At 46.3% G+C, this 124,524-nt stretch overlaps 31 protein-coding genes and 4 non-coding genes across 41 annotated transcripts in view; 17 read left to right on the top strand and 18 right to left on the bottom strand.

Annotated features, from left to right (window-relative positions):
* LOC9636762 (enoyl-[acyl-carrier-protein] reductase, mitochondrial) overlaps positions 1–541 on the bottom strand; it is a 1,364-nt gene extending 823 nt beyond the window's left edge. The window contains exons 1-3 of the mRNA XM_002974588.2: positions 344–541; positions 127–295; positions 1–71 (exon numbers count right to left, since the gene is read on the bottom strand). The exon at positions 1–71 is cut by the window's left edge and continues 45 nt beyond it. Coding sequence (XP_002974634.2) covers positions 1–71; positions 127–295; positions 344–505 — 402 coding nt within the window. The 5' untranslated portion in view covers positions 506–541. The remainder of the gene's footprint in view (positions 72–126; positions 296–343) is intronic.
* Positions 542–2,865: 2,324 nt separating this feature from the next.
* On the bottom strand, positions 2,866–4,343 carry LOC9636761 (enoyl-[acyl-carrier-protein] reductase, mitochondrial). Its single transcript, XM_002974587.2, has 6 exons — positions 4,068–4,343; positions 3,851–4,019; positions 3,680–3,795; positions 3,451–3,618; positions 3,108–3,386; positions 2,866–3,039 (listed from the first exon to the last, which is right to left on the bottom strand). The coding sequence occupies exons 1-6, from the start codon at positions 4,308–4,310 to the stop codon at positions 2,995–2,997; spliced, it is 1,020 nt and encodes a 339-aa protein (XP_002974633.1). The 5' UTR covers positions 4,311–4,343; the 3' UTR covers positions 2,866–2,994.
* Positions 4,344–4,544: 201 nt separating this feature from the next.
* On the bottom strand, positions 4,545–5,923 carry LOC112347936 (enoyl-[acyl-carrier-protein] reductase, mitochondrial-like). Its single transcript, XM_024679708.1, has 6 exons — positions 5,689–5,923; positions 5,460–5,628; positions 5,294–5,409; positions 5,076–5,243; positions 4,745–5,020; positions 4,545–4,683 (listed from the first exon to the last, which is right to left on the bottom strand). Exons 1-6 carry the CDS (start codon positions 5,920–5,922, stop codon positions 4,642–4,644), a joined length of 1,005 nt encoding a protein of 334 aa, XP_024535476.1. The 5' UTR covers position 5,923; the 3' UTR covers positions 4,545–4,641.
* Positions 5,924–6,244: 321 nt separating this feature from the next.
* LOC9637403 (GDSL esterase/lipase 7) lies at positions 6,245–7,639 on the bottom strand. Its single transcript, XM_002974586.2, has 5 exons — positions 7,344–7,639; positions 7,161–7,282; positions 6,844–7,083; positions 6,541–6,796; positions 6,245–6,468 (listed from the first exon to the last, which is right to left on the bottom strand). Exons 1-5 carry the CDS (start codon positions 7,555–7,557, stop codon positions 6,251–6,253), a joined length of 1,050 nt encoding a protein of 349 aa, XP_002974632.2. The 5' UTR covers positions 7,558–7,639; the 3' UTR covers positions 6,245–6,250.
* Positions 7,640–8,206: 567 nt separating this feature from the next.
* LOC9636760 (3-ketoacyl-CoA thiolase 2, peroxisomal) lies at positions 8,207–10,394 on the top strand. The gene is made up of 13 exons (XM_002974789.2): positions 8,207–8,369; positions 8,426–8,502; positions 8,568–8,652; positions 8,702–8,828; positions 8,904–9,002; positions 9,053–9,120; positions 9,173–9,280; positions 9,332–9,409; positions 9,460–9,592; positions 9,644–9,740; positions 9,794–10,026; positions 10,080–10,163; positions 10,221–10,394. Exons 1-13 carry the CDS (start codon positions 8,280–8,282, stop codon positions 10,328–10,330), a joined length of 1,389 nt encoding a protein of 462 aa, XP_002974835.2. The 5' UTR covers positions 8,207–8,279; the 3' UTR covers positions 10,331–10,394.
* Positions 10,341–11,470, bottom strand: LOC9636759 (cytochrome b6-f complex iron-sulfur subunit, chloroplastic). The gene is made up of 5 exons (XM_002974585.2): positions 11,335–11,470; positions 11,025–11,263; positions 10,857–10,974; positions 10,609–10,791; positions 10,341–10,548 (listed from the first exon to the last, which is right to left on the bottom strand). Exons 1-5 carry the CDS (start codon positions 11,371–11,373, stop codon positions 10,447–10,449), a joined length of 681 nt encoding a protein of 226 aa, XP_002974631.1. The 5' UTR covers positions 11,374–11,470; the 3' UTR covers positions 10,341–10,446.
* Positions 11,471–11,525: 55 nt separating this feature from the next.
* TRNAA-CGC lies at positions 11,526–11,598 on the top strand. The gene has a single exon. It is a non-coding gene; the product is annotated as a tRNA-Ala (tRNA).
* Positions 11,599–11,761: 163 nt separating this feature from the next.
* On the bottom strand, positions 11,762–13,400 carry LOC9636758 (probable aldo-keto reductase 1). Its single transcript, XM_024679648.1, has 8 exons — positions 13,355–13,400; positions 13,132–13,299; positions 12,872–13,069; positions 12,658–12,830; positions 12,504–12,603; positions 12,289–12,442; positions 12,027–12,230; positions 11,762–11,973 (listed from the first exon to the last, which is right to left on the bottom strand). Exons 1-7 carry the CDS (start codon positions 13,394–13,396, stop codon positions 12,049–12,051), a joined length of 1,017 nt encoding a protein of 338 aa, XP_024535416.1. The 5' UTR covers positions 13,397–13,400; the 3' UTR covers positions 11,762–11,973; positions 12,027–12,048.
* A 65-nt stretch (positions 13,401–13,465) lies between these two features.
* Positions 13,466–15,016, bottom strand: LOC9636757 (probable aldo-keto reductase 1). The gene is made up of 7 exons (XM_002974583.2): positions 14,938–15,016; positions 14,710–14,877; positions 14,431–14,628; positions 14,194–14,366; positions 14,016–14,115; positions 13,804–13,957; positions 13,466–13,748 (listed from the first exon to the last, which is right to left on the bottom strand). The coding sequence occupies exons 1-7, from the start codon at positions 14,977–14,979 to the stop codon at positions 13,567–13,569; spliced, it is 1,017 nt and encodes a 338-aa protein (XP_002974629.1). The 5' UTR covers positions 14,980–15,016; the 3' UTR covers positions 13,466–13,566.
* A 22-nt stretch (positions 15,017–15,038) lies between these two features.
* On the bottom strand, positions 15,039–15,111 carry TRNAA-UGC. Its single transcript has one exon. It is a non-coding gene; the product is annotated as a tRNA-Ala (tRNA).
* A 77-nt stretch (positions 15,112–15,188) lies between these two features.
* Positions 15,189–17,008, bottom strand: LOC9637402 (11-oxo-beta-amyrin 30-oxidase). Its single transcript, XM_002974582.2, has 4 exons — positions 16,820–17,008; positions 16,443–16,739; positions 16,122–16,369; positions 15,189–16,074 (listed from the first exon to the last, which is right to left on the bottom strand). Exons 1-4 carry the CDS (start codon positions 16,985–16,987, stop codon positions 15,261–15,263), a joined length of 1,527 nt encoding a protein of 508 aa, XP_002974628.2. The 5' UTR covers positions 16,988–17,008; the 3' UTR covers positions 15,189–15,260.
* A 48-nt stretch (positions 17,009–17,056) lies between these two features.
* On the top strand, positions 17,057–19,422 carry LOC9637401 (caffeoyl-CoA O-methyltransferase 5). Of its 3 annotated transcripts, none has more exons than XM_002974788.2 (8): positions 17,057–17,135; positions 17,178–17,642; positions 17,738–17,859; positions 17,927–18,229; positions 18,283–18,362; positions 18,429–18,573; positions 18,630–18,761; positions 18,956–19,422. In XM_002974788.2, exons 4-8 carry the CDS (start codon positions 18,005–18,007, stop codon positions 19,247–19,249), a joined length of 876 nt encoding a protein of 291 aa, XP_002974834.2. In that variant the 5' UTR covers positions 17,057–17,135; positions 17,178–17,642; positions 17,738–17,859; positions 17,927–18,004; the 3' UTR covers positions 19,250–19,422. The 3 variants fall into 3 exon arrangements, with proteins under 3 accessions (XP_002974834.2, XP_024535419.1, XP_024535420.1); XM_024679651.1 differs by having other exon boundaries at positions 17,924–18,229; XM_024679652.1 differs by having other exon boundaries at positions 17,074–17,135; positions 17,192–17,642; positions 17,924–18,229.
* On the bottom strand, positions 18,967–20,733 carry LOC112347920 (enoyl-[acyl-carrier-protein] reductase, mitochondrial-like). Its single transcript, XM_024679649.1, has 6 exons — positions 20,368–20,733; positions 20,146–20,311; positions 19,976–20,091; positions 19,752–19,919; positions 19,424–19,696; positions 18,967–19,343 (listed from the first exon to the last, which is right to left on the bottom strand). The coding sequence occupies exons 1-6, from the start codon at positions 20,593–20,595 to the stop codon at positions 19,302–19,304; spliced, it is 993 nt and encodes a 330-aa protein (XP_024535417.1). The 5' UTR covers positions 20,596–20,733; the 3' UTR covers positions 18,967–19,301.
* Positions 20,734–40,484: 19,751 nt separating this feature from the next.
* On the top strand, positions 40,485–41,632 carry LOC112347923. Its single transcript, XM_024679653.1, has 5 exons — positions 40,485–40,603; positions 40,661–40,969; positions 41,030–41,239; positions 41,294–41,375; positions 41,433–41,632. The coding sequence occupies exons 1-5, from the start codon at positions 40,520–40,522 to the stop codon at positions 41,537–41,539; spliced, it is 792 nt and encodes a 263-aa protein (XP_024535421.1). The 5' UTR covers positions 40,485–40,519; the 3' UTR covers positions 41,540–41,632.
* A 3,004-nt stretch (positions 41,633–44,636) lies between these two features.
* Positions 44,637–45,510, top strand: LOC112347924 (caffeoyl-CoA O-methyltransferase-like). The gene is made up of 3 exons (XM_024679654.1): positions 44,637–44,693; positions 44,750–44,881; positions 45,089–45,510. The coding sequence occupies exons 2-3, from the start codon at positions 44,759–44,761 to the stop codon at positions 45,380–45,382; spliced, it is 417 nt and encodes a 138-aa protein (XP_024535422.1). The 5' UTR covers positions 44,637–44,693; positions 44,750–44,758; the 3' UTR covers positions 45,383–45,510.
* On the bottom strand, positions 45,376–46,744 carry LOC112347921 (enoyl-[acyl-carrier-protein] reductase, mitochondrial-like). The gene is made up of 6 exons (XM_024679650.1): positions 46,507–46,744; positions 46,284–46,449; positions 46,108–46,223; positions 45,884–46,051; positions 45,556–45,828; positions 45,376–45,476 (listed from the first exon to the last, which is right to left on the bottom strand). The coding sequence occupies exons 1-6, from the start codon at positions 46,732–46,734 to the stop codon at positions 45,435–45,437; spliced, it is 993 nt and encodes a 330-aa protein (XP_024535418.1). The 5' UTR covers positions 46,735–46,744; the 3' UTR covers positions 45,376–45,434.
* A 1,226-nt stretch (positions 46,745–47,970) lies between these two features.
* LOC9636756 (probable beta-D-xylosidase 5) lies at positions 47,971–51,159 on the top strand. Of its 2 annotated transcripts, none has more exons than XM_002974787.2 (7): positions 47,971–48,734; positions 48,813–49,109; positions 49,199–49,368; positions 49,424–49,521; positions 49,579–49,923; positions 49,985–50,401; positions 50,466–51,159. In XM_002974787.2, exons 1-7 carry the CDS (start codon positions 48,312–48,314, stop codon positions 51,068–51,070), a joined length of 2,355 nt encoding a protein of 784 aa, XP_002974833.1. In that variant the 5' UTR covers positions 47,971–48,311; the 3' UTR covers positions 51,071–51,159. The 2 variants fall into 2 exon arrangements, with proteins under 2 accessions (XP_002974833.1, XP_024535550.1); XM_024679782.1 differs by having other exon boundaries at positions 50,531–50,681.
* Positions 51,160–53,442: 2,283 nt separating this feature from the next.
* Positions 53,443–54,368, bottom strand: LOC9637400 (acid phosphatase 1). The gene is made up of 3 exons (XM_002974581.2): positions 53,997–54,368; positions 53,725–53,937; positions 53,443–53,676 (listed from the first exon to the last, which is right to left on the bottom strand). Exons 1-3 carry the CDS (start codon positions 54,356–54,358, stop codon positions 53,484–53,486), a joined length of 768 nt encoding a protein of 255 aa, XP_002974627.2. The 5' UTR covers positions 54,359–54,368; the 3' UTR covers positions 53,443–53,483.
* Positions 54,369–54,839: 471 nt separating this feature from the next.
* Positions 54,840–55,720, top strand: LOC9636755 (acid phosphatase 1). The gene is made up of 3 exons (XM_002974786.2): positions 54,840–55,211; positions 55,262–55,477; positions 55,540–55,720. The coding sequence occupies exons 1-3, from the start codon at positions 54,844–54,846 to the stop codon at positions 55,718–55,720; spliced, it is 765 nt and encodes a 254-aa protein (XP_002974832.2). The 5' UTR covers positions 54,840–54,843.
* Positions 55,721–56,709: 989 nt separating this feature from the next.
* On the top strand, positions 56,710–57,843 carry LOC112347882 (uncharacterized protein At4g15970-like). The gene is made up of 3 exons (XM_024679451.1): positions 56,710–56,877; positions 56,937–57,311; positions 57,364–57,843. Exons 1-3 carry the CDS (start codon positions 56,791–56,793, stop codon positions 57,835–57,837), a joined length of 936 nt encoding a protein of 311 aa, XP_024535219.1. The 5' UTR covers positions 56,710–56,790; the 3' UTR covers positions 57,838–57,843.
* On the bottom strand, positions 57,832–60,535 carry LOC9636754 (F-box/kelch-repeat protein At1g16250). The gene is made up of 3 exons (XM_002974580.2): positions 60,419–60,535; positions 58,587–60,220; positions 57,832–58,511 (listed from the first exon to the last, which is right to left on the bottom strand). The coding sequence occupies exons 2-3, from the start codon at positions 59,375–59,377 to the stop codon at positions 57,992–57,994; spliced, it is 1,311 nt and encodes a 436-aa protein (XP_002974626.1). The 5' UTR covers positions 59,378–60,220; positions 60,419–60,535; the 3' UTR covers positions 57,832–57,991.
* A 562-nt stretch (positions 60,536–61,097) lies between these two features.
* Positions 61,098–62,951, top strand: LOC9637398 (serine/arginine-rich SC35-like splicing factor SCL33). Its single transcript, XM_024679455.1, has 8 exons — positions 61,098–61,213; positions 61,329–61,406; positions 61,723–61,982; positions 62,099–62,263; positions 62,315–62,376; positions 62,447–62,492; positions 62,553–62,723; positions 62,774–62,951. Exons 4-8 carry the CDS (start codon positions 62,130–62,132, stop codon positions 62,829–62,831), a joined length of 471 nt encoding a protein of 156 aa, XP_024535223.1. The 5' UTR covers positions 61,098–61,213; positions 61,329–61,406; positions 61,723–61,982; positions 62,099–62,129; the 3' UTR covers positions 62,832–62,951.
* A 128-nt stretch (positions 62,952–63,079) lies between these two features.
* On the top strand, positions 63,080–64,699 carry LOC9637397 (dihydrolipoyllysine-residue acetyltransferase component of acetoin cleaving system). 2 transcript variants are annotated; one of them, XM_024679450.1, is made up of 5 exons: positions 63,080–63,183; positions 63,251–63,919; positions 64,056–64,160; positions 64,236–64,303; positions 64,391–64,699. In XM_024679450.1, the coding sequence occupies exons 2-5, from the start codon at positions 63,278–63,280 to the stop codon at positions 64,542–64,544; spliced, it is 969 nt and encodes a 322-aa protein (XP_024535218.1). In that variant the 5' UTR covers positions 63,080–63,183; positions 63,251–63,277; the 3' UTR covers positions 64,545–64,699. The 2 variants fall into 2 exon arrangements, with proteins under 2 accessions (XP_024535218.1, XP_002974830.1); XM_002974784.2 differs by lacking the exon at positions 63,080–63,183 and having other exon boundaries at positions 63,231–63,919.
* LOC9637396 (50S ribosomal protein L5) lies at positions 64,564–65,889 on the top strand. The gene is made up of 3 exons (XM_024679453.1): positions 64,564–65,029; positions 65,139–65,339; positions 65,440–65,889. Exons 1-3 carry the CDS (start codon positions 64,730–64,732, stop codon positions 65,809–65,811), a joined length of 873 nt encoding a protein of 290 aa, XP_024535221.1. The 5' UTR covers positions 64,564–64,729; the 3' UTR covers positions 65,812–65,889.
* A 1,156-nt stretch (positions 65,890–67,045) lies between these two features.
* On the bottom strand, positions 67,046–67,945 carry LOC9636752 (cell wall integrity transcriptional regulator CAS5). 2 transcript variants are annotated; one of them, XM_024679454.1, is made up of 3 exons: positions 67,430–67,945; positions 67,211–67,375; positions 67,046–67,148 (listed from the first exon to the last, which is right to left on the bottom strand). In XM_024679454.1, exons 1-2 carry the CDS (start codon positions 67,868–67,870, stop codon positions 67,256–67,258), a joined length of 561 nt encoding a protein of 186 aa, XP_024535222.1. In that variant the 5' UTR covers positions 67,871–67,945; the 3' UTR covers positions 67,046–67,148; positions 67,211–67,255. The 2 variants fall into 2 exon arrangements, with proteins under 2 accessions (XP_024535222.1, XP_002974624.2); XM_002974578.2 differs by having other exon boundaries at positions 67,046–67,375.
* A 720-nt stretch (positions 67,946–68,665) lies between these two features.
* TRNAQ-CUG lies at positions 68,666–68,737 on the top strand. The gene has a single exon. It is a non-coding gene; the product is annotated as a tRNA-Gln (tRNA).
* Positions 68,738–68,812: 75 nt separating this feature from the next.
* Positions 68,813–68,885, top strand: TRNAA-CGC. The gene has a single exon. It is a non-coding gene; the product is annotated as a tRNA-Ala (tRNA).
* Positions 68,886–68,939: 54 nt separating this feature from the next.
* Positions 68,940–71,144, top strand: LOC112347964 (pentatricopeptide repeat-containing protein At3g09040, mitochondrial-like). Its single transcript, XM_024679765.1, has 2 exons — positions 68,940–69,438; positions 69,550–71,144. Exons 1-2 carry the CDS (start codon positions 68,940–68,942, stop codon positions 71,142–71,144), a joined length of 2,094 nt encoding a protein of 697 aa, XP_024535533.1.
* Positions 71,145–71,271: 127 nt separating this feature from the next.
* LOC9636751 (GDSL esterase/lipase At2g31540) lies at positions 71,272–72,669 on the bottom strand. Its single transcript, XM_024679764.1, has 4 exons — positions 72,438–72,669; positions 71,880–72,236; positions 71,531–71,623; positions 71,272–71,486 (listed from the first exon to the last, which is right to left on the bottom strand). Exons 1-4 carry the CDS (start codon positions 72,667–72,669, stop codon positions 71,287–71,289), a joined length of 882 nt encoding a protein of 293 aa, XP_024535532.1. The 3' UTR covers positions 71,272–71,286.
* Positions 72,670–76,323: 3,654 nt separating this feature from the next.
* LOC9637395 (nicotinate phosphoribosyltransferase 2) lies at positions 76,324–78,952 on the bottom strand. 2 transcript variants are annotated; one of them, XM_002974576.2, is made up of 14 exons: positions 78,633–78,952; positions 78,425–78,572; positions 78,257–78,376; positions 78,055–78,189; positions 77,943–78,004; positions 77,799–77,874; positions 77,643–77,744; positions 77,479–77,595; positions 77,371–77,429; positions 77,119–77,293; positions 76,833–77,066; positions 76,673–76,781; positions 76,509–76,621; positions 76,324–76,451 (listed from the first exon to the last, which is right to left on the bottom strand). In XM_002974576.2, the coding sequence occupies exons 1-14, from the start codon at positions 78,785–78,787 to the stop codon at positions 76,374–76,376; spliced, it is 1,683 nt and encodes a 560-aa protein (XP_002974622.1). In that variant the 5' UTR covers positions 78,788–78,952; the 3' UTR covers positions 76,324–76,373. The 2 variants fall into 2 exon arrangements, with proteins under 2 accessions (XP_002974622.1, XP_024535196.1); XM_024679428.1 differs by having other exon boundaries at positions 78,425–78,577; positions 78,633–78,950.
* Positions 78,953–79,095: 143 nt separating this feature from the next.
* Positions 79,096–80,587, top strand: LOC9636750 (7-deoxyloganetin glucosyltransferase). The gene is made up of 3 exons (XM_002974781.2): positions 79,096–79,706; positions 79,766–80,496; positions 80,579–80,587. Exons 1-3 carry the CDS (start codon positions 79,208–79,210, stop codon positions 80,585–80,587), a joined length of 1,239 nt encoding a protein of 412 aa, XP_002974827.2. The 5' UTR covers positions 79,096–79,207.
* On the bottom strand, positions 80,135–83,120 carry LOC9637394 (serine/threonine-protein kinase PCRK1). The gene is made up of 5 exons (XM_002974575.2): positions 82,691–83,120; positions 82,352–82,612; positions 82,176–82,298; positions 80,749–82,125; positions 80,135–80,695 (listed from the first exon to the last, which is right to left on the bottom strand). The coding sequence occupies exons 1-5, from the start codon at positions 83,030–83,032 to the stop codon at positions 80,672–80,674; spliced, it is 2,127 nt and encodes a 708-aa protein (XP_002974621.2). The 5' UTR covers positions 83,033–83,120; the 3' UTR covers positions 80,135–80,671.
* A 74-nt stretch (positions 83,121–83,194) lies between these two features.
* Positions 83,195–84,288, top strand: LOC9636749 (chlorophyllase-2, chloroplastic). The gene is made up of 2 exons (XM_002974780.2): positions 83,195–83,502; positions 83,555–84,288. The coding sequence occupies exons 1-2, from the start codon at positions 83,272–83,274 to the stop codon at positions 84,263–84,265; spliced, it is 942 nt and encodes a 313-aa protein (XP_002974826.2). The 5' UTR covers positions 83,195–83,271; the 3' UTR covers positions 84,266–84,288.
* On the bottom strand, positions 84,219–87,778 carry LOC9636748 (copper-transporting ATPase PAA2, chloroplastic). Its single transcript, XM_002974574.2, has 16 exons — positions 87,124–87,778; positions 86,985–87,062; positions 86,831–86,928; positions 86,722–86,775; positions 86,587–86,673; positions 86,392–86,529; positions 86,221–86,331; positions 85,992–86,170; positions 85,834–85,939; positions 85,716–85,782; positions 85,587–85,666; positions 85,080–85,537; positions 84,850–85,024; positions 84,662–84,793; positions 84,456–84,606; positions 84,219–84,398 (listed from the first exon to the last, which is right to left on the bottom strand). Exons 1-16 carry the CDS (start codon positions 87,740–87,742, stop codon positions 84,319–84,321), a joined length of 2,613 nt encoding a protein of 870 aa, XP_002974620.2. The 5' UTR covers positions 87,743–87,778; the 3' UTR covers positions 84,219–84,318.
* Positions 87,779–87,934: 156 nt separating this feature from the next.
* LOC112347937 (AAA-ATPase At4g30250-like) lies at positions 87,935–89,871 on the top strand. The gene has a single exon (XM_024679714.1). It carries the CDS (start codon positions 88,321–88,323, stop codon positions 89,767–89,769), a length of 1,449 nt encoding a protein of 482 aa, XP_024535482.1. The 5' UTR covers positions 87,935–88,320; the 3' UTR covers positions 89,770–89,871.
* Positions 89,872–124,524: the final 34,653 nt, after the last annotated feature.

The raw sequence follows: 124,524 nt of genomic DNA, 5'->3' as shown, positions 1-124,524 counted from the left end.
CACGGATCCAGCAGCTGTTTGGAGCACATACTCTCCCTTTGGAACGTCGAGAGTTTCCAGCATTCCATACACTGTCAATCCAGAGCAAGCAAGTATAAAGAATATATAGAAAAAAGACAAGCAAACCTGTCCAAGGATTGATAAAAAACTGCGCGGCAACCTCGTTAGAGATGGTGTCGGGAATGGGAATTATCTCGCTGGCCGAAGCAACAGCGTACTCTTGCCAAGATCCCACCTCCTTGAAAATATGAAACACTCTCTGCCCCGGCGAGAACCCGGTGACTCCATCCCCGAGCTATGGAAAGATTTTGGGAGAACACGAAAGAATTGGAGAGAAAAGTACCTCTTCAATCACTCCCATTCCCTCGAGCCCAGGAACGAATGGGAACTTCTTGGGGTTGTCACCGTACATGCCTTGGATGCGCAGGATGTCGGAGGGATGGATTGGGCGACACAGGATTTTGAGCAGCACTTGGCCGGCGCCTGGCTTGGGCGTGCTCACCATCGCCACCTTGCATCCCGCCGCGGGATCGTCATTGCTGAAACATTCCACTTGGATGGCCTTGTGTTTCTGCTGCTGCTGCGTCATGGATGAGGATTACAAACTGCTTTCAAAGCAAAAAGTAGAACATTTATAGAGCCCACCTTTCTAGTGTCGTGTTCAACTCAAAGACGATTAAGGGGGAAAAACAAAAGAGCTTGCATAGACCACATCAGTCACAGGTTCTTTGTGGGACTGCGCTTAAATCCTACCGCAGCTTATGCTGTCAAGCTCGGTGGAATAGTTTCGCTCAGCAGTGAGGACCGATACCATGAGAGAGAAAAGCTACTCTGTCGATTCCATGGGTTTCACCTCTATCGAACTCTCAAGATTCACAAGAATGTTCTGCTCATCAGAAAAACCTCAAACGGTTGAAAGCAATAAGATTACGAATAAGAACACCTACCAGGCTTTACGAATCGCTTCTTTTGCTCTCTCGAGAGGGAACTTCTCCCCAACAAGGGGAACCATAACTCCCTTGGCCATGAGCTCGAAGATGGTATCGGCGACCTTGCGAACGCCGGGAGCATCGAATGTGTTACACCTTGACAGATGGAACCCATGTAGCTTGACTTGTCGATTGATAAGGTCGCGCACATCGGCGTGAGCGTCCATTTTGCCATCGAGCACACCGTAAGAGAGCACTGTTCCTCTGAGTCTCACACTCGAGCACACCACCTTTTGAGCAAACTTTGCAAATCAAAACGCTGCTTCACGAGGACAAGAACTTACTTTGGTTACTTCACCTCCAACAGCGTCGATGGCGGCGTAGGCCATTTTACCACCCGTGATTTCACTCACTTGCTTCACAATGCCTTCGTCCTTGAGATTGATGACCTCGTCAGCGCTTCTCCGACGAACAAGGTTGATGGTCTGCCACCAAAGGTTTGAAGTTCCAAATCACTTCATCCAACGTTCTAATTAACCAATCGCTATCCTTTGGCCGTTGCTTGAAACTCTTTACAGCCTGTGCTAGCTTTACAAGGAGGAACACGATGATACTACGATATCGTGAAGTTTAAAGTTTTCTCCATACAACAAAAATGTATACTCGAGATCACGGAACTCTGCAAAAGTAGGAGCTCCAGGACAAGCGGCGTGATGAGTTCCAAGACTATTTGAGTCCTCTCTGTGGACATCAAGCCCTTCAACCCCGCCTTTCGCGCGGAAGACCAAAACGAAGCTCTCTCGAGCGAGTTGCTCAGGATGCCTTGGCGAGATCTTGAAGGCTGCCAGGCTCGCACACATTTCCCGGAGAAAGTTCGCTTTGTTAGTAGGATGGAACTCGTCCCACCAGGGATAGGAGCTCGCGTTGCTGCAAGCCATCTGCGGGAACATGCACATCATCTAGCCGCCGAATCTCCCAGCGCCGCAGCAGGCGCTTCGAGACGTGACGAATCCTGTGGATGAATATGAAGAAACTTAGCTCTCTCAGTTCTAACAGTGGAATAAAACAACGTACCATATTGGAGTGGAGTTCGGACGATAGGCATGAGGCTCTGGAATACGTCGCAGTAGATGATCCTGATATCGAAAATCACACCAGTGAGAAGCAAAGTCTGGATGGAGAAGAGAGGAGAGCAAGCGAATGTGTGAAGACTGACCCGGCTTTGACGTATTGTACTGTCGAGTGGGGAGGAGCCATGCAACTCCCTAGCAACTCAAAGAATACGGCAACGGTTTTGCGGACATCACTGGGACCGCTGACCGATTTGACAACGTAAACTCCGACTTGCCGAAGATGAGCTCCTGGTTTCTCGTCAAAACCACCGAAAGCTCTCTTTTAACTTTCATTTATGGATCGTACTTGGTTTCTCACGCACGCTGAATACCAGAACCTAGAAGCAAGAGGGGTAGAAAATACAAAAGAATAAAGAAACTAGAGGGAGAGCTTACTTTGGAGAGTCCATATCTATGTCAAGTTCTCTGTTGTAGTGGATATTTTAAGAATATTCAAGTGATATTCCTCAATCTAATGACATTCAAATTTAGTTTGTAAACTCCTACACAAGAATCTCAATCAATATCAATTAAATTGCTATGCATTGCATGTAGCAATGTTTGGTTTGCTTAATAGTAGTTTTATTATACTTATTAATCCAATTGATTAAATAAAAATTATAATTATAAGCATGTTTGTAATTTATAAATACAAGATTAATCATATTGCATATCAACCATTAGATGATAGAATAAAAAAAATATACTAGAAAGGGTTTAATAAAATTTATATGCTTAAGCAAACTTGTTGATAGTAAATATATTTAAAATATATTTGAATATTCTAAAATATTTTATCATCTAACGGTTGCTATTCATTTAGATTAATCTTGTATTTATAATTTATAAACATATTTATAATTAAACCAAAAATTACAGATTCTTGATTTGTTAACCAAACATCATATTCCCCTTTATGATAGAATATTCTAATCACACAACCAGTAGTTCTACTATTTGACACTCACCAGCAAAACTTTCCCACCTCGGCCTATCGACTGCACAAACCACAAAAATCAATCGAGTGAGAGGTAAAGTCTTTGGAGAGAGATGTGTGAAGACTGACCAGGCTTTTACGTATTGCTTCCGGGGTGCTGTCGAGTGGGAACTTCTCCCCAACAAGAGGAGCCATGACTCCCTTCGCGATCAACTCAAAGATTGTGGCAGCAATTTGGCGAAACTCGTCGGCGCCGCCTAACGATTCCACCCATTTGACGACGTGAAATCCATGCACCTTAACTTGCCGAAAGAGGAGGTCGATAAGGTCCACTTGAGCTTCTGGTTTCTCGTCAAGAACACCGTAGCAAAGGATCGTTCCTTGGTTTCTCACGCTGGAACACACCACCTGGAGATCCCAACAAAGTTCTAAGCAAGAGCGATAGAAAAAATAAACCGGAGGAAGAGCTTACTTTGGTCAGTGCGCCTCCAACAGCATCGATTGCCCCGTATACCAATTTACCGCCCGTGATCTTCTTCACTTCCTCCACAACATCCTCGGTCTTGAAGTTTATGACTTCGTCGCCTCCAATGGCCTTGAGCTCTTCCTTCTGCTCGTCTCGACGAACAAGATTGATGGTCTACACACACAAAAGGAAAGAAACGCTCAAATCGATCGGCAGAGAAACTATGCAGCCATACCTTCACTCCTCGATGCCGCGCGAGCTGGATGAACATCCTCCCCAGCACGGATCCAGCAGCTGTTTGGAGCACATACTCTCCCTTTGGAACGTCGAGAGTTTCCAGCATTCCATACACTGTCAATCCATAGAAAGCAAGCATAAAGAATATAGAGAAAAAAGACAAGCAAACCTGTCCAAGGATTGATAAAAAACTGCGCGGCAACCTCGTTAGAGATGGTGTCGGGAATGGGAATTATCTCGCTGGCCGAAGCAACAGCGTACTCTTGCCAAGATCCCGCCTCCTTGAAAATATGAAACACTCTCTGCCCCGGCGAGAACCCGGTGACTCCATCCCCGAGCTATGGAAAGATTTTGAGAGAACAAGAAAGAATTGTAGAGAAAAGTACCTCTTCAATTACTCCCATTCCCTCGAGCCCAGGAACGAATGGGAACTTCTTGGGGCCGTCAGGGTACATGCCTTGGATGCACAGGATGTCCGAGGGATTGATTGGGCGACACAGGATTTTGAGCAGCACTTGGCCGGCGCCTGGCTTGGGCGTGCTCACCACCGCCACCTTGCATCCCGCCGCGGGATCGTCAGAGCTGAAACATTCCACTTGGATGGCCTTGTGCTTCTGCTGCTGCGCCATGGATGAGGATGACAAACCAAAGCAAAAAGTAGAACAGTTATTGAGCCCACCTTGCTAGTGTCCAACTCAAAGACGACGAAGAAATTAAGGGGGGAAAACAAAAGAGCTTGCATGGAAGTCAAGACCATCTCATGTCACAGGTTCTTTGCGAGACTGCGCTTAGATCCTCTCTCAGCGTAGCTTATGTTGTCAGGAAATCCAGCCAAGCTCGGTGGTGATGACCGATACCATGAGAGAGAAAAGTTACTCTGTCGATTCCATGGGTTTCACCTCTATCGAACTCTCAAGATTCACAAGAACTTTTCATAGCAAAAATGTCCGTGTGGCTCATCTAAGAGCTGACCAACAAAACTTTCCCACCTCGAGCAGTAGACTGCATCGCCAAAAGACCTCAAACGGTTGAAAGCAATAAGATTACGAATAAGAACACCTACCAGGCTTTTACGAATCGCTTCTTTTGCTCTCTCGAGAGGGAACTTCTCCCCAACAAGGGGAACCATAACTCCCTTGGCCATGAGCTCGAAGATGGTATCGGCGACCTTGCGAACGCCGGGAGCATCGAATGTGTCAACCCACCTTGACAGATGGAACCCATGTAGCTTGACTTGTCGATTGATAAGGTCGCGCACATCGGCGTGAGCGTCCATTTTGCCATCGAGCGCACCGTAAGAGAGCACTGTTCCTCTGGGTCTCACACTCGAGCACACCACCTTTTGAGCAAAACCTTGCAAATCAAAACGCTGCTTCACGAGGACAAGAACTTACTTTTGTTACTTCACCTCCAACAGCGTCGATGGCGGCGTAGGCCATTTTACCACCCGTGATTTCACTCACTTGCTTCACAATGCCTTCGTCCTTGAGATTGATGACCTCGTCAGCGCCAATGGCCTTGAGCTCTTCCTTCTGTTCGTCCCGACGAACAAGGTTGATGGTCTGCCACCAAAGGTTTGAAGTTCCAAATCACTGAACTACAAATGTAATACCTTGACTCCTCGATGATGCGCTAGCTGGATAAACATCCTTCCCAGCACTGATCCAGCAGCTGTTTGCAGCACGTATTCTCCCTCCGGGACGCCAAGAACTTCCAGCATTCCAAACGCTGCGGGAGAAACCAGAAAATCAAGAGGAAACGGCAGACCCAAGCACGACCTGACCAAGGATTCACGAAAAACTGAGCGGCGATCTCGTTCGAAATCACGTCCGGAATGGGAATGATGTCTGCAGCCGGGACGAGAGCATACTCTTGCCATGATCCTGCGCCTGGAAAGATATGGAACACTCGCTGCCCCCTTGAAAAACCGGTCACTCCGTCCCCAAGCTGCAAACTCACAGAGTTGAGCACTGGGCGATCTCCTAGCTAGTCACGAGCTTAAATTACCTCTCGGATTTCTCCCATCCCTTCAAGCCCAGGAACGAAGGGAAACTCCTTGGGAACGCCGGAGTACCTCCCTTGGATGCACAAGACGTCCGAGGGATTCACCGGGCGGCACAGCACTTTGAGCAGCACCTGACCGCGTCCTGGCACTGGAGTGGGAGTCATCACCACCTTGCATGCTGCCGCCGGATCGCCATCGCTGAATGCGCCGACGTGAATCGCCCTGTGCTCCGCCATGGACGACCCCAAAGTGAAGGCAAGCTTTTAATTTGGTCTATCTTTCATCCAACGTTCTAATTAACCAATCGCTATCCTTTGGCCGTTGCTTGAAACTCTTTAGCTTTACAAGGAGGAACACGATGCTACTACGATATCGCGAAGTTTAGAGTTTTCTCCATGCAACAAAAATGTATACTCGAGATCACGGAACTCTGCAAAAGTAGGAGCTCCAGGACAAGCGGCGTGATGAGTTCCAAGACTATCTGAGTCCTCTCGGTGGACATCAAGCCCTTCAACCCCGCCTTTCGCGCGGAAGACCAAAACGAAGCTCTCTCGAGCGAGTTGCTCAGGATGCCTTGGCGAGATCTTGAAGGCCGCCAGGCTCGCACACGTTTCCCGACCATATATCCCTGGCAAGGAGAAAGTTCGCTTTGTCAGTAGGATGGAACTCGTCCCACCAGAGATAGGAGCTCGCGTTGCTGCAAGCCATCTGCGGGAACATGCACATCATCCAGCCGCCGAATCTCCCAGCGCCGCAGCAGGCGCTTCGAGACGTGACGAATCCTGTGGACGAGTTTGAAGAAACTTAGCTCTCTCAGTTCTAACAGTGGAATAAAACAGCCTGTGCGTACGTACCGTATTGGAGTGGAGTTCGGACGATAGGCATGAGGCTCTGGAAAACGTCGCAGTAGATGATCCTGAGGTTCCTGTGCTTCATTGCGAGGCTCTGAGCCGTGACCCTCAACGCGTTGTTGAACTCGGCGATCATGAAGTTGATGCTGTCGACGCAGCCAGCGCCCGTCTGGTTGAAGGTATAGAGGTAGAAGGGAACGCAGCCGAGAGGCCCGAGTCCGATCGTCACAACCTTTCGAATGCCTCGGGCATACATGTCCTGAAGAAAGAAATTTGTTGAAAAACGAAAGTACAGTGTCATCCTACCTCGATGTGTCCAACTAGAGAGGATATCAGCAGCTGGTTGAACTCGAAGTTGGTCATCTTATTCTGGACGTCCGAGACGTTCCTTAGGTAGTAATGGATGAAGTCGTTGCTGCCGATTGAGATGTAGTGAATCGAGTTGGAAATGACAGCGTTGGCAGCGTCCTCACCGATTTTGGAAGCAAGCCTTTGCTGTATTTCGACGATGTGCTGCACTTGCTCTGCCATAGGAATGTGTTGGCCCTGATCATCCAAGAAATCAATCACACAGATAAAAACTTCCTTATAATCTAGCAAACAAAAGCAACGAGAAAACTTACAAGGTCCGATCCACTTGGATTGAGAATGCCGGCACCAGCAGAAGCAAAATTCACTCCTTGCATCTGAGATGTGAAGTTCCTACTCAAAAGCGGAGGAACAAATGGAAGTCCCAGAAACAAGGCTGAAAGAAAAAAAAAAACACACAAGAAGAATTAACTTTGTATAAGAGATATCATCAGCACCTAGATAGTCGACGCTCAAACGGCCATTCGAAAATCTCCCAGTGGGGAGGTGAGTGTCGAAATCTCTCCCGTATGGAGCAAGGTTGGCCCTGGCGATGGTCTGGAGATAATTGTTGTTCCCCACGTCCACAGTGGAGTCGCCATAGACGAAGAAGCCCGGCACAAGCGGAGAAGTGAAAGGGGGCATCGCGATAGAGCTCGTCTCATTCACCATAATCGCCGAGGAAGGCACGAAAGGTGGGGACTTTCGCGGCGATCTTCGAGCGGACGCCAAGACATGCCTCGGCCTGTGGAGAAGGATCGGCGGGAGGGACCTGTCGTCGCCATTCTCGGCGAATGCGGCCGTGGGAGCCTCGGCACGGTGGGATCGAAGCATCTCCAGGGTCGCCAGGGTCGCGACCATGAGCAGCCAGATCGAGAAGACAGTAGCCGCGAGGCCGATGAAGATCCCGGCGCCTGGGAGAGAAGAGATCGCCAGATATTTCACGCAAAAAAGGGAGAAATGGAAGCTTACCCATTTCCTTGCAAGAATCGTGCTACAGGAACGCGAAATTCATGGCCGCACTGGCAGAAAAGAGCGTTGCTGAGAGATCGAAGTACAGCCGACAGGTTAGAATGTGCATCGTGCGAGGCCCCAAAACCCCAAACTTTTAGGGTTCTAAGTTAAAATCCCGGATCTTTGAATGCCAACCGTTGATTATGACGGACCGTCGATCTCTAACGAACTTATTCCAAGAATATTCGAAGATTATAAAACAAAAGTGAAGTTCTATGAATATTCTATCTGATCATCTGGTCTATATTTAGCAATGTCTTAATATGGGTAAGCTGACGTGGAAATCAAGTCAAAATTATAGGCGCACGCAATCATCCATCAAAGCAGTAAGGGCTCGTGTTAGGGTTTTCTCTTCGATCAATCGATCGCGCCGGGGAGAGATGGAGGTCGATAGGAAGCTGAGAATGCGCCAGCAGATCCTTCTGGATCATCTGCGGCCGTCGTCGGCGCCTCGCCCCGTCAATCTTGTGGTAAATTTATTTCACCCAATTGGAGCTGCATTCTTGACGATCGGGCTGTCTGGCAGACGTCCATTTGCTCCGCTGGGGATTCTGCCGCGTATCACAGGACCACCGATTACTCTGACGATGTCGTTGTTGTAGCGTGAGTTTTTCCTTTCTTCTCTTCAATTTTCTTGTCTGTGCGACTGGAATTGCGATTTTTCGCAGTGCCTATCGGACACCCATTTGTAAATCCAAGCGTGGGGGTTTTAAGGATACTTACCCCGAGGATTTACTGACTCCCGTTCTTAAGGTATCGTTTTCAATGGTGATTAACTTATCTCGGGAAATGTTTTCTCTAGGCTGTTGTGGAAAAAGTTGGCTTGAATCCTGCTGAGGTTGGGGACATTGTTGTGGGAACCGTGCTTGCTCCTGGTTCTCAGCGTGCAAATGAGTGCCGGATGGCAGCATTCTATGCTGGATTTCCAGGTTTATGATTTTTCTTTGCTTTTTATATAAGTTGTTTTTCTTTCACCATTGAGACTAACTTTTATGTCTTGGTAGAAACTGTGCCAGTTCGTACCGTGAACAGACAATGTTCTTCTGGCCTCCAAGCAGTAGCTGATGTTGTGGCTGCTATCAAGGCCGGATTCTATGATATTGGTGAGTTAGAATTATTAAAACCACAGTTCGCTTATGAAAAACGTATTCAGGTATCGGTGCTGGATTGGAATCCATGACGGCAAACTTGGTGGCTTGGGAAGGCTCGGTGAATCCAAAGGTTCGGTGTCTCAATGCTTTTCTGTGCCGGATTCAAGCGTTCGTTGATGCAGGTGGAAATGAACCAGAAGGCACAGGACTGCCTTCTACCAATGGGAATTACATCCGAGAACGTTGCTGAAAGGTACGGCGTGTCCAGAAAGGAGCAAGACGAAGCTGCAGTAAGTTTATTTATAGTTATACGTGAACCGGTTTTGACCATGTTATCTCAGGTTAGATCTCATCGTCGTGCCGCAGCCGCAACAGCGACTGGAAGGTTCAAGGATGAGATAATTCCGGTTCACACCAAGGTAACAGTGTGAGATTCGAGTGTAGGTCTACAATAACTTTTGTTTGCCAGCTTGTTGACCCGAAAACCGGAGAGGAGAAGCCTGTTGTGATATCTGCTGATGACGGTATGCGGCCCAATGCGAACGTCGCAGACCTTGCAAAACTGAAGCCGGCGTTCAAGAAAGGAGGCACCACCACTGCCGGTACGAACGAAGTGCATGAGCTTCATGTCTTCATGAATTCTGTTCTTTCAGGAAACTCTAGCCAAGTCAGTGATGGTGCGGGTGCTGTTCTACTTATGAAAAGAAGTGTGGCTATTCAACGAGGACTACCAATTCTCGGGGTGTTCAGGTGTTGATCGTTTAAACTACAAGAATCTGGGAATCACTTTAAACATGGTGCAGGAGTTTTGCTGCTGTGGGCGTCGACCCTGCCGTCATGGGTATTGGACCAGCGGTTGCGATCCCGAAAGCTGTGAAAGATGCTGGTCTGGAGATAAGCGACATTGACTTATTCGAATTGAATGAGGCTTTTGCATCGCAATTCACTTATAGCTGCAAGAAGCTCGACTTGGATATGGAAAAAGTGAATGTGAATGGAGGTGCTATAGCTCTTGGCCATCCTCTGGGTGCTACAGGTATGTCCTCACCCATGCTTTGTGGCATAAACCTCATTTCATGATGGCTGCAGGAGCTCGTTGTGTCGCTACTTTACTTCATGAGATGTCGAAGAGAGGAAAAGACTGTAGATTCGGAGTCATATCCATGTGTATAGGTAATGAAGTCACGTCTTTCATTCCAGCTTTTTGATTGATGTTCCCAACTTTTGCAGGTAGTGGGATGGGAGCCGCTGCTGTGTTTGAGAGAGGAAACGCGGTTGATAATTTGAGCAATGCCCGTCCTGTCCAGAATAACAGCTTGCTGTCAAAGGACGCTCGATAGACTCCAGGGATGGTATGAAGCATGTTCTTTCGAAATTATTTAATAAGACAGGGACTTCCGTATATAACATTGCCTTTTACAAATTTGTTGTCTCGAGCAAAGCGAGCACAGGTGTTTTAAGCCCACCATGGGTTCTCTCCCGTTCTAAAGTCCGTCTCGGGCCAGAGGCTCAAAATAACTTTGTTGCTGTCGACGTCACAGTGAGCCAACGCTAGTGACTGCAAGTTTTCAAGTACACAGGTTAGCTCCTTGATTCATATTCTTGGTTCTGAACTTACCAATGGTGCAGGACCTCGGACGACTCTTCCCTGGTTGTTGTATTGAGAACCGTGGCAAGGACAGATAAACTTGTTCTCCGCTTTGTTCCAGGGAACCACACATCCGAGATGCGTGCAAACAGCGTTAATTGCATATGGTGCCAACGTTCCATCGTTCTCAACAACGAGGTAAGTTGGATCTCCCTGAAAAGCACAGTTTTTATTAGTTCGAACGAAGCAAAAAACGTTTTTTGGGTTTTCGTTCTTACCTTCAGGCCTTGGCTGAGAGTTCTATCGCCAGGAGGATGCGATGCAAGCCATTCGGTGACCAGAATATCATTCCCAATGGCATCCTTAGCAACAAGGCCGGTGCCACTTCCGCCGGAGCTGATTGGAAACGAGAGCTAAGACCGAGGAACTCGAAAGGTTCATCGTACCCGGGTGGAACAAAGAAGTAGAGGTACGGTCCCAGGATCCCGACTGTTGGCAACGAGAGTGCTCCCAGTAGCAAGGTGTTGAGGAGCTGCCGCTTTCCCATATCGGGCACATTGGCCGGGACCGACGCTGCTTGACACACAGTTTTGCATTTCCTCGCCTTGCCTCGGCTCAGCGGCAACAGAGGCGATGACGAGAAAGAACAAGAGGGCGAGTGAATTCCATTCTGTGCCGACGAGAGCTGCTTCAAAACAAGACAATGGAATCAATCGACCCATCAAGCATTGCTGGTTTTCTATCTAGTGTACGCACCTTAGCTGCCGAAGCCACGCTAGAGATGGTGGCGGCCATCTTTGTTTGTGAGAGCGTGGTGGCGCTTGGCTCGTGGTCGCCACAAGCTGCGTGTGTGGGTGTGGTCTAGCTTGGTCGGGGTGAGAGAAGCAATCGCGGCCGTTGGCGGTGGATATTCATCCGACGTGTGAAAGGACGCATAACATTGTTAAGGGGGTGTAGCTCAGATGGTAGAGCGATCGCTTCGCATGCGATAGGTAAGGGGATCGATGCCCCTCACCTCCAATCTTTTGTTTTTAATATCACACTAAAATTGATTTTCATTCATATATTGTTTATTGTTTACATGGCGACTAATAGGACCATAGAGCTTGTGTTAATATCGGTGAATCAAATCCAACCACAGCTTCCCCCATAAGAACCTTTGTGTGTCTTTCTTGAGGGCATAGGGCTCAATGCTCTGTGGATTACTAGTGTCTAACACAAAATACTGAGATGCCAAGCAGGCTTGGAGAAGTATCGCCATGAGAACTAAGAAAGCTAACTTCTTTAGCTCTTGCTCTTGCTTGTGTGCCAGTAGCGCCATCTCCCACTCGAGTGAGCCTTCTTCCAAACCTAAAGTTGGGCACTGTCTTTTATAGTGAAACGAAAAAGGATTAACTGCGCAAAAAGGTCCTTACGCATTAACAAGTTAATTAATCTTCAGTGTTTACCTTTGGTCTTAGAACTTTGACCTCAAGCTTTTGGAGGTGGCGTATCCACGAACATCCAAGTTCTCTTCAGGAGTTCTTCCGGGTAGCGTGTTCCAGCCACCTCCTCTTCGGGGACAGCAGCAGCGATCTCGTCAATCTCCGCCTTGGAGAGTTTGAGATTTAAAGAGCCAAGGTTCTCATCAAAGTTTGCAACTTTTGTTGTTCCTGAAAATGATGCAACAAAACTTGAGCAAGAGAAGAAGAACAAGGAGTAACGCTTCACCTGGGATGGGAACAACGTCCTTGCCTTGCGCTAAAACCCACGCCAGTGCTAGCTGGCTTGTGGTGCAGCCGTGCTTGCTTGCGAGAGCGGCAACACGCTCGTACAAAACCTTGTTCTTCTCAAAGTTCTCGCCTTGGAATCGTGGCTGTCGAACCTGAAACAATTGGTCCCTGGCGAAGTTAGTAAATTTCTCTCAAAGAATTGCTACTCCTTACGAGACGGGAATCATTGCTCTGTAGCTTCTCAACAATCGCTTTGCCGGAGAAGAAGCCTCGTCCCAGAGGGCTGTACGGAACGATTCCGATACCAAGCTCTCTGCAAGTATAAATCAACATAAAAATGGAAGAACTTTAGCAACATAATCCTAGCCTGCAGGTGGGAATAATTTCTGCCTCCACATCACGGGTCCAAAGCGACCACTCCAGCTGGACAGCAGTGATCGGATGCACCGCATGAGCTCGCCGGATGGTGTCGGCACTCGCTTCCGACAGTCCAATGTACTTGATCTTCCCTTCTAGGACGAGCCTTTTAAGCTCACCCATCTACAAAGCGAATGAATGCTTCACGACGAATAGAAACTTACCGTTTCTTCGATGGGAACTTGCGCATCGACGCGGTGCTGATAGTAAAGGTCGATATAGTCCACTCCAAGTCGCTCGAGGCTGGACTCACAGGCTTTGCGGGCGTACTCGGGAGTTCCATTCACAGTCGTGCCTTTTCCCGGAACGTTTCCAAACTTTGTGGCAAGCTGGACTTTCTCGCGCGGGAGATCCTTCAATGCCTGGCTCGGGAAGCAAAGAAAAGCTCCGTGAATCTAAAGAGCTAGAGGGAGAAAGGAACTACCTTTCCAACCAGAATTTCATTCGTGAACAGGCCATAGATGTCGGCCGTGTCGAAGAATGTGACCCCGGAATTGAAAGCGTGGTGGATGAGGACGATCCCAGCGTCATCGCTCGTCGGTGTGCCATAGAAAGCGGAGAGGCCCATGCATCCCAGACCTAGAGCCGACACCTAAATCGATCGATGAGAGCTAGAATGTTTGGATTCAATGCAGCCAGCTAGTTACCTCTAGGCCCTGTGCGCCCAGCTTCGTGCGCCTCGACTCCATAGCCGTCGGTCGATTGTTTGAATAGCAAAAGCCTCTAGTTCTATTTGAATTATAAGTAAATTATACTTATTAGTACTAACATATTTAATTTAAGAGTACTGGGTGCACTTCTTTCAAGTTTGAACTGAGCAACAAAAGATTAAAACCACCTCGGTCCTAGAACTTTGACCTCAAGCTTTTGGAGGTGGCGTATCCACGAACATCCAAGTTCTCTTCAAGAGTTCTTCCGAGTAGCGTGTTCCGGCCACCTCCTCTTCGGGAACAGCAGCAGCGATCTCATCAATCTCCGCCTTGGAGAGCTTGAGGTTTAACGAGCCAAGGTTCTCATCAAAGTTTGCAACTTTTGTTGTTCCTGAAAATGATGCAACAAAGCTTGAGCAAAAGAAGAAGAACGAGTAATGCTTCACCTGGGATGGGAACAACGTCTTTGCCTTGCGCTAAAACCCACGCCAATGCTAGCTGGCTTGTGGTGCAGCCGTGCTTGTTCGCGAGAGCGGCAACACGCTCGTACAAAACCTTGTTCTTCTCAAAGTTCTCGCCTTGGAATCGTGGCTGTCGAACCTGAAACAATTTGTCCCTGACAAGTTGGTAAACGTCTCAACGACTTGCTACTCCTTACAAGACGGGAATCATCGCTTTGTAGCTTCTCAACAATCGCTTTGCCGGAGAAGAAGCCTCGTCCGAGAGGGCTGTATGGAACTATTCCGATGCCAAGCTCTCTGCGAGAAAGTTGAGAAAAATGGAAGAACTCTAGTAAGAACATGATCTTGATAAAAAGAGCTTGGGTTGAGACCAACCTGCACGTAGGAATAATCTCTGCCTCCGCATCACGGGTCCAAAGTGACCACTCCAGCTGAACAGCAGTGATCGGATGCACCACATGAGCTCGCCGGATGGTGTTGGCACTCGCTTCCGAGAGTCCAATGAACTTGATCTTCCCTTCTTGGACGAGCTTCTTGAGCTCACCCATCTACAAAGCCAATGCTTCAAGATCAAAACACGGAACTTTCTGCCTGGAAAAATGAGAAACTTGCCGTTTCTTCGATGGGAACCTCAGGATCGACGCGATGCTGATAGTAAAGATCGATATAGTCCACTCCAAGTCGCTCGAGGCTGGACTCACAGGCTTTGCGGACGTACTCGGGAGTTCCATTCACAGTCGTGCCTTTTCCCGGAACGTTTCCAAACTTTGTGGCAAGTTGGACTTTCTCGCGCGGGAGATCCTTCAATGCCTGGCTCGGGAAACAAAGAAAAGCTCCATGAAAGCAAAACAACTACAAAGAAGCAAAAGAAGAAGAAGGAAAAGCTAATACCTTTCCAACGAGAATTTCATTCGTGAATGGGCCATAGATGTCGGCAGTGTCGAAGAATGTGACCCCGGAATTGAAAGCGTGGTGTATGAGCGCGATCCCAGCGTCATCGCTCGTCGGCGTGCCATAGAAGGTGGAGAGGCCCATGCATCCCAGACCTAGAGCCGACACCTGGGGGGAAATTGATCCATGAGAGCTGAAATTTTTGTGGCCGCGATCCCGTTAGAGTACCTCTAGCCCCTGCGAGCCCAGCTTCGTGCGCCTCCACTCCATAGCCGTCGACTGTTTGAATACTCTAGACAAAATTTAATTCAAAATTTGAACTAATTATCTGGAGATGAGGGGTATCGATCCCCTTACCTATCGCATGCAAAGCGATCGCTCTACCATCTGAGCTACACCCCCCGTACGTCCTTGTTTCGTACATTTCGTTCTTAAGCTAACTTAAGCATGGCTATGGCTAGGACAGTCGTTCTGAGAGAAGAACTTAAGCAACAATGATCTCTTCGTCGGCAACAACTTGGATTTGTGAGCTTGAGATCTAGGACGAATTTTCAAGAAGTTTGTTCCAGGAGGGTGAGAAGGAGCGGCATTCCAAACTTCGGCTGGAGGTTGAGAGTAACGTCGGGTTCATGCCGATAGCTGCCGCTCAGCTCCCAGTTGAATCTCAGCAGCACCATCGCAAGGACCGCTTTGGCTTCCGTCATGGCCAAGCTCTGCCCCACGCAAGTCCTCGGCCCGCTTCCAAACGGCAAGTATGCCAGAGGATGGCTGCAAGCCGACTTGATCCCATTCTCGAACCGGTCGGGCCGGAAGTCGGCTGCGTCTCGGCCCCAGAGCTCTTCGCTGCGATGAATCGCCGCGACGGGGACGATCACTTCCAGACCCGGAGGAACTCTGATATCGCCCAGATGGTTCTCTCTCACGCAGCTTCGCCCGATGAGTGGCTGCGGCGGGAACAGCCGGACTGCTTCCATGAGGATCAGCCCGATCGTCTTGAGCTTGCTGAGATGTTCCCATGCAAGCACGGTGGAAGATAACGGAGATGGCGACGGCGAGGAGGATCCGAGGACTTGCGAGACTTCTTCGCGAGCTCGATGCTGCCACTGGGGATTGAGAGCCAGCAAGTAGAGGCTCCACGACAGCACCGCTGCGGTGGTCTCGTGGCCGGCGAGGAGAAAGGTGACGGAGTTGTCGAGAGCTTCTTGCTCGGTCATGGCGCTGGAGTCGCGGAAGATCTCGACGAGGCGATTGCCGTGATGATCCGATCGAGAAGTGGAGGCCGCCGGGACGAGAACTTCCTTCATGAGGCCACGGATCCAGGCCTCGTCTTGCCTAGCTTGCGTGAGGAGCCTCTCTTGCAACCATCTATGGATCCATGATCAGATCGAGAGCTTGGAAGGTTGTGGAAATACCTGTATCCCGGGATCACGGCAGCAAGACCAAAGACGAGCTCTCTCCGGCCGTGGTGGTACCTCTTTAGAGTCTGGAAGAGCGTTCCAGGATCGGCTCCGAGCTCGGTTCCAAAGACGGTCTTTTGGAGAACGTCCAGAGTTAAACCCAGGAAGAATCTGTGCATGTCGACGATGCCGCTCGTCTCGGCTTTGGCTGCCAGTTTTTCCAAAGCGAGCGAGGTCGATTCCACCATATCCTGTACCTTGCTCTGGCAGAAAGCAAGAAAAAAGAGAAGAAAGCCTTGGCATGCGCACGAAAGAATGCGATGGAGTTTAGCCTACCTTGATTTCTTTGGTGAGCAAGGCAGGAGCGATGAGAGACCGCTGCCTGGCCCAGTCATCGCCGCTGGACGAAAACAATCCATTCCCGAGGATTCGGAGGACTCGTACAAACGATGGCTTTGAGTAGCAGCTCTCCACCCCTGGATCGTTGGTGAGAAACGCTCGAACCAGCGAGAGATCCGAGACGACCAGCGTGACCATCTTTCCTACGGTCACGTAGAAGACCTTGGGGCTGGAAGCACTGAGCCCGCTGAGCGTGTCCCAGCATTGGAACAAGCGTCCTTGGGAGCGGACGAGCTGGAGAGAGCCCAAGAACTTCTAAGCAACTGGATGAACCGAGCTCCAAAATTCCGCGATGGGCAGTCGAGAAGACTTACCCGACCCGGCCTGGAGGAGTCGCCATAGCTCTCGACACTTTGCTGCTTACAAACCTGGACAAGAGCTCGAGGGAGAAGCACCCATTCCTTGTAAGTCGGCAGGACGTAAACTGTGAAGATCGCCACGAGAAGAGGGAGAGCGGCCGCGAGCGATGGAACAAACTCCATTACCTAGGATCTAGATACAAAGCCCAAAGATTTTGACTTTCATGATCAACTTTCGCGAAGAAGGAAACCATTTCCTTTCCCAGTTAGTATGATTGACGTAGTGACAACTATCACAGTTCCAGATCCGGCCCGTGCAAGCGCTTTGGTGGTAAGTCATCTCGATTGATTTCCATAGTAACTTTGTCCTCAGTTTTCTCATCACAGTTGACGCAACCCGACACAAGCTCATGGAAACAGTCGATGCAATCCAAGAAAATGAAAGCATGGATTGTAAAACAAGGGCATGCAAACGCGTCGCAGCATTTGCCCAGACGCGGCATTTATGTTCGGGGGGAAGCACATCTATTTTGTGCGTAATTCATTTTTGGGTTGGTCCTGCCAACCCACTCCATTGATGAAAAAGGGTCCCCAGCAACGTTATTGTCATATGGGACTACAGCGGTGGCAGCGGCCAGCAGCGGATCAGAGGGAAGCACAGCCCAATTGATTTTTACACAGGACTGGCAATCCAGCCATGGATTGAAAGTGGCCGCGGAGCCGCGCAGCACCTAACTTGGACTAGTGCTACTACTCTCGCAGCACCAGTTGGATACTTTCCCGTGGCCGGGCGTAAATGAGAGTTGAAGGGTACTGAATGCTGGTCGTTGACAAAGAGGTATTTTTCGTTCTTTTGGAACAATGAATGTTGGTTTCTTTACTCTCTCTCCTTTCTTTTCTCCCACTCAAAGAGAGTTTTTCTGTGTGTTACAGGGACTGGTGATCTGCAAACTCCTCGTCTCTGTATTTTATACCGCATCGCGAGGCATACTTTCCTTGTTTTAGGGAGCATCTGGCGAGCTCCACTCTCAAGTTCGTCCATTTGAGAGAGTCAGGTCTGCTTCTCTTTTTCTCTTCTCTCGTGAATGGTGACTGATTGATTTGATCTTTGAGTGGCAGCAGCAGCAGCGGCTAGTTTCTGTGCAAGACCCACGGGAGTTTTCTCTGTGTCAGGAGTTTTCTTGGTTCTCCGTGCACATTATGGTGAGCGTGGAGTTTAGCGATGGCGTTGCTACTCCCATGATTCCCAATGGACAAGCGAAATCGAAGCCTTCAACTCATGCCACTGCAAATGGAAATGTGGGAGCAGTGCTGGAAAACGGGCATGCAAACGGGAGTTCTTCTAATGGCAAAGCAAAGGACGAAGCTAGCAAACACCAAACTCTTGGTCACAAGAGCCTCCTCAAGAGCGACGCTCTCTATCAGGTACTTCCAAGTTTCCAAATGCTCTGATCTCTAGATTTTCTCCATTGACGCAGTATCTCCTCGAGACGAGCGTTTATCCGCGAGAGCCAGCGTCACTCAGAGGATTGAGAGAGCTAACAGCAAAGCATCCATGGTTGGCTTTCCCAAACTCATTATTTTCTCCTCGAAATACCTCTGATTTGTGCGAATTCTCTCTCAGGAACATCATGACCACTTCTCCAGACGAGGGCCAGTTTCTAAGCTTGCTAGTAAAGATCATGAACGCCAAGAACACCATCGAAATCGGCGTCTTCACGGGCTATTCTCTTCTCAGCACAGCGCTGGCGCTGCCAGAGGATGGAAAGGTGAAAACAAAGTCCTGGATCGAAGTTCACGACTAAGAAGTGTGTGTTCTACACAGATCATAGCAATGGACATTGACAGGAGCAACTATGATTTGGGATTCCCATTCTTGCAAGAAGCAGGAGTGGACCACAAGATTGATTTCCGCGAGGGCCCAGCTCTGGCAACTCTGGACGAGCTCGTTCAAAATGTAAGCCTTCACGTTTTAAGATCACTTCTTTCTTTCCTGTGTTCCTTCTTTCTCTAAAAGTAGATGAAGCTCACCATCCTACTTTTAACCTGCCAAGCTCGCGAAGTAAAATACCCCTGTTCATAGAAAACGAACGTTTCACTCTTTTCTTTATACGTTCCTCTAAAAGAAAAACGTTATCTTTGTACTCTCAGGACAAGAACCATGGCTTCTTCGATTTCATTTTTATTGATGCCGACAAGAACAACTATCTCAACTATCACGAGAGAGTAATGCAGCTCGTCAAGATCGGTGGAATCATCGGCTATGACAACACGCTGTGGAACGGAGCAGTGGTGGCGTCCGACGATGAGCCAATGCGCAAGTACGTCCGGTTCTACAAAGATTTCGTCAAGGAGCTCAACAAAGTTCTCGCGGCGGACCCTCGCATCGAGATAAGTCACATTTCCATCAGCGACGGGATCACGCTGTGCAGACGCATCGTATGATAAAAACCAAATCGCCACCTACAGTTCTTATTGTTCTTCCACAGATAGCTCTTCAGTAGCTCGTTAGGAGAATCTTTCCACCTCTCGCTGGTGTCTGCAAGAAGAAGGAATTATTTTGTTCATAAGCTTCGGACTGTTATTTCGAAGTCTCAATGGAAGGAATTCTTCTCTTACCTGGCTCTTGACGATGGCTTCCTGGATCTTCTCCAGCGGGAGCTTCTCCCCTGTCAATGGAGTGATCACCTGCTTCTCCAGGAGCTCCCAGATCTTCGCACCGAGCTTCTTTTGCTCGGGGACGCCGAGCTTCGCGATCCAGCGGGTCAAGTGGAAGCCACGAACGCGGACGTGCCTAAAGATCACGTCTGGAGGGTTTGCGCTGATGTCCTCGCCGTCCAAGAGCCCGTACACCAAGATGGTGCCTTCGTCCCTCACTGTCGTGCTCACAAGCTTGGAAAGCCAGAAAAGAAAAACTTATAGGCTTCCATGGAACATTGTATGATACCTTTGTGGTTTTGCCTCCCAGGCAATCGGTAGCTCCATAAACCATCCTTCCTTTGGTTACCTCTCTCACGATCTCGAGTACGTTTTCCTCTTTGAAGTTGATCACTACGTTGGCCCCGAGCGCTTTAAGCTCTTCTTTTTGCTCGTTTCGCCTAACCAAGTTGATTGTCTGTTGGATGGAACTTGAGAAATCACCAGTAGTTTCAAAAGAGGAGCAAAGATCACCTTGATGCCTTGGTGATGAGCGATTTGGATAAACATTCTCCCAAGCACAGATGCGGCCGCAGTCTGCAGTACGTACTCTCCCTCTGGCACCTTGAGTGATTGGAGCATCGCATATGCTTCCAAAAGAAGAAGAAAACGATAGATATTGACCGACTCAAGGACAGTAGTACCTGTCCACGGATTTACGTAGTACTGCGCAGCAACTTCGTCCGAAATGGAATCCGGCACCAATGTCAAGTTCCTCGGCGAAGTTACCATGAACTCTTGCCAAGTTCCTCCGTGTCCAGTGTGGAACACCCGCTGCCCCACGCTCAAACCACTCACATTTGCTCCAACCTGCGGCGAAGGTTTCACTCAAAGTTCTCTTCGGAGAGAAAGCACAAGCGCGTTACCTCGTGAATCGTGCCCATTCCTTCGAAGCCAGGGACATACGGGAACTTGTAGTCACCTGGATAGATGCCCATCAACGAGACCACATCGGAAGGATTGACGGGGCGGCAGAGAACCTTGAGCAGCACCTCGTCTGGCCCGGGCTTTGGAGTTTGCACAGTCGCGACTTGGCACACCGAGACTGGGTTCGCGGGGTTGAATCCCATCACTTGGATTGCCTTGTGCGCCATCACGTTGGAGTGGTTTTTTTGCGAGATACAGCTTGAGACGAAGAATGAGGAATATATGCAGAGCAATGTCACTGGCCTTTATATGCGTGCGGACGATCAAACGATAACTCAAAGGAAGTCTTTTTCACCCTGGCCAATGGCCACAAACTATTCTCTGGGCTTTTGCGGAAGGAGAGCTCCTTGCAACCTCCTTGTCAAAGCCAGAAAACGTGGCAACAGGGAAAAGACAGCGTGGCAAGGGCTAGGCCAGAACGTGGGAATCCGCACGTTGTAACGGGAATTTTGTTGTAGCGTCAGTACGTGGGAATCCGCATGTTATAGCGGGAATTCTTTTTTGCCACGTCGAAGCCATAAAGCGTGGCAACGGGGAAAGACAGCGTGGCGGGGGCCAGGCCAGTACGTGGGAATCCGCACGTTGTAGCAGGTTCTGTGGGATAACCTCAAACCTTAAATCAAGTGTGAATACCCTTATTCAATCCTCACGCCTAACACTCGTGGAGAACCCTCCCTGATTGTCATCTTCCGTCTCAGGTCCCGGCTCCGCCGTCTCGGCCCTCAGTCCGGCTCTGCCATCTCGGGTCCCCGACCACCAGTCGGCTCTGCCGTCTCGGCTCACCAGCTGGCTTGAGCCGGGCCAGTCAGCCGTGAGCCAGGGGAGCTGAGAGAGCCAGGGCCACGAGCCGGTGGGCCGAGATGGCAGAGCACTGGGTACTCGGCCACTCCCCTTGATGCTTTTTTCAATTCCTCAATTATTCTAGGGTGAATATGAAAGGCTAAAAGTTTGGGTTTGTTTGTTTGTAATCATAAATGAAATTTTGAATTTTGTAATGGGCATCTATGAATATATCCTTTAAAGGTGTTAGTTCTTTTTGGTTTAATAAGGGTTATTAATCAATAGTCAATAAAAACATTAACATCTTTGAAAAGGGGGTGAGTATAGTGTATGTGATCATGAAATAAGATTAGATATATTATCATTAAGGGGTTGTTAGTCAATAGTTAATAAAAACATTAACATCTTTGAAAAAGGGGTGAATGTAACATACGTGATCATAAAATAAGATTAAATATATTATCACTATGGATATTTGGAACCTTAATAGATATATGAGGATAAAATAATTTGGTTTTTATTAAGCAATTGCCCCTTTTCTACTTGGTTAAGAAGAAAGATAATATGCACTACAATAATAATGGCATTCATATTGCTTAGATTCTAACTTCAAGTAAGAGAGGAAAACATATGATATAATGGATGCAAGCATTGAAGGATTAAATTTTGGAACAAAATAAAGATTTGAAACCAAAGTTGATGATATTGAAGTTGAGATAAATGCTATAAGGTATGATATTTAATAAATTAATATTATATGCTTAATTAATTATAATTTTTAGGGCCAAATTCAAATGTGAGATCATATAATGCATAAGAAGAAATTGGCTGAAGCATCTAATTCAGAAAGTCAAATGAAACTTGTATGAGAATATGGACCAACTTAACAAGTATCATGTTCCATACTATTTACAGCACTTATTTTGATCCTAGAAATTTATAAACAGAAGTTATGGAGCTGATTGAGAAGTTTGAAATTGATTTCAAATATGAAGAAGCTTTTCTTAAAGATTTTTGTGCTGAATGGAGAAAACAAGTTGGTAAGTAAATATATTATAATACTGAATAATCATATTTTTATTATTAGGTATATGGGTTGTAGCTGCAGAAAACTTTCCACATGCAAATAAGAAAAATCAAGGCTTTTCACACTAATATAAAATCTATCCTCTTAGCTGAGAAGAAGTATGGAAGAAATAGAAGAATGGATTGGGTGATCCACCAACTTATAATTAAAGTTCATTCTAAATATTATTTTATTGTTCATTGCAAGACTTATCATTTTATTTAAAACCTTCAACAACAGAAGTTGATTAACAATGCTATCATAAAGGCTCTTGAGATTAACAATTCTTAAATTACATTTGATGCAAACAAACCTAATATAGTATATATTCAATCATCTTTCAATCCAAGTGTTCAATATCTTTTTTTGGGTACAAGTATAGACCACAATGATTGGGCTATTTTAAGCAGTTGCACTAAATGCAACTAAACGCAACTATTGTAAACACTAAGCAAAAATATCAATGCTTCAACAAGAATAAAAAAACTCTTATAGTTAGTATCATAGCTGAATAAAAGGCATGATATATCCTTACTATAAAAAGATATAGAAATACTATATCTAGAAGAGGTATAATAAAATTCTATAATAATTATTTAGAATTGTGAGGTCCAAGTGTATGGCTATAATGCCGTATATTAATATTAGTGTAGTGGGATTTTGGTAGCTATCGGATTGATTTTAATTCGGACCACTCGCTTTTATATATAAATTAGGGTTTTTGGGCTAATTGATATATACCTATATTCCAAGCACTCACATTCGTGGAGGTGAAGGGCACTTTTGATTATTCTTGAGGAGTTCTTAAATTTGGGATTTTGGTTTAATTTTTTCTATTTCCTTTCTTTTGTTCCTTTCTTTCAGGATTTTGGTTTAGATTTAACTTTTTGCATTGTCTAGATTTCCTTTTTCTTATAGTTTTTTTGTCATTTCTCTTCTTTTGCTCTTTCCTTTTCATTCATCTTTATGGCAGATCAATAATCTCCTCCTTTTACTCTGGAGTAGTAGTTGGTATAATTGTTTGATGCTATGTGCTTGCAATTGAACAACCAAACTCAGTTGCTAGCAGTGTTCACGGCATGTGGTACAGCTCCTCCTACTCTTGGTGCCAATCCTCATGTTTGGCTAGAGTTCTTTCGTGGGAATTCTAGGGATGATGTGTATCATTAATTCAATCACTTCATGGTGATTGCCATATATCATTCTTGGGATGATGCTCGACGTTTGCATGAGTTTCCCACGTGTCTCTAAGGGACGGCATTGCAGTGGTACAATGGTTTGAGCACAGCCACTCGTAGGGATTGGAGTGTTCTCCCAGACATCTTCAAACGCACATTTGGACATGTCAACAATTGTGATAAGGCCTTCCAATAATTGCATCGTCTTCGCCAAGGGCCATTTTAGTCAATGATGCAATTTGGCATTCGTTTCCGATGTCTTTTACTTTGTGTGGAGCTAAATATATCAAAGCGGATCAAGTTAAGAATGTTGTGGCCAACACTTAGTCAAGATCTTGTCGGACTTGTGCATGCACTTGGTCCTACCACCCTTGACAATGCTCTTCGTTTGGCACAACATTATAATATGTTGCCTCTTCCACTTCTTGCTATATGTTCTTCAGCTCCACTTTTTATAAGTGATAGTTTTATTCCAATGGAGGTTGATGTTGCTGCTACTCGAGTTCAAGGACAAAGGCGAGGCCATGGTTGTGGCCGTGACGTTCGCTGTTGGGCATGTGATGAAGTTGGTCACACTTATAGGTGTTGTCGGCATTTTCCGGATTTGCGACCTCCATTTCCTAGGTGGCGACCTTGGCGTCAAGAACGTCCTATTGGTGCTGCTGCAGTGGAAGGTCTGGACACTAAGATGCATTTGGGAAATGAGGAGTCGCATGAGTAATGGAGGGACCTTGCGCGAATAAGTCAGTGACCCTTTTTTTTTCTTTTGGGAGTATCATCAAGGGGTTCACTTGGCACTAGTTCATCCAGTGTTTACTTTCCAAGCTCATTTTTATAAAAAAAGGTCTCTTATTATTCTCTCCGTGTTGGTTGGTGCAACTTCGAGTTTATCTTCTATTGCTCAACCTATTGCTACACATTGCCGTCTACACTAGTGTTGTGTAGTAGAACTAGTTTTCATTTTTTATAGCAACGGCCATACACATGCATGTGCACGGGATGAGGCAAACCTAGTTATGCGTGTGAGTGATGTCGAGCTTGGGTTGCAATCATTGCAGGTGGTGTTGAGTCAAGCTTTTGACCTCATCCTTGGTATGGATTGGTTGCAGCACAATTATGCCAAGTATGACTTTAAGGCTTCTCCCCTTTGTCTCATATTTTTTTATATTTCATCCATTCCTTTCACTTTCGTACCTCTTTGTCCCTCTGCTTCCACTTCTACTTCCATTACTTTTGTCCCCCAACTTCTTCCTCCTATGTTTTCATTTTGTTCTGCTCTTCCCTTTTCCGATCCCTCCGAAAATCATTGTGTTGTAGCAATTGATTGGCTTATGAAGGAGTATACTAATCTCTTTGAATTTGACCTATCATCTGGGGCCAATATTGCCACACGTTATCCGATTCCAGAATGCTCGTCCAATCAAAGTTCTTATTCATTGTCAATCACCCAAAGAGATCCTGAGAAACTTATAGCTGTTCTAAAGTTCCCTACTTCGAAGTGTGTGAATGATGTGAGCACTTTCTGGGCAAGGTGCAGTATCTTGGTCGTTTTGAGGATCATCATTCTGATCTCATTGCAACGTTGCGAGTGTTGCTGAAGTCATTAACATCATCTTTCATCTGGTCTTTAGATTGTGAGTGTGCATTCAAAAATCTCAAAAAGCTATTGACGACTCCTCCGGTTTTGGCATATCCTAACTACACTTGACCTTTTATTTTGCGTGTGGATGCTTCTGATATTAGTCTTGGAGGTGTCAAGACCCCTAACAAGATCAAGACTGGAAAATGCAAAAGACAAAGAGAAAAGCTAATGGAAACAAAGAAGAGGCCTTAGAGTGGTATTGATTCAAATTGTGGAGAAATGGAACAAGGCTAACCTATATATACTATAGGTTGATGAAGCTCCACCACTCTTGGATCAAGGACGGCCTAAATATAGCTGAGGTCGAGGAGGCACCACATCATCATCAGGAATGTGGCTCAAGACTCAGGAATCGTACAGGAAATCAGAGAGTCAGGAATAGGGAAAAGTCTCGAGAGTCAAGAATAGGGAAGTGTCTCGATAATCAGGAATGTGGTCTGCAGGTCAGGAATCCAGCGAGATTCAGGAATGTGGTATGAATTGGGGGATTCCTGACAACACCCCCTCCTCAAGAACGAGTGGAACGAGGACGTGAATGAGAACGAAGAGGAGGATGAGATGAGATGAGGCGGCGAGGGATGGGAGATGGAGACAAAGAATGAGGACTGGGATGAGAAGGATAGCGGCAGTGGAAGTCCTGAACAAGGTCAGGAGAATGAATCGGGTTGTCCGTAGGTTCCCAAGTGCGTTCTTCATGTCCATAACCCTTCCAGTCGACCAGATAGTAAAGTTTAAACCATGAGATCTTGGAATCAAGGATGTCCTGAACCTCGTACTTAGACCCATCCTTGAGCTGCACTAGTGGAGGCGGAGGAATGACCCAATTTGGAATAGGACTGGGAATATAAGGCTCAAGGAGAGAGGAGTGAAAAACAGGGTGAATTTGATAGGAGGAGGGAAGTGCAAGGCGATAAGTAATAGGATTAATAATAGCAGTGATAGGGAAAGGACCAAGGTGTTTGAAATCGAGTTTGGGACATGGCCTAGTGGTGGAGATATTTCGCCTGAGGAGCCAAACTTTATTCTCAATATTGTAAGGGGGACAATCCTTACGATGGGCATTGGCAAATGTTTTGTGAGATTCCTGAGCACGATGGAGGTGGAAGGAGATGGAGTTGTGGATTTCCTGGAGGTTGGAGACAAATGTCTCAGAGCGGGGATTTGAATGAAAGGATTTGGATGGAGAAGGAAGTGAGAGATTGAATTGGGGATTTTGGCCAGAGTTCGCAAAGAAGGGGGAAACTCGAAGAGAGGAGTGAACAGAGTTGTTATAGGAGAACTGAGCACGGGGAAGGATATCGAACCAGTCATCCTGATGATAGTTGATGAAGCACCTCAGGAATTGTTCTAATGTCTGAATCATTCGCTTGGACTATCCATCAGTTTGAGGATGATACGCCAAAGAAAGGTTGTCCTTCACTCCAAGCAACTGCAAAAACCATTGCCAAAAATGAGAGATGAACTAAGGTCCCCAATCTGAAACCACATCTGTAGAAACCCATGAAGTCGGAAAATTTCCCTAAATACCAGTTTTGCTATGTCCTCGCCCGAAAACTCCTTGGTACACGGCAGGAAGTGTGCCATCTTTGTGAAGCGATCCACCACGACTAAAATGCTGTTGAAGCCTCCAGAACTCGGAAGATCACTCAAGAAATCCATGGAGATGGATTCCCAAGGACCTGAAGGGACCGGGAGGGAACGAAGCAAACCTGAAGGAAGGTGGTGAGGTACCTTATTTCGGGTGCAAGTGTCACAGGAGGTAACAAAAGTTTTGATGTAGTCGTCCATGTGAGGCCACCAAAAGTCTCGTGCAACCAACTCATAGGTCTTTGCGATGCCGAAGTGACCAGCAGTCGGGCTATTGTGGCACGCCATCAGGACCAACCTTTGAGCATCACCTTTAGGAACGTAAAGCTGCTCCCCACGGTACAACAAGCCATCTAAGAACTCGAACTCGTCAAATCGCTGGTAGTCGGGAGTCACTGGGTGTCCAACCTGAAGATGGGGGAAAATATCACTGGCGAGGTCATCGAATTGAAGATTGTTTCTGATCGCATCCATCAAGGAGGAGTCCTGAGGGGCCAGGGAAATTGCCATAACTTGAAGCCGATCAGGACCAAAGATAACTTGATCTTGTTGATCGAAGGCAGGATTACCAAGCCTGAGACTAAGATAGGAGCGCCTTGAAAGAGCATCAGGAAGGCCTTGAAGCTTTCCAAGTCTGTACTTGATAAAAAAGTCAAACTGACTCAGGAATTGTGCCCACCTTGCTTGACGACGGCTCAAAACTCAGGAAGTGGCAAAGTACTCGAGATTTTTGTGATCCGTCCAGACTGTTGTTTGATGGCCTGCCCCCTCCAAGAAACGGTGCCACTCTCCAAAGGAATCCACAATGGCAAGGAGCTCCTTGTCGTGGATTTCGTAATTGATCTCCGTAAGCTAGAATTTCGGAGAATGGAAAGCGATCGGATGAAGTTCGTGATCCGCTCCGAGTTGAGACAGCACAGCACCGATGGCAAAGTCAGAGGCGTCAGCCTCGATGAAGAAAGGTTGTGAGGGATTAGCGTGGATCAAGACGGGAGCAGAACTGAAGGCCGCCTTGAGTGTGTCAAAGGCCTGCTAGGCAGCAGCAGACCAAGAGAAGGGAACATCCTTGCGAGTGAGATGCGTGAGAGGAAGGACAATGTCAGATTAGTGATAAATGAATTTGCGAGTGAGATGCGTGAGAGGAAGGACAATGTCAGATTAGTGATAAATGAATTTGCGGTAGAAGTTAGCGAAGCCAAGGAAAACCTGAATGTCTGACATTGATTGTGGAGGCTCCCATTCGAGAATAGTCTTGACTTTGGCAGGATCCATTGTGATACCCTCAGGAGTGACAATGTACCCAAGGAACTCCACAAACTGCTGATCGAAGGAAATTTCTCAAGCTTCGCATATAGGTTGTGTTCTTGTAGCTTCGCCAGCACCTTGCGTACATGTTCGTCGTGCTCCTCTTGAGTTTTTGAGTAGATGAGGATGTCATCGAGGTAGACGATCACCATCTGATCAAGAAACTCCTGAAAGACGTCGTTCGCCATGTGTTGAAAAACTGTTGGAGCATTTGTCAAGCCAAATGGCATGATAGTGTACTCGAAGTGGCCACAGCGGGTTTGGAACACAGTCTTCCATTCATCACCAGGCCGGATCCGGATCAGGTTGTATGCTCTATGGAGGTCGATCTTGGTGAATAAGCAGGCACCACCAAGGCGTTCCAACAAGTCCGAGATCAGGGGCAACGAATAACGGTTCTGAACAGTCACTTTGTTCAAACCTTGGTAGTCGATGACTAACTGCAAACTCCCATCCTTCTTCTTGACAAAGAAGACAGGCACTCCAGCCAGGGACTGCGAATGTTGAATGTACCCCGAAGCAAGGTTCTCATCCACGTACTCTTTGAGGGCCTTAAGCTCGGACGGGGATAACCTGTAGATAGGCCCCCACGGAGGTGACGCTCCTTCCTGTAAATCAATGGGACAGTCATAAGGCCGATGAACATGCAATACACTAGCTTTTTTCTTGTCAAACACGTCCCCAAAATCATGATACTTCTCAGGAAGATTGACAGGAGAAACATGCAAAGCAAAAAAGAAAATAAGTTCTTTATGAAGGAGTTCTTTCATAGTGATTGTGGAGATAGGAGGAAGCATACGACTAAATGGAATGATGAGACGAGGATACTGTCCAGTGTAAGATGGAAAAGAGGAAAAAGAAGAGGGTGAAAACTTCGTAGAGTCAAGAACAGAACCCTGATTTGAGTTTAGGGAACTTTTCTTGATTCGGACTCGATGAACAGCAGGGGAAGCCATGGGAGATGGTGATGTGGGAGAGATGAGCTGTAATTCCTTCCAACAGATCTAAGGCTGATGTAGTTGGAACCAAGAAAGACCGAGCACCACAGAGGAGGACTTGCTGTTGATGATGTTGAACGCAATATCGGTGACAGTGGACCCGATGTGTACTCAAATGGGCAACATTTCCCTAAGTCCAGAAGATGGAGACACAAAATGCCCACCGATGCCTTCAACCCTCAGATCCCATATGGTAGAAGAAAGAGGAACATGATGTCGGGCAGCAAAGTCCGTGTCCATGAAGCAGGAAGTTGCACCCCAGTCCAGTAGCACCAGAGCCTTGAGTCCTGATTGTCCGGTGAAAGAAAGAAGACATGGGATGCGGAAGTTGCGGGTATTGGTGGTGGCTTTGATGAAAGGTGGTGAGGAGCTTGATAAAGAAGAAAAGTGATTTTTATTCGGGGAGTCTAAACAGACAGCTCCTACTCTGTTTGGACAGGGTCGTTTCCCGACTACAACAAAGGTGGATTTTGAGGCAGAGTGAACTCGAGCAGTTGGGGAGGCTTCTTGGGACACATAGCTGCTTTGTGATTAGGATCAGCACAGTAGAGGCAAATATTATGAGATATTCGACATTGCTTCTCAACAGGACTCAACTTCACTTTGATGAGTCGGGGAGTACCAGAAATATCCATCGGGACCGGAGCAGTAGGTTCAGGAGTATGCCCCAAAGACTCAAGCTGGGATTCCTAAGTCTAGGACGGAAAAACAGCGGCACGGTGACTTTCCTGACGATGCTCAAAGAGATGATTGTCACATCGAACAGCTTTGTTGATGGCGTCCGACAGGTCCTTGGGATCCTCCATGGTGAGCAACAAATCCTTGACACCGTTGTTGAGGCCGAATCGAAATTGGTCAATCAGGTCCCGCTCATCCCACTGAGTGTCCAAGGCAAGGAGTTGGAACTCTACAGCGTAGATCGAGGCAGGACGAGACCCCTGAGAGAGACATCTCATCTTTGTGGTAGCAGCCCGACCCTGATCCGTCTTGCCAAAACATGCTTTGAGCTTCTCTTTGAACAATTGAAGATCCATCACCTCCAGAACCACGACCCCTTTCATGCTCTTCTCCAGAAGAGGAGAAAACCATGACAAAGCTACACCTTCGAGCAATGTCCCAATCGTGCCGATTTGAGACTCGGGAGTGGGGTACTGTCAATGTTGAAGTGTGAAGATCAGCTCCATTTGGTTCAGGAATCTACAAAGCTCCGAACGCTTGCCTGAAATTTTCGCCGGGAAACTCACCTTTGGTTCAGGAACTTTGCTGGATCCTTGAGCCGAAAGTGAAGCAAGCTTCTGCTGCATGCGAAGAAGGGTCGCCTTCAGCTCGGTATTCTCAGACTGGATTTTTGCAAGGACTTCAGCAAAGAAATCAGGATGGCTTGGAAACTCCATCGGCAGAAAGAAAGAAAAAGGGGGAAAAAAGGCAAAGGCAGTCAAACAATCAAAATAAGCTAATGGAAAAAAAAATGAAAAAATACAATCTAAATCAAACTGTCAAGACCCCCAACAAGATCAAGACTGGAAAATGCAAAAGACAAAGAGAAAAACTAATGGAAACAAAAAAGAGGCTTTAGACTGGTGTTGATTCAGATTGTGGAGAAATGGAACAAGGCTAACCTATATATACTATAGGTTGATGAAGCTCCACCACTCTTGGATCGAGGACGGCCTAAATATAGCTGAGGTCGAGGAGGTGCCACATCATCATCAGGAATGTGGCTCAAGACTCAGGAATCGTATAGGAAATCAGAGAGTCAGGAATAGGGAAAAGTCTCGAGAGTCAGGAATAGGGAACTGTCTCGAGAGTCAAGAATGTGGTCTACAGGTCAGGAATCTAGCGAGATTCAGGAATGTGGTATGAATTGGGGGATTCCTGACAAGAGGTGTGTTAATGCAAGAGAGCCTAAGCGTGTGTCTAGTCAACGCCATCCCATTGCATATATAAGCCATACATTACAACTAGCGGCGGTGAATTATTCCACGACGGAGGAATGTTTAGCATCAATTTGGGGTTTCGAGAAGTTTCATGCATATTTACATGGTTCTTGGACGTTACTTGAAGGTGATCATGCTACAGTTACTTCATTATTGAAGCAAAAGAACCTGGTTAATCATACTGTTCAATGGGCTTTGAAGCTTCATATATATGATTTTGTTGTTGTTCATTGCCTAGGGAATTTTATAGCTGATGCTGATGCCCTTTCTCGAGATTCTCTTCCTTCTCCACTCTTTTCTCATGTTTCTGACAAGCCTATTGTTCCAGCATCTGTGAATTTTCTAAACGAGGATTTTGTGCCATCGGCAGTTGTTATACTTGATGTTTAGTGTTCACAAGGTGCAGAGCAAGATCTAATTTCTCTTGATGAGGTTCGTGAGGCTCAAAAGATTAAGCTATGAATTCGAAGGCTTCGAGGTGGATTTGAGAATTTTGCATCACTTGCTAATAACTTTATTTACATTCTCAATATCGCCTTGAGGACAACTTTCTTTATTTTATAGGGATGGATTTTGATGATCCTTTACAGCTGGTGGTGCCTTCTATATTTATTCCACGGTTTCTCTATGCCTATTATGATTCTCCTATTCTAGGCAGGCATATGGGACATTGTCGTGTGACTAAGAAGCTACACAAGTTTTTCTATTGGCCAAAGATGCGATATGATGTTATCCGGTATATATGTAATTGTTTTTGGTGCCAAGCCTGTAATACTCCCCCTCGTGCCTCAGGAGGACAGTTGGAGTCAATTGCAGTTTCCCGTCCATTTGAGTTGGTGGTATTTGATCTTATGGGACCTTTTCCATGATCGACTGTTAGCAATGAGTATATTATTATTGCTTTTGACTATTTAACTTATTGGGTGGAAGTTGGTGCTTTTACTAGTGCCTCTACAACTGTTGTTGGATACTTCCTCCTCAATCGAATGGTGTTCCAGCATTTTTGTTTAGAGTGGATTCTTTCGGACAATAGTCCTACATTTTATGGCTGAGGTATTTCATGTTTTGACGTCTCAGTTGGGGATCACCACATTTTCATGAGTGCTTATCATCCATAATCAGACGGTTTGGTGGAATAGCTCGTTTAGACGTCCAAAGGGATGATTGCGAAGTATGTGAACTTTCAGCATTCAGATTGAGATAGTTATTTACCGTCTCTTTGGTATGCATATGTCACAAGGGTGTAGAGTTTTGTTAGTGCTTCACTATATAAACTTTTCTATAGTCATCATCTAATATTATCAACGGAGTTGAGTTTACTTTCGCAATTGCCACGAGCTGCCAATGCTAGGTCGTGGGATTAGTATTTAACAAACATTCATCCACTTGTCCGAGTAGAGTCTATCGAACACTTAAGCCGTATACAAGTGGGACAACAACAACGCTACAACTTCCATCATCGTCCACCTATGGAGTACAAAGTGGATGACTTAGTGTTAGTCTGTTTTCCACATTTTACAGTACGTGGTTTATTTAAGGGGCTCCTTGCTAAGTAGAAAGGACTATATCGAATGCTGTGGCAAGTTAGACCACAAGTTTATGAGGTTCGGCATGATGTCTAGCAAGCTGACCCTCCAAAGATTGTGCATGTGTAGCAATTGAAACGCTTCATACAAAGGGATTAGGAACAATTAATACCACCTACAAATCTACCGATGCCTCCTCTTGACATTCCTCCAGATCTTAGTTTATCTACAAGAGAACCTTAATGGTCTTCTATTATTCCGAGAGGAGGGGTGTAAGCCACAAATTTTTCCTTTCCAATTTTGCCAGCTTACCTCGTCTATCTGACCAACTCTGCCTTGGCTTGTGCTAAGTTCCCTCACCTAGGTTCATGCCTATGGTACTAGCTCCTACTTGGTCCTACTTGGTTTCAGCTACTTACTGGCAACGGAGTGTTAGCCATCCATCTATGGATTCCCAAATCTCTCCCAATCCCCCTCCCCGGGTTACACTGGACTTAAGGTTCGGCTACACTCCCCACAGGCACAAACAGCCAAGCACACCAAGCCTCCAGATTCCTAACACCCCTTGGTACCACAAGACTTGATCATGGGACCCTCTAAATCCCAAGTCTTGGGTGCAGCACTTGCTTCGGGACGTCGGGGCGAAACACCGTGGCCTAACGGCCCGGTATGGGTACCTCTACCCCCCCACTTCCATCCCGAAGGGAAGGCCCAAGCCCCTAGGAAGGGCGAGGACCAATGAGCCACAAGGTACTCAAGTGGGGCACCACTCCACCTGAGCCGGGAGCACCGCAGTCGGTTTCCCTTTCGGGAGTGGGAGCTGCTCTTGAGCACTTCCCTGGGTGGCCCCTCCGGCACCACCCAAGCCCATGCTCACTCCCACCCAAGGCCCCTCGGCCCCAGTCTCAACCTCAAGTCAGTTTGGAAGCACCACTGGAGAGTTCCTTCAAGACTGATTCCTGGACCTCACTATCCCTACTATACTTTTGGAACCCCCTGCTTGAGTTGGTGGTATTTGATCTTATGGGACCTTTTCCATGGCAGACTGTTAGCAATGAGTATATTATTATTGCTTTTGACTATTTAACTCTTTGGGTGGAAGTTGGTGCTTTTACTAGTGCCTCTACAACTGTTGTTGGATACTTCCTCCTCAATCGAATGGTGTTCCAGCATTTTTGTTTAGAGTGGATTCTTTCGGACAATAGTCCTACATTTTATGGCTGAGGTATTTCATGTCTCAAACTCAAACTCAAACTCGGTCCCCAAGTCGGTCTCGGACTCGATTCCGGACTCTATCTCGAACTCGGTCCTAGAGTCGGTCTTGGACTCGATCCTCGACTTGGTCCCATTTGATGAACTCTTTGTCATTTTGGTCAAGCTTTTGGGGATCCTTTAGCCTACGACATCTCGGGGAGTCGGTTCCTTACAACTCCACCACCCATAGAAGAAGTTCGATGCCCACATTGAATGTCTCTTTTCATCCTATGACTTGTTGACCATGTCTCCGGGGGCATCCCCCCACTTAGCGGTGTGCCTAAGTTAGCCTCCCCGGCCAAGAGCCCATGACAACGAAATATAGGTGTCCCTATACTCCTCACCTCACCACGCCCTAGTATGGGGTCGGGACTTGAACCCAGCCTTGCTTTATTAGGGGGTTGGGACTTGAACCCAACCTCCGTAGAATACGTCTACGGATTTGACATCCCCGCGGGGAGTCGGGCGTAGTGCCCTACGCCTAGTCGACCTATCCAACCCATGCTAATTAGCTTACCTTCGGCGCACCTCCGGGTCCCAACATATGCCACTTGCTCAACTTTGCAAATTGATATTTTTAATTGAATTTTGCATAAGTACATAGAGTTCTGCCTTGCAGAAATTCCTCCACTAGATCTCGCGCGTTCGCTAGGTTCTCCTCCGGTTCCTATGTTGCTTCGCAGTGTGGAAATCCTTTCCACTTCACATAGAACTCTCTCACCTCGCGTCCTTGTCGCTTGCTCTTGCGCGCATTGAGGATGGCCTCGACTTCGTATTCCTCTTCCCCTTGGATAACCTCAGGTAAAGGTCTCACTTGGTCCTTGCAAAGCGGATCCGCAAAGTACGGCTTGAGTAAGTTCACATGGAACACTGGGTGCATCTTCCCCATCTCTCGAGGAAGTCAGAGTCGGTAAGCCACTTTACCGATTCGTGCCTCAATCTCGTAAGGCCCGTTAACCTGCTTAAGGAACTCAAGATCAATTCATTTACAGGAATACATGCATCTTTACCTTTGGGTCAACTTTCGGCTGATCCCACTTGGTAGTCTGAGGTTCTTGGTGTTCAGCCACGCCTTCTCCCCAGCTTGGAACTCTACATCCCGACGCTTCTGGTTCGCGTATTTGGTTTGCCTTTGTTGAGCCCACTCCAAAGAATCCCTCACTAGATTCCAAATGCTGAGTCTTTCCGCTGTGAATGCCTCCACTGCGGGCAACTCTCCATGATACTCGGCCACGCCGAGTTCCACAGGACCTTCAATAGCTCGCCCATTGATGACTTCCCATGGACTCACCCCGATACTCGAATGTGGTGAGTTGTTATAACACATTTCCGCAAGTCCCATATGACTTACCCAATCGGTCTGGTCTCCCGAGACATAGCATCGCAAATAATCCTCCAGCTGCCTATTCACCCTTTCCGTTTGTCCGTCTGTCAAGAAGTGTTAGTGCCAACAACTTGACTTAATACCCCATACCTGTCTGTGGGTGATAGGCTGTGCTGAATTTCAACTTGGTGCGATACTGTTCTAGGAGAGTCCTCCAGAACCTACTAGTGAAGATCTTATCTCGATCTGAGATGATCTCTTCCGGTCTTCCCCGCACTCGAACCACTTGTTCGAAGAACAACTTCGCCACACCTTCCGCATCCACCTCCATTGTGGTGGGTATGAAATGTGCCATTTTCGAAAATCGGTCCACCACCACGAATATCGCATCAAACCCCTCGCTTGGGGGGAGTCCTGTGATGAAGTCCATCGTAAGACATTTCCACGGACGATCTGGAATTGGGATGCTTTGCAACAAGCCCCCACCAGCCTTAGTCACGGCTTTTACCTACTGACATGTTGGACATGTCTTTACATAGTCTTGGACGTCCTTAGCCATATCTGGCCAATGGTACTTTCTCTTGAGTAAGCCCATCGTTTTGGGGAGTCGGTTCCTTACAAGGGGATGATGTGAAGTTCGAGTGTACGGCTACGATACCATATACTAATATTAGCGTAGTGGGATTTTGGTAACCGTTGAATTGGTTTTAATCCAAACCATTCACTTTTATATATAAGCTAAGGTTTTTGGGCTAATTGATATGCACATTTTTTGTATTCCCTTTTTATATTCCAAGCACTCATAGAATCTAATATCTTTGTTTTGACAAATGAAGAATTTCTAACATATGAATAATATATATATATATATATATATATATATATATATATATATATATATATATATATATATATATATATATATCAAAATTAAGAGTACAAAATATTAGAGTATAATATAAGTAACTAAAGGAAACAATTTAAGAAATAATCTATAAGGGTTTAAATATAAAGGGAAAAGGCCCATAACAAGAGCCTTTTTTTAATTGATTAAAGGTTTTGGGATATTTAAGATTAAACATATTTAAGTTTTAATAGTATTGGGTTAAGTGACATCCTAAAAATTCTAAATTCAAAACTTTATATATAAGAGATGAAATCTATTAAAACTACATAGGAGAAACTTTTATTATTGATGATAAGTATACTTGATAAAATTCCAAACAATTAAGCATTTATGGTAATAGTATACAATAATTTGAAGATTCTAGATAAAAATATTAATATCTTTCAATTTAAACCAGAAGAACTTATTTATCTAACAAAAAAATTTGAATAATGAGAAGATAAATATAATACATCTTTAAAGCAAGCTAAACCATTAGTCAAGAGGATAAAGTAAAACTAAAGTAGTAACAAACAAAGCAACTCCTTTTAGTCAACCTAAAAAACTAAAGCTCCATCTTTCTCATTTTTTTCTTTGTTTTCAGATGGATTTTATTGTTTCATGTGCACCATTCACCTAAAATCTATGATTGAGTTATATGAAGTGGATTACAAATTTTTTGTAAATATGAAAAATTTGTTATATACTTGTGCAAAAATGGAATGGCAATAAAATAAATTCATCCACATAAGAAATCCAAAAACCACTGAATATCCAAAGATGTATTGCAATGAATATATGATTGCACATGGAGAATGTCATAAAGTTTCACTACCCATTTATGTTGTGGTAATTTACCAATTTATAGTAAAATTTGAAATCTTGTTATGGATTGATTGATTTTGACTAGACATTCTAGATTTTAGGGTGGGTAAAAGGTGGAGATTAAACTATATTTTCTGGGCTAATTAGAAAGCGTATTTAGATTAGCACTTAGCTAGGGTTTTCTTGAGCTCCGTGCACTTGATATCCTCCCCGGGTTGGAGCCCCGGATCGTTTTCCACATCTTGAGCCGCTCGTCGTACACATCGATCGAAGTGATTGAGCTGGTCGCCGGATCGGTAGATCGAAGAGACTTTCCCACCTAAAATCCTCAAGAACTCTTGAATGTCTGGGAGCTCCTCCCATCGATCCACACCACGAAAACCCGCCCGCCGGAGACGCTACACGCGAAATCCACTCGCGCCTTGCGCATGCTCGCGCACTGCTTCCACCGCCCGCCGATGCAATCGTAGGCCAGCACCTCGCTCCTCACGCGGAGATCCCTGTGGCAGCCGCCGCCAAAATCCCTCTCCTGCGTTCCTCCAAGAACGTAGAGCTTCCCCCCCAGTCCCACGCAGCCATAGCCCTTGAGCACCTCCAATCGCTCCGGGCAGCCATCCCACGCTGTGCCACTGTGTTACAGGGATTGGTGATCTGCAAACTCCTCCTGTGTACTTTATACCGCATCGCGAGGCATATTTTCCTTGTTTTAGGGAGCATCTGGCGAGCCCAACTCTCAAGTTGTTCCATTTGACAGGTCTGCTTCTCTTTTTCTCTTCTCTCGTGAATGGTGACTGATTGATTTGATCTTTGAGTGGCAGCAGCAGCAGCGGCTAGTTTCTGTGCAAGAGTTTTCTCTGTGTCTTCCAGACTTGACGTGCTTGAGAGTACGGAACTGAATGTGAAAGGTGGAAGCCAATTACATCACAGTCTGTAGGAGTTTTCTTGGTTCTCCGTGCACATTATGGTGAGCGTGGAGTTTAGCGATGGCGTTGCTACTCCCATGATTCCCAATGGACAAGCGAAATCGAAGCCTTCAACTCATGCCACTGCAAATGGAAATGTGGGAGCAGTGCTGGAAAACGGGCATGCAAACGGGAGTTCTTCTAATGGCAAAGCAAAGGACGAAGCTAGCAAACACCAAACTCTTGGTCACAAGAGCCTCCTCAAGAGCGACGCTCTCTATCAGGTACTTCCAATTTTCCAAATGCTCTGATCTCTAGATTTTCTCCATTGACGCAGTATCTCCTCGAGACGAGCGTTTATCCGCGAGAGCCAGCGTCACTCAGAGGATTGAGAGAGCTAACAGCAAAGCATCCATGGTTGGCTTTCCCAAACTCATTAGTTTCTCCTTGAAATACCTCTGATTTGTGCGAATTCTCTCTCAGGAACATGCCCTTGTAGGCAGGGATAAGGCGCTACTCCACAATGGCACCACTGCTGTTGCTCGCCATGTGACTGCGAACATGCAACAATCTCTTGCGATTGATACAGTGCCGGAGATTGCAGGAAGCTCTACCATTCACAGCTCTGATACCATGATGATACTGCTAAAGAGCATCTTGATCTATTACACCCTAGGTACAGAGGAACAGAACCTGCCTATGTGGCATAGAGCCAGAGACTAAGCTATTAACATTGAAAGCCTGCTCAATATCATCTGTGGGCGCGACGACATGAAATCTTTTCTATCCGACTTTTGAGAGATTGTGCTGCCCAAATGCTTATCGAAGAGCGCTACTGAAGGAGTCATCATGGAACTTCCATGATGGAAGTTCTTCAGCAAGTCGAATCGGCCATGCAATATCATCATGGGCCGGGGGCAAAGTATTGGAAGCTCAAGATTGTAATATGTTACACAGTTGCAGGCCAATTGACCTGGATTGTTAGACAGGATAATAAGATAAAAAAAGGCCTTATAATCAAATAATCACCCCTTTAGCCAATTAGTATAAAGTGTAAAGGATAAAATTTTAACAGCGACTGAGGCTTGATTTCTTAGTGGTACTACAATGCAATGGCAATGCAGTTCCAGCAAATCTGGGACACCTGCTGAGGGATTGTGCTGCCCAAACACTTATCGAAGAGTGCTACCAAAGGAGTCACCATGGAACTTCCATGATGGAAGTTCTTCAGCAAGTTGAATCAGCCGCACAGTATCATCATGGGCCAGGGGCAAAGTATCGGAAGCTCAAGATTGTGATATGCTACGCAGCTATAGGCCAGTTCGGCCAGTTTTTCATGCTCTAAGCAAGAAGCATACGTGATTCACTGAGAAAACTCTGTTTTCTAACGTTCTTTTGGCGCAGGGAGTCCTCACGCCAGTGACTGACGTGCTGGATGTGACTAAGCAAGCTCTACTTCTTGTTGCTATGAATGGATGTGAGCGTGGCCGCTGAAACCCCGTGAGTGATGAACAAGCTCGCACCAATTCGGTACTGACTAGATCATTTCAGGCCTCCACTTGATACGTTTGTTCCCCATGGTCACTGCGAAATCAAGCTCATGCGTGAAGAGAATCGTAGACTTCGAAGCGTATTCTGCTGAGCACGAGGTCTGTCTTGCCGGTCTCGAGGCTGCTTACATGGCTGCCATAGAAGATGGGGGACATATGATCAGTAGCATGTTCGGGCCTACACTTGAGTCCAAGGAGGTAGAACTCATGCGCGAGGCCGTCCCGAAGCGCACGTGCTCTTCTGATATCTCGGAATCATCAGAACGATCTTCTTCATCAGACAGTAGCAGCAGCAATGGCAGCAGGAGGGAGATTGGCGACGGTCACCAAGAGCAAGGAAGTGATCAAGGCGATGAAGGCGGTCTACAAGGTGGAAACTCTACCGCTCTGTGCGAAGAAATAGCCTGACAACAGGGAGGACATGCGCAACATGGCGTATGGAGTTTTGTGAGGATTGAAAGCAAGCTTTCTCAACTTTCTTTCCTTCTGTCTTTTGATCTTAGTGTCTGTCTCATCCTTGTTTATAAACATTCGGGCTTGGTGCACAGGATCATGTGTACTCGAAAGAGAATTAAAGAGAAGTACGTGCCAGCGTTTCGATTTAAAGGCTGGATCGCGACAATGCTGGAGTCCAACTGGCGTTACACAATTCAATCCGACTTCAATCAACTCGGACTTGTGCTCCAGTCTACTGAAGTCGAACCAAAGAGCAAGGACTGCTTGGAGTTCATCGATTTTCTCTTGAGCAGACCTTCTCGAACACAAGTGGATCTTGCGAGTTAATCTGAAAAAATACCTAGAATATGCCATAGAAGAATTAGGGCTGACGTAGATTGCCTATCCTTAGAATATGCTTTGAACTCAATCTTGTTCTTGCGTGGGGACGAGGAAGATGAGCAAGTCTACGTCGCCGATGCAGGGATCTCGGCCGGCGATTAGCAATGTACGGTAGTTTATCATGCCCTAAAAGCATATGCGTAAAGAATATGAAACGATACCTGATTTTTTTCAAAGTCATGTAGACTACTGTACCGAAGGAGGGTTGGCGTTTTCTGCACCGAACGCGTTTGGTGTAAATGCGTTTCCTGCACCGAACTCGTGTTCTGCACTAAACTAATTCATCAGAACGCTCAATCCACCTAATCACGTTTTGTTTTTAGACCGGGTATACTGCATTTTTGAAGGTATATGTATGACAAAGTCATGCAGCACGTGCTGCGATGAGTCAAGCTATACTTCATTTTGGTATAAACATGTTTTCTGCACTAAACTACCTCATTTACCCCATTATAAAAATTGAGTCTTCTTACCTCTTCTCAAGGTGAGCTGCAATGGCAACCATGGCGACAATGAAGGGAGCCTTCGGTTCATTGAAGGAGATTGGTGACATTGTGGGGAATTTTGATTTCAGCAAGGTAAAGTGGAACCTGTCTTGCCCAAAGCAGTGCTTAAGTCCTTGTGGAATGCTCCAGATTGATGTGCGTTCCAAGAGTGCTGAGGATTACCTCCACACCAACCTGGCACCATCGTTTGGGGCATTGAATGCAGAAACAGTGAAGAAGATGGATGAGGTTCTCAAGGTTTGCATCTCGGGAACCACCACTCTTCTCGCCAAAGTGCCACCAGAAGAGCGAACTTGGGAGAAGGTCAACTCCATGTTCATGCAAAACCCCCTGGTTGAGCCAATGGGCGATGGGGTTAGCAGAGCTGACAAGTTTCTGAACAAAAGCTCTAACGACTTCAAGTTTGACGGGTCACCGGATGCAGCTATTGTGAGAGCGGTAATAGAAGTTATGTATTATAGAAGAGCTCTATTAACCTTTGCGGTTCTCTCGTCACAGGTTCAGACCTGGTTTGTGAATCTCATTGCAGATGAGGACGTCCTGAAATCAACCAAGATCGACATTGAAGTTCTTGGGCGCATTGTTGCTCAGTCAGGGGCGACCATTAACAGCTTTGAAACTTTCTTTGCCAAGCATGAGCATCACGAGAAGACCATAATTGACATTGGGGTCTTAAGGTACCCTGATATGCAAAACCCGTACTTCAAGGTTTGTGCCCAGGCTGCCCTTTGTATTTCAGTCACAGCTCGTGTATTTGAGCAGGTGTACCGCATCAAACTCTTTGCTTGGTCTGATAGCAACCGTATTCTGTTCCATCAGGAGGATTCCAATGGCATCACTGGAGGTGAGGTGTCTAATGTAAACCACTGAAAATTGCACAGTCCTTTTGTTCTATTTGCAGAGTTCACCTTCCGTAAGTTTAAGCCACGCAAGGAGGTCATTGACAAGATGAACCCAGACGCCAAAAAGAAGGCTGTGGAAGCTGCAGATAACATCTTTGGTTTCTAATATCCAAGCTATGTCAATCGAGCCAAGATGCCCCCTGCTTCAAGCTAAAACATCTTTCTAAATAATAATCAAGTCCCTCATGACTTTCATTTACTGAAAATAACAGTTTTTATATTTTTTAATCTCAATTTCTGAAAGAGACAATCAGGAAAACAACAACTTCATAGACCTGGAACGACAAACTGCAATAAAAGTAATAAATATCTAAAAGCTACATGCTTTGGATTCCAAGTACTTTTGTCAATGTAGCAATTTTTTGCCGTCCACTGGAACATTGAAAGGTGATGATGAGTTTATCTATCTATCTATATACTGTTTATAGTCTTGTGGTGCTCATCAAGAAGCATAAGTATTCTTTGTGATATATTAATAAAAGGAAACATGAGATCATTATCATTGTCTCGTTGGTCTCTGTAGATTCTTCGTGCTCAAGGTTACCACAAGTTAGCCAGGGACAAGTTGATGGCTTGGCTGTGAGTGCCATTTGGCTCTCCATCTGGTGCCGGATTTTGTTGCTTTGATGCAAACGACCACAGGAACACTGTCGCAATAATATTGTAGAGCAACAAGGTCTCTCAGACGAGGTAATATCTAAATTGACTTTGACAAGGAACAAAACTTCGAGAATAGAACTTCAGAGAATGCTACTGGGCGTTTTTGTTGCAAACGACTTGGCACAGCGCAGCCAGTGCTGACGGAACAAGGCAAAGGGAGGCCTTCAAAACCATCGAGCTTTTCCTCCTGTAACTCACGAACTTTGTCACGAGCATATTGTAAGTTTTCTTTGGCAAATGCTTGCGTACTGATCAGTTGTTTCAGGCTATTTCGGCAGCGCATCACAGGTGTGACATCTCCTGCTATGATCCTAGAGATCTACTCCGGGAGTAGATTTCTCGCTCGTTCAAGACGATCCAGATGTTAAGGCAGTTGTAAATTTTTAGATTAATTGTTCCTAGTGTTCCTCTAACATAGCACTGTTTGGGTTTGAAATCTAGTAAGCTAAATGCGCAGGCCATGCATTTTGTACAATGTATCCAATTTTTCCAAAACAACAATTCCCTTTTTTCTTTTCTTACTTTTTTGTCCAGCTGAGAACACAGGTTTGACTAGCTCAAGCATGAGTCGTTCTGACATGATTGAATTTATCCTTGCTCATATTTACGACCACAATCTAAAGTGATGCTTGCCTTCCATGCAAGCCTCGCAATCCCCTGAACCATGAAGTCAGTCCAAATCACAAGCAGTAACAAGGTTCTGCTTGACAATGGGGTACATGTCCAAAGCGGCGGTGCCACAGCAACATACGCAACTCTCTTGTTAAGAAAATTCGGAAAGGTGGGATCATTATAGCATCTAGCTTGTAAATACTGGCATATCTGCTTCCATACATAGACTCGCAGAGTGATAGAAATACCATTGGGATCGCCAGAAAGATGATAACGATGCATCCAAGGAAAGTAAATTCTCTGTCAACTCCGAAACATAAAAGACATCTTCTATAAGTCAAGTCTCGCCATTCTTGAGCTGGACCATCATGGTGCCAACGCCCTTGGCCTCATAAAAGCGTCCTCCAGCAGCACGAATGCGCTTACCAGTCAGAATCTCATTATAAGTCTGACAAACATCCTTGAACAGCATGACATGAAATGCGGCAGCAGTGTTGAGCTAAAGAATTTCTGACTCCAAGGGACCATAGCTTGCCATATATGCACAAGATTGTGTGGAATTATTTGCACTTTGGCTAGCACGGTCAGGAGGAACATACTTGCCTGAGGCGATATCAACAGCCTTTAGGACACTCCTTTGCGTAATTGCAAGGCTTACAACGACTAGGCCACCTCTTCTGTTTATTGGAGTTGCTCCCACTGGGATTGCTTCCACTCCGACTCACAGCAGGAATTGAAGTGGTAGAACCAGAAGGATAGGCCTCTTGAGCTATAAAGACTGTTGCCTTGGCTGCCTTTCCTGATGCCATACGTAAATTATGCTGCCATTGTTCCTCCTTGAGTGCAACACATATTTGAAGAAAGGTAAGCTTCATTTGCATACTCTGTAAAGACGTGCAGATCTGTTGGAAATGCTCAATATCTAGAATACCATTCAATAATGCTGCTCGTTTGTCCACATCTGTGACAGCTTGCTTTGCTGCTCTAAGGCAAACCTCAATATAATTTATATCATTGATAAATTTCTCAATGGGTTCACGCCCTTTCAAAGTCACAACATGCTCCTCTGTCTGCGCTCCAAGAATTTGGGATAAAGCAGTCCAATTCTCGCTGGAAAACTTGGCACAATCAAGAAGATGAATTTACTGCTCACCAAGACCAATCTTGATTATGGAAAAGACACACTTTTTTCGAATTTTCCAATCACGCTACTCCACCCTGCTGCTGCTTGCCATATGACTGCGAACATGGAACAATCTCCCGTGATTAATACAGAGATCGCAGGAAGCATGGTGTGATACTGCTAAAGAACATCTTGATCTATTACACCCTAGGTATAGAGGAACAGAACCTGCCTATGTGGCATAGAGCTACTAACATCCTGAAAGCCTGCTCCTTATTGTCTTTGGGCACGATGACATGAAAGCTTTTCTTTCTGACTTTAGACATGATGTCCATAGATGTCCTAAATGTTAGGCACCAAGTCAAAATAATAGAATAAAGAAAAGGCCTTACAATCAAGTGATTAGCCCTTTAATCAATTAGCATAAGATGTAAGGGATAAGATCCTAACAATGAATAAGGTTTAGTTCTTTAGTGGCCGGGGAGAAGTACTACAATGTGGTGGCAATGCAGTTCCAGTGAATCTGGGACATGCTGAAAGATTGTCCTGCCCAAATGCTTATCGAAGAGCACTATCAAAAGAGTCATCATGGAACTTCCAGGATGGAAGTCCTTCAGCAAGTTGAATCAGCCACACAACATCATTGGGGCAAAGCATTGGAAGCTCAAGATTGTGATATGCTATGCAGCTGTAAGCTGGTTGATTAAAGGGTGGCCTAAATACGATTAGGTGTTAAGCACCATGCCAGAATAATAAGATAAAGTACAATCAAATAATCACCCCTTTAGCCAATTAAGATAGGATCAGCGTCTTCACGGGCTATTCTCTTCTCAGCACAGCGCTGGCGCTGCCAGAGGATGGAAAGGTGAAAACAAAGTCCTGGATCGAAGTTCACGACTAAGAAGTGTGTGTTCTACACAGATCATAGCAATGGACATTGACAGGAGCAACTATGATTTGGGATTCCCATTCTTGCAAGAAGCAGGAGTGGACCACAAGATTGATTTCCGTGAGGGCCCAGCTCTGGCAACTCTGGACGAGCTCGTTCAAAATGTAAGCCTTCACGTTTTAAGATCATTTCCTTCTTTCTTTCCTGTTTTCCTTCTTTCTCTAAAAGTAGATGAAGCTCACCATCCTCTCGATCCTACTTTTAACCTGCCAAGCTCGCGAAGTAAAATACCCCTGTTCATAGAAAACGAACGTTTCACTCTTTTCTTTATACGTTCCTCTAAAAGAAAAACGTTATCTTTGTACTCTCAGGACAAGAACCATGGCTTCTTCGATTTCATTTTTATTGATGCCGACAAGAACAACTATCTCAACTATCACGAGAGAGTAATGCAGCTCGTCAAGATCGGTGGAATCATCGGCTATGACAACACGCTGTGGAACGGAGCAGTGGTGGCGTCCGACGATGAGCCAATGCGCAAGTACGTCCGGTTATACAAAGATTTCGTCAAGGAGCTCAACAAAGTTCTCGCGGCGGACCCTCGCATCGAGATAAGTCACATTTCCATTAGCGACGGGATCACGCTGTGCAGACGCATCGTATGATAAAAACCAAATCGCCACCTACAGTTCTTATTGTTCTTCCACAGATAGCTCTTCAGTAGCTCGTTAGGAGAATCTTTCCACCTCTCGCTGGTGTCTGCAAGAAGAAGGAATTATTTTGTTCATAAGCTTCGGACTGTTATTTCGAAGTCTCATGGAAGGAATTCTTCTCTTACCTGGCTCTTGACGATGGCTTCCTGGATCTTCTCCAGCGGGAGCTTCTCCCCTGTCAATGGAGTGATCACCTTCTTCTCCAGGAGCTCCCAGATCTTCGCACCGAGCTTCTTTTGCTCGGGGACGCCGAGCTTCGCGATCCAGCGGGTCAAGTGGAAGCCGCGAACGCGGACGTGCCTAAAGATCACGTCTGGAGGGTTTGCGCTGATGTCCTCGCCGTCCAAGAGCCCGTACACCAAGATGGTGCCTTCGTCCCTCATTGTCGTGCTCACAAGCTTGGAAAGCCAGAAAAGAAAAACTTATAAGCTTCCATGGAACATTGTATGATACCTTTGTGGTTTTGCCTCCCAGGCAATCGGTAGCTCCATAAACCATCCTTCCTTTGGTTACCTCTCTCACGATCTCGAGTACGTTTTCCTCTTTGAAGTTGATCACTACGTCGGCCCCGAGTGCTTTAAGCTCTTCCTTTTGCTCGTTTCGCCTAACCAAGTTGATTGTCTGTTGGATGGAACTTGAGAAATCACCAGTAATTTCAAAAGAGGAGCAAAGATCACCTTGATGCCTTGGTGACGAGCGATTTGGATAAACATTCTCCCAAGCACAGATGCGGCCGCAGTCTGCAGTACGTACTCTCCCTCTGGCACCTTGAGTGATTGGAGCATCGCATATGCTTCCAAAAGAAAGAGAAAACGATAGATATTGAACGACTCAAGGAAATCTTACACAGTACCTGTCCACGGATTCACGTAGTACTGCGCAGCAACGTCGTCCGAGATGGAATCCGGCACCAATGTCAAGTTCCTCGGCGAAGTTACCATGAACTCTTGCCAAGTTCCTCCGGGTCCAGTGTGGAACACCCGCTGCCCCACGCTCAAGCCACTCACATTTGCTCCAACCTGCGGCGAAGGTTTCACGTCAAAGTTCTCTTTGGAGAGAAAGCACAAGCGCGTTACCTCGTGAATCTTTCCCATTCCTTCGAAGCCAGGGACATACGGGAACTTGTAGTCGCCTGGATAGATGCCCATCAACGAGACCACATCGGAAGGATTGACGGGGCGGCAGAGAATCTTGAGCAGCACCTCGTCTGGCCCGGGCTTCGGAGTTTGCACAGTCACGACTTGGCACACCGAGACTGGGTTTGCGGGGTTGAATCCCATCACTTGGATTGCCTTGTGCGCCATCACGAGTGGTTTTTTTGAGGAGATACTGGTTGAGACGAAGAATGAGAAAGCAATGTCACTGGCCTTTATATGCGTGCGGACTAGAATGTGAAGTCAAGCGTTTGGTGTAGCCACCGCTTGAGAATGTTGAAGATCGCAGTGGAGCTCGGTCAGTCATCCTCTTTTTCTTTCTCTTTTTTTTGTTGGCAGAGTCAAGGAGACCACTTGTTGGCTGCTACCGACCATCCTCGATCAAACGATAACCCAAAGGAAAGTCTTGTTCACCCTGGCCGATGACGAGGGAAGACAAAATATTCTCGCTGGGCATTTGTGGAAGGAGAGGCTCCGTGTACGGAAAATAAAAACACCAAACCACGACAATAGAGCAGGCAAAAAACTCAAGATAAAATGGAAAAATTGTTAAAGGTGTTTTGAGCTTGAGTATGTTTAAAAGTTGACTCCACAGAGTGACCTTTGGCATTTGTTATCTTTCTCATTTATTTCTTTATTGTTTCATGTGCACCATTCACCTAAAGCCTATGATTGAGTTGATGTACATTAACAAAGTTTTCATATGAAGTGGATGACAAAGTTTTGATAAATATGAAAAATCTTATTTATGCAAAAATGGAATGGCAGTAAAAATAAATTGTAAAACCACCAAATGTCCAAGTTTTGCAATGAGGATGTATTGCAACGAATATATGATTGCACATGGAGAATGTCATGAAGTGTTCTAATTTCCCAAGAAAAAAGAAAAAACTTTCAAGTATGTGATATTAGTTTTTTTCCATATCCATATAGAACTTGAAGAAAACACCTTCAAGCCTGCCTTTCGACGCTGAGGACGACGATAACGAGCTTCCGGACTTTGACTGTAGCAGCGGAGGTTTCGGGGCCTGGAATTCACTCAAGGTTGGAGAGGGAAATGACAAGCGTACCTGTTGTAAACAGATCTAGCTTCGGCTTGGATTCCAGCAACCCGGGGAGAGATACATGAATATCCTAGGAATTCAATAACATTTTGCGAAAATAGAACTGGGAGCTCTAGGTTTATATTGCATAGGGCCCGCAACAATTTCATCTTTGTGGATTGTGTGCGTGAAAGCAAACAAAAAGTACTCTGGAGAGCTTTCTGGTTGAAACTTTCAACTTGAAAGACGCTTTCTCTCTTGAGTGGAGTTTGAGAACTATATCTCTAGACAGTGAAGTGCAAGGATAAATCACGGATCACTTGGTGTGTGGCCTTGGCATATACTAGGAAGGAGCCCACGAGCTCCATTGATGATCACTTCACCCACAAGCAGTGCTTACAAGAACAAAAAAATTCAAAGAGGAGGGGCAGATAGAAGATTAATTGTCACGACTGCTGCTAGGTATGGACGGTGCAATGGGCAGACTGAGTTTTCCAAAAGCATTTAGTGCGACAGAGGCAAGAGAAGAGCAGGCTATGGAGGAGAGCTTTTTACGAGCAAGGGAATCGTGGATAGGGACCCGCGCCGTGCGTGTCTTGCCCGTCAATTATCGCCACAAAATAATGGCTTTAAGCTCGACGCACTTCTCGATTGTGAGTGACGACCCAGAAGAAGAAGAACAAGATGGGAAGAAGAAGGAGAAGAGATTTTTCCCGGTGGAATCTAGTCCTCGTGGTGGTGGTGGTGGTGATTCTTTCAAATGCGAGAGCTTCAACAGCTCAACTGAGGTATGCTTGCGATGTTTCCAGCAATGCCAGCCTCGGCTCGTTTCCATTCTGCGATACCAAGCTCGGCATTGATGTTCGCGTCCAAGACTTGGTTTCGAGGCTCACTCTGGACGAGAAAGTGGACGAGATGGTGAATGCTGCTCAAGGCATTCCCCGGCTGGGAGTTCCTAGCTATCAGTGGTGGCAAGAAGCTCTCCACGGTGTAGCTTCCAGTCCGGGAGTCCAGTTTGGTGGTCTTGCTCCGGCTGCTACAAGCTTTCCAATGCCGATAGCCACGGCAGCGTCATTCAATTCCACACTCTTCTATTCAATCGGAGAGGTAAGTTTTGTGTCAAGTTCTAGAAATCTTTGTCTATCTAGACCAACGAACTTATCCATGAGAATTCCTGCAATGCAGGCTGTGTCAAGCGAGGCCCGGGCGCTACACAACTTGGGAAGAGCTGGACTGACGTTTTGGAGTCCAAACGTGAACATCTTTCGCGATCCAAGATGGGGACGAGGCCAGGAGACTCCCGGAGAAGACCCTCTACTTGCCAGCAAATTTGCGTCCCTGTACGTGAGAGGACTTCAAGGAGGAGCATACGAGGGATCCGCAAGTGATGGTTTCCTCAAGGTCTCAGCGTGCTGCAAGCATCTTACGGCCTATGACGTGGACAATTGGAAAGGTATGGATCGATACCACTTCAATGCGGAGGTATAGTCTTGGACTTCTCTCTCTTATCTCTTTTCTTTGCTTTTCACTGTGTAGTGAGTGATATGTTTTCTCTTGTGAGTTTCTTGTAGGTGAGTGAACAGGACTTAGTCGACACTTACAACCCGCCTTTCCAAAGCTGCATTGAGGATGGCCGAGTGAGCAGTGTGATGTGCTCCTATAACCGGGTGAATGGTGTCCCAACTTGTGCTGATCGAAATTTGCTCACAGAAACAGTACGAAATAGCTGGGGATTCAATGGGTTTGTTCTTCTTTCTCGTCAAGAAAAATCACTCTTTTACTTCTTATTTCTCCAGATATATAGTTTCTGACTGTGATGCTCTTCAAGTTCTTTTTGAGGACACAACATATGCTCCCTCAGCCGAAGATGCAGTTGCTGATTCCATTCTCGCAGGTAAAAATTTGATAAATAATTGGGAAGACCATCAAGTTCTTATATAGTGACTTGCAGGCCTTGATCTTAATTGTGGAACTTTTCTCGGCAAGCACGCGAAGTCAGCACTTCAAGCTGGGAAGATCACTGAGGCCGACCTTGACCATGCAGTCTCTAATCTTATGAGAACCAGAATGCGTCTTGGATTGTTCGATGGTGATCCAAACTCTCAACCATATTCATCGCTAGGAGCAACTGATATTTGCAGTAATGATCACCAGCAGCTTGCTCTGGATGCCGCTCTCCAGGGAGTCGTCCTCCTCAAAAATGATGGCTCCCTACCTCTATCCACAGCCTTGAAAACCGTGGCTCTTATAGGACCGAACGCAAATGCAACTTACACGATGCTTGGAAACTATGAAGGTGAAAGATTAACTTCTTCAAAACTCTTTAGATTTTCTTATGGTAGGAATTCTTTTTGTAGGAATTCCATGCAAGTATATCTCACCTTTGCAGGGCATGCAAATCTACAGCAGTAACATCCTCTACTCACCAGGTTGCAGAAATGTAGCATGCAATGAAGGTGACCTGGTAGCATCAGCAGTTGAGGTGGCAACCAAAGCAGATGCTGTGGTTTTGGTGGTTGGCCTTGACCAGTCCCAGGAGAGGGAGACCTTCGATAGAACAAGTTTACTTCTTCCGGGAATGCAATCTCAACTTGTCTCTAACATCGCAAATGCTGTCACTAGTCCTATTGTTCTTGTGATCATGTCTGCGGGGCCTGTCGATATCTCAACTTTCAAGGACAATTCACGAATTTCAAGTGTTATTTGGCTCGGGTATCCTGGTCAATCTGGAGGTGCTGCTCTTGCTCATGTTGTTTTTGGAGCTTACAATCCAGGTATTCCTTATCTTTTTTTCCTTCTTGCAAGCTTAGAACTTATAAGCATTGAATCTCAAATTAGGTGGCCGCTTGCCAAATACTTGGTACCACGAGGAATTTACAAACGTTTCCATGCTGGATATGCAGATGAGGCCCAATCCACTATCGGGATATCCAGGGAGAAGTTATAGATTCTATACAGGAACACCACTCTATAACTTCGGCGATGGATTGTCTTACTCAACTTACTTCTACAAATTTCTTTTGGCACCAACAAAACTCTCCTTTTTCAAAAGCAACACAGGAAACTCTAGAGGCTGTCCAGCAGTAAATAGGAGCAAAGCTAAATCTGGTTGCTTTCATTTACCAGCAGACGATCTGGAAACTTGCAACAGCATTTTGTTCCAAGTCAGCGTGGAAGTAAGCAATCTCGGTCCCAGGTCTGGAAGCCACTCGGTGCTAATCTTCTCGGCTCCTCCACCAGTGGAGGGAGCTCCTCTCAAGCAACTCATTGCATTCCAGAAGGTCCATTTGGAATCAGACACAACTCAAAGGCTGATCTTTGGCATCGATCCATGCAAGCACCTCAGCAGTGTCCGGAGAAATGGGAAAAGGTTTCTACACTCTGGTCGACACAAGCTACTCATTGGTAATGCTGTTCACATCCTTGATATCTCCAAAGTCTGAAGAAAAGGAACTAGTTTCCATTCTTCTTTCTTTACATTCTTTGAAGCTGAGTCAAAAAAGTTTCTTTATCCATGTAGCTCAATTGATTGATTTATTGAATAAGCTGAGATCTCCACTCTCAAAAGTTGGGCCTGGAAATCAAGAGTGGTGCCTCCCACATCCACAGCAACCAGTTTCTCGTCCTGATCCCGGCAAACCCATTGGTAAGCCACCTCCTTTTGAAAATTCTAGCCAGCTTTTCATCTTTTTCCTTGACGACTTGGCTCCACTCAAGTAGTATATAGAACCTCAAGCTTAACCAGATCTGCTGGACAAGGTATCTCGTGCTCACTTTGCTGGTATCTTCCACTAAAGAGTGATTGTAGAGCCACCATATCTCAATTAAAATGGTCCTCCTGAGCAAATTCCACACATAAACAGTGTGGCGACTCTTCCATTCCTCTCCCTCAAGTCCTTGTCCAAAGAGAGTTTGTTTCCAGTTCACTAGAATTTTTCCCTTGGAGAAACCACTCAGCTTGCATAAGATTTTTGTGGCCCAATACCAGATCGTGGCCCAAAAGTTTGAGAAGAACATATTAACTAGTGTGTTGGTGATGTCTGCTAGATCGATTTGAGGCTCTCTTTTGCTGGTTTCCAAGCTGTGACAAATGACCGAGGTGCTGGTTCTCCAAATGAGGATGAGACGATGTCCATTGGGAGTGAACCAAGACAGACATCTCCTACCCAGACTTTTCCGTTTTTCTTGCAAACTTGGTTGGCTTCGCAAAGCTCTCAGTGGAGCTCATTTTCAAATTCTTGTGCATTATAAGTGCTCATCAAGGCGACACGAATGCAATGGGGGTACACTGCAATTGTGGCATGCCATTTGTTATTGTTGGTGGTGGTGGCAGCCACAACCATCTCCACGCTCTTTCTTTGTGGGTGTCGGTTATTGTCATCTGAATGGCATAAACTAACTTTAATTTAATAAACGAAAAATATTAACAAAAAATCTTTAAGTATAATATGCCATAAATATACAAGCAGAATCCAAACTAACGATCCCAGGATTCACTTGGAGGATTTGGAAACCTTGAGACAGGCATGCTGTAAACGCTGTGATTGATCCGAGCTGCTGCACTCCTGAAACATGAATCATCAAGTCAACGAGGGGTACTGCAAATGAAGAAAGACTGGGTGATAAACACGCTGATTAACGAAGAATGATGTCAAAGAAATTTTGAAATTTTCCATGGGTGACCACGGGATTCAGGGTAACGAAGAACTTGCTGCTAGTCTGGAAAGTGCCGCCGGATCCCAGGTAGGGCGAGCATGTTCCCGCCCAGAACGGGCCCGCGTGGGCGAGACCCTTAAAGGAACAGCCACATTCTCGCAGAGGACCTGACTCATCTGACGGCTCCCAACCGCCAGATCGAGTTAACAGGCGAGCACAGCCCGTTAAGATCAAAGTATCGTGGTTTCCAAGACAAGCTAAAGTTCTAAACCGTGGCACACTTGAGGATCTCGTCGCGTCGTCAATTTCAACCAGCTGAAACTGGGGAAACTCGTCAAGAAGGGAGCTATGTATGGACGTGTGTACTCGGCTAAGTGGCTTGGATGTAAGTTTGCAGTGAAGATCTTTAAGCAGTTTGATCCAAGCTTTCACAGGGATGAAAGCAGATGAAAGCACTGGCAACTATCAAGCATCCCAACATAAATCGAATGGTAGGATTCAGCGAGACTCCGAAGTGCACACATCGTGATGGAATGCACATGGACTTCGAAACTTTCATGCACCAGCACGGGCAGAGCTTGACTCCAAAGGATCAGATCTACTCCATGCTACAGATGGAATGAAATTCTTGCACGCTAAAGAAGTGTTTCATCGGGATCTCAAGCCCAAGACATTCTGGTAGAGCTGCATCACGATCGTCGACATGGAGATCTAGACGGCTCGCCAGCGATCGTCAAGATGTCTGGCGAGAACAGATTTTGCGATGGGAAGAAAGAATCTGACGGCTCGAGATCTGGAACTCTCGGCTACATGGCTCCTGAAGTTAATGACACGGGCTCCACAGGCTACTCGAGAAAAGCCGACGTTTACAGCTTTGGCATGGTTTGCTACCGTGTTTTTACAGGAAGCGCTGGTTATGATGCAAATCTCGCGTACATGCTGCACAAGCGGCCTGAGTTCCCTCTAGAGTGCTCAATCTCGCTGAGAAATCTCATACAGAAGTGCTGGAGTCAACGGCCGGCCTTGCGTTCATCGTTCGGAGGCAAAGAGGCTTTGGCATGACTAAGAAACAATTCCTTGTTGTCACCAAAGTTACCACTGCAACACCCGACTTTCACATTCTTCTTCAGTTTCAAGCTTTTGAAATTCAGTGCCCATTGTCACTTGCAAGAAACAGTAAATATTTCTCGTTAACATGATCTAGGCCATGTTGTACATGGCATTGGGTGATTTAAACGCCATGCTTCCAGGGAAAGGATTTGGATCAAAGTCCGTATCCCAGTTGTCTCCAACTGTAGCTTGAATCCGTCCACCAGAAGATTTAATTTCTCCATACCATTTAGAGTTTCCTGCTGTGTTTATGTCTTCAACCACGTTTAGCCTCCGAGGTGCACTGATTAATGATTTTTGTAAGGCAGGTGCAAAGTTGTATAAACCTCACCTTAGAAATAGTTTCTTCCATCTTCTGTAGCCCACATCTCGCAAGTTCTTCTCGGTGATTGCACGCTGCGACTCATTTCGCTGCTGAGACATCAAGTAAACAGTCCACTTTGCTTTGATGAGCTTATGATAGAGTGTTCTCATTGGCACGATCGCTGTGGCCTTGCCTTTTTCTATCCAGATGCTAAAGTCGGTCTGGTTGAACTTGGAAGCTCTAGTCGAATAGATCCAATCAAAAAGCTATAAATATCTCTAATAAATGAATACACGTACCCGTAGTTGTGTTTGGCAAAGTAAGCAACATTGGATAGCAAAGTCTCGTCCACATCAAACACCCAGCTGTCCCGGCCATCGTCACGAACTTTGATGCTTTGGGCGTGCTTCGTAGCTTGATCCGCCATGAAACTCAAGTCCTGCAAGTATCGAGGACCAGTTGTGTAGCGACGAACGAAACCCACGCATTCAATGGGAAGCGTCCACTCCCGGATGTTCCCAGCCTCGGCATTGATCTGAAAACTCTCGCAGTATTCCTCGATCTTCTGGCCCGGGAGCCTGGGAGGAGGCTCAAAGCACTGGGAATTCAAAGAGCTCATTGCAGAAAATAGCAAAGAACACAAGATAATCGAAACAACCATTTTGCAAAGAAGTTAGTATGCAAGCATACAGAATTCAAGGCAAAAGTTTGGATAATTTTCAGTGGCTACACACACACTTATATAATGTTATGACACTTCTTGGGTCATTTTCGCGAGTGCGCAATAGTAAGCTGGCAAAGTTGTTTGGAAACCACTACAAGGCTGCATATACACGGTGGGCGTAGTGTCTACGCAAAGATATAGCGACCCGTATGTTTTCCTGAGTGTATATTCTCTAAAATGTTTTCTGGCAAAACACCTGGAAAATTTCTCTGCAAAGACAAAAATACATTCCTCTTTTACTTTACGTAGCAAGCACGCCTCTCCTGTTTACAGTCCAAATATACAGAGCTGGCAACACAACGAATTGCAGCTTTGAGACTTGAAATGATGAGACAAAAGCTTGAAGACATATAAATATATGCAACAAGTCTGTCCATCATCTTGCTGCGTTCCATCCTCCTGTTCTCCCTGCTGATTGCAAGATGATCAAGTCGAAGAATCCATTGTGCTTCTTGTCCTTGTTTATGATACTAGCATCGACCTTCTCCCACTGCTTTGATCTCCCTCCCAGACTCCCGGGCGAGAGTGTCCATGACTACTGCCAAAGTTTCCATCTCAATGCCGAGGCTGGAAACATCCTAGACTGGACTCTTCCAGTCGAATGCGTGGCTTATGTTCGTCGCTACACAACTGGTCCTCGATACTTGGAGGACATGAGTTTTGTGGCTTACCAGGCCACCAGATTCTCCCAAAGCATAAGTGTTCGAGGGCATGGCCGCGATAGCTGGGTTTTCGAGGTGGACGAGACTTTGCTCTCCAACGCTGCTTACTTCGCCAAGCACAACTATGGGTACGCTTTAAGCTAGTCTTCTTCACAAGCTTGTCGTTTCGCGTTTGTAGAGCTTCCTTGTTCAATCAAACAGACTTTAACATCTGGGTCGCCCAAGGCAAGGCCACAGCGATCGTGTCAATGAGAACACTCTACTGGAAGCTCATCGACGCGCACTGGACAGTGTATTTGATGTCCCAGCGGCGAACCGAGTCGCAGCGCGCAGTCACGGAGAAGAACTTGCGAGACGCGGGTTACAAAGGATGGAAGAAACTGTTTCTTCAAAGGTAATATAGCGTATAGGTTTAGAATTTCATGCTTGACTGATTAACTTTTGTGTTGCACGTAGATCTTCTCGGAGTTTTGTAACCGCTGTTGAAGACATACGAAACCCAGGAAACTCTGACGTCTATAAGAAAATAGAAAAAAATGGAGGAATTGTTCATGCAAGTGTTGGATCCAAGCGCAATATGGGCACAGATTCTCTCCCTGGGAGCATGAGTTTCAAGGCACCCAATGCCATGTACTGAGAAGTTTTAAAGCTTTGTCTGATCTTTAGTTTGTTTGATCTTCTGTATCTTCACATCCACAAGCGTGTGGATCCAAGTGTTTTCAAAAGTTAAATGCGAGTATTGAAACGTTATGTTACTGAGACCGTTTGGCTACTCTAAGGAGCTCCTCTCCTGATGCCTGTCCAAGCTCCCTGCAAATCAGTGAAGAGTCCATCGACTTTAACACTCTTGATTCGAATTCCCCTTAGAAAACTAAGGATGAACTTTGAAAATAAAAAACGAGCGCATTCATCAAATAACCAGTGGTGACGTGGAGGCAATACAATTGATACTTAATCAAACTTGTATATTTAGGATATGCTTGGATACTAATGGTTAATATCTTTTTCTTTCTTATGCTAATGTAAGCTTTTGCCTTGAGGTCAACTGTGATGAGAGTCCCGCGATTTCTGCAGAACTGGGATCGTCATAGTTTGGTGGTGCACTTGTTGTAGATGACTATTGCAGAACCAGAGGAACTGGTCATAACTGGACTGCCAAGTAAACCACAGCAGTGATTGGCCTTCCAGTTGTGTTGGCCACAACACCGTGGCAATAAAATAGCAAGCTGCGTTCCAGGAGTGGCGCCGTTGCCTATCTCCAGTTTGTTGTTCAATGGCACAACGATTGACGGTCGATCAGCCTTCTCGGACAGACATCCACCGGCAGAATTCCCATTGTCGGAGGTGCTAGAGATTTCCTCGCTGCCTCAGGCGAAGCTCGGACATTGCTCTTCAGCGGATCACCAACTGATGAATCGGATCTGATTAGCAAGTTTGAACTCGTCATATATTCTGGATAAGTCACGTGTCCGCAGAACTACGAATAACTTGCAATAATCTGGTGAGATGGTTTGACTTTGTTCGATCGAGTAAGGTTGAAGGTTCACGTTTGTCACGGTTGACGCTGAGAGCATGATCATGGCAGCAAGTACAGTAATGAAACTGAACGCTTTAGCTATGGGCGCCTTAGCAAAGTATCCGGTTTCAATTGTATGCTTGGTTGGTCTCCTAGTTGCATTCGTCTTCTTGTGGAGTTCATTGCAGCAAATGCATTGTTCTAGCCATCTTGATCTTGACATCGATCTTGCTGTTGATCGTGGCTCCTTGGCAGCAATTGCAGCGACCACTTCCTTTGTAAGTTCAGCCGTTATATCGAGTTTTATCTGAACTGACTTGGACATCGTTTCGTTCAGACTGTCGAGGAGCTTGAAGCGTTTGACAAGATCCTGAAGGCTGCAAGCTTGCCCAACGAGAAGAGGATCATTCTCACCACGCTGAATCAGGCTTGGGCCTCCAGCGGGAGCATGCTGGATCATTTCCTGGAGAGTTTCCGCGACGGAAACAGGATCAGCTGGCTCTTGCAGCACGTAGTAATAATCGCCATGGATGAGCCTTCGCACAAGCGCTGCCTGGCGATCCACGGCCACTGCTTCCAGATGACGAGCAAAGGTGTCGATTTCTCAGCGCAGGAGAAGCAGTTCATGAGCAAAGACTACCTCAAGATGACCAGGGAGAAGATCATGCTCATGGGAATCGTCTTGCGGATGGGGTTCAGCTTCATCTTCACGGTTGGTCATTCGCATTCAAACCGCTGACTCTAAGTTGATCCATTCCATTCAGGATGGAGACGTGATGTGGTTCCGAGATCCGTTCCAGCATTTCACGCCTGATGCAGATCTGGAGCTATCCTGCGACTACTTCTTCGGGAATGCGAGTGACATGAACAATGCCCCCAACACAGGCTTCTTCCACGCTCGCTCCAACCAGCGGACCATCCGGCTGTACAAATTCTGGTACGACTCGCACGAGACATTCCCTGGAAGGCACGATCAGGACGTGTTCAAGGCGATCAAAGGCACGAAAACCTTCCAAGATCTGGGCCTCAAAGTCCGATTCCTTCCAACTCAATACTTCGAAGGCTTCTGCGCTCCCGTGAAGAACTTTGACAAGGTGAGCACCGTGCATGCCAATTGCTGTGTAGGCCTCCAGAAGAAGCTTCAGGACCTGACGTTGCTACGCGAAGATTGGAAAAGGTACAAGCTCGCGCACGAGAAGGTTGAGTGGAGAGTTCCCAAGCACTGCAAACTCAAATAGAAATGAAACCTATGTTTTAAACAGTTGAGCAAATAAATGTCTTAACAATCGAAGGAAGCAACTAGAAAAGGAATACTGTACACGACAACAAAGAACTAAGGGAGAAAAAAATAATCTCAGCATACCAGATCAGGAGAGAAGATCTAGCTCTTCCTCAAGCGGTGACGACGCAGCAGGAGCTACAGAGCTCCCGGCAGCTACTCCGGAATGGATCGAGACCACACCACCGCCCAACCGGCGCCTGGAATGCATCCACTGTCTCGAGGCAAAAGGGCCTGTGATCTCCGCTGCGATCCCCAACCCGGCAATGCCCGCCAAAGAAGAGGAGATAGCTATCAATCCCCGCCATGGTCACATAGCGCCGCACCGTGCACTGGAGATCCTCCCCGAGCCGCCGGTTGGAGCCCCGGATCGTTTTCCACATCTTGAGCCGCTCGTCGTACACATCGATCGAGCCTCGCCAGTGATTGAGCTGGTCGCCGGATCGGTAGAGCTTGCCCTGGAGCTCCACGACCTCGTAGGGCGGGATGTCGAGCGCCCACATCCCTGGCCGCCGCTCCCACCGCCGCTCGCTGGGGTCGTAGATCTCTACCGAGCTGCGATGGAGCGTCTCGATCGTGTAGCCGCCGATGACGAAGAATTTCCCCTTGAGCGTCACGCCGACGCATTTGTACCTGGAGGAAAGGTAAGAACCCTAAAATTCGAAGAAACTTTCCCACCTAAAATCCTCAAGAACTCTTGATCTTTACCTGGTGATGCTCATGTCTGGGAGCTCCTCCCATCGATCCAGCTCCGGGATGTACACCTCCGCGCTCGCCATAGCCGCCGCGTTCTCGTGATCCAGCCGCCCGCGCCCGCCCGCCACGAAAACCCGCCCGCCGGAGACGCTACACGCGAAATCCACTCGCGCCTTGCGCATGCTCGCGCACTGCTTCCACCGCCCGCCGATGCAATCGTAGGCCAGCACCTCGCTCCTCACGCGGAGATCCCTGTGGCAGCCGCCGCCAAAATCCCTCTCCTTGATGCACAGCGTTCCTCCAAGAACGTAGAGCTTCCCCCCCAGTCCCACGCAGCCATAGCCCTTGAGCACCTCCAATCGCTCCAGGCCGGGAAGCCATCCCACGCTGTGCCACTGGTTGCTGCCCGGATCGAAGGCGGTGAAGTAGTTGCTAGATCGCTGGCTCTGGATGCAATCGCCGCGCGGGGAGAAGGACAAGTAGATCCAGGGCTCCGCGGTGCCAATCTCGCGGCGCACGCTCGCGATGTCGCGGGTGTTGGTGGACAGCGCGCGATTCCAGCTCCGGCACACGCAGCGCAGCAGTGGCAGCGCGGATCGAGGAACCCTAGCCAGGCAGTGGAGCGCTACCGAGTCGGGGAGCTTGGGGATTAGGGTTCCTACGTCCTCGGTGGCGCTGGATCTGGAGGAGCTGGCGAGTGCGCGAGCGTTGGAGAGTCGAAGGCCATGGATCTTGTGGCGGACGTGGTCGTAAGTCTGTGGTTCTTCTAGGATTTGCTCGAGGCCGGGGACTGGGGCAGCCATGGCGCCACGATCTCAGATGGAATGCAACACAGGAGAGATAGACGGATCGATCTTAAAGCCTGGTCGCGGCGGATTTGACGAAGCGAGGGGCATGGCATGTTCGCAGCGTCCAGAAAAGAGCCGCCCTCCGTGATCGTTCCAAGCTCAAGTCGAGACAAGGAAGATTTGGATCCAAATCCTTGCGCCCCCGCGCGCTTATCCGGCCGGAATCGCGGCACCATCGCTTAGAACAATGAAGAGCCGAGCGATTGATTCGATGGAAGTGTTTAGATTGATCTCAAGCGAGCCGAGTCACTCGCATCCAGCATCGATTAAGACGATGGATCTGACAAGATCACAGCAGCATGGCAGCAAAGACAAGGATCACCACCGCAAATCCATCGCCAATCATCCTGGTGGGGGTGGCGCGAGAATAGAGTGGCGAATTCGAGTTCTCCGATGGAGTGGTGATTGATCCTGGCGGAGCAATCGAGCTGCCGGTGGAGGAAGAACTGGATGGATCCGGAGTGAGGAAGGGCGGCGAGAAATCGGTGACGGGACCTGGCGAGTTCCAGGAGCTATCGACGGGGGGCGATCCGGTTGGAGCGACGAGGCCATCGGATCCAGCGGAGGGGGCGGTGCCAGTGACATCGATCCCGAATTTCATCCCGGCGCGGCAGTGGCCGCCGTCGTCTGCTGTGCAGAGGAAGTATGTTCTTCCCGGGGTGGTGAGCATTACGTTGGAGGAGGAGGAGCCATCGGCGGACCAGATCTTGGCGTCCTCCACCCCGGTGTTGCAAGCGTCGAATGCGTCCTGGCTGCTCGTCTGGAGCACCGTGTGATTCGCGCCAGAGTAGGCGAAGACTGGATCCAAGAACAACGAGAAGAAATCGTGAATAAGTGACAAGATTGCTCTCAAGAACACCAAAACTTGGTCGAAAGATCGACCAAAACCACCATCGACCCCAGGAACAATCACACTGGAGAAGGAATGCAACCATAGATCGATCAAACTATATCCAAGAACACCATAGGTCTACAAGGATGGAAAGCTCTACTCACCTAGCATGTCCCCGACTTGGAAGGCCTTCTGGGATGCCCACTTGGTGTAATCGATCCCGGGGGCGTTGGCGGTCCATCCATCGTCGTCGCCCACCCGGTAGATCATGTACGCTGAAGCAATGGCAGCCCTGGCGAGGAGAATCGCCATCGCTATCGCCCACACCGCTGCATTGCCTCTTTCCTGCTTGCTGGCCCCCATAGACATCCAATGTGGGTCGAGGAGGGACTAAACCGCTGTGGGCGGCGGCAATTTGGCAAGAATCGAGGTGGGCTGCGATGGAATCGATCGGCAAAAGAGGCTTTCCAGCTAGAGATTTGCGAGCTCCAACGAACAGAGTACCCAAAAAGAAAGGCAAGCAAAAGTGGGGGCTTTGTGAAGAATGAATTGCAACTCCACTTTTTCGCTATCACGCACCGATTTTTATCTCTGGATCCACTCAGGTGCCACAGAACATCATGTGACCCATCCAGATCCTCGCCCCATCCGTACGGCCCACGCTCCGCCGTACGGCATTGTCGACTAACTAACAGAAACTTTAAACTGCAAAGTTAGGGCAGAATTGGAGGAAAGAAGAAGAAAGCGATGGCGAGGAGCAAGAGCAAGAGCAAGAGCCGGAGCCGGAGTCGCAGCTACAGCCCGAGGAAGAGCTGGAGCCGGAGCCGCAGCCGCAGCGAGAGCCGGAGCTGGAGTCCGCCTGCCAGTCGCAAGCGCCGAGGAGGAGGTCACGACGATCGGCGCCGCGTCCCGACTCCGCCTTGCAGCCTGCTCGTCAGGAATATCTCGCGATCGGCGAGGTGCATTCTCAATTTCTTTCTCTGTCTTTGCTTTTGCTTCTTGGCTTTAGCTTTTGGTTTGTGGTGTTCTTGGCATTGCTTTGGTGGCCAATTCTGAGCTTTGTGGCTGTCACAGGCCAGAGGACGTTCGCGGCCCCTTTGAGCAGTTTGGACACATCAAGGACGTGTATTTGCCCAAGGATTTCTACACCGGGTAAGTGGAATGCGGTGTTCTTTTTTTCTCCGCGCCTACGAGCGTCATCCTTTCCAGTTTTTTTTTCTTTTTCATGGCGACGAAGGTAGTTCATTCTTTTGCGTTGCTTGCGTGCTTCAACTGAGTTGAGCTGAGCCGATGGGAGTTTTGATGCCTTTCTTGTGTCGTTTCTATATCTGCTTTTGTTTTCTACGCTCAATGCCATTGGTATGGCTGCTGCACAGTGCAAGAATCGCAGTTCTTGCTCGTGGGACGTGTATTGTTTTCTTTCGTTTTTTTTTTTTTAACTTGATAGGACGCCATGAATGTGGCACAGGGGAAGAAGTTTGAAGATGATGATCAATGACCTGACAACCTTGTAGTTTTCAAGCCCAAGGAAACAAAACCGAAAAAAAGAAACAAAAGCTTGCAGCCTGTGAAAGAACCGTAGCCGTCTTTTGAAGATGGTATATGAAGGAATGAAGGAATGGTTTTTCCTAGAGCCTGGGGCCGATCGAAGAGAAGATGCTTGCCCCTTTGAAGTGTTTTTGCCTTTACCTTTGAAGAGAAAAAGTTCAAACTTAAAGATCACATAAGGTATGCTAATTTGTTGTGGGAGCTCGTTGTGTGTTGCCTGCTTTGGCGGCTTGACGTTATATAGTGTAGCATTTCTTAGTACTGACATCGCGTTGTTCTTCGTTTCCCTTTTGCAGTGAGCCTCGAGGATTTGGCTTCGTGCAGTACATGAACCCTGAGGACGCAGCGCGGGCAAAGCATCATATGGATCGACAAGTTCTCGGCGGTCGTGAAATCACCGTAGTTTTTGCCGAAGAAAACCGCAAGAAGCCATCGGAGATGCGAATGAAGAGCAGAGTCAGGTCAGTATTTGATCATGTCTTTCCTTGTCTAAGCTGTGTCTAAAGTAGCAGTGGCTGGGGAAGTCGGTATGGAGGTGGTGGCTATTACAGACATTCTCCTCGGCGGTTTAGATGTAAGCGTTTTGTTTGTTTCTTCTTCTCCTAGGTAGCACTGAAGTTGTTTTGTTTTTGTCTTTCTTACAGCTCGATCGAGATCGTACTCACCAGGAAGACGTTATCGGTCCTCGAGGTAGTGGTGGCACAGATTCAGAAATGTATACATGAGCTAATCGTTTTCTGGCTTTCGAAGGTATGATAGCGATCGCCATGGAAGGTCTCGCTACTCTTCTCCAAGTCCTGCTCGTTATCGAAGCCCTCGCCACAGTCCAAGTGAATCGTGGTCTTCGCCAAGGGGACGACGTGCGGATTCTCGTTCAGCTTCTCCTGAAAAGAATGGCCGCAAGAAGAGCTCCTCCCGCAGGTAATGTTCTTTTCTTTTTCTATTTGTTCTGAACTGACACTGCTCTGCAGCCCATCCAGAGAGCCTCGAAGAGCAGCGGCATCGCCAGCAGCAACAGCTAGAGACTAAACTTTAGTTTGAAACATCACTACGTAGAACTAACCTGGAGGAGATGATCATCTCCGCCATAAGAACACACTCGCTGACACTTTTTTTTCCACTGAAGTAAGTCCAATCTTTTTCGTAAAACTTTGGATACCTCAACAGTAGTAACCATTTCCCTTTCATACTTTTCGGGGTCCGAGCCACGAGGCCATTCTCTGGTTTTCTGCTCACCCTGCAAAAGCGCTCACTATATATGTTTTTTGCTTCTCTCCACTACTTCCTTTCGAGCTGTTTCTAACAAGTTAGGTGCCGGTACTGGGATACACTCAAAGAAGCTCGCTCAGTGTGGAGTTTTATTAAGGCTCCTGCTCGAAAGGTAAGCTTTGTGCTCTCTCTCTCTTCCATTCGTGCTAATGATTTTGTGATCTTTTCCTCTGCGCTAGAGAACCTCGCCGGCCTGGACCTCAACAATGGGGGGTTGCGGCTGCTTCAGCATCACAACGCTCGCAAGCAAGCGCCTTCACTCCAAGTTCGTGTCCGCGGGTCTGGAATTAAGATCGATCCAAGCGGACAACACCACAGTGATCCAGTGCTGGGTTCCCAAGCGGAAAAAATCCTCTAGCAGCGGCAGCTCCAAGCGCGCGGTGCTGCTGATCCACGGCTTTGGAGCCAATGCAATGTGGCAGTGGTCCTCGCAACTCAAGGAGCTGGGGTCGGAGATGGAGCTCTACATCCCAAACTTGATCTTTTTCGGGGAGTCGACCACCACCAGTCCCAACAGGTCGGAGGTGTACCAGGCCAAGAGCTTGATGAACGTCATGGAGGCGCTGGGAGTGCACAGGTTCGACGTTGTCGGTGTGAGCTACGGAGGGTTTGTGGCCTTCCGGATGGCTCATCTTTTTCCTCAGGCCGTGGAGAGGGTGGTGATCGCGAGCTCCGGAGTTTGTATGACTCCGCTGGACGTGGACTCCATCACCAAGACGGCCAAAGTGGAGGCCGTGTCCGACTTTTTGCTGCCGACCACTCCCGACGAGCTCCGCAAGCTCATTAAGTTGTCCTTCTACAGGCCGTCGTCGTGCCTCCTCGACTGCGTCCTTGAAGATTACATCAATGTGAGTAGCCTGCGATCTCTTTCCATGGTTTAAGCTTTTTTTTTTCTCTCACTCTGTCTCTGTCTTTGTTCATGCGGTTTTTGTGTTGTTCGTTGGTTGTTTCTCCATTTAATGTGTTCTTGTTGTTTGTTTCCAGCTGCTGTACATCGAGAGGCGGGAGGAGAAAGTGGAGTTGCTCCAAGGCTTGCAGCTGGGTGTTGATCAGCAGGAGGATCCAACGCCTCTGCCGGTTCTCACGCAGGTAAGTGAACTTTCATTTGCTCGCTGTCGATCGAGACGGGCTGACAGCGCTGTGTGTCATTTTCTCTCTTGGAAGGAATCTTTGATAATTTGGGGAGAGCACGACCAGATTTTTCCTGTTGCGCTTGCGCACAAAGTGAAAAGGTAGCAAGCTTTTCGTTTTTCAGAGCTCGAGTCCATCGCTCTTTATTTTTTTCTCTTTTGTTGTTGTTGTTGTTGTTGTTGTTGCAGCCATCTGGGTGACAAATCCAAGCTGGTTATTCTCAAGAAAGCGTCGCACGCCGTCCAGATTGAGCAAGCACACCAATTCAACACTCACATCCTCGAGTTCCTGAGACGCGGAGGAGGAAAGGCCTCCACAAATGGCCGCGTCAAGAAGGCATGAATTCTTCGAAGAACACCTGAATGATTTCTTCAAAGAATGTGCTGCCAAGGTGCCAAGGACGTGAATTCCGTGCGAAAGAATCAAGGAGACAATAGAAATAATACTAGGACAAGAATATGTACAGGAGAAAATAAGACAATGGGTTTATCTCAAAACGACGATGGAATAGGTTTGAAAGCGCGGCTATGGCGGCATACGGCGTGTGTGTGGCGTCCTTGGCGGGCGGAGGCGGCGGCATTGGCACCGCGGACAAGGAATTCCTGCGCGGCGGCCAGGCGGTAAGCGTGAGCATTCGCATTTGGCCGCGGCGGCATCGCCTAGCATCCAGATTTCGCGCCGTGCGAGCATCCACAGCCGTGGCGGAGGAGGCCGCCGCGGAATCGCCCACTCCAGCTGCAAAGCAAGTCCAGAGATTGAAATCGCAGTACCTGGACAAGGTTGTGCCGGCCATGATGGAAGAATTTAGCTACACAAACACGCTCCAAGTAAGTTTTTTACTCTTAGCCTTGTGGTATTTTCTTAGCGTTCTACATTGTTTTGTTCTTCTTTGCTTTCTTCTTCACCATCTCTAAACAGGATGTTTTCTTCTTTCAGGTACCAAAGCTCAATAAGATCGTCGTGAACTGTGGCAATGGAGAAGGTGCTCAAAATGCCAAGATCCTCGAGGCCATGCAAAAGGACCTCTCGCTCATCACGGGACAGAAACCAATCGTGACCCGTGCGAAGAAAGCCGTGGCTGCCTTCAAGCTGAGGAAGGACGTCCCAGTTGGAATCGCGGTCACTCTCCGGGGAGAGGTGAGTGTTCTTCTTTTGTGAATTCTGATTCCCGAGAGAGAAGTGAGCTTTAGTTCTTCGCAAGCTTACAGTTGTGGCTGTTTTCTTTGTCGATAATCAGGTGATGTACTCGTTCCTGGACAGGCTCGTGAATCTAGCGTTTCCCCGAACGAGGGACTTTCAAGGCGTCAGCCCCTACAGCTTCGACGGCAAGGGCAACTACAACGTTGGCATCAGCGACCAGAGCGTGTTCCCGGAGATCAAGTTCGAGAGCATCGACCAGCAGCGCGGATTCGACGTCGCCATTTGCACGAGCGCGAATTCGGACAAGGAGGGGCAGCGGCTGCTCTCGCTGCTGGGAATGCCTTTCAAGGACGACGCCGTCAAGCCTCCCAAGAAGCGCAAGTCGGGGAAGTGGAACGTCAAGGGCGCCAAGGGCGGAGGCAGGCCCGTCCAGCAAAAGACCAAAGCCAAAGCCAAAAAGAAGAAATAGAGAGATGGGTTCTCAAATCCATGACTTCTTGGAGCATCGCACTGGAATCTTGGCCATGCCTGGTGATTCTACCGCCCACGAATTTGCCGCGTGATTCCATCGCCAGCAACAAGCCCTAGAACCAGAGTATCATAAACCCTAGCATTTCAAATGATTCTCCATGGTTTAAACGTCTCCCTTCCAACGGCTAGGATAGAGAGCGTTTCTTTTTAGGGCTCTTAGTTGAGAGAGAGGAGATCCGCGCTTGCGAAGGAGAATTCTCGTCAAGGGTTCGGCTCCAAGATCTAGAGGTATGGCATGCGCTCGCGCTTTCTTGCAAGGATTTAGGTGGATCTAGGCGCTTCTTGCTTGTCCTCTTTCCTTTCATCTCGAGATTCTCTTGGAAATCGTCCCCTGCACTGCCGCATTTCCAAAATGTTCCTCCTTGCCACGGATTTCTCCGTTTTGCCGCTTGGTCTTCTCGAGAACTAATGGAAATCTTCTTGCAGACCGGGAAAATCCTTTCTTTTCCACTGTGAGATACCATGACGCTCGATTTCCAACACAAGCTACATAAGCTCCACGGCGGGGGTAACTCTCGCCGCCCTGGACGGGGGAGCATGGCGGTGTGCCTCAGGAAGTTCCTGCGCTTCCTCAATTACTTCGTCATGATCGGCGCCATCGTCTCCGTCGCGGCGATCGTCGCCATCCGGCTGAATCCGACGTGGGCGGGCTGGGGATTCATCCTCGTTGCTGCGCTCACCTTCCTCTCGGGGCTCTTGGGCTGCTTCCCCTTCGACAGCTGCTTCTCATACCACTTCCTGGCGCTGGGCCTCTCCATGGGCGGCCTTGGATCCGGCTCCCTGGCGCTTTTCATCAAGCAGGAGCTGGTCGAGCAGCACCTCAAGTCCAAGCGGAGCGTCGACAACACGAGAATTCTCATGCGGGTCGACGCCATCCTCTTCATGATCATGCTGTGCGTACAGATGATGGTCCTGGTGCTGGCCTTCATCGTCCACCACTGCAGCTACGAGAACTTCTACGAGGATCTCGAGTCCAAGAACGCGCACAGGGCCCAGGAGCTGGCCAAGGTCCAGGAGGAGTCCGAGGCTCGCTCTGCCAAGGCCAACGACAGCCATGCCGCGGAGCTCAACCGGAAGATGCGAGAGAAGTATGGCAAGTGGACGCAGGACGGAGATTTCAGCGACCGAAATGCCACACCACCGGAGGCTGACAAAGTCTAGTGTCAAGAAGGTAAGAAGAAGAGTGTTTTGATTTCTCTAAAGACTATAACAGCTGCTTCCCCTCGCAGGTGACGAAGTCCCATCCCTGGTGTGCTCGCTCACTCTAGAATCTCCCTACAAGCTGAATGAAACGCTAGTTTCGTCAGGAAAACAATCCTAGCTACAGAAGTACGTACGAATAGTGGATCTTCGTAATAAACTTTCAGGAGCTCTTGGAACTTCTACGACGACTTGATTCTCTTGCGGACAGACAGCCGATGGCTCCTTTTCATGTGTACGTTGACATCGCCCCTCCGCTTGTACGTTCGATCGCAGCCAGGGAACTGGCACCGGAAGCGTCTCTAGCGAAATCAACCAACGATTTAGACCAGATCCGAGGCGAAGTGGCAAGTTACCTCATCGGAGTGGACGAGCTGATGGTTCTTGAGGTGCCAACTATACTTGAAAACTCGCTCGCAAATGCTGCACGGATAGATGCCGGTCTTGTACGTCCTCGTCCTTTTCAGAGCCTTGGAGCGACTGGGCGATCGTTTGCTCGAGCCTGGGAGTTGTTCTTCTTCGTCGTCTTCTTCTTCTTCTTCGTCGTCGTCGTCGTCATCGTCTTCTTCTACTGGATCTGATACTGGGTTTAGCTCCAACATCAACACCTCTTCCTCTTTCACTTCTTGACCCTCTTTTGCTTCCTCTTCTTGGCGCCCAAGGAAACCGGACGTGTCGGCGTAAACGACCATTTGCTTGGATTGCTGATCGTCCCGCGCATTTAAGGCATCAATGGAAGGAGCTACCTCTGGTCGACCGCTTGCATTCGCCCGCTTCCTTTTCTTCCTCCTCGCCATCTCGCAAGAACCCTAAACCCTCTTTGTTAAATGCAAGATGTTTATTGAAATTTCTTGTTATATTGGATTAGGAGAGAGAAGGGATGGTAGAGTGATCGCTTTGCATGCGATAAGGTGATCAATGCCACTTCCATTTGATGATGCATGAGATTGCTGATATAAATTAAGTATTAGAGTACAATCTCTGAAAGGGGGTGTAAGGGGATTGACGCCCCTCGCTTCCATTTTATTGATTGAAGAAAGAAAATGTAGTTGATACTTTTTTTTGTTATTATGTGAGTATAATCTCAAAAGAGGTGTAGCTCAGATGGTAGAGCAATCGCTTTGCATGCCCCTCGCCTCCATTTGCTGAAATTTTATGTTGAGCATTTATAATTTGGATAAATGCTAATGTTAGTTTGGTCCTTCAAAATTGTTTCAAAAGTTACCAAATGCTTTATATTCTTTCAATCATTTTGAACCAAATTTCATCACATATGGGATGCAGGGCGTGAACTTCAGGTTCCTTGTGAATCTTGCTCGCTGTTCATTACATGCCCCTACATATGAATTGTGCTAGGATAGAAGACTTTGCCCCAGAGCAGCAGTCTTTTACTCTTTTCCCTTTCATTTCTTGTGTAGTAGTAAGAAAACTACAAGAAGCCCAATGGAAAGTCTACTTCTTGCTGGTTCAGATTTTCTACCTTGCCCTTCTTGCTAACCAACATCGCTTTACCATCGGAGATTGATCCTCCAGAATTGAAATTTTTGTTAGCTGGTTGGATTATCTTAATTGATTAAATACAATATGAAACTGGTCCTATGGTCTAGTGGTCAGGACATTGGACTCTGAATCCAGTAGCCCGAGTTCAAATCTCGGTAGGACCTTTGCATAATTTCATATATTTACTATTATCATTAATAAATTAATTTTAAAGTTATTATTATATTTCATATTGTAAAGGGGGTGTAGCTCAAATGGTAGAGCGATCGCTTCGCATGCGATAGGTAAGGGGATCGATGCCCCTCACCTCCAATATCTTTTGGTCTTTTTTGATAAATTTTAAATAGCGCGGGAGTGGTTTAGGGTATGACAGAAACACTCGTTCCAAGCCTAGATCATGGGCTGCCTCACGCAATCGACTGGCTTGAACAGCAACAGCGCGTGGAATTTCGCAGCTACGAGCTTCTCCTCAAGGAATGCGGCAGCTCCAACTCGCTACTCCAAGGTCAGCGTGTCCACGCTCACATCGTCCGCTGTGGCCACCACAAGATCACATTCGTTGCCAATCTCCTCATCCAAATGTATGGCCGGTGTCACAGCCTCGATCATGCCCGCGCTGTCTTCGATCAGATCCTGGAGCCCAATGTCTTCTCCTTTACGCTCATCATCTCCGCCTATGCCAAGGAGAATCGCGATGTCCAGGCGCTGGAGCTCTTCTGGAAGATGGAGCTCGAGGGTGTGAAGCCGGATGCGTTCGTTCTCAGCTCGGTCGTGGCGATTTGCGCGAGGATTGGGGATCTCACCAGGGGCATCGCGATCCACGGCAGAATTCTTGCGTCTGGGATGGATTCCAACGCCGTGATTGGCAACACCCTCGTCAACATGTATGGAAAGAAGGGAAGATTGGACGAGGCCACGGCAGTGTTCTTCCGATTTTCTCTCAGGGATACTGTCTCCTGGAACTCTCTCATGACAGCATATGCCCAAAACGGGCATCCGCAAAAAGCTCTCCAGCTCTTGTGGAGAATGGATCTAGAGGGTGTGAAACTTACCAGCGTTACATTTGTCATACTCTTGGATGCTTGCTCTCGTCTCCAAAGCTCGATCCTGGGTGAAAAGATTCATCGCAGATACGTGCTATCCTTTGGAATGGAGGCTGACAGTGTCGTGGAGAGCTCGATCGTCAACATGTATGGAAAATGTGGATCCGTGAAACAATCCTGGGAAGCGTTTGAATCCTTAGAGAAGAGAGACACCATAGCTTGGAATTCGATGATCTCGGCCTATGCCCACAATGGTTACAGCCACGAGGCAGCCCACCTTTTCAACTATATGAATCTGGAAGGCACGCCCCCGAGTAGGGTGACTTATCTTATTCTTATCGAGGCTTGCTCGAGCTTACATCGATCGGAAAGGCTGGCTCTAAACGAGAGGATCGCTGCTTCTGGGCTCTTAAAGTCGGATTTGTTTCTCGGCAATAGCTTGATCAGCATGCACGCTAAAGGTGGCAGTGTTTGCAACGCAAAAGCCATTTTTGATCAGTTAGAGAAACGCGACGTGGTTTCGTGGAACACGATGATCGCAGCTTATGCCCAGAGTGGGGATTTCCAGCGAGCGTGGGTTTTGTTTCGTGGGCTTGACTTGGAGGGCATCCGACCGGATGCCGCAAGCTTTGCCTCCATCCTGGACGCTTGTGGTATTTGCGAGGGCATCAAGATACACAAGAGGATGATGGAGGCTGGAACCAAGCTCGACGTGGTGGCAGCCATTTCTCTGGTTGGCATGTACGGTCGGAGCGATCGAGGCTGCGATGCTCGCCAAGTTCTCAAGTCCATCCCAGGCGCTCGCCACAACATCGCCCTGTGGAACGCCATGGCCACAGCGCTGTTACAATGCGGTCGAAGCAAGGAAGCATTCGAGATCCACCGCGAAATGGACTTGGAGGGCCTCAAGCTCAACCAGACGAGCTTCGCGAACCTCTTGACAGCGTGCTCGATCTGCAACGGGCTCTCGCAGGGAAAGGCGATTCACGATCGGATGCTCTCGACCGGAGCCACGCAGAATCTGGTGACGAGAACCGCGCTCATCAACTTGTACGGGAAGTATGGAAACTTGCAAGATGCGAAGCGACTTTTCGACGAGATTCGCGACAAGGACATTGTTTGCTGGACAGCGATGGTGGTGGCATATGCCCAGCAAGGACATGGTTGTGATGGTGGGGATGTGTTTAAAGAGATGATCCTGGATGGGATGCTCCCCAACCAAGTCAGCTTCATCAGCATTCTCTTTGGTTGTAGCCATGCAGGGCTTTTGGATGATGGTTGTAGTTATTTTGTCTCCATGGTTGGCGATCACAATATCGAGGCCCTGGTGGACCATTACATGTGCTTGATTGATTTGTATGGAAGGGTTGGCAAACTGGATGAGGCACGGGATCTGATTGAAAACATGCCTTTTGAGGCCGATCGGGTTGCCTGGACAACTTATATAGGAGCTTGTGTTACTCAGGAGGAATTGGGATGTGGAAAAGAAACCGCACGTTTGGTAGTTAAACTCAAAAATAAAAACTGATTATGGGTCGACTGTATACATCAATTTTAGTCACAATAAAAAAAGAAAAAAGAAACCAAAAAAAGCGGAGATGCTAGGAATCCAACCAGGTATACATTGCAGGCCATGGGCATGCTTAAAAATAAAAACTTACAGCGTTGAGTTAAAACATAACTCCAAATTCAGATTCAAGCTGAGCTCTAAGTTTTGTTGCAGTTATATTATATGTTGCAAGGCTTCCATGGGCTGCATCAAAATAGACATATAATGAACCATCGTCACATGCACCAACAAGTGGGTTGCAAAGCTGGCCAAATTCTATAAGTCCAGTTCCACAGCAACCTCGGTTTATTACTTGAAATCCTGAAGAAAGATAAAGACTTAGATCTAAATAAGTAACATCTTACCATATTTGAATTTATTTTGAATAATATCCATGAAAATAGCATAGTTATCAAGGTATATGAATTGGGATCCAGGTAGTTCCTTGGATAGCTGGACTAAATATGCATTAAATTCTTGTGCTTGATTGTTTAAGAAATCAACACAACTCCTTGTTAAAGGATTATAAGTAATCAATCCAGGAGAACAACCAATGGGTGTTAAACCATAGATTACAAACTTTCGCCCACCAATTGAATAAATATCCTGAGAGGAACCTTTTAGAATCTAAATGTAAAATTTATATGCTTACCTCTATATAGGTTTTATAATTAGATATAAGTTTATTTCTAAAATCTTCTATGCTTGTTAGACTTTCTGCTAGATTTAATGACTTGAAAGCATAATCATTTGATCCCTCTCCAATAAAATAAAGAGCATCATTAAGAAATTGGGTTGCTTTTTGTTCAGTGCCCAAAACTATTTTAAGCTTATCCTTATATTCTCTAAACCAAGATATTTGAAGATTAACTTTTGCAACATTTTGTAACTCTGATGTAGAATTTAATAGTCCAGGTCCTCCTGACGCAAAACTTATGCCAAATTTCAAATTGTCCCCTTTAGCTGTTGGATCTAAATAAGGTAATGGAAGGTCCTTAACAGGTGAAAAATCTGAACGAGAATCCTTCCACGTCGCTATTCCCCAGCGTCGCTTACAATAAATACGCGGCCCTGAAAGAGACCAAAGTTTGGAAAGAAGAGCAAGACCGCAAGCTACTGACAGGCATTGTCAAGTATGTATCACCTTCTCGCTTTCACCTATGAGCTCAGCTCAAGACTGGACTGTTCTCTAGGCATGGATATGGAAGGTGCGGAGATGGAGGAGAGGAACGTCGCGACGTGGTCGGCGATGGTAGCAGCATATGCCCAAACCGGGCATCCCGACCGGTCGCTGGAAATGTACCGGGAGATGCAGGAATTTGGCGGTGCTGCTTCCGCCGCCACCCAAGGTGGCGATGGATTCCTCCGCTGCCTCCTCGTCTGGCAGCGCGACCGCCACCTCCTCCTCGACTGCGTTCTCGCTTGAGCACCTATAATTCTGGCAGAGCTTTCTACGTTGGTATGTCTTCGCTCCAAGAGCTTGTGGAGGCAGCCTGTTGCACATTCCAAGGAAGCTTTCAGAAACTCGATGGCAATCCCAACATTTTTGCTTCACAAAAATAGACTATCAATAATAGAAAGAAAGTTAGATTTGATTACTAATTATGTCACTTATTAGTTCTCCATCACTAAATCTTCCACTGGGCTTTCCAGTATCAAAAATCCTACCATAGGGAGGATTATTACAATGGCTTGTAGGTGCAGCATTTAAGTAATTATTTATACCAACATCTAGTGATGAATCACCAAATGTTATGGTTCCAGAAATGTTGTGAGAAACAATTCGAATAATAAAATAGAAAAGAAAAAATGCACTCGTGTAAATATTAAACTTCATTTTTGAAACTAGTATAAACAGATTATGAACTTTTATAAATATCTTACAATATCAAATATTGTTAAATTCAAATTAAAATCAAATCTAAAAATTAGTTTACCAAACGAACCTACCTTGAATTAAAATAAAATATAAAAGATTATCTAGGGCTTTAAGCATATTCTCCTTTTTATTCTGATTTAAAACTATAGATTTAGTTGTCACACAAGAAATTTTATGCTAATGAGAAGCTGTCTACTAGGCACTTAGCACATTAGGCACAGGGATGCTGGCATTGGTTAGGAGTTATACCAATTGTTGATGGATGCAAGCATTGGGCAAATCTTAGGATGGGTTGTGTCAAGCCACATAACATGCTTATTGAGCTAGATGTTGGCCTTAAACTAAAAGGCCTCACTCACACTGTAAGTGGAGTATTAAAGAATCCCACCTCTAAACAGCCACCCTTTCCAAGTATTGTAACTATGCCTTAGTAGCAATAACAAATATATATTAATAAAAGTAGTTAAGTTACCACTAAGAAGTAAAAACACTTAAATGTGAATACTTTTTTGATTTTTTAATGCCATCCTTCTTAATAGCAAATATTTGTTTCAATAGCCTTGGTTTGGTTCATAATTTCAAGTGAGAAAAATGCACTTTTCATTAAGATATATGATAAATTTAAAAGTTTTTTTTTGTTAAAGAGGCTATTTCAATGTTACAATTTAAAATGTAAGTTCAAAATTTATCTTCCCTCAACTTCCTCTATAGTCATGCTAATGTGCTTCTTTTGGAGGGCTCTATCAAGTGATAGTTATAAGAAGTGGTTTTGCTGAGCATATACAGTTAATAAAAAATCAATACAAATTATTTTTTTTTAAAAATAGTTTATAATAATATATTAAATTAATTATTATATTTAATTAAAAATAAAGTGAAGCTAAATAATTAACACTATAAGGTCCAATTGTGTGTATATTAATATTAATGTAGTAGATTTTTAATAATTATTGGATTGGTTTCAATTTGGACCACTCGCTTTTGCATATAAATTATGGTTTTGGGATTAATTGAATATACATATTTTATATTCCATTTCTATATTTTATACACTCACATTGGTGAATATAAGGGGCAATTTTGATTATCCTGAAAATTATTTAAAATCGTGTTTTTAATTTGAATGTAGTTTTTATATTGTATAGATTTTTATTTTCTTTTATCTTTTCAATTTTTTTCTTTTTTTCATTCATTATCATGGTGGAGTAACAGCCTCCTCATCCTTTGACTTTGGAATAGTAATTAGTGCATTTTCTCAATGCCATATAGTTGTTGTTAAACAATTAAACTTAATTGATGGTGGCATTAATTACATATGGAACAACTCCTCTTGCCTTGCTATTAATCTTTATATTTGATTAGATTTTTTTTTTTTAGGGGGGGGTAAGAGATGACAAGGGGTTCCAAAAATGTAATAATGATAGGGAGGCTAAAGACTTAATCTTGAACTCTAATCATGCTTTCAAATTAAATTAAGGTTAGGACTAAGGTTTAGTGTCCTTGGGTGTGAGTGAATATGGACTCTAGGGGTGCCAAAGATGCCTCTCAAAAAAGTGTTAAAAAATAAAGGAAGGGAAATTGATTATAATGCTTATAACTTAAGTAAAGTGGTGCTCCATTTAAGTATTATATAGCCTATTAATCCTTGCTCCTTTCTAAAAGTTTAAGCTTTCCCTTTGGGATAAAGGTGGGAGAGTAAAAGGTACCCATATCAAGCCATTAAGCCACAATGTTTTCCCTTAAGGTTCTGAAGTATAAAATGTATTTAAGGTTTGGAATTTAAAAGGTTTTATAATCAAAGTTTTGTTGTATCAAGGGATGTTAGAAATTTAAAAGTTTGATATGCTTGGCTACTTATGAATGCAAGAAGTGTAGCCAAACCTTAAATTTAATTTAACTTAGGGGGAGAGAGAGTTTGGAATTTGTAAATGGAGGTTAACACCTCATTATTTGTGTAGTGAGTAATTGAATCCAAGATTAAATCCAAGTAGGACAAAGTAATAATTGGTACAAGGCGAGAACCTTAACAAAGGAACTTAATTAAGGCCAAACAAGGTAAACTAATAAATTGGTAAAGAAAAACTATAATATAAATTCATTTATACCAAATTAGGACTGTTGTGGCCAACACTTCATCAAAATTTTGTAGGACTAATGCATGTACTTTCTTCTGCCACCCTTGACAATATTCTTCAACTTACACAATGTTATAAGATATCATTTGTTCCACTTGTTATTGCATGTATTTCAGCTCCACTATTGGTGGGAGATAGACATATTTCAATAAAGCTGCTGTTACTTATGTTTAAAGGCTAAGATGAGGATATGGTTGTGGCTATAATATTTGGTGTTCGGTATGTGATAAAGTTGGCCACATATATAAGTGTTCTTGATATTTTTGGATTAACATTCTCCATTTCTTGGGTGGTGGTCTTTGTGTTAACAATGACTTATTGGTGCTATTGCAATAGAAAGTTTTGACATAAAGATTCTTCTAAGAAATGAAAAATCATACAAGTAGTAAAGGGTCTTTGTTTAAATAAATTAGTGACCCTTTCAGGAGTACTATCAAGGGGTTCATTTAACACTAGTTTATCTAATATTTATTTTTCAAGTTTATTTTTATAACAAGAGGTTTTTTTTTTTTTTTTTTTTTTTTTTTTAATTCTTTCTATATTGGTTGATATAGATTCGAGTTTATCTTTTATTGCTCAGTCTGTTGCCACATACTACCATCTATAATTGCATCATGAGCAAGTTTTTAAATTTAGATTTAAAATTCCAGAAATAGGCTTTTTTTCATTATTTTAGATTCTCACTTGCAAAATAAAATCTTTATACACATTTTAAGCCTATATAAAATATAATCTCAAACACACTAACTAGTTATAAGTTTGGAATGAAGTAAGGGAAAGTATTAAAATACAAAAATAAAAGTTAAAATGTTTTTATATGAACCAAATGTGATTTTTTGAAAGTTTTAATATATCTTCCTATATCATTGCTAGAGAAAAATGTAATTATAGTGACATTTTTTTTGCATTTTATTCCATGTTTAATGCTTGACTTGCTAGATTATAATGTAATTTACACAAAATGGTTAATAGCAAAAAGATCACAACGGTTAGATTAAAGAATATGCTAGAGTATACTTAGATAATCTAACTATATTCTCTAAGCAAACCAAGATGTTAAAAGTGAAATATGAAATTGTCTCTATTGTTGTCCTCAATCAAGCCTCCGGTGCTCATGTAATATACATAATCTTACACTACATTGTAATTGGACTACAAATTATTTCAAATTAGACTGAATAATGATATTTTCCTCTACAGTAACTCCCCCACAGGGGCCTCATTCAACCAAAGAAAATGAATAAAATCATACAGCTTTCCACTCACACTCACCTAAACAATAAATCATAGCGTTTAGCAGTGCTACAAGTATAGAAGGCAAATAAGTACCTTATAAGGCGTGGGATTGAGACCACGCATGTGGTCAGGACGCATTGCAGCCAGCTGCTTTTGGCAACGCTGCCTTGACTCTTCCAACGATGGTAATGGCTCCTGTGTTAGTCCTGGAAAGGAAACACGGACTAAACATATCAAGTCTACTACGAACGACTTACCTGAATTTCCGGCCCAATAGCAATTATACAACGATTCTACTCGTTGTGGATTTACATAAGCCCTTTTCGACTCATTGAAGGGATGCCGGCAGAGTATACGCTCACCCATCTACAGAGCTCTGTGAGAAACCAAACAGTAAGAAAAACAGAGCTATAATACCTTGGGAGGCGCTTCGCTTTCGCCGGTCATCAAGTCCACCAGCGCGTAGCCTTCTTTGCCATAAATCCTGTAGCACTGCTTCTTGCATGGTATTGTTACCTTGCTTACGTCTTCAGATATCTTGATGCGAGGATGGGAATTCACTTCAACAAGCTTGTAGACACACCCCAACGCTGGTTGCATGTAACATGTTACTAAATGAGTTCCAATGCCAAACGCATCGATTTCATGTCCCTGCGTCCAGTTTCAGTTCAAAAGAGACAAAATGACGAGGGAAGTGGCAAACCTGCTTATTTAAAGCGTCCAAAGTGTCTTCGTTTATGTCATTGCTTGCAATAATTGTCATCTTTCCGAAGCTTGGCACCCCAAGTTCGTTCTCAACAGTGCAAAAAAACTTTCTTGCCTGGATAGAGAAGTACGACAAGTCACCAGAATCTAAGCGGATACCACGCGGCTTATAGCTTTAAAAATTACAAAAAGAGAAAGAAAAGAAAAGAGAATCAAGAAAAAGAACAGACACGATAACAAGAGACAGTACCCAAGATTATGAAGAGCCACTGCCACCGCACAGAAGTTTGGAATACCACTTCTCATCACCTACACTTGCGATGTAAAGATAACGAGAACAAAGGTAGGCTCCACTTACATCATACGTATCTACGAGGGCCAAAAACTCCGTGGGAAATGCCAGTGCATATGATGAGAATGCTGCAAGCTCGCTCTGATTCGTTTCCGAAAAAACTGCTCTTAGAGCTTCAATCCCCTACAGACAACTACATCAACATCAACCACAAAAGCCAATACATGTACCTGTAGTTTGCTGAGCGAGTGTTGTACCATGCCAACAAAATCCTCGCATACTTTCTTTTTATCTGCAAAGACGAGGCTCCTGCCTACAATCTCGTCCAAACTCTGCACAAAACAAATCAGCGAAGGGGTTTCTATACAACAGTAAAACTCACTGACCATATAAGAGCTCACGAAAGCATGCGAATGAGTTCCACGAACTGGTATGTTAAAAAGTCGCCCAGCCTCGAGATTGCTGCAAGAAACCGTGAATTTGTAAGAGTTACAAAAAAAAAAAAAAAAAAAAAAACGAAAAAAGTGAACCTTGTCGCATCAAAACCACCCAGATAACAGTACTTCGAAGCGCTTATGCCTCCGTCCGGCCCCTGCAAGTTTTTAAGCCACTTGTTCATATGAAACTGACGGCTTTCCTTACTTGAGCACGCCGCAGACCAAATTCAAGGAGCATCTTTGAGCTTCCAGACACTAATCTATGCCTTGCAGCATTGGTCGCCACTAACGAAGCATAGTTCACGAGAGTGAGAAACGTTGTCTCTAGCATTTGGGCCACCTGGTCATGGAAAAATCTCTCTTATTTCTCAGAGAAGAAAGAGAAAAAGCTGGCAACATTGACTTACCCACAGCGGACCTTCGATTCTCATAAGCGGGACTCGAGGAAACACGACCGAGCCTTCGGGTATCGCGTGAATTACTACGTCGGAGCAGTCCAGCTTCTTCAAACACTCGAAAAACTCCTCCTGAATTTCTGGTTTGTGCTATTTGTTTCCATAAAGAATAAGGCATACCTCAGCGTTCGAAGGCATGACGCTGCGAAGATAATCAATGTGGTAGTCCTGGAACTTAAACGACGAGACGAATCGAATGCACTCGTCGAGGCCCGCAAACACGGTGAATTCACCGCCAAAGGGAGTCTTGCGGTGGAACAAATCAAACCTGGCCTATTATGTCATGTTACTCCAAAGGGAAGAGGAAAATTTGGAGAGGAACACTTACACTGCCACATCGAGGTGCTTGCCCGCTTTCCAATAGGCATAGGCCATTGTAAGCTGATACATATCAGTCAAGAGAGGAGTAACCATGGGATTCGTCGGCGCCGGGATGGTCCGCCTCTCCCGCTCGCTCAATCCATCAGCAGCTGGCCCATTCATCGCGAAATCCGTGCCCAGAAAACCCTAGCGCGCGCGATCGATCGCAAGATTCCGCTCCAAATCGACCCCTCACTCACGTAGGAGAAAAGAACGAAAAAGCCAAAGCCCTAATAATACGAGCGCCTGGATTCCGCCACTTGGCAGTCGCGGGTTTAGGGTTCCTGAGGTTTAAGGGTGATTTGATCTCTTTCTGTTCACCGCAAATCCGTGTCGGTACGAGATCTATATGTCCTCGATTTCGAGACAAAGACGACAAACTCTCGCGTCATTCGTTCCTTTCCGTGCGATGCTAGCGATCCTATCACCCATTCATCAAAAGAAGAAAAATACTTTGCGTGGAGGGAGTCCAAAACGTTCGTTTGCTCTCTCGTGTTCTAGAAGGCTCTCTCTCTCTCTCTCTCTCTCGCCGCGGCGATCTCAATGGAAAGCGAGCAGCTCCTCCACATCCTGGCGGTGCCATTCCCTGCGCAGAGCCACATCTCCGCGCTGATGCACCTCTGCAAGAGGATCGCCGCCTGCCGCCCCCGCCAAGTTGCCATCACCTTCGTCAACGTCGACAGCATCCACGAGCAGATGGCGCTGCGCTGGTCCGCCCCCGACCACGGCCTCCACATCCGCCTCGCCTCCGTCCCCTTCCCCTGGAACATCCCCAGCGGCTACGACGCCTACTGCGCGGCCAACAACGGCCTCTTCGCGGACACCCTCGAGAAGCTCCTCCCCCGCCTTCTCAAGTCGCTGGCGGCCATCCAAGCCACCCCCGTGCGCTGCATTCTCTCCGACTACTTCCTCCCGGCGACGCAGCACGTCGCGGACGAGCTCGGCGTCCCCCGCGTCGCGTTTTTGTCGGGCAACGCTTCCTGGGCCAGCATCGAGTTCCATATCCCGGAGCTCTCAGCGAGAAAGCACGTTTTCGCACAAGGTATGCAAGCTTGCTTGCTCTCTTGAGAAAGCTCTCTCTTTTCTTTTTCCGCGCTCTAGATCAGCCGGACTGCTTGATCGATTACATTGGCGGCCTCCCTCCGATTCTCAAGAGCGACCTTCCAGCGTATCTTCAGAAGTACACAGACGAGCTCTGGATCGAACGCGCGCAAACGAGGAGCCCGAGCATACGTAGAGCGGCCTGGGTGCTCGTAAACTCGTTCTACCCGCTGGAAAGCCAACCCTTTGATTTCATGAGAGCACAACTCGGTGAGAAGTTTTTGCCAGTCGGTCCTCTCTCTTCCTCCGGAGACGCTAAAACCAGAACCAGTGAGAGTAACACCGACACCGCGCTCCGGGCCGAGGACGCCGACTGCCTCGCCTGGCTGAGCACCAAGCCCAAGAGCTCGGTCCTCTACATCTCCTTTGGCAGCATCGCGGTTCTCACCCAGGCGCAGTTCTGGGAGCTCGCGGGAGCTCTCGACAGTTGCCGCGACGTTCCTTTCCTCTGGGTGGTGAGGCCCCAGCTCGTCATAGGCGGCCTGGACGACGAGTCTTTCACCGCCTTTTGCCGGAGTGTTGGCGATCGCGGACGAGTGATATCCTGGGCACCGCAGCTTCAAGTTCTCAAGCACCCTTCCACCGGCGGATTCCTGACTCACTGCGGCTGGAACTCGATGCTGGAGAGCATCTCGAGCGGAGTCCCGATGCTGGGGTGGCCTTGGGCCGGGGAGCAGAACACCAACTGCAGGCTCATGGTTGACGAGTGGAAGATTGGTGCCGAGCTTCCGGTGAAGAACACTGACTCGGTACCCCGGGAGGAGATTGCGCGAGTGATTAAGCTCGTCATGGACGGGAAGTCACGTCGAGCAGAGGAGATAAGGACGAAAGTGGAGCAGCTGAAGGCTGCCACTGCCAAGGCCGTCGAGGACGCTGATAGAAATTTACTGGCGATGCTGGAAGAACTCAGCTCTGTCGCTGTTGGGACTCCTGCCAATGACAGCTTGTAAAAAGCTTTCGACAGCTCAATATATACGCCGTACCTGTAGCGAGGGCACCTCGCCTAAAGCCTCGTCTCTCGGAGATTTTGCAGTCTCTACGTCTCCTGGAGCATTGTTTTCGGCTAACCGAGTTGAACTTAGATCGTCGTCACTTTTATCCACCGTGGCATGCTGATCTTCAGTTGCTTCCTCATAGCGGCTTTTACTATCCTCAGCTTCTGTAGTATTGTGTTCTGGAGCATGGTTATCTTCTGTTGCTTCCTCATGGCGGCTTTTACTATCCTCGGCTTCTGCAGTATTGTGTTCTGGAGCATGGTTATCTTCAGGTGCTTCCTGGCAACTTTTTCTAGCATCTGTAGTATTGTGTTCTGGAACATGGTGTTCGGTTTCCTCCACCGGACGATCTTCTTGGTTGGATTCTGTTACATCCTCGTCGCTGGTAGCCTCGGTGCTATCAAGTTTCAATCTTGGCGCCACGGCGACATCAGCGTCTTCGCCTAAGGTCGTTTCGACCGGGATGTAGCATCTGAAAGCCTCGTGTTTCTCACTGCCGTCCACTTTAACGTCATCCACTGCTACATCTTTTCCAGAGCTTGCAGCTTCAACGCTTGAGATGTCCGTTTCTGGATCACGTCGTTCTTTGTCCGGTTCCTGATTTTCTTTCGTGTCACTCTCGTCCACGACAGCAACATGATCCACTGCGGCTTGATTAGGCGGACCGCGAACTTCAGCGTTAGTAGTATCAAATCCTGTAGCCGAATCACCATCAGCCCGACCCAAAGCTACCGCATTTTCGTTCTGCGTTTTCTCATTGGAACAAATTTCTGTGCCTTCTTGAACTCCACTAACCTCTTTAGACGAGCCATCAAGTGCTCCTGATCCGGTACCACTTTCCATAGATTTGCTAGTGCCAACCGAAGAGATTCTTGCCACCTCGGCCAAATTATACTCCCCTGAAAGGTCCGTTCGACTTGCATCCGTCTCAATGATGTCTGCCATTGATGCGATAGACTGGTTTCTGCTTTTCGCTCCTTCGGGAACCTCAGCCGGCTTCTCGACTGGCGCTGTTACTACCAATATTCCCTCAAGTTGTTTGACGACCTCACTCATTTTCGGCCTTAACTTGGGATTTTTCGCGATGCACTTCTGAGCGACCCACAGCAAAGTCCTCGCTTCGTTCGAGGAAAAGTTGGTCTTGAGACGAGGATCAATTATCTTTCGAAACTTTTTGCTGTCGCTGGAGTATGGTTTCACCCAGTCGGCCAGGCTTCTCTCGCTGCGGGGTCTGTTCATGTCGAGGGCTCTTCGCCCTGTCAAGAGCTCAAGAAGGACCATCCCAAAAGTCCAAACATCACTCTTGGCATTGATATGCCCGGTCTGAACATACTCCGGAGCAGCATAGCCCGCAGTCCCCACCACCTGCGAAAAACAGGCTTTAATTGGAAAAACTTTGAACCGTTTCAGCATACCGCGGTCGTAACGTGCGTATTTCCCATGACAGGCCCATCTCGAGCTAATCCGAAATCCGAAAGCTTCGGTCTAAACTCGTTGTCCAAAAGAATGTTGGCGGACTTTAGATCCCTGTAAATAATCTGAAACGGCCACGAATGAGAGGGGATGCAATGAAACTCAGAGCATAGCTTACAGGCGGTTTCATCTCTTCGTGCAAGTAGGCCAAGCCTCTCGCTGTCCCTAGAGCAATTTGTAGCCTCTGGCCCCATGGAATCACGGGTCTTCGGCTCTGGAATATATGATCATCCAGGCTCTTGTTCGGCATGAGCTCGTACACGAGAAGACACTGCGGTCCTCTATCATCGTGCTCGAGACAATATCCAAGGAGCTTCACCAAGTTTGGATGATCAACCATTCTCAAGTACGTGACTTCGTTGAGCCATTCCTTCTGGCCCTGCAAAACAAAACCTCTCGCAAACTTAGAAGAGATCTTCTGAAACACAAACGAAACAAAGAGGGAACTACGACATACCTGTTGACCCTTTACGTTGAGCTGCTTCACAGCAACGTCGATCCTCTCGTCCGTCTTCTTGGACTTGATATGGCCCCTAAACACACATCCAAACCCGCCTTCTCCCAGCTTCTCGGCAGCGGAGAAATTCCTGGTTGCGCTCTTGAGCTCCGCCAGCGTGAACTGCCTTAGTTCCTGGAGCCTTTGGCAGTTGAGCTCCCCGGAGGAGTCGCTGGAGCCGCCAGACGAAGACGACCTGCCAGAATTCCTCGAAAACACGAAGCTAAACGACCACCAGAGGATCCGCCGGCGCTTCCGCTTGCGCCTCTCGCCATCGCTCTGGTGGACCTGGAAGCATCCCATCTTTGGCCGATCCACAGCGCCTACCTCGCCCGCATTCCAGCTAGAGACCACTTCAATTCTACTGTTCCTGCCCTAGAATCGCCCGCCAATGCCCTTACCTATTTCACGCGCTTTCTTCTCGGACTGCCACCTGTCATACCTACACGTGTGCGTGACTGGATATCTACGTGTCATAGAAACACGTGGCAAAAGCGCCATATAGGAGAAAGAGGAGAGTGGGAGAGAGGGAGAGAGAGACAATGGATGTGTTCGAAGATGGCGCGTCTAGGGTTCTTAGCGTGACGATCGGGGAGAAAGGAGAAGAATGCCCGCCGCCGAAGCCATTGCTGGTAGCAGCGCCTTCCAATCCGGCGCCAGCCGACGGCTTTCCAGTCCTGATCCTCTTCCATGGCTTCTGCCTCAGCAATCTCTTCTACCGCCAGCTAATGCGTCACATTGCGTCCCACGGATTCATCGTCGTCGCGCCACAGGTACACGATCGATCGCTCTGGAAATCTTATCGCGAAAGTCTTCTCTCATCAGATGTATCGCTTTGCCGGGCCCGATGCCAGTCCAGAGATCGAAGACGCGGCGGCAATTATCAGCTGGGTTCCGGGAAATCTTCACAGATTTCTACCGGCGGATGGAGTGAGAGCCGACGCAACGAAGCTCGCCATCGCTGGCCACAGCCGCGGGGGTAAAGTCGCCTTCTCTCTCGCCTTGGGATTCTCCAAGCGCTCACTGCCGAGCCGCGTCTCCGCTCTCATCGCGCTCGATCCGGTCGATGGGACATCCAGCGCGAGCCAGACGAATCCGCCAGTGCTGAGATACCGCAAGGATTCGCTCCAGCCGAATTGCCCCGTATTGATCATCGCCGCGGGCTATGGTGGCGAGAAGAAGAATTTCCTCTTCCCGGCTTGCGCGCCGCGAGGAGTCGGCCCCCTGGCATTCTTTCGAGACTGCTGCGCGCCAGCGTTCCTCCTCTCGGCTCCGGAGCACGGGCATTTCGATTTCCTCGACGACGCCACCTCGGGATTGAAAGGTGGGCTGACCTCTCTCGTCGGGAAGAATGGAAAGGCCCGGAAGCCCATGAGGATCTTCACCGCCGGCGCCATAGTCGCGTTCCTCCAGGCAGTTTTTAGAAGCACTGCTGGTGGTGGTGGCAATAGATTTGAAGAACTTCTTCACGACACTAACACTGCCCCTGTGAAGTTGGATCCGCCCGAGTGGAATGGAGAGATCCACAAGATATAGGAAGTTATAGACACACATACGTACAGTGGTGATCCGCTCGGGTACTACTACAGTCAGTGTTTAGGAGGGCGATGAAGCCGCAGTAGCAAAGAGTTCGAGACCACAAAGATCGAGCTCAGTGCCATCATACCACCTGCGAAGAACAGCATCGTTCGTCTCAGCCACAAAGGAAATTTCAATGCCAACAAACCTGCTGCTGACGGCGATAGTGCAAAGTCATATCCGGGAAGCAAGACTCCAGCGGCGACAGGCACTGCGATAAGATTATACGCAAGAGCACATCCTAGATTTTGGTACACTTTGCTCATGGTCGCCTTGCTCAAGCTTAAAGCGTCCAGGACCTTGATAGATCATCACCAAGTCAGGAGTGGAGTCTTCACACTGAAGAATACGTACTTGCGACAAGCGATTGCCGAGCAATATGACGGAGGCTGCATCCGAGGCGGCGTCGATCTTGTTCTGGAGTTTCAAGGCGATGCCAACGTCCGCGCTGGCTAGAGCAGGCGCATCATTAATGCCATCTCCGATCTGTGTTTGTTTTGCGTTAGCGAAAAAGAAAACGAAATAATTCTCTTGTAACGTACCATCGCGACTATGGAGCCTCCATCTCGTAGCTTCGCAATGAACTTGGACTTATCTGAAGGTCGGAGCTGCGCAAACAAAGAATCGCCTTCTATGCCAAGAGTCCTTCCTATACTTGCCACTGCCTCTTTCCTGTCGCCGGAGAGAATCAAAGTTCGAATTTTCATGTCTCGTAACCTGTCAGACGCTTCAAGTCAGATTAAAGAGATCACGTAAAACATTATCGAAGTACCTGGAAACTGTGACTTTCGAATCGGCACGGAGAGTATCGCTGAGAGCTATCGCTCCAACGATTCCAACTCCTTCGACCCCAACGTAAACCGTGGTCGAAGACTGCTCCATGCTCTGTCTGTCGGCCAGGAGATTTCCCAGCTTACTCTCACCCTCGTCGGTGCTTTCCATGCTGTCGAGCTTAAGGCAGCATTCTTGCACCCAGCGAGGCTGACCAACGGCCACGACCTTTCCATCGATTCTTGCTAGTGCTCCATAGCCGGGCTCCGTCAGCTGTCCTTCCGACACTAGCATCTCCAGCTTTTGTGTGTTTGCTTGCTCAACTATAGCTGATGCAATCGGATGAACTGAGTGTTCTTCCACAGTAGCAGCCAGTTGAAGTATTCGATCTTTGTCAAAATCATTGCTTCCAGACATCACTGTTGATACATTGGGATGGCCTTGCGTAAGAGTTCCCGTCTGCGCTGAAAAAAAAAACAGTGATATATTTCTTCCAACGAAAGTGCACCTTATCAAAAACGACGGCATTTACAGATGCCAGACGTTCCAGAACGTCTCCACCACGCAGCAAGAGTCCTTGCTTTGCTCCTGTATTGTGTGATAAGGTCACGAAGTAAAGAAGCTACGGCTTAAGTACCTAGAGATGTTCCCACAAGCACAGCTGTTGGAGTAGCCAAACCAAGAGCACAAGGACATGCTACAACCTGCATATTTATCAATCCTTGGTTACTTCCTCGTATAACGCAAATGCTTACCAAAACATCTATTGCAAGTTTCAGACTTAAAAGCAAGGAATTTCCCTCGGGACCGGCCGCATCGTTCAGTAATACATCCGGGAAAATATGCGTTCCCAGAAAATACCTATAAGCATATAACAAAATTGGATCAAAGAATGGCGTTTATGATATCATACCAGAAGGAAAAGGTTGATGCAGACAAAGCCATAATCGCAAACGCAAAAGGTCCGGCAATAGTATCGGCAAGTCTTTGAACAGGAGCTTCTCGACCTTGTGCTTCTTCCACCATTTTTATTATGCTAGAAATGGAGGACGAAGCCCCAGTGCATGTAGCAGTTACTTGTATTGGTCCATCCTAGAAAACTGTTTGAAAAACATAAAAACCAGTAGCAATTTTTGGTTTACCCAATTTACTGTTCCAGCCGAGACGGTGTCTCCGACTGTTTTAGTCATTAGCATAGGTTCGCCCGTAACTGTGGATTCGTCGACGGAACTCCTTCCGATCACAACTGTTCCCTGCATGCGCTCAACGAGGAGAATAAGTCAGTGGCAAAAACAACGACCACAGAAACATACATCAATAGGAATCACTTCTCCTGGTAATACAAGCACTCGATCTCCTGCACGAACTTGTTCGGTCGCAACGTCCACTGTCAAATTCTCGTCATTGGCCTGTTCAGAAACTTGTAGTCTTGATTTCGCGGGAATCAAAGACTACACAAACGAAAAATATTATGACTTGAATAAGAGGTCGAAACCCAGAATTCTTACCAGGAGTCTCTGCATATCGCTGGATGCCTGAATGCGTGCACGTTCCTCCAAAGAACGTCCCAGCAAAACGAACCCAAGTAGCATTACCTGAGTACCAGAATTTAACTTCGTTTACGGACTGATCTATAAGCTTACCGGTTCATCGAAGAAAGGTGCTCCCCAGTTCAGCTCGGGAATTGTTAGAGACATCTGCAATGTATCGCGATAAATTAGTACTAGTAACCGCACACTTTGTTTCTTGTACCGCGCTTATTGAGAATGCAGCCCATGCACCAAATCCTACCAAGGTATTCATGTTTGGGGCCCTTTTCAGAAAGGCTTTGCCACCATCCACGACCAAATCTGATAAGCAGCATCCGAAAACAATGTAAATACTAAAAATGAGGAGCAAAGATTACCTCGGGCTGGTCCCAGCAAGGTTGTCAATGCCACAACACATTTAAACAATGGATCATGAGCGACTTCCATCACAGGGCCTACCACAAAAACACAACTTCAGTCATTGCAACGTGAGAAAGAGAAGGAAAAACAACGTACTGTGCATAAAATCGTGGATAAATGGATAGAAGTGGAGAAGATGAGTGGCATGAGTTCCGCAGCAAAGAGCCACCAATGTCCAAGCAAATGCCACCTTCTGTGTACTCTTCCTCAAGCTTTCCTTCCTCTTCTTCGAGAGTTCTTCGATTTTTCTGCCTGCATTGTCATCTTGCCCCTTCCCGGACCTCAGGCTCGCAGGAAATCCAGAACCCGTCAGAAGATCCGCCAGCTCTGATCCAACCTGCTTCCCACAACCCGGCCGCAATTTCACCGCTGCCGTCTCCGTGAGCAAATTCACGGCCGCGGACTCCACTCGATAATCCTGCATCAGCTGGCCCCGGACGCGCGCAACACAGCCGCCACACATCATTCCTTCAACATCTAGCAGCACGAATGCCGCCTCCGGCGACGCCTCTTGCAGATTTGCCGCTTCTCTGACGCTTGTGACCGATGCATTGCGGATAATCGTGAACTTGCCTGGAATCGCAGCCGATTGCCATCGTCCAATGCGCGGGCAAGTGCGGCGGCTCCGGAGTACCACAGCGCCATGGCGTAGGAGAGGCGATCGAGGACCCCAGAGCTTGGAGGCACTAAACCCTAACACCACAGCCCTCTCCATGGGCTCCAATGGGTCAGTCCTTCCGACTAAAATCGAACGCTGGCCACGAGAAACTCGTGTGGTTGAAATCTACCACCAATAAATTATACAAATACATGAAACGAGAAACTCGTGTGGAATTCAACCCATCGTGTGGTGAACGATCTTAGGTTGAGCTGAGGTTCCAAACAATGTGACCTGTGTTTAGTTAAACTTAGATTCTATATTTATTATAATCATAGTATTATTTATACTATAATTGAAACAATTATTACATTCATGATAAAAGCCCATAATAAATAAATAATTTTTCTATTTTATTAAAATGGTGAGGGACTCGAGAGACTGGAACTTCCCTACGACCATCACTCGGGCTGTTCATTTAGTGTGCATCTTGGACGGAACAGGTGACATGTAGAAGTTAAAGTTATCGCTGACTGCAGACTGACACAGTCCTTTGACCGCATTGTGAGTATAGATTGACGAAGATTTCTCTACAAGAAAATACGCGGGAGCTGGCTTCATCTACACGACAACAAGAGTGACGCAGCAAGGTCAGTGTTCTCCCACTCTCGCAACAGCAGCAGCAAACGAGCAAGATGGCAATGGCAGGGGGGTATTTCTCCCATCTCGGTTCGCTCATGGGCTTCATCATGATCCTCAACCAGATAGTTCCGCCCCACGTCTGGTTCCTTCTGGAGCTCAAGCTCAAGAGGTTTGTAACTTGGCTATGGTGGGAGACAGAGCTCTCAATCCCAGAGTACGTCCGCAACAACACCAACGAGATCTACGACCTGGTCGACCTCTACGTTGCTCACCTCACCGACACCAACACCAAGAGCTCGGCAAACAGGATCCAGTACACGCGAGTGAAGAACGCCAGCAAGCCGAATTGCAACCTCACCAGGGGCGAGCGAGTGGAGGACAAGTTCAAAGGCGTCACATTCTCCTGGGTCTTCAACGTCACCGAGCCCTCCAACCGTGGAGGTTTCAGCTATTTTGATCGAAGTGGAGGAACACAGCGAGAGTACGTTGTCCAAGTTCACAGGAGGCACAAGTATACACTCTTGCCCGAGTACATGAGGGAAGTGATCAAGCTCGGAGAGAGCTTGAAGCGCCAGAACCAAGACCGGCAGCTCTACACCAACATAGCAAACTCGGACGACTGGGGTTACAGGAAGAAGCCGTGGAGATCGGTGCCTTTCAAGCATGCCTCGACGTTCTCGAGCCTGGCGCTGGATCCCGAGCTCAAGAACAAGATCGTCCAGGACCTGGATTCCTTCATGGCTGGTAAGGATTTCTTTGAGAGAGTTGGCAGAGCTTGGAAGCGCGGGTATCTCTTGTACGGGCCTCCGGGGACTGGGAAGTCGTCACTCATCGCTGCCATAGCGAACTACACGCAGTACGATGTCTATGATATGGAGCTAACGGAGGTGAAGAGCAATGCCGACTTGAGGAAGCTGCTCATGGGGATTTCCAACAAGGCGATTATCGTGATCGAGGACATTGACTGCTCGCTGGAGCTCAAGAAGAGGGGAAAGCCAGCGCCGGAGGAAGAAACCAGTGAAGAGCCCAAGGAGAAAGATGGAGCGTTGCCAGGGAAGAAAGGTATGAAAGAGGAAGAGAGCACCAGGGTCACACTCTCGGGGCTACTGAATTTCATCGATGGGCTGTGGTCTTGTAGCGGGAGCGAGAGGATCATCATCTTTACAACAAATCACAAGGAAGATCTGGATCCCGCACTGCTGCGGTCGGGCAGGATGGACCTTCACATTTTGATGGGCTACTGTGGATTTGAAGCGTTCAAGGTGCTGGCCTGGACTCACCTTGAGATCTCGCAGAAGGGCGAGTTTGAGAAGGAGTTTGGAGAGATCGAGGAGCTGATCGCCAAGGTTGAGATCACTCCTGCTGATATCGCAGAGGTGTTGATCCAGAACAGGGGGAACTCGAGAGGGGCTCTAGAGAAGGTGATTGAGGCTCTCCAGGATCAGGCTGCAAAGAAAGATGAAGAAGAGGAGGGGGACGGTAAAACTGATCAAAATATCTGAAACATTGCAATCGAACCGGTTATGTGGTAGAGTACTATTTCTAGACCACCAGCTCAAATTCAAGAAGAATGCCAATAAACTACCACCACAACCCTTATTGTACTTCCTAGAAATTGCCCAGCAAAAAGCTGGTGGGTTGGCAAGGTGAAGTTTTCAAAAAACTTTGAATCTGAGCCAAAAGACAAATACATTGGCCAAGAGTTTTATGTCATAGAGACTTGGATAAGTTGAAAGTTTCAGCGGGAAGAAAGCGTGAAAGAAAGATCTTGCCTCAACTGCTTGTGTGTGTGAGGCAAGTACCAAATGATTGGAATAGCTTTGAGATTTGATCATGGTTTCATTGCCAGAATTTCTCTTGCAAAAGGAAAAACTAGAAAAGAAAATAAAACTGTTAAGTTCAAAGCATAAGAAAGTGAAAACTTTCAATGGAATTCTCAGGAGCAAAGACACCACAAAGTATCGCAAAAATCAAATCAGGAAAAAACAAAAACAGGAAGAAAAAACACCAAGAGTTGAAGCATTTAAGAAGAAGATGCCCAACAAAAGCTGCACAGTTAGCAAGGGTAAATATAGTGGTAAAACTAATGCAATGCACCATACTAATCATTGTGTTATGTGATTGTTTAGTTTGCATTTGTTTTTCTTTTCCTGCTGGATAACAAATGAAAAACTTTTGGTGAGATGTTTTTTATTCCACAAAATGGAAGCATGATACCTATTCCCAATTGGAGCAAATTATCTCAACCTAAAAGCTGCCTAAACCTTGGGAAAGAAGACATGAACATCACTTTGACAGAATTTAAATGGTATTTTTCCATATTTTTACATATTGTACAATGTTATAAGTTTGGCAGTGGTGGAAGGTATAGCTTTCTCCACTGCAATGGCAGCCTTTTCTCAATCACTTCCTTCTACAACACCAGCAGTAGAAATGTTGAGGTGATGGAGCTTGAATCCTTCATGTGGCTTGTGAGGTGTGGCTCTAGTGTGAGCTTGAGCTCTAGCATCCTCAGTGTTGATGGTGAACACTACTGAGTTTTTAATGTTGTCCTCACTCTTGCTACCACTATTGTAGTCTTGGCTGTCCTTGGAGTTGTGTCCCATGTGCTTGTGGGAGATGGCAGTGTCGTTGACACAAAAGCATTTGTTTAATGAGGCAAGATCTAATTGATTTGTTAGTGCTTTCTTCTAATATCTTCCATTTTACTTTCTTTCTTCATTGCGAAGTAAAGAAGAAGCCCCTCTTAGCATCTTTTCTTGCTCTTTTCCTGATTTGATTTTTGCAACACTTTGTGGTGTCTTTGCTCCTGAGAATCCCATTCACTTTCTTATGCTCTGAACTTGAACAGTTTTTTTTTTTTTTTTTCTGGTTTTTCCTTCTGTAGGAGAAATACTGCAACAAAACCATGATGCTCAAATCTCAAAGCTATTCCAATCATCTGGTACTTACCTCACACACACAGGCAATTGAGGTAAGATCTTTCTTTCAGCTTATGCTTTCTTCATGCTGGAACCTTCAAGTAACTTATCCAGGTCTTTATGACAGCATACTTCCCATCTCCCCATGGAACACCAGGCAGACATGTTCCAAAAAACAGTCCCAACTTGCAAAATTCGATGCTGCATGGAGATGGTAGGCCTTCTCCTTCGAAAATAAGCTCTTGGAGGTGTGTGTTTTTTACTTTTGGAAGCATCTGAGAGATCATACACCAACTTCCAAGAAAGTCTGTTTCTGGGCTGATCTATCACAACAACGACACAGCTAGTGTGTTTATCCACTCCTACTCAAATCTAGTTCTTGCTTGTGGAGGTTTTTCAAGAATGGAGGAGGAAGATGATGGAGCGGCTAATCAGCCCTACATGGCTTTGAAGAGGAAGCCTTGAGCTTCCACAAATGCAACATGAGGTAACTCTTATGGTTTCCTTGAATTGGTTGAGAGTGTCTTCCAGATCGAGTATAACTATTAAGAAGAAAGCAAGTGAAAATTCAAGGCAAAGTGCTGCCATTATAAGTTCTCACTTAAAGCTCTAATACTTGCAGCATAAGAATTGCTTATAATTGCCTGGGATGCATACATACTGGTTTTTGATGCCTTTTTCTTTTGCTTTAGATAGTCTTTGAGGAATTCATTTTCTTTTCTTCTTTTTTCTCTAGGAAACACTCATAGTGATAGTTTGAAATAGGCATTCTAATCATGTTCGTGACTCCTTTGAAATGTAGGGGAGTGAGCAATGTCACACTCAACACCAAGGTGTTCCAGAAGGCAATTGATCACATTGGCAACTTTGGCGAGCTAGGAGGCATGACAATCGGCTCACCAGATGTTTCAATCTCATGAGCCACATGATTTTCTTCTTACAACAGGATGCCACAATCCTCACCTCCAAGGTAAGAGAAGAGTTCTAGCATGGAAAATAAAAAATGATTTTTTCCTGGATTTCTTAACTAGGACCCTTAAGATTGGCTTGTGCTTGATCCCTTGCCATTGTATGGGTGAGGAAGAGAGCTTCCAGGGAAGAGATACACGAGCTTGCGTCATGGGCTGAGGATCACCGATCTTGCAATCGGGTATCTATAAACAATTAGTGATCAATTGAAAAACACTTGATTTTTCCAGGAAACAATGGCACCATCGATGGCCAAGGCATCATCTAGTGGAACCAATTCCACTCCAAAACCCTCCAGCACACCCAGGAGCCATTTCTCTGGCTCTGAGTAATATTAATGTTCTTAAATTTTAGTGTTACATATTTATTTATAAACACATTTTATATATATATATATATATATAAATATAAATATAAAATATATATATTCATATCCTTTTCTTATACTTTGCATCTAATATCTATAAAAAGTATTTATTCTTAGCAATTCATATTTTACTTTTTTCTGAGTTAAGTATTAGTTTTCTTAAAATCTTAGTATTCTAATCTATATTCTATATATATAAAGCAATAAAAAGGGGAGATTGATCTCAGGCCAGGGAGAGGCTTGGTATCCATGGTTGTAGGAAAAATCACATTGATGTTTGGATGGCCAATCAATAACAGGCATGCTAGCTAGAAGAGAAGAAACTCATTGTGGGTGAAAGCCATGGATTAGAGAGACATGTCAAGACCCCCAACAAGATCAAGACTGGAAAATGCAAAAGACAAAGAGAAAAGCTAATAGAAACAAAGAAGAGGCCTTGGACTGGTGTTGATTTAGATTGTGGAGAAATGGAACAAAGTTAACCTATATATACTATAGGTTGATGAAGCTCCACCACTCTTGGATCGAGGACAGCCTAAATATAGATGAGGTTGAGGAGGCACCACATCATCATCAGAAATGTGGCTCAAGACTCAGGAATCGTACAGGAAATTAGAGAGTCAAGAATAGGGAAAAGTCTCGATAGTCAGGAATAGGGAAGTGTCTCGAGAATCAAGAATGTGGTCTGCAGGTCAGGAATCCAGCAAGATTCAGGAATGTGGTATGAATTGGGGGATTCCTGATAGCACCCCCTCCTCAAGAACAAGTGGAACGAGGGCGTGAATAAGAACGAAGAGGAGGAGGAGATGGGCAGCGAGGGACGGGAGATGGAGAAAAAGAATGAGAACTGGGACAACAAGGATAGCAGTGGTGGAAGTTCTGAACAAGGTCAGGAGAATGAATTAGGTTGTCCGCAGGTTCCTAAGTGCGTTCTTCAGGTCCATAGCCCTTCCAGTCGACCAGATAGTAGAGTTTAGACCGTGAGATCTTGGAATCAAGGATGTCCTGAACCTCATACTCAAACCCATCCTCGAGCTGCACTGGTGGAGGCGGAGGAATGACCCGATTTGGAATAGGACTGGGAATATAAGGCTCAAGGAGAGAGGAGTGAAAAATGGGGTGAATTTGATAGGAGGAGGGAAGTGCAAGGCGATAAGTAACAGGATTAATGATAGTAATGATAGGGAAAGGACCGAGATGTTTGAAATTAAGTTTGGGACATAGCCTGGTGGTGGAGATATTTCACCTGAGGAGCCAGACTTTATCCCCAATATTGTAAGGGGGACAATCCTGACAATGGGCATTGGCAAATGTTTTGTGAGATTCCTGAGCACGATGGAGGTGGAAGGAGATGGAGTTGTGGATTTCCTGGAGGTTGGAGACAAATGTCTCAGAGCGGGGATTTGAATGAGAGGATTTGGATGGAGAAGGAAGTGAGAGATTGAATCGGGGATTTCGGCCAAAGTTTGCAAAGAAGGGGGAAACTCGAAGAGAGGAGTGAACAGAGTTGTTATAGAAGAACTCAGCAAGGGGAAGGATATCAAACCAGTCATCCTGATGATAGTTGATGAAGCACCTCAAGAATTGTTCTAATGTCTGAATTGTTTGCTCGGATTGTCTATCAGTTTGAGGATGATACGCCGAAGAGAGGTTGGCCTTCACTCCAAGCAGCTGCAAAAACCGTTGCCAGAAATGAGAGATGAACTGAGGTCCCCGATCCGAAACCACATCTGCAGGAATCCCATGAAGTCGGAAAATTTCCCTGAATACCAGTTTTGCCATGTCTTCGCTCGAAAACTCCTTGGTACACGGCAGGAAGTGCACCATCTTTGTGAAGCGATCCACCACGACTAAAATGCTGTTGAAGCCTCCAGAACTCGGAAGATCACTCAAGAAATCCATGGAGATGGATTCCTAAGGACCTGAAGGGACCGGGAGGGAACGAAGCAAACATTAAGGAAGGTGGCGAGGTACTTTATTTCGGGTGCAAGTGTCACAGGAGGTAACAAAAGTTTTGATGTAATCATTCATGTGAGGCCACCAAAAGTCCCGTGCAACCAGCTCATAGGTCTTTGCGATGCCGAAGTGACCAACAGTCGGGCTATCGTGGCACGCCATCAGGACCAACCTTCAAGCATCACCTTCAGGAACGTAAAGCTGCTCCCCACAGTACAACAAGCCATCTAAGAACTCGAATTCGTCAAATCGCTGGCAGTCGGGAGTCATTGGGTGTCCAGCCTGAAGATGGGGGAAAATGTCGCTGGCGAGGTCATCGGATTGAAGATTGTTTCTGATCGCATCCATCAAGGAGGAGTCCTGAGGGGCCAGGGAAATTGCCATAACTTGAAGCCAATCAGGACCAAGGATAACTTGATCTTGTTGATCGAAGGCAGGATTACCAGGCCTGAGACTAAGATAGGAGCGCCTTGAAAGAGCATCAAGAAGGCCTTGAAGCTTTCCAGGTTTGTATTTGATAACAAAGTCAAACCGACTCAGGAATTGTGCCCACCTTGCTTGACGTCGACTCAAAACTCGGGAAGTGGCAAAGTACTCAAGATTTTTGTGATCCGTCCAGACTGTTGTTTGATGGCCCGCCCCCTCCAAGAAACGGTGCCACTCTCCAAAGAAATCCACGATGGCAAGGAGCTCCTTGTCGTGGATTTCGTAATTGATCTCTGTAGGCTGGAATTTCCGAGAATGGAAAGCAATCGGATAAAGTTCGTGATCTGCTTCGAGTTAAGATAGCACAGCACCGATGGCAAAGTCGGAGGCGTCAGCCTCGATGAAGAAAGGTTGTGAGGGATCATCGTGGATCAAGATGGGAGCAGAACTGAAGGCCGCCTTGAGTGTGTTGAAAGCCTGCTAGGCAGCAGCAGACCAAGAGAAGGGAACATCCTTGTGAGTGAGATGCGTGAGAGGAAGGACAATGTCAGAGTAGTGATCAATGAATTTGCGGTAGAGTTTAGGGAACTTTTCCTGATTCGGACTCGATGAATAGCATGGGAAGCCATGGGAGATGGTGATGTGGGAGAGATGAGCTGTAATTCCTTCCAATAGATCTTAGGCTGATGTAGTTGGAACCAAGGAAGACTAAACACCACAGAGGAGGACTTACTGTTGATGATGTTGAAGGCGATATCGGTGATGGTGGACCCGATGTGTACTCGAACGGGCAACGTTTCCCTAAGTCCAGAAGATGAAGACACAAAATGCCCACCGATGCCTTCAACCCTCAGATCCCGTATGGTAAAAGAAAGAGGAACGTGATGTCGGGCAGCAAAGTCCGTGTCTATGAAGCAAGAAGTTGCACCTGAGTCCAGTAGCGCCAGAGCCTTGAGTCCTAATTGTCCGGTGAAAGAAAGGAGACATAGGATGCGGAAGTTGCGGGTATTGGTGGTGGCTTTGATGAAAGGTGGTGAGGAGCTTGATAAAGAAGAAAAGTGATTTTTATTTGGGGAGTCCAAACAGACAGCTCCTACTCTGTTTGGACAGGGTCGTTTCCCGACTGCAACAAAGGTGGATTTTGAGGCAGAGTGAACTTGAGCAGTCGGGGAGGCTTCTTGGGACACATAGCTACTTTGTGATTAGGATCAGCACAGTAGAGGCAAAGATTATGAGATATTCGATGTTGCTTCTCAGCAGGACTCAACTTCCCTTTGATGAGTCGGGGAGTACTAGAAATATCCATCGGGACCAGAGCAGTAGGTTCAAGAGTATGCCCCGAAGACTCAAGCTGGGATTCTTGAGTCTGGGACGGAAAAACAGTGGCGCGGCGACTTTCCTGACGACGCTCAAAGAGACAATTGTCACATCGAACAGCTTTGTTGATGGCATCCAATAGGTCCTTGGGATCCTCCATGGTGAGCAACAAATCCTTGACACTGTTGTTGAGGCCGAAACGAAATTGGTCAATTAGGGCTCACTCATCCCACTAAGTGTCCAAGGCAAGGAGTTGGAACTCTGCAGCGTGAATCGAGGCAGGACGAGACCCTAAGAGAGACGTCTCATCTTTGTGGTAGCAGCCCGAACCCGATCTGTCTCGCCAAAACATGCTTCGAGCTTCTCTTTGAACAATTGAAGATCCATCAGCTCTAGAACCACGACCTTTTTCATGCTCTTCTCCAGAAGAGGAGAAAACCATGACAAAGCTGCACCTTCCACCAACATCCCAATCGCGCCGATTTGAGACTCGGGAGTGGGGTACCACCAATGTTGAAGTGCAAAGATCAGCTCTATTTGGTTCAGGAATCCGCGAAGCTCCGAACGCTTGCCTGAAAATTTCACCAGGATCTCACCTTCGGTTTAAGAACTTTGCTGGATCCTTGAGCCGAAAGTGAAGCAAGCTCCTGCTGCATGCGAAGAAGGGTCACCTTCAGCTCGATATTCTCAAACTAGATTTTTGCAAGGACTTCGGCAAAGAAATCAAGATGGCTTGGAAACTCCATCGGCAGAAAGAAAGAAAAAGGGGGAAAAAAGGAAAAGGCAGTCAAACAATCAATACGAGCTAAAGGAAAAAAAAATGAAAAAACACAATTTGAATCAAACTATCAAGACCCCCAACAAGATCAAGACTGGAAAATGTAAAAGACAAAGAGAAAAGCTAATAGAAACAAAGAAAAGGCCTTGGACTGGTGTTGATTTAGATTGTGGAGAAATGGAACAAAGTTAACCTATATATACTATAGGTTGATGAAGCTCCACCACTCTTGGATCGAGGACAGCCTAAATATAGATGAGGTTGAGGAGGTGCCACATCATCATCAGAAATGTGGCTCAAGACTCAGGAATCGTACAGGAAATCAGAGAGTCAAGAATAGGGAAAAGTCTCGATAGTCAGGAATAGGGAAGTGTCTCGAGAATCAGGAATGTGGTCTGCAGGTCAGAAATCCAGCGAGATTCAGGAATGTGGTATGAATTGGGGGATTCTTGACAAGACACGCATTGGTTTAGGAATTTGAGACAATCATATTGCACTTAGGACAAAAGAAATCTACTTACTCTTAGCTTTTTCCAGTGATGATGAAAGATGATATTGGTGTTAGGCTCATGCCACATAGAGTTTAGGGTTGCCCACAATCATTTGGAATTGGCACTTATATGGCTGTTGTATCATAGTCTGATGCTTCTACTTCTAGTTGACCATCACTAGAATTATTCTAGAACTTCCAAGATCAAGACCAAGAAAGTATGTTAAGCATTAACACTAAGCATAATTTTCCTTTTTCTTGCTTTTTCAATGTGACAATTAAGAAGAAGAAATTTTGTGGCAGTAGCTCCACATAGGTGTCAGTAGCTGCAATGCTGGGAGAAGGTGTCTTGATTTACTGGCCACACAAGATATATCTCTCCAGCTTTATGTTATGCCAGTATACTAGGTATTGTAAATGACAAAATTTTCCATTCTACTTTAGTCACTTAACCGCACCTCCAACCATTTGGAGGAGTTTCATTCACAACCTCCATAAGTCCTATTCAGGACTTGGGGCTTGCTAGCCCTGAGAATGGCATCCAGGCCACTCAACCTTTGCACTTGGTCCAAGTGTTCCACGTGTCCAATCCCATGACCGACACCCCAAGGTACCACCAACATATGAGCCTGTTACGCTAGGCCACACTCATTCACCTTGGTCACATCGATGGTCTAACACCACTTGCATTGCAATCCCGTCTCTCCAAGACTAGGCCATCCATCTATGAGTGATCATCCCAGATCCACTCCTTAGCATCTTTAAGATGCCCACAGATATGGGGAATAGCCTTCCTTAATATCCCTTTTTCGGTCCCCACCAAGTCCCTTTCTGCCCATGGCCGTGTTTGCCAACACTGCCACTGGATCGAGGCCCACAGGCTCGACCACTAAGTCCCATGGTCCTTTGGGACTTCCTTGCCACACAACTGTATCCTTGGTCTCTACTCTAGAGGACTACTCTTCTTCCTTTCCACAGTCTGGGACTTTAGGACAATATTTCAGAACACCGTGGCCTTATACGGGCCTCATGGGTATTCTCCCCACCTTCCGCCTTTAGGTGCTCTAGCCATGGGCTTAGAGCGAGGTTCCATTGAGCCATGCCAAGTATCCAAGTAGGTAGTGCCACTCACACTTGGACTGGGAGCATCGGCCAGTCAATCTCCCAGGGGAACTAGAGCTGGCTCTTGAACACTTCACCAAGCTACCCCGTTTGTTGGTCCGTATGCACTTTAGTCTTGGACTTCCCAGTGGTTATCCCGTCACCCAACACCTGAGCACAGCCTTCCTGGGCCAAATTAGCTCCACTGGAGTCCTCCCCCTTACTATACTTTTGGAGCTCACCAAACCCCCTAGGGTCTGGGAGACGAACGCTTTGGGCTTTCACCCTCTCAGACTCGAACTCGGACTCGGACTCAGACTCAGACTTGGACTTGGACTCAGACTCGGCCTTGGACTTGGGCTCAGGCTCGGTCTCAGTCTCAGTCCCGGTCTTGGTCTCGGTCTTGGTTTTGGTCTCGGTCTTGACTTCGAACTCTATCTCGAACTCCATCTCGGGTCCATCTCAAACTCCATCTTGGACTCCATCTCGGGTCCATCTCGGACTCCATCTCGGGTCCATCTCGGACTCCATCTCGGACTCCATCTCGGGTCCATCTCAGACTCTATCTCAGGTCCATCTCGGACTCCATCTCAGACTCCATCTCGGGTCCATCTCGGACTCAATCTCAGGTCCATCTTGGGTCCATCTCAGGTCCACCTTGGACTCCATCTTAGACACTTCCACGTGTTATGTTTTGGTCCTCTTGTGTCCCCTTCTCTAGAGACTCACTCATGGCTCGCCTCGTGCTTGTTCCTCAAGAACTTTGTTGGGAGTTCCACTCCCACTCTCGACCTTTTCAAGTCGGAGCTTTTAGTTCAAGTGTGTTACGCTTGTTTGGCTTTCGCTTCGGCCACTACCACATGGCACCCTTTCGGCTCCACTTTGGGGCCTAAGGATTTTGTGTCTCACAGGTATGAGATAATGAGGATGATCTTGAATATAATGGCATGGGCCATTGATCAATCTCATAACTTGGATTAGATTGAAGATCATAGTTAGGTTGGCTAAAAAGACAAGCTAATGGTGTTGACATAAGATGCTAGCAGAATAAAACAAGAAGTTGGCAACGTCTACAGGTCTATGTTCAAATTGTACCTGTACAGTTGTGTCTTGCATACTTATAGTTGTGTTGCATGGTTTAGAGTGTTCAATTTTTCATTTTTCAAGTGGGATCCCTCACTTTAATTTATGGGCCTAATATGTGTCATTCTGGATTTATGGAAGTTGAGTGCTCTATAAAATATGGTTCCTTTTGAGTAGTACTTAGTTGGATGACCTTTTGGAAAACTCAAATTCTAGGAGTTTACATATCTCACTTTTCTTGTAATTTTTTAATTTTTTTTCTTTTACTTTTCTTCTTTTTGTTCATCTTCATAGCAAAGCAGTAAACTCCTTTTAACAATGTTAGTGTTGCTATGGTGGAAGGTTTTGATATAAAGATTCTTTCAATAATGAGTTACATAAGGGTCCTTTTGCAAATAAATCAATGACCCCTCCATCCTTCTTTCAAGAATACTATTAAGGGGTTCACTCAGCATTAATTCATCCAATGTTAACTTCTATGTGTTTTTATAGTACAATATTTCTTATTATTCTCTTTATATTTATTGATATAAGCTCAAGTTCATTTTCTATTACTCGGCCTGTTACTATATATTGTTTATAATTGTGTCATATGGCAGAGCTAGTCTTTATTCTTTATAACAATAGCCATGCATATGCATGTGCATAGGATGAGGTAGACTTAATTGTGTATATAGATGATCTCAAGTTTGAATTTCAATTGTTATAGATGGTGTTGAGTCAAAATTTAACTTCATCCTTGGTTAGAATGCAATTATGTTAAGTGTGACTTTGAGGCTTCTCCCACTTATCTCATACTTTTTCATCTTTCTTCCATTAAGCTCTATTTCGTTAAAGTGGGATTTATTCAGTAAAATGGGACTAGGTACAAATTTTCAAGTATTTGAAAATGACGTGAAATTATATGTTTTTTGTCCAGGGGCTAGACATATCTGGGGCATGGTGACTAGCGCGGTGACTTTGTGTCCAGACTGAGTCCATCTGGTTGTATAATAAATCTCATTGTCAAGGTGAACAAGCCGAATCTGAAGCTAAAGAAGAGCGATGGCATGCGCGCACACACTATTTGTTTGTTCATTGAGCGTGTGGTGAGCTTTCCAAGATGAACGTCATTCCTATTAGCCAGACATATAACTTAATGGTGAGAACATTTAGATATTATTCAATGTTATCTTTTTCTAACGAATCTAATTGTGAAGGTGTAGCAAGAGGCATTGCTAGTCTGGAGAAGTCATTTAACTCATTTGACCCTTAGTGTATTTTCATGAAACTAAATAACATTCATATTATTAAGGAATTTCTCTAGTACCTTTTTTTTACAACATAGAGGCTTGCATTTCTTTCAAAGGTGATTTAGTAAAAGGCCTGAGGGCACATGCCATTCTATTTCTCAGACTGGTATTAAGATATACTAGTGTAAAGGGCCACATGCCATCACGCCTCCTCTGATTCAGATTCGGATTGTTCACCTTGAAATAAAATACATTAGAAACTTAGTAAAGAAATATTAATGAATCTCACCTTGAACCCGTGTTATGAATGCTCTTGCTGCATCTCTTGCATGGTCTGGCAAGGTGATGGTGGCACTCTGCTTCCACATCCAACCATGCACAACATTATCCACCGATATGCTCATGCTAGGATCCCTTGGATTCAGCACCCATCTCTTTTCTAGGCAATCCTTTGTATATCTGGAACTTGGCTTGAACCACTCCACAGTTACATTGAAGGAGTTAGTTTCCGCGTCCTCCTCTGCATCAGTGATGCAGCGCCCCACCCATATCATTTGTTTTTTATTACTGGGTCTGACAAGCACGACCATTCCTTTGCAGACCTATACTGGATTGAATGCTGAATCCTGCTTCTTGTTCCTCGGCCCACAATAGTGATCCTCAACATCGTTATCTGTCATTGCATTTCCAGAGGACATTGTTCCGCTACTATCTGGTGCTCTGGGTTCTGGCCAAAAGGACTCTTCCAATTCTTCATATACAACCGGCCCATTTTGGATAGCAGATATAATCTTCTCCCAGTATTCGAGCAAAGGCTTGCACCTCTTAAAATAGGATTCTCCACCAAACACCAACCCCCTCTTCCAGAAGGCAATATGCTGTCTAATCCCGGCCACTATACTTTCCTGGTCTTTGAGTCCATCCGGGTGCATCGGCCGTGGGGAACCCTGAGGAATCATAGGTTCCCCAGTTATGGGATCTCTCTTGAAGAGTTCAATGCCATCCACTGGCAGCCACACTGTGTCCCATTCTCTCATCTTGTACCTCATCACTGGAGCACCGTCACGCATGCTGAAATGAAACTGAAGAGGCTTGGAGTGGCCAATCAGCGTTTCGGATCCGTCCCTGATGTAGCCTCTTACAAACCCCTTAAAGTTTGGAACCTCTGTCACAAGTGCAGCTTCAACAGTGCCTTTGATGAAATTTTGGAATTCATCGTAGAGTTGTGGGAGGGTGAGGAGATTGGATCGCCGGAGGGACTCTGCCAGGTGACTAAACATGGCATCGACGTCTTCATGAGTGTGCCCAACCATGAGAAAGCCAAGTGTAACCGTTTCAAATATGCCTTTGGCAACAAGCATCGCCAAGTACGCGAAGACGTACATGTTTTTGTTCTCACTTCATCCATTGTCTGTTTAGAGCAGAAGATGGGGTGGAAGGCCACATCGGCCGCAAGAACTTCCTTGAGATTCTGCCTCGTTTGGATGAGGCTGTGCATTCACCGGGCGACCAGCCTCGTCAAAATGGCATGAGGCCTCACGTGATAACCCTACAATCTAACGGCCAACATATTCACTGGGATGGCATGGGGCCCCACGCAATACTGCAAGCCTTTGCTCCTCCTCCAGCTGAACCCTGTATGGGGTTCGATCGACAAGGGCCTTATGCAAGGGTTGGCCGTTCAGCTCAGTCTGCGCACTTTGCAGAGACCTTAAGTGTTTTGCTAGGGACGCAATCATCATGTTTGCACCCCCGCCACCCCATAGAGGTACAAAGAAGTTCCCATAGTTCTGGGCACCATGCCCATGAGCGATTATGCCAAACAGAGACACAGGCAGCTGCATGGATGAAGAGATTGCCTTGGGGGCAGGATTGAGTCAAGGTAAGCACGTCTTTTTCTGGTCCATTTTGTCGTGGATGATGCAGAGGTAAGAGTCAGGTCTCTCCATGGAGAGAATCCTGTTATGATAATATGCAGTCCTGCAGCTTCTCTGCTCGATGTTGTGGTCGAGCCGCCTTCTAACCAACGTCTCTCGCTCTTGAGCACTGCAAGAATTCTTCGACAAAGCCATTTTGATAGCAGTGCACTCGTCACACTTTGAAAAGCTGGAGTACTTTCCTATACTCACATCCCTGAACCTGTTGCTCCACAATCTACTAAATCTAGATTGGCTCAGCTTCTTGTAGCCATTACTCTGGAGTTCCCGATTCACATCTTCCAATATGGCCCCCTTGGTATACATGGAAGGGAGAACTCGTTGGGTGTCTCGTGTTCCATCTTCCAAGAGGCGGGTTTTATGTGGTTGCTGCTCGCTACATGTCTCGACAAACCTCTTGAAGATTGCCTCTCCATATACAACATGACCCCTGGTTTTGTGCGTACCGTCGTTCCCATGGACTGCCTGTTGAACCCTTTGTTCCTCGAACTCAGTTTTGATTCTGTAGAATGTGCTTCAAGGGACTCCATAAATGATTCTCCATGCCTTCATGCAGACCAAACCCCTCTGGAAGACCATGCCCCCCACCTGATGTTCTGAAGCATCAACAGATGACCGTAATGCCTCATACACAAAATTGCAAGCTGCCTTCCAGGACAATGTCTTGTATCTTACTCTCTCCTCTTCAATAGCATCCCAATTAGCATGTTGACAACACCTCCTCTTGCAACAAGCAACTGTCGAGACCATTCGAACCTCCATCGCCATTTTCTGCCTTTTCGGTTCGTTGCTCAGATCCCTTTGGCTGCGCTGTAGGAAGGTGTACTTTCTTTTCCCATGAAGAGATGTTCTGTCATCAGTTGTAGTGGTGTTTGATTGTGAATCCTTCACATTCTCAAACACTAAATGCCTCAATTTCCACCGCACAATGCTCTTCCAATAGTTAGACTGTTTTCTTCTGTGTCAACAACCTCTAAAATTGCAACTCCAATATCATCCCAGCCCAATTCTTGATTAGCAACCGCATCTCTTGGATCGACAACTGTGGCTAAGCCCTCAGCTACCACCTCCCCCTCGGGGTTGTTTAGAAACACCTTTGCCTGAATCCATGTAGCACGGTTCTTAAGATCCACGGAGGGAACATGCGTCGCACTTGCGCTGTCCCCAACATCTGCTTTCTTCTGCAGATTTTTCAAGGCAACAACAACATTTACCCCGACGACCATCTCTCCTCGTTCAATAGCGACCACATTCCCATCGAAGACAGTCTCTACTGATACAGCAACATTGCCTTCCCCAAGCCTTTGACAGTGTATAACAAAGTTCCGATCCATAGACACAAGGGTCCCTTTTGCAACTCTCTTCCCACCATTCAAAATGTAAACCTTTTCCCCAACCCTGAAGGCCATTCTGAAAGTGCAGAAAAGAAGTTAAGACCATACAAAAAATGATTGGAGAATGGCCTAAATCATAACATACCAAATAGCATGAGGCCATATGCCATTATTCAAACATGCTATTGACACCCACGTGAAATTTCGCATTCACAAAATTGGCATGAGGCCTCATGCCATCTTGATATATACACAGCTGCAGGCAAGTAAAAACATACATGACAATATGCTAGCCATGAAATTGCAAGGGCCCAAGATGGCATGTGGCCTCATGCCATTTCTAAATGTGGTCCTAAACCATTCCATGGTGAACATACCAGGAAGCACAAGTGCCGAATATCAAGAGGAAGCGGTAGCCACACCAAAGACAGTGCCGCTCGCAACACCGCAACTACTCATAGCGCCGCTCACAACACCGCAACTGCTCGTAGCGCCACTCGCACAAACTGCCACTCGCATAAACTGCCGCTTGCAATGGCGCTCGCAATGCCGCAACCGCTTGTAGACGCATAAACCACAGCTCACAACGCCGCTTACACAAGCAGTGCTCACTGCGCTCAGCGGAACCAAGAACACGGCGCACAAAAATGATAGACCTAGGAATGAGTTCGAGAATTCAAAAATAACACACGCTTGAACGTCACATCAAATCCTCTGACAAACCAGATCTTATGATTCCTTTGACAAATTTCAAACTTCGTAGCTTCTAGACTTTGCTGTCGGAGGTTGAACTTTGTCACATCATGTCCTTGCCTCGATCCAGCTGTGCCATGTCAGTGATTCGAACTTTGCCATGCCATGTCAGCGATCCGCGCCAAGATTATTCGCCGTGTAAAGGAATAATTATGCTGTGTGTGTACGTCCATTTATGGCAATATAAGGCCACACGCCATTTAAAGAATAATGCTAGTCGAGCATTTTTTGGTGCATTTTTGGGTTCAAAATTGCATGAGCCCACACGTTATAAAGTTTACCTGTACCAAAAATAAAAACAGCTTTATTTACTTGGGAATTTAAGTGGTTGAGGCATTTTTAAACTTACAAACACATGCCCTACTTACATTCCTTTGGTTGCTTAAAATTCAAAAATATTATAAACCTTTCTTTTTGCATTTTCAATGTTTTCAATTATGGTTTTTGATTTTCGCAGGACCAGCCTAGTAATCTATTTGCATCCCGTCATGTTTATAACTAGCTTTCGTTTGTCCCCTTCGCTAGCCTGAGATACATCTGCTCGGCATCTGCCTCTTACAGCATTTGCCCAGAAAGGGCATCTTTCTTCATGCAGCATTTGCCACATGTTTAGGGTTAGGGTTTAGGGTTTAGCAATTCAGTAGCTTGATAAACATGCAAATACAAAACTTGATGGCAAAATCCTTTGATATGTCACAATGCCCCTAGAACCATAAACACATTTCAATAGAGAGGGTCCTTTCATTTCAAAACTCCTTACGTAGATCTTGGTGAAACCAGAGTTAGTGAAGTTGGTTTCTTGTGATCCCGCATCTGATTGTGATGTCCCTTTGCAGTGTCGATGGAAAGGTCAATGCACACCAAACTGTAGAATCTTGGAGCAAAATAATGGTCGGATCTATGGCAAATGCCTCTGAAACATTGTAAGGCTCGTGTGGTCTCATGTGGTGTCCGATCGAGATGCTTCTTTGCAGGGTCATCAAGAAGGACATTGTATACCATTCTGTAAAATCTAGTTGCGATCTAATGGTTGGATCTTCAGGAAACTCAAAACAATCTCGTGCATGTCAGAATATTTTAGGAATATACTCCTATGTGCTCCTGAAAATGGCATGCGGCCCCACGCCATTCAAGAGATAACGCCAGATGACGCCGAGCATTTTTTGGTGCATTTTTTGGGATCAAAATTGCATGAGCCCACACGCTTGAATGTCACATCAAATCCTCTGACAATTTATTTAGCTGAACATCTGGCATTTTTGGAAATACAAGATGCTTTGGAATATCCAATCATGCATGGTATAAATATAGCGAGGGTATTAAATGATATCCCAATCATGATCTTTCTTTTGGATTTCACGTGCATGCAGTCCAAGGAATGATGACGTTGCGGATTTCTTTTGGATTTCACGCATGCGCGCGCCGATCCAGAAATTAATGGTGGCGCCCAAGTCCAAGGAATGATGACGTGGCGGGATTACCAACCGTCGTGACATTTCGCGCATGTGAGGTTAGGTTTTGCATTTTGCTTCGTACTCGCGCTCGCACACTCGCGCTCGCATCGCGCTCGCACACTCGTGCTCGCATTGCGCTCCCACTTGCGCTCCCACTTCTCTACAGGTTTCTCGTGTGCATCGGCATCCACTCGCGCTTGCATCACACTCGTGCTCACATCGCGCTTGTGTGCATCAGCGTCCACTTCAAGACACACCCAGTTTGTAACTTCACCGCCAACTCCGCCGCCCACTCCGCCACCCACACGCAGCCCACTTGGCATCCCGGGAGATTTCAGTGCCACTCTCCAACTGTAAGTGGCAGAGTAGCCTTGCTGCTACGATCCGCTGCACACACAGTGCACATTCGCCAGCGAGTCCGGTTGTCACACCTCCATTCGGCTTCAAATGGTAAGTCTTTTAGGCCAAGTAGAAAATGGCATGAGGCCACATGCCATTCAGTAGCAACATTGGCATGCACCGATTGGGCTCTCGAGTGCAGTCCGGTTACAGATGGCGTGTAGCCTCACGCCATCTTAGGATGCAGCCTCAAGACATCTGATGTAGTGGTGAATAGCGTGTGGCCTCACGTTATTTCCAGCTGCTAGCTTTTCATCTGTCAGCTTTAATTGTTGTGCATTTCTGAACAGGCGAGGAATTGCGTTCTTCTTTCAGCCACTGTCAATATGGATGCAGAGAAGGGGGAGGAGCTCACCAGTTGGACTTTCGGGATGGAAGGCGAGGATCTGAGGCTGTACAACACAGATGGTGGGAGAAAAGAATGCATGGGGATCCTCATCCAAGTGACAGACACTCCATGCAGTTCCATGCAAGAATATGGACTGGCACTTGTGGTAGAGACAGCGTCTGCCTTCAAGATCCACCTTGCACATCCTAGCGGCTTCCCAGAGGGGGGCAGCGGCTATGAGGAATTCCTAGAGGGAGCTAGGGAGAGGTTGTCCAGGAGGCCCACAATTTCAAAGACGCTGCGGGTCTATGAAGATTACATGGAATCCACGGACCTCACCTACGGCGATGTTCAAAAACTATATTCCAACATTGAGCCGTTGAGAGTGCCTCCAGTTCGCGAAGCGAAGGGGAAGAGGGTCGATCTGGAAACTACCCCGAAGCATAAAAGGGTGGTCAAGCTCAAGCCGACGTCCGACTCTCCTCCAAAAAAGAAGTTACTCGGTGATGCCATTGCCTCAGGTTCGAACACTACACCCACCAAAAAGAAGAGCCGCAAAGAGCAGAAAGAGCAAGAAGAGGCAGCAAAAATCGTCGCAGATAATAGTACTTGTTACTATTCCAACAAAGTATATACAATCGACGTGAGCCGTATCGACATCCAAAGCAAATACAACCACAGGCTAGTATCTGATGAGTGGGTGGAGAAACTGAAGCAGAAGATGCTGGCAAGTCCAGTAACACCCGACATCGCAGACGTGATCCCCTACTACCGAACAATGAAGGGCGAGACGAGGTTTCCAGACTTGATCAATAGGAAGGTGTTGGACGATCAGAACATCCGGTTCTATGCCGTCTCCGGGCAGCATTCTAGCTTGGCGATGCAAGAGATAGTTGTGGATATTATGGTGGGCGAGGAGGTGAAGAAAGTCTTCAAGACAAGAGTTGTCCGCCTGATAAAAGGCAACTCGCCCCTCCGATCTATCATATACATCTCCCACACGCAGAATGTCAAGCAAGAAACGTGCTACAAATTGGGTCTGCACGAGACATTGACACGAACACGGAAGCTCTGGGTTCAACTGAAGAAGCCACAAAAACCAGGACAAGGGCGTGCACTAGCAACTAGCGCCTGGCAGGTAAGCCTCGTTGCATGTGGCATAGCATGGGGCCTCACGCCATTTCCATTGCAGGAATTCTCGAGTCTTCTCTCGAAAACACTGGGGGTCAATGACACACTCAGCATCCATAACATTCTACTCGCGACAAAAGTTGTTTTTGACAAATGGGTAGATGTGCTGAGGAGGTACCATGACGGGGAGTTGCCAAACTCAATGGGTGTGGAGGACGGCCGGAAGCCCAATGATTTGAAGCTAAACGCCTTGCGTTTCTCGCGGTCTCTAGACGACGAGGACCTTCTGACAGTGGCTAATGCTCTTCTACGTGGTGAGGTAGTCTTCAACAAGACCAAAATGACTCCCAGCCATATTGTGACATACGAGGACTTGTGCACGACTCTGAGAGCTCGTGCGCTATTGAAGGATTGGATCTTCGAGCAAGTGGCCGTGGAGAGGGTGAGCATCGACACCACGCAAGAGATGATGGAAGCGCTGGATTTGTCAAATGAAGACATCGACGAGTACGTGAAGGGGGCCCCCAAGTTCATCGATCTGCTGCGGGATGCCACGAAAAGTAAAGCTGAGAAGTTGGATTAGTATCCAAATTTCATTAAGATTGATGTCGACCGCCGGCTTCAGAAACAGCTCAACCCCGCAGCAGAGGCCTATCGAGAACCTTACCGGGTATACTTGAATTCGGATGAGGATCAAAGGTGGAGGAGCATCGTTTCCCGCGGAGATGAGCAGGTCAAGAACATCTTTTGTGTGATGGACTTCACAAACGAGGAGATCACTCATGTAGACGAAGTCAGCTCCATCATTGACTTAATGGTGGGACTTGCGGAGGTGGAATCTTCAGTCCACTATATGATCTACGACTCTGAATCCTATCACAAGTTCTGGAAGGCCTTGAACGAGGTGAAGGCTCGGTTGAAAGGCAAGGAGATGCGGGAGATCCATGGGATAATGGCTAAGAAGAAGATACTGACGAATGTCCGCATCTTCACACTCGCCCTTGTTATTGGTCCTGCAGCAGAGTGGGACTGGAGTGACTTCCCAGCTTCGTTCAACAAGGCCAATCGAATTGATCTGAGGGAGGTCAATTTACCCGTGCCTGAGGAACTGAAGACAGCTATGGAGCTTTCAAATCCAAAGAAAGCTCCAGGTGCAGCATGGGAAATGCTCAGCTGGGTCTTCAATGCAATAGCGGGTGGGTCACCTGCTTCCGACTCCAAGGGCAAATGCGTTGTCGAGTACAACTGCGGCGGACTATTCTTTCGAGCCGCACTACTCAAGGGTGTCCCGTGTGTTGCGGTGACAAACTCCATTGAAGAGGTGACTTCAATGGAGCATATAATTACAGTTGCCAAAGAAAAACAGTATCTTCTCTGCAAACCTGGTGAGTACACACTTTAAGTTTAAATGTTATCTCACAAGCTCTGTATGCAGGAGCGTGGCCACCCCAGATGCTGAAACGGCGTTAACAGCTACTGTTGAAGATACCCATGTTGGGCCGAGCTCACAACCTGCACAAGGTAAGGTCACGTGAGGCCTCACGCCATTTTGATTATAGATCGTTGTGAATATTCAGACACGAGGACTGAAAAGCGCACTGGTGGCGCATCGAAGAAGGACAAACAGACAAGCAATAGGAAAAAAGGAGGTACAAATTATATTTGCAATGGCATGTGGTCTCATGCCATTCCTTGCAGGAGACACTTCTTCAAAGGCAAAACAAGCAAGCACCAGCCAAGCTCAAACTGACAGTGGTCATAAAAAGCGAAAGCACGTTGGACAGTCGTCGAGATCAGAGGCGTTTAATTCAAAAAGGAAGAAGGGCAACGAAAAGATGATAGGTAATGCCTCGCGGTTATGGCGTGTGTGCTCATGCCATTCATTGCAGATCAAGGGCTGAGTGAAAGCAGGCAGTCACCACCTCCTGACTCAGATTCCTATGGCGGACTCCCCTTCCCCAATCTCAATGAGAGGTACAATGGATGAGGGATGCTTTTCAAGTCAGGGCCACGTTTTTCTCATCTCGTCGTCTTCGAAGGGTGCAAGAACGTGTAGAAACCATGTTAAGACAGTTGGGTGAGGATACGGTCCTAGGTCACGCACTAAAACAGGCTATGGATGTCTTGTATTTTGAGATGGAGACTCGGCCAGATGATTTTCCCAAGATGGTCCTGGAAGAACAAGCCATCCAGCCTGAGCAGCCTATGGAAGAAATGCAGGAGGGGGATGAGGAGCCAGAGAAAGATAATGAGCAGGAAGAGCAGAAGGACGAAGAGGAGGACAAAGAAGAGGAGGATGAAGAAGAGGAGGACGAAGAGGACTTGGATGGTCCTCACAATGGTGACGATCACAATAACGACGACGATGATGATGACGACGATGGCCAGCCTGAGGTGGCCAAAGAGCAGCGGAGGAAGGTCATACAAGACAAACCATCAGGTAAATAATAGTACATCCATTCCTAACCTTTTACCATTTCTAACATTGTCCATGTAGGTCGCAGAGCAAATGGTAAGTAGAGATTATTCAGTTGAATTTACAAACTCTAGCCTTTAGTGTCGAGGAAGGATAGTGCCAAGCAAGGGTCGAAACGTATGTCCAATCCTTCAGAATCAGCAGTGCGCCCAAGTGATATCGGTCCTAGTTCCTCAATAGCAGTTGATGGTAAATACAGTATAGTTGATTCAATGTGCTAATGAGTTTGTTTTTAGTAGCATGGGAGGATACCATCTCAATCGAAGGGAGATATTTGGACATGCATATGGATCCGCCAGTGGACTCTACTTGCCTGCAAGAGTCATCAGAGCTGGTGGAGGCTACTATCCATATCAACGCCAAGCAAGCTGACCACGCTCCACTTGATGTTGCCCATACCACTGAGTCAATCTTGTCCACGTATCCAACTGACAGTGACCAGGCGCCATTGGACCCGCATGAGGCCGCCCCAGCCGCCGAGCCGGTCGTATCCTTATTTCCAACGGACTCAACGTGTGCCCAATCGTCTGACTACGCGCCGTTGGAACCTCCCTACACCGCCTCTGCTGCCTGTTCGGTCATGTCCACTTTGCCAACGAAGGCACCAGCTGAAATGGCGTGTGATCACACGCCATCGGAACCACCCCATGCCACTGTTGAGCCAGTTGTACCAGAGTCTACAGCTGAAATGGCATGTGCCCACACGCCATCGGATGCGATTGACCCCACATTGCAGAGGAGAGTATTTCCGCCCTTCACGTTTTCTCGACCAAAACCCTCTCAACGACCATCGGGAGCACCATTCGCTAATATTGTAGATGGTAAAATTGACTTGTACCATTTTTTATGCTGACGCATTTCATTTCAGAGTCACGGCGAAGGTACTGTATCATTTTTGATCTGAACGGTGTCCTTTTCTCCCATGAGCGTGGCTCGTCCTCGAATGTCATTGCACCCTCCAAAGCCTGCGGTCGCAAGTTGGTCAAAAGAGACAGATTCACATTAATCACACGAGAGAAACTGCGGGATCTAATAATGACCATGCGACACTTAAAACAGAGGGCCGGGTTCAATTTGCAATTGGGAGTTTGGACATCCATGATGCGCCACAATGCATTAACGTTGCTACAGATGATGCACGATCAGATGCGAGTAATATTACCATTTGACTTTCTCCTAACACAGGAGGATTGCTTGACTATGGTCCATGTGAGGGGTAGCAAGCCCATCTTCGTCAAGCCAGAGGCTGTAGTGATGAACCGGACTGCTAGGTCAAGTGAAATCCTCATCATCGATGACTCGCCGATTAAAACTGCAGCGAACACGCACACATATGCAGTGCACCCCATCTCTTGCAGTATGGAAACTAGGGAGAAGAAACCGTATGTTCTGGGGGACCTTGCAAAACGGCTTGGAGCGATGGTGATAGAGAACCGGCCAGTCCAGGAGGTGGCTGCAGAAATCAACCAAATGGCAGATGGAACGGTATATCAGAAGCCATTTGATCGGACAGACACCAGTCATCATTTATGGCATGTATATTGTCTAGCCAAGCACTATCCACATCTCCATAATCTGCTCAACCGGATGGGTTCTTCGACCACTGAACATGAGCGTGGACGTATTAGAGAAGAGATGGCATTACTATTGGGTTTAAATCTTGATAGTGTGGAGAGTGATGAAATTCCAAGATTATTGTATAGGCGTTGGAGGCAAAAAATAACAGTCTGAGATGGCATGTATTTATTTAAAAATGTAACTTATTATGGCATGGGGTTCCATGCCATTGTATTGAAATTAAAAGACAATTCTTTGAGAGGATTTGCATTATACTAGAAGTGTTACAGCATGTTATTGGAAGTCTACGAAGTTGTTTTATTAATAAGGGGAAAGTAAAGATTGAATGGGGACTTGGGCTCCACCTAGACTCGGAGCAACTGAGCCAATATTAAAAGGATGACGACGATGACAAAGAGAAGAGAGAGGTGAAGCAGTGGCAGGGGGAGGAGAAGTGATTGAGTAGACATTTCCTTGTTTAAAATAAAATGGTATGTGCCTCAATGCAGTTGAATTTTGTTATATTTATATACTATATAAAGGTTTGAAAACCTTATTTTACAAGTGGGATAATGACAATTCCCACTTTAATGAAATAGAGCTTCATTCCTCTTATTTTTGTTCCATTTCATCCCTCTACTTTTACTTTTACTTCCATCATTTTTGTTTCCCCATTACTTTCTATTGTATTTCTGTCTTGCTTTTCTATTCCTCCTTTTAACAGTATTTATGTTGCAATGGTTAATTGATTCAAGGAGTATATTGATCTCTTCAACTTTAACCTATCATCTAAGGCCAAAATTGCAATAATTCATCATTTCAATTAGGGTGTAAGTGACTAATTTTTTCCATTTTACTTTAGTCACTTAACCACAACTTCTGATCATTTAGAGGAGTATTATTCATAACCTCCATAAGTCCAATTTAGGACTTAGAGCTTGTTAGCCTCGAGAATGGCATCCATACCTCTCAATTTTCACACTTAGTTCAAGTGCTCTATCCCATGACCAACACCCCAAGGTACCACTAACATTTTAGCCTATTATGCTAAGGCCATGTCCATTCTGTAAGCCACAAATTTTTCCTTTCCAATTTGCCAGCTTATCTCATCTATCCGACCAACACTGCCTTGGCTTGTGCTAAGTTCCCTCGCCAAGGTTCTCGCCTATTGTACTAGCTCCTACTTGGTCCTACTTGGTTTTAGCTACTCACTACACGAGCAACGGAGCATTAGCCATCCATCCACGGATTCCCAAATCTCTCCCAATCCCCCTCCCTGGGTTAGACTGGACTTAAGGTTCGGCTACACTCCCCACAGGCACAAGCAGCCAAGCACACCAAGCCTCCAGGTTCCTAACACCCCATGGTACAACAAGATTTGATCATGGGACCCTCTAAATCCCAAATCTTGGGTGCAACACTTGCTTCGGGACATCGGGGCGAAACACCATGGCCTAACGGCCCGGTATGGGTACCTCTACCCCCCACTTCCATCCCGAAGGGAAGGCCTAAGCCCCTAGGAAGGGCGAGGACCAATGAGCCACAAGGTACTCAAGTGGGGCACCACTCCACATGAGCCAAGAGCACTGCAGTCGGTTTCCCTTTCGGGAGTGGGAGTTGCTCTTGAGCACTTCTCTGGGTGGCCCCTCTGGCACCACTCAAGCCCATGCTCACTCCCACCCAAGGCCCCTTGGCCCCAATCTCAACCTCAAGTCAGTTTGGAAGCACTACTGGAGAGTTCTTTCAAGACTGGTTCCTGGACCTCACTATCCCTACTATACTTTTGGAACCCCCTGCAGCCCCCCCCCTGGGAGACGCACGCTTTGGGCTTTCACCCCTTGACCCGTATTAGTATTTGGACTTAGTCTAGAATTCGATCTCGGACTCGATCTCGGACCCGACTTCAGACTCGGTCTCAGACTCGATCTCGGACTCAATCTCAGACCTGATCTCGGACTCGACTTCGGACTCGACCTCAGACCCGATTTGGATCTCGGACTCTGTCTCGAACTCGGTCTCAAACTCGGTCTCGAACTTGGTCTCCAATTCGGCCTTGGACTCGATCCCGGACTCTATCTCGAACTTGGTCTTAGAGTCGGTCTTGAATTTGATCTTCGACTCGGTCCCATCCGATGAACTCTTTGTCATTTCAGTCATGCTTTCGGGGATCCTTTAGCCTACGACACTTCGGGGAGTCGGTTCCTTACAACTCCACCACCCATAGAAGAAGTTCGATACCCACATTGAACATCTCTTTTTATCCTATGACTTGTTGACCATGTCTCCGGGGGCATCCCCCCACTTAGTGGTGTGCCTAAGTTAGCCTCCTTGGCCAAAAGCCCATGACAACAGAATATAGGTGTCCCTATACCCCTCACCTCACCATGCCCTAGTATGGGGTCGAGACTTGAACCCAGCCTTGCTTTACTAGGGGGTTGGGACTTGAACCCAACCTCCGTAGAATACGTCTATGGATTCGACATCCTTGCGGGGAGTCAGGTGTAGTGCCCCACGCCTAGTCGACCTAGCCAACCCATGCTAATTAGCTTACCTTCGGCGTGCCTTTGGGTCCCAACATATGCCATTGCTCAACTTCACAAATTGATATTTTTAATTGAACTTTGCATAAGTACATAGAGTTCTGCCTTGTAGAAATTCCTCCACTAGATCTCGCGAGTTCGCTAGGTTCTCCTCCGGTTCCCATGTTGCTTCGCAGTGTGGAAATCCTTTCCACTTCACATGGAACTCTCTCACCTTACATCTTTGTCGCTTGCTCTTGCACGCATTGATGATGGCCTCGACTTTGTATTCCTCTTCCCCTTGGATAACCTCAGGTAAAGGTCTTACCTTGTCCTTGTGAAGCAGATCCTCAAAGTACGGCTTGAGTAAGTTCACGTGGAACACTGGGTGCATCTTCCCCATCTCTCGAGAAAGTCGGAGACGGTAAGCCACTTTACTGATTCGTGCCTCAATCTCGTAAGGCCCCGCGAACCTGCTTAAGGAACTCAAGATCAATTCATTTGCAGGAATACATGCATTTTTACCTTTGGGTCAACTTCTGGCTGATCCCACTTGGTAGCCTGAGGTTCTTGGTGTTCAGCCACACCTTCTCCCCAGCTTGGAACTCTACATCCCAACGCTTCTGGTTTGCGTACTTGGTTTGCCTTTGTTGAGCTCGTTCCAGGGAATCCCTCACTAGATTCCACATGTTGAGTCTTTCCACCGTGAATGCCTCCACTACAGGTAACTCTCCATGAGACTCGGCCACGCCGAGTTCCACAGGACCTTCAATAGCTTGCCTATTGATGACTTCCCATGGACTCACCCCGATACTCAAATGTGGTGAGTTGTTATAACACATTTCTGCAAATCCCAAATGACTTACCCAATCAGTCTAGTCTCCCGAGACATAGCATCGCAAATAATCCTCCAGCTGCCTATTCACCCTTTCCGTTTGTCCGTCTGTCAAGAAGTGTTAGTGCCATCAAACTTGACTTAATACCCAATACTTGTCTGTGGGTGATAGGCTGTGCTGAATTTCAACTTGGTGCGATACTGTTTCAGGAGAGTTCTCCAGAACCTACTAGTGAAGATCTTATCTTGATTTGAGATAATTTCTTCCGGCCTTCCCAGCACTTGAACCACTTGTTTGAAGAATAGCTTCGCCACACCTTCCGCATCCACTTCCGTTGTGGTGGGTATGAAATGTGCCATTTTCGAAAATTGGTCCACCACCACGAATATCGCATCAAACCCCTCGCTTGGGGGGAGTCCCGTCATGAAGTCCATCGTAAGACATTTCCACGGACGATCTGGAGTTGGGATGCTTTGCAACAAGCCCCCACTAACCTTAGTCACGGCTTTGACCTGCTGATATGTTGAACATGTCTTTACATAGTCTTGGATGTCCTTAGCCATATCTGACCAGTGATACTTCCTCTTGAGTAAGCCCATCGTCTTGGGCACTCTGCCGTGTCCCACAAGAGGTCCGTCATGACACTCTTCTAAGGCTACCTTCCTTAGTTCCCCTTTTGGAACATATACCCTCGTTTGGTTGTAATAGATAAGTCCATTGCGTTCCGCATAACCCGTTTTCTCTTCCGTTGGCAGCTCACCTCTCTGGTGAGCTTCCTGTGCCTCTAGATTCCTTAGCAACACTTCTTGTGCTAGACCATCGTTCTCATATACTGTCCGCACATCGTCCCAAAAGGTTGCTGTCGCACTGGATATCGCCAACTTCAAGCTCGCTTTTCAACTTAGCGCATCTGCCACTATGTTGCTCTTCCCAGGCTTGTACAGGATTTTGCAATCAAACTCGGCCAAGGCATTGGCCCACCGACCCTGTTTCCCTCTCAGGTCAGGCTGTGACAAGAAGTGTTTCGTTGCCACATTGTCCGTGTAAACCTTGAAGTGTCTCCTAAGGTAGTGTCACCACTCCTTGAGCGCCTTGACCACCGCAAACAGTTCCTTCTCGTGGGCAAGCCACTTCCTTTGAGCCTTATCCAACTTCTTCGAGAAGAATGCTACTAGATGGTTGTCTTGCTTCAAAACTGCGCCTAACGCAAAGTCCGAAGCATCCATTTCTACCTCAAAGTCCTTACCAAAGTCTGGTAATGCTAACACGGAGCCTTCCTCAACTTCCCTTTGAGGTGGACGAAGGCCGCCTCGCATTCCGCTGTCCATACCATCTTCCCTTTTTCTGTTTGGTCCATTAAGGGCAAGGCTACTCTCGAATAGTGTCTGATAAACTTTCAGTAGTAGTTGCATAGCCCCAAGAATGCCCTCAACTCATGAACATTCGACGGTCGCTCCCATTCCTGGATCGCTTAGACCTTCTCCAGGTCCACCTTGAGCCCATCCTGGCCCACCACATGCCCGAGAAACTTTACCTCTTGTTGAGCAAAGTCACATTTGCTCTCTTTAGCATACAGTTTGTGTTCCCTTAGTTTCTCAAACACCTTCGCCAAGTGTTCGGCATGCTCCTCTAGCGTCTCGCTATAGATTTATAGCGTCTCACTATAGATCCTAAACCCTAAACGCAGTTCCAAGTAGCTATTGTTTGTAATGGCATAGAATCAAACAGATCCTTTGCATTGAAGAGGGCAATGGCTTCCTCCAAATGCCAGTTTTGGGCATAGCACAAAAGCATTATGTTCCAGTAGATGATGTCTTTGTGTGCCAGCACAAGAAATAAAGTTTTCATTTCGTCAACCATTCCACAATCCATATATGCAGTGATCATCATTGTCCATGACACACATGAGACTGTAGAAAGGCATCCCATTAAACAATTATTGTCCCTCCTCCAGATCCCCAACCAGCTAAGCCTAAGCAACCGGACTCCTCCTCAAGTTCTGAGGACGATGAAGTTCTGTAGCCACCCCCGGTTGCACGAGTTTCAAAGTTCAAGCCTCCGAAACCACCCAATTTCAGAGGCATGCGGGACTATCAGGTTTTGGAAGACTGGGTCTACAATATGGAGAACTACTTCATAGCGGCAAACATAGATGATCGTACGAAAGTTGCATGCGCGCAATCCTTTCTCACCGATCATGCCAAAACTTGGTGGCGCCAGGTATGTGCTGAAAAAGGGCAGATTAGAAGTTGGACCAAGGTGCGGTTTCGTATCCGTAAGGAATACTTGCCGGATGATCTTGGTCTGAGACTTCATGCGGAGCTGCGGCGGTTAAAGTAGCAAGGGGATCTTATGGATTACGTTAATGCGTTTGCTTAGAAACACATTATGATTGCAAATATGAGTGACGAAGATGCTCGGAGTTATTTTCTAGAGGGTTTAAGTTCACTTTCTCGTAATGAGATTTTGAAGTTTAAGCTGAAGACGTACCTGGAGTGCAAGGAGGCAGCACAGCAAGTTGCCTTCAGTCACTCACTCATGGAACAATATCAACAATCATATGTTGGTAACTCGGATAAGAATAAAAATTCTGGGAATAAGCAAGGTGATCAGAAACAAAGGGTGGAAAGTAGGTACTGCCCTAGGGGCTCACAAGCTACGGTTAATAAAGGTGGTGGTGGTTGGAGACCACCAGCAGCTTCTTCTGGTCCTAGGCACTCTGTTCCTCCTCCTGGTGGGTACAAGCAATAGCAATCTACTAAACCTGCTCCTAGCGGAACGGGTAGTGTGGGTCATTGTTTCCATTGTGGAGAGTCGGGACATAGGTCCTCGGAATGTCCCAACAAGTATAAGATAAGGTCTCGGGTTAATGTCATGAGGGAAGACGGTGGTGGTGAAGCTGAAGGGGTTGACGAGTTGGTCAATGCAAACTATGAGGAAGAAGAGGTGAGTAACTTTCGTTGCTTTCCTCAAGCTTTTCTTGCAGTCAATGCAAACACTGATCCATTGATGTATCTGGTAGGCTTTGTCTGTGGACACCGAATCCGAGTGATGATTGACACGGGAGCTACACACAGCGTGATATCCGAAGACTTAGTTAAGTTGTTAGGATTGAATGCTGAGCAAATGTCACCTATGCACTTCTAGTTTGCGGAAGGTGGGAAAGTAGTCAGAAAGTTTGTGAGTGATGTTCCAATAAAGATATCCAAGTGGAAAGAAAGAGTGGACTTGGTAGTGTTGAAGATACTAGATTTTCATATGGTGTTTGGTATGGATTTCTTCAACAAGTATATAAAAGGGATTTATGGTGCTGGACAAAGTCGTATCACGTTGAAGTCAGAAGGATGTCCTGATGTATCCTTTCAGTTGCAAAAGCGTTCCTCAAAGGATTGGGATGCAAAGTTCCTAACTGCGAGGGCCGTGCAAAAAGCAGCTAAGAGGGGATGTCAGACCTTTTGGGTTCAAGTGATGGAAGCTGAGGTTGTTGGTGACTCAGTTCGAATCGATGACGGGGTTGATCCTGTACCAAAGAGGATATTGGAGTTGTTGGCGAGGAATCAGGATATCTTTCCAAAGGATTTGCCACAAGGGCTACCTTCTAGCCGTGAGGTTGATCATCGGATTGAGGTTATTCCGGGTTCTAAACCACCTACAAAAGCTCCATATCGGTTGAACATCAAGGAGATGGCTGAACTCAAGAAGCAACTCATGGAGCTTCTTGACAAAGGTCATATCCGACCAAGCAAGTCACCTTATGGAGCGCCGGTCCTTTTTGTTATGAAAAAGGATGGAACCATGAGGATGTGTATTGACTATTGGGCACTCAACAAGATCACGGTTAAAAACAGTTATCCTTTGCCTCGCATTGATGACCTGTTTGACCAACTTTTAAAGGCTAAGTATTTTACACAACTTGATTTGCGGTCTAGGTATCATCAGATACAGGTAGCAGATCAGAATGTGGAGAAGACAGCCTTTAAGACTCGGTACAGATCTTATGAGTTCCTTGTCATGCCGTTTGGGTTATGCAATGCTCCGGCAACGTTCAGCACTATGATGGATAGAATATTGGGAGATTATTTGGACACATTTGTTGTCCTATACATCAACGATGTTCTAGTCTTTAGTGAAACGTTGGAGGATCATTTGAAACACTTGGAGCTGGTGTTTCAAAAGTTGTGCGAACACAAACTGTATGCTAAGGAAAGTAAATGCGCTTTTGGACAATTGCGCGTAAACTTTCTCAGACATATAGTTGGTGGTGGCGTGATTGAGGTCGATCCAAAGAAGGTGGAAGCAGTGAAGTCCTGGGAAGTTTCGACCACTGTATCAGATGTTCGATCTTTTCTCAGTTTGGCGGGATACTATCGCAAGTTTATCCGCAATTTTGCAAGGATTGCTCTTCCATTGATTGAGTTGACGAAGAGTAGTATTCCGTTTCATTGGACACCAGCTAGCCAACGTGCTTTTGCACGGTTGAAGGAGATCTTGACTACGGTTCCTGTTCTCAGGATCCCAGATCTTGATAAACCCTTCGAAGTGCATTGTGATGCATCTGGTTATGCTATTGGTGCTATGTTACAGCAAGATTGTGACAAAGTGGTTGGTGTTACGCTAAGGCGACATGGTTGTCCCATTGCGTTCTATTCCAAAAAATTGGATGAAACTCAACGAAGATGGCCAATGCATGAGAAAGAGATGTTTGCTATAGTGTTGGCCCCGGAACACTGGATACACTACTTGGGTGGACATACCAAGGTTTATATGGATAGTAACACACTAAACTACTTCGCTACGCAGCCCAAGCTTACGCCAAAGCAGGCTCGTTGGCAAGCTTAACCTAGTAAAGACAATATTGTTCCGGATGCGTTGAGTCGCTAGCGATATCGGCAATCAGTTCGGATTGGTTAGAGGATGATACACTCGTGAACGAAAGCTGAGAGCCACAGCTCTCCCGAGAGCCCCACTCTTTTGACACCCTACCCCTCGGGTCGAGCTCAGCGGGAACAAACTGGACCAGCCAGATGTCAATTAACATGTGGTGTGATTCCCTTAGCCAACAAACAGAGTCGGACCCGAGACCCCTCTGATACCAAATGTAAGCTCCTGAGTTTGGACTTCCCGGGAGGTCACCCAGCCCAGTACTATTTAAACCCAAGGACGCTTAACCCAAATATCCCAAGACCCTTAACCGATTGGAAAAGGGGGTGCACTCTTGTTCATGGGCCCTTTCCCTCTATATTTGAACCCCATGGATCGTCTCTCAAGTCGTTCCCTTTGGTTGCTTACACTTGATTCATTCTCCTGACCTCGTTCAGGACTTCCACCACCGCTATCCTTCTCGTCCCAGTTCTCATTCTTTTCCTCCATCTCCCGTCCCTCGCCGCCCATCTCCTCCTCCTCTTCGTTCTCATTCACGTCCTCGTTCCACTCGTTCTTGAGGAGGGGGTGTTGTCAGGAATCCCCCAATTCATACCACATTCCTGAATCTCGCTGGATTCCTGACATGCAGACCACATTCCTGATTCTCGAGACACTTCCCTAGCAAGAGTGAATCACCACTCAAAGTTCTTTAACAACTAAGTTAACCAAAGTCGAAGATACTTTAGTTAGTATCCAAAACTAATCCTTTAGCAAAACTCAGTTATAGATAACATTTAATCAAGGAGTGATTCACCACACCCAAGACTCAATGAAATCTAACACCACAAACTAAATATAACCAAATAATATCAACAAAGGTAGAATCAATATGCTAACATGGGAAAATTATACAAGTCTATGATACGATCTTTTGCAACACTATCTAGTAAAGTAAACCTGTCACTGCTAAATCTTTATCGAGTGAAGCAAGAGTCAAAAGTCCTTGATGAAGTCTATAAATAATCACTAGTCATAAAGCAACTAACAATCACCCTTCAACTTGCCTTCACAAGACCCAAATACTAAACTTACGTTATCAAGTTATATACTTATCCAATATAAATGTAATACCCTAAGTATGAGATAAAGGTTCATGGACAAGCATAAACTAAATGACCACTCGAATCTAACTCAACCGCAATAAGCTCACTAATGCATTTAGCCATTAGCTCTAAACATGTCTTGAAGAGGCTAGCTATGCATGATCAACACTCAATGGAAACCAAAGTGAAGACCATGAGATGAATCATATCGATACACAACCTCCTTATAGACAAAGCTATAGTATGGATACTAACATCTCAACCTCAAGCAACTAAGGTGGACATCACCATCCTCAGCTAAAGTGCAGGGCTACCAAGACCAAGTCAAGATCAGTGAGAGCTTATTACTCCCATAGAGTTTAACAAAATGCAAAGTGCAACCTACTATCAAATACAATGCTATAAAAGAAAGGCATAAATATCACATTTTTTAGAAAAGTGCAATGGCCACTTTTTTACACCAACTCTAGACTCTTATCCAACTCAATTGCCTTAACCCCAAAAGTCAACATCCCTTTTGGGTTGTATTATACAAATTACGTACTAAGGTCTAAGTTAACCAAAATCAATTCCAACTCCTTCACTAATTTGTACTGGCTCACAAAAATGGAATGGTTTTCGAACAAAATGATCAATAAATCAGCCATTGGATAAATCTAAGAAAATTTGTAAAAATTTTCCCATTCTAAAAAAAGAATGACTCTTAGTCTAGAAATGCAAATTTTCAAAACTTAACCAACTTTCTCCTACTAACAACTTCGCATAGGTTCACCTCAACATAAATTCTTAAGATCCATAGTATGCTTAAGCCTTGAATATCATGCCCATTTTTCTGACATTTAACACCATGTAGCGCACGTGGTTTTGACCCTTTATCCTATGGTGATTTACCATAGGATAACACCACGAAGCGGAACCTAACCCTCTTTGTGCCACGTGACAGATGCCACGTGTCCATGCCACGTGTCCATAGGAACCCAAGGTTCAGGGCCTTTGGCCACTGAACAAAGGAACGGTGCCAAACTCCCAAGCGTGAAGCCAAAGAGTGATGGAACCGAACCACGGAGCAACTCCCGAGCATATAGCCCAAGGAGCGAAGGGACAGGAGCCCGGAGCGACTTGGAACAGTCCTGGAGCAACCAGCATCCTAATGCCAGGACCAAACGGAGTCTAGCGCTATTTCGGTATACCGGTGGCCTAACGCAAGGATATGGGTACTCCACCAACTAGCATGGAATGGAGCTTAGGCTTAGACCTAAGTCGGACGCAGAACGCAAGCGGGAGCTAGACTATGCCTCAGGTTGGTCGGCTATGCCTGACCTACCCACTATCCCTACTATACATTTGGAACCCCCCACAGCCCCCCCCCCGCCCCCCCCCGCCCCTTGAGGAACACACGCTTTGGGCTTTCACCCCAAGCCTCCCTTAGTATCAGAAGTTAGTCTCTGGGACAAGCTCGAAATTTACTAAATATGGAATGTCTCTAGATTGTGAATTTAGACATGGGATGAACACCATTGTGTTCAGACCGATCTCTACATTCCGTAGATATGCCAAATGAGCAAATCTGGACACTTTCCATAAATAGCATTTGGGACCGAAATGAGACTAACACAAAGGGCATGATAGCGAGGGTGTTTGGCAGACACGGTAAGCTATCATGTAGCGATATTGAGGGACTAATCTCAATACGTGAGGGTTCTTGTCACTAGCAAGTGCAAGACAAAACGAGACGGGAACTCCTTACCAGGCTAAGTATGCTTAGCTAATAACACGTAGGAATTCCGTCCTTATGCTCGTCCGGTCTAAGTACACTCGAAATGCCCAGTTAACTCCACTAGCACAAGAGGGACTGATAAAGGGTCCAGCAATACCGACCTCCTGCCATCGTGGTAGTAAGGTAAGAGTGTCCGTAAGGACTAGTTGACAAGTAACTTTCGATACCCGAAGTCACATTTGCAACACACCACCATTTGCAAAATGCAAAATAAACATTCAAGGCTTGATTATGAAAACCACATCTTTGGATATCCACATTGCACTAACACTCTTCTTCAATCACCTTCAAGATCTAATATGAAGCCAAAACACTAATAAGAAAAATGACATGAAAAATCAAGGTCTAAAGAAAATTCCTTATCATTTGAAATAACAATGCCACTTCTACTAGCACAAGTGTTAATGATGCTAATGCCTCAAACTTCACACCTTCTCCATCCAACAATTTATTCCAAGTGTTAATGAATCAACCAACAAACCATAGCAAGTGAATGTTATAACCCTTTTCCAACACTTTAATGGGCAAACTCAAGGAACTAAGGAATAGCATATCATTGTCAAGAATCCCTTAATTCATACCACATTCCTGAATCTCGCTGGATTCCTGACCTACAGACCACATTCCTGATTCTCGAGACACTTCCCTATTCCTGACTCTCGAGACTTTTCCCTATTCTTGACTCTCTGATTTCCTGTATGATTCCTGAGTCTTGAGCCACATTCCTAATGATGATGTGGCGCCTCCTCGACCTCAGCTATATTTAGGCCGTCCTTGATCCAAGAGTGGTGGAGCTTCATCAACCTATAGTATATATAGGTTAGCCTTGTTCCATTTCTCCACAATCTGAATCAACACTAATCCAAGGCTTCTTCTTTGTTTCCATTAGCTTTTCTCTTTGTCTTTTGCATTTTCCAGTCTTGATCTTGTTGGGGGTCTTGATAGTTTGATTCAAATTGTGTTTTTTCATTTTTTTTTCCTTTAGCTCGTATTGATTGTTTGACTACCTTTTCCTTTTTTCCCCCTTTTTCTTTCTTTCTGCCGATGGAGTTTCCAAGCCATCTTGATTTCTTTGCCGAAGTCCTTGCAAAAATCCAGTTTGAGAATATCGAGCTGAAGGCGACCCTTCTTCGCATGCAGCAGGAGCTTG

This window comes from Selaginella moellendorffii, unplaced genomic scaffold (assembly GCF_000143415.4).
Source record: "Selaginella moellendorffii unplaced genomic scaffold, v1.0 SELMOscaffold_25, whole genome shotgun sequence".
Lineage (NCBI taxonomy): Eukaryota > Viridiplantae > Streptophyta > Lycopodiopsida > Selaginellales > Selaginellaceae > Selaginella > Selaginella moellendorffii.
Note: the sequence above shows the minus strand (reverse complement) of the source record. Positions and strands in the feature narration are given on the sequence as shown.

Excerpts from the sequence above, each read along its gene's own strand:
- LOC9636761 (XM_002974587.2), bottom strand. The coding sequence starts at position 4,310 with ATGGCGCAGCAGCAGAAGCACAAGGCCATCCAAGTGGAATGTTTCAGC. Across the intron at positions 3,387-3,450 it reads TTGGAGGCGCACTGACCAAA|GTGGTGTGTTCCAGCGTGAG; the intron begins GTAAGCTCTTCC and ends TGGGATCTCCAG. Across the intron at positions 3,040-3,107 it reads AAGCAATACGTAAAAGCCTG|TCGATAGGCCGAGGTGGGAA; the intron begins GTCAGTCTTCAC and ends TGGTTTGTGCAG.
- LOC112347936 (XM_024679708.1), bottom strand. The coding sequence starts at position 5,922 with ATGGCGGAGCACAGGGCGATTCACGTCGGCGCATTCAGCGATGGCGAT. Across the intron at positions 5,410-5,459 it reads TTTCGTGAATCCTTGGTCAG|CGTTTGGAATGCTGGAAGTT; the intron begins GTCGTGCTTGGG and ends TTTCTCCCGCAG. Across the intron at positions 5,244-5,293 it reads CGCATCATCGAGGAGTCAAG|ACCATCAACCTTGTTCGTCG; the intron begins GTATTACATTTG and ends CTTTGGTGGCAG.
- LOC9637403 (XM_002974586.2), bottom strand. The coding sequence starts at position 7,557 with ATGGTGAATGAGACGAGCTCTATCGCGATGCCCCCTTTCACTTCTCCG. Across the intron at positions 7,283-7,343 it reads TTTGAGCGTCGACTATCTAG|CCTTGTTTCTGGGACTTCCA; the intron begins GTGCTGATGATA and ends TTTTTCTTTCAG. Across the intron at positions 7,084-7,160 it reads ATCCAAGTGGATCGGACCTT|GGCCAACACATTCCTATGGC; the intron begins GTAAGTTTTCTC and ends TTGGATGATCAG.
- LOC9636760 (XM_002974789.2), top strand. The coding sequence starts at position 8,280 with ATGGAGGTCGATAGGAAGCTGAGAATGCGCCAGCAGATCCTTCTGGAT. Across the intron at positions 9,593-9,643 it reads AGGAGGCACCACCACTGCCG|GAAACTCTAGCCAAGTCAGT; the intron begins GTACGAACGAAG and ends CTGTTCTTTCAG. Across the intron at positions 10,164-10,220 it reads AGTCATATCCATGTGTATAG|GTAGTGGGATGGGAGCCGCT; the intron begins GTAATGAAGTCA and ends CAACTTTTGCAG.
- LOC9636759 (XM_002974585.2), bottom strand. The coding sequence starts at position 11,373 with ATGGCCGCCACCATCTCTAGCGTGGCTTCGGCAGCTAAG. Across the intron at positions 11,264-11,334 it reads GCGTGGCTTCGGCAGCTAAG|CTCTCGTCGGCACAGAATGG; the intron begins GTGCGTACACTA and ends GTTTTGAAGCAG. Across the intron at positions 10,975-11,024 it reads TACTTCTTTGTTCCACCCGG|CTCCGGCGGAAGTGGCACCG; the intron begins GTACGATGAACC and ends GTTTCCAATCAG.
- LOC9636758 (XM_024679648.1), bottom strand. The coding sequence starts at position 13,396 with ATGGAGTCGAGGCGCACGAAGCTGGGCGCACAGGGCCTAGAG. Across the intron at positions 13,070-13,131 it reads ATGAAATTCTGGTTGGAAAG|GCATTGAAGGATCTCCCGCG; the intron begins GTAGTTCCTTTC and ends TTCCCGAGCCAG. Across the intron at positions 12,831-12,871 it reads AAGTTCCCATCGAAGAAACG|ATGGGTGAGCTTAAAAGGCT; the intron begins GTAAGTTTCTAT and ends TTCGCTTTGTAG.
- LOC9636757 (XM_002974583.2), bottom strand. The coding sequence starts at position 14,979 with ATGGAGTGGAGGCGCACGAAGCTGGGCTCGCAGGGGCTAGAG. Across the intron at positions 14,116-14,193 it reads GAGATTATTCCTACGTGCAG|AGAGCTTGGCATCGGAATAG; the intron begins GTTGGTCTCAAC and ends ACTTTCTCGCAG. Across the intron at positions 13,958-14,015 it reads AAAGCGATGATTCCCGTCTT|GTTCGACAGCCACGATTCCA; the intron begins GTAAGGAGTAGC and ends AAATTGTTTCAG.
- LOC9637402 (XM_002974582.2), bottom strand. The coding sequence starts at position 16,987 with ATGGAGTTTGTTCCATCGCTCGCGGCCGCTCTCCCTCTTCTCGTGGCG. Across the intron at positions 16,370-16,442 it reads TGCTCACCAAAGAAATCAAG|AGCAAGGTACAGGATATGGT; the intron begins GTAGGCTAAACT and ends GCTTTCTGCCAG. Across the intron at positions 16,075-16,121 it reads GCCGTGATCCCGGGATACAG|ATGGTTGCAAGAGAGGCTCC; the intron begins GTATTTCCACAA and ends ATGGATCCATAG.
- LOC9637401 (XM_002974788.2), top strand. The coding sequence starts at position 18,005 with ATGGTGAGCGTGGAGTTTAGCGATGGCGTTGCTACTCCCATGATTCCC. Across the intron at positions 18,230-18,282 it reads AGAGCGACGCTCTCTATCAG|TATCTCCTCGAGACGAGCGT; the intron begins GTACTTCCAAGT and ends CCATTGACGCAG. Across the intron at positions 18,363-18,428 it reads CTAACAGCAAAGCATCCATG|GAACATCATGACCACTTCTC; the intron begins GTTGGCTTTCCC and ends ATTCTCTCTCAG.
- LOC112347920 (XM_024679649.1), bottom strand. The coding sequence starts at position 20,595 with ATGGCGCACAAGGCAATCCAAGTGATGGGATTCAACCCCGCGAACCCA. Across the intron at positions 19,697-19,751 it reads TGGGAGGCAAAACCACAAAG|CTTGTGAGCACGACAGTGAG; the intron begins GTATCATACAAT and ends TGGCTTTCCAAG. Across the intron at positions 19,344-19,423 it reads AAGCCATCGTCAAGAGCCAG|ACACCAGCGAGAGGTGGAAA; the intron begins GTAAGAGAAGAA and ends TTCTTCTTGCAG.
- LOC112347923 (XM_024679653.1), top strand. The coding sequence starts at position 40,520 with ATGGCAACCATGGCGACAATGAAGGGAGCCTTCGGTTCATTGAAGGAG. Across the intron at positions 40,604-40,660 it reads GGAATTTTGATTTCAGCAAG|ATTGATGTGCGTTCCAAGAG; the intron begins GTAAAGTGGAAC and ends GGAATGCTCCAG. Across the intron at positions 40,970-41,029 it reads ATGCAGCTATTGTGAGAGCG|GTTCAGACCTGGTTTGTGAA; the intron begins GTAATAGAAGTT and ends CTCTCGTCACAG.
- LOC112347924 (XM_024679654.1), top strand. The coding sequence starts at position 44,759 with ATGGACATTGACAGGAGCAACTATGATTTGGGATTCCCATTCTTGCAA. Across the intron at positions 44,882-45,088 it reads TGGACGAGCTCGTTCAAAAT|GACAAGAACCATGGCTTCTT; the intron begins GTAAGCCTTCAC and ends TTGTACTCTCAG.
- LOC112347921 (XM_024679650.1), bottom strand. The coding sequence starts at position 46,734 with ATGGCGCACAAGGCAATCCAAGTGATGGGATTCAACCCCGCAAACCCA. Across the intron at positions 46,224-46,283 it reads CTACGTGAATCCGTGGACAG|CATATGCGATGCTCCAATCA; the intron begins GTACTGTGTAAG and ends TTCTTTTGGAAG. Across the intron at positions 45,829-45,883 it reads TGGGAGGCAAAACCACAAAG|CTTGTGAGCACGACAATGAG; the intron begins GTATCATACAAT and ends TGGCTTTCCAAG.
- LOC9636756 (XM_002974787.2), top strand. The coding sequence starts at position 48,312 with ATGGGAAGAAGAAGGAGAAGAGATTTTTCCCGGTGGAATCTAGTCCTC. Across the intron at positions 49,369-49,423 it reads AATAGCTGGGGATTCAATGG|ATATATAGTTTCTGACTGTG; the intron begins GTTTGTTCTTCT and ends TTATTTCTCCAG. Across the intron at positions 50,402-50,465 it reads TTTTGGAGCTTACAATCCAG|GTGGCCGCTTGCCAAATACT; the intron begins GTATTCCTTATC and ends ATCTCAAATTAG.
- LOC9637400 (XM_002974581.2), bottom strand. The coding sequence starts at position 54,358 with ATGGTTGTTTCGATTATCTTGTGTTCTTTGCTATTTTCTGCAATGAGC. Across the intron at positions 53,938-53,996 it reads TTTGCCAAACACAACTACGG|AGCTTCCAAGTTCAACCAGA; the intron begins GTACGTGTATTC and ends CTATTCGACTAG. Across the intron at positions 53,677-53,724 it reads TGGAAGAAACTATTTCTAAG|TGCACCTCGGAGGCTAAACG; the intron begins GTGAGGTTTATA and ends ATCATTAATCAG.
- LOC9636755 (XM_002974786.2), top strand. The coding sequence starts at position 54,844 with ATGATCAAGTCGAAGAATCCATTGTGCTTCTTGTCCTTGTTTATGATA. Across the intron at positions 55,212-55,261 it reads TTCGCCAAGCACAACTATGG|AGCTTCCTTGTTCAATCAAA; the intron begins GTACGCTTTAAG and ends TCGCGTTTGTAG. Across the intron at positions 55,478-55,539 it reads AAGAAACTGTTTCTTCAAAG|ATCTTCTCGGAGTTTTGTAA; the intron begins GTAATATAGCGT and ends TGTTGCACGTAG.
- LOC112347882 (XM_024679451.1), top strand. The coding sequence starts at position 56,791 with ATGCATTGTTCTAGCCATCTTGATCTTGACATCGATCTTGCTGTTGAT. Across the intron at positions 56,878-56,936 it reads TTGCAGCGACCACTTCCTTT|ACTGTCGAGGAGCTTGAAGC; the intron begins GTAAGTTCAGCC and ends CGTTTCGTTCAG. Across the intron at positions 57,312-57,363 it reads GGTTCAGCTTCATCTTCACG|GATGGAGACGTGATGTGGTT; the intron begins GTTGGTCATTCG and ends CATTCCATTCAG.
- LOC9636754 (XM_002974580.2), bottom strand. The coding sequence starts at position 59,377 with ATGGCTGCCCCAGTCCCCGGCCTCGAGCAAATCCTAGAAGAACCACAG. Across the intron at positions 58,512-58,586 it reads CCAGACATGAGCATCACCAG|GTACAAATGCGTCGGCGTGA; the intron begins GTAAAGATCAAG and ends CCTTTCCTCCAG.
- LOC9637398 (XM_024679455.1), top strand. The coding sequence starts at position 62,130 with ATGAACCCTGAGGACGCAGCGCGGGCAAAGCATCATATGGATCGACAA. Across the intron at positions 62,493-62,552 it reads AGACGTTATCGGTCCTCGAG|GTATGATAGCGATCGCCATG; the intron begins GTAGTGGTGGCA and ends TGGCTTTCGAAG. Across the intron at positions 62,724-62,773 it reads AAGAAGAGCTCCTCCCGCAG|CCCATCCAGAGAGCCTCGAA; the intron begins GTAATGTTCTTT and ends ACTGCTCTGCAG.
- LOC9637397 (XM_024679450.1), top strand. The coding sequence starts at position 63,278 with ATGGGGGGTTGCGGCTGCTTCAGCATCACAACGCTCGCAAGCAAGCGC. Across the intron at positions 64,161-64,235 it reads CTCTGCCGGTTCTCACGCAG|GAATCTTTGATAATTTGGGG; the intron begins GTAAGTGAACTT and ends CTCTCTTGGAAG. Across the intron at positions 64,304-64,390 it reads CTTGCGCACAAAGTGAAAAG|CCATCTGGGTGACAAATCCA; the intron begins GTAGCAAGCTTT and ends TTGTTGTTGCAG.
- LOC9637396 (XM_024679453.1), top strand. The coding sequence starts at position 64,730 with ATGGCGGCATACGGCGTGTGTGTGGCGTCCTTGGCGGGCGGAGGCGGC. Across the intron at positions 65,030-65,138 it reads GCTACACAAACACGCTCCAA|GTACCAAAGCTCAATAAGAT; the intron begins GTAAGTTTTTTA and ends TTCTTCTTTCAG. Across the intron at positions 65,340-65,439 it reads CGGTCACTCTCCGGGGAGAG|GTGATGTACTCGTTCCTGGA; the intron begins GTGAGTGTTCTT and ends GTCGATAATCAG.
- LOC9636752 (XM_002974578.2), bottom strand. The coding sequence starts at position 67,870 with ATGGCGAGGAGGAAGAAAAGGAAGCGGGCGAATGCAAGCGGTCGACCA. Across the intron at positions 67,376-67,429 it reads AGCTCGTCCACTCCGATGAG|AGACGCTTCCGGTGCCAGTT; the intron begins GTAACTTGCCAC and ends TGATTTCGCTAG.
- LOC112347964 (XM_024679765.1), top strand. The coding sequence starts at position 68,940 with ATGACAGAAACACTCGTTCCAAGCCTAGATCATGGGCTGCCTCACGCA. Across the intron at positions 69,439-69,549 it reads GGATTCCAACGCCGTGATTG|CATATGCCCAAAACGGGCAT; the intron begins GCAACACCCTCG and ends CTCTCATGACAG.
- LOC9636751 (XM_024679764.1), bottom strand. The coding sequence starts at position 72,669 with ATGTGCAACAGGCTGCCTCCACAAGCTCTTGGAGCGAAGACATACCAA. Across the intron at positions 72,237-72,437 it reads GCGACCGGTCGGGATGCCCG|GGCCGCGTATTTATTGTAAG; the intron begins GTTTGGGCATAT and ends GGTCTCTTTCAG. Across the intron at positions 71,487-71,530 it reads TCAAAATAAATTCAAATATG|GATTTCAAGTAATAAACCGA; the intron begins GTAAGATGTTAC and ends ATCTTTCTTCAG.
- LOC9637395 (XM_002974576.2), bottom strand. The coding sequence starts at position 78,787 with ATGAATGGGCCAGCTGCTGATGGATTGAGCGAGCGGGAGAGGCGGACC. Across the intron at positions 78,573-78,632 it reads AAGCACCTCGATGTGGCAGT|GTTTGATTTGTTCCACCGCA; the intron begins GTAAGTGTTCCT and ends ATAATAGGCCAG. Across the intron at positions 77,294-77,370 it reads GTGGCTCTTCATAATCTTGG|CTATAAGCCGCGTGGTATCC; the intron begins GTACTGTCTCTT and ends TAATTTTTAAAG.
- LOC9636750 (XM_002974781.2), top strand. The coding sequence starts at position 79,208 with ATGGAAAGCGAGCAGCTCCTCCACATCCTGGCGGTGCCATTCCCTGCG. Across the intron at positions 79,707-79,765 it reads AAAGCACGTTTTCGCACAAG|ATCAGCCGGACTGCTTGATC; the intron begins GTATGCAAGCTT and ends TCCGCGCTCTAG.
- LOC9637394 (XM_002974575.2), bottom strand. The coding sequence starts at position 83,032 with ATGGGATGCTTCCAGGTCCACCAGAGCGATGGCGAGAGGCGCAAGCGG. Across the intron at positions 82,126-82,175 it reads ATACGCACGTTACGACCGCG|GTGGTGGGGACTGCGGGCTA; the intron begins GTATGCTGAAAC and ends TGTTTTTCGCAG. Across the intron at positions 80,696-80,748 it reads GCGAGGTGCCCTCGCTACAG|GAGTCCCAACAGCGACAGAG; the intron begins GTACGGCGTATA and ends TGTCATTGGCAG.
- LOC9636749 (XM_002974780.2), top strand. The coding sequence starts at position 83,272 with ATGGATGTGTTCGAAGATGGCGCGTCTAGGGTTCTTAGCGTGACGATC. Across the intron at positions 83,503-83,554 it reads TCATCGTCGTCGCGCCACAG|ATGTATCGCTTTGCCGGGCC; the intron begins GTACACGATCGA and ends TTCTCTCATCAG.
- LOC9636748 (XM_002974574.2), bottom strand. The coding sequence starts at position 87,742 with ATGGAGAGGGCTGTGGTGTTAGGGTTTAGTGCCTCCAAGCTCTGGGGT. Across the intron at positions 86,530-86,586 it reads GCGATATGCAGAGACTCCTG|TCTTTGATTCCCGCGAAATC; the intron begins GTAAGAATTCTG and ends TCGTTTGTGTAG. Across the intron at positions 85,667-85,715 it reads GCTTGTGGGAACATCTCTAG|GAGCAAAGCAAGGACTCTTG; the intron begins GTACTTAAGCCG and ends CACACAATACAG.
- LOC112347937 (XM_024679714.1), top strand. The coding sequence starts at position 88,321 with ATGGCAATGGCAGGGGGGTATTTCTCCCATCTCGGTTCGCTCATGGGC.